This window comes from Panthera leo, chromosome A1, assembly GCF_018350215.1.
Source record: "Panthera leo isolate Ple1 chromosome A1, P.leo_Ple1_pat1.1, whole genome shotgun sequence".
Taxonomy (NCBI): domain Eukaryota; kingdom Metazoa; phylum Chordata; class Mammalia; order Carnivora; family Felidae; genus Panthera; species Panthera leo.
Window position 1 is genome coordinate 53,110,318 of NC_056679.1, and position 144,179 is coordinate 53,254,496.

The window sequence follows — 144,179 nt, forward strand, 5'->3', positions numbered from 1 at the left end:
GGAAAAAGATCCAAACCAAGGCATACAGTCATGGAATTTCAGAATATCAGGGATGAAAGAGTCAGACTTGCTAGCAGTAATTTAGCATCCTAAAGGACAGTATAACTATTCTTCCATTATTTGTGAGACAATGATTTTCACCTAGACAAGTTAACAGTCAAATATGAGGGTAAATGAGGACATTTGCAAACACATGGGAATTCAAATGTATGACTTTTGTAGGAAACTACTGGAGAATATACTCCAGCAGATGAGGGAGTATACATGATAGCAAACTTCAGAGACTACAGGAAGAAAGGGATCCAACACAGGTAGGGTCCCCCTCCCTGTTTTTATATTATTTTTGTTTCCCTTCCCTTATGTTCATCTGTTTTGTCTCTTAAAGTCCTCACATGAGTGAAGTCATATGATTTTTGTCTTTCTATGACTGACTAGTTTCACTTAGCATATATACCCTCCAGTTCCATCCACGTAGTTGCAAATGGCAAGATTTCATTCTTTTTGATTGCCGAGTAATACTCCATTGTATATACATCCCACATCTTCTTTATCCATTCATCCATCGATGGACATTTGGGCTCTTTCCATACTTTGACTATTGTTGATAGTGCTTCTATAAACATTGGAGTGCATTAGTCCCTTTGAAACAGCACACCTGTATCCCTTGGATAAATGCCTAGTAGTGCAATTTCTGGGTCGTAGGGTAGTTCTATTTTTAGTTTTTTGAGGAACCTCCATACTGTTTTCCAGAGTGGCTGCACTAGCTTGCATTCCTACCAACAATGCAAAAGAGATCCTCTTTCTCCGCATCCTCGCCAACATCTGTTGTTGCCTGAGTTGTTAATGTTAGCCATTCTGACAGGTGTGAGGTGGTATCTCATTGTGATTTTGATTTGTATTTCCCTGATGATGAATGATGAGCATTTTTTCATGTGTCGGTTGGCCATGTGGATGTCTTCCTTGGAGAAGTGTCTATTCATGTATTTTGCCCATTTCTTCACTGGATTATTTGTTTTTTGGGTGTTGAGTTTGATAAGTTCTTTATAGATTTTGAATATTAACCCTTTATCTGGTATGTCATTTGCAAATATCTTCTCCCATTCTGCGGTTGCCTTTTAGTTTTGCTGATTGTTTCCTTCACTGTGCAGAAGCTTTTTATTTTGATGAGGTCCCAATAGTTCATTTTTGCTTTTGTTTCCCTTGCCTCCAGAGACGTGTTGAGTAAGAAGTTGCTGCGGGAAAGATCAAAGAGGTTTTTGCCTGCTTTCTCCTTGAGGATTTGGGTGGCTTCCTGTCTTACATTTAGGTCTTTTATCCATTTTGAGTTTATTTTGGGGTATGGTGTAAAAAGTGGTCCATGTTCATTCTTCTGCATGTCGCTGTCCAGGTTTCCCAGCACCACTTGCTGAAGAGACTGTCTTTATTCCATTGAATATTCTTTCCTGCCTTGTCAAAGATTGGTTAGCTATACATTTGTGGGTCCATTTCTGGGTTCTCTGTTCTGTTCCATTGATCTGAGTGTCTGTTATTGTGCCAGTACCATACTGTCTTGATGATTACAGTTTTGTAGTATAGCTTGAAGTCCGGGATTGTGATACCTCCTCCTTTGGTTTTCTTTTTCAAGATTTCAAGATTGCTTTGGCTATTCGGTGTCTTTTCTGGTTCCATACAAATTTTAGGATTATTTGTTCTGTGAAGAATGCTGGTGTTATTTTGATAGGGATTGCATTGAATATGTAGATTGCTTTGGGTAGTATCAACATTTTAACAATATTTTTCTTCGTATCTGGGAGCATGGAATCTTTTTCCATTTTTTTGTGTCTTCTTCAATTTCTATAATTATAAGCTTTCTATAGTTTTGGTTAGATTTATTCCTAGGTACTTTATGGTTTTTTTGTGCAACTGTAAATGGGATCGATTCCTTGCTTTCTCTTTCTGTTGCTTCATTATTGGTGTATAGGAATGCAACCGATTTCTGTGCGTTGATTTTATATCTTGCAACTCTGCTGAATTCATGAATCAGTTCTAGCAGTTTTTGGTGGAATCTTTAGGGTTTTCCATATAGAGTATCATGTCATCTGCGAAGAGTGAAAGTTTGACCTCCTCCTGGCTGATTTGGATGCCTTTTATTTCTTTGTGTTGTCTGATTGCAGAGGCTAAGACTTCTAATACAATGTTGAATAACACTGGCAAGAGTGGACATCCCTGTCTTGTTCCTGACCTTAGGGGGAAAGTTCTCAGGTTTTCCTCATTGAGGATGACACTAGCATATGGCTTTTATGTTCTCGAATTATATGATCCTTCTATCCCTACTTTCTTGAGGGTTTTTATCAAGAAAGGATACTGTATTTTGTCAAATGCTTTCACTGCATCTATTGAGAGAATCATATGGTTCTTGCCCAATTGTTTTGTTGTAGTAAACTACATAACGTAAAATTTACCATCTTACCATTTTAAGTGCAGAGTTCAATGGTATTAAGTCCATTCATATTGTTGTGCAATCATCATCACTATCCATCTCTAGAACTCTTTTCATCCTGCAAAACTGAAACTCTAGTCCGTTAAACAATAGTTCCCCACTACACCCTTCCCTCAGCCCCTGGAAACCACCATTCTACCTTCTGTCTCTATGATTTTGACTACTTTAAGTACTTTATGTAAATGGAATCCTACGGTATTTGTCTTTTTGTGACTGGCTTATTTCACTTAGCATAATGTCCTCAATGTTCATCCATGTTGTAGCATGTGTCAAAATTCCCTTGCTTTTTAAGGCTGAATAATATCTCATTGTATGTATATACTGCATTTTGCTCATCCATCCCTCTGTCCATGAACTTTTGGGTTGCCCATATTTTAGCTATTTTGAATAATGATGCTATAAACATGGGTGTACAAATAACTCTTCAAGAATCTGCTTTCAATTCTTTAGAGTGAATACCCAGAAGTGGAATTGGTGGATTATAGTAATTTTATTTTTGATTTTTAAAGAATCAAATGGTATGACAATACTGCTTCCCACAATGGCTGCACCACTTTACATTCCCACCAACAGTGCCAAAGGAGTCTATGTTCCCCACATTCTCACCAACACTTATTTTCTGTTTTGCTATTGTTGTTTTGTTTTGTTTTTGATAATAGCCATCTTAATGAGTGTGAGGCAGTAAGTTGTTTTTGTTATTAGGTTTATTTGGCCTATTTTAAATAATTGGATAGCCTAAAGTGATTTTTAAGTATGTTTGTGGAGTTTTTTTAGTTGTTGTTAGCAAATAATAAATAAAACACACTGAGCTAATATCCTGAATATTGATCTCTAATGTTTCTGACACCAAGTGATCGGTCACCTTGAATTGATGACAACCTTGAAATTTGGTGTTAAAGTCAGAAAAGACAATTGGCTTTTTTTTTTTTTTTTTTTTGGTTTAATGACTCCATATTTGATAATATTAAGGGTTATTGTTAAGGGTTTTTTTTTTTCAGTTTGCTTTTAGCTATGATATTGGATATTTTGATTATGCTTTAAAAAAGAGTCTATACATGAATTCAGCAAAGTTGCAGGATACAAAATCAATGTACAGAAATCAGTTGCATTCTTATACACTAATAATGAAGCAACAGAAAGACAAATAAAGAAACTGATCCCATTCACAATTGCACCAAGAAGCATAAAATACCTAGGAATAAATCTAACCAAAGATGTAAAAGATCTGTATGCTGAAAACTATAGAAAGCTTATGAAGGAAATTGAAGAAGATATAAAGAAATGGAAAAACATTCCGTGCTCATGGGTTGGAAGAATAAATGTTGTCAAAATGTCAATACTACCCAAAGCTATCTACACATTCAATGCAATCCCAATCAAAATTGCACCAGCATTCTTCTCGAAACTAGAACAAGCAATCCTAAAATTTATATGGAATCACAAAAGGCCCCGAATAGCCAAAGTAATTTTGAAGAAGAAGACCAAAGCAGGAGGCATCACAATCCCAGACTTTAGCCTCTACTACAAAGCTGTCATCATCAAGACAGCATGGTATTGGCACAAAAACAGACACATAGACGAATGGAATAGAATAGAAACCCCAGAACTAGACCCACAAACGTATGGCCAACTAATCTTTGACAAAACAGGAAAAAATATCCAATGGAAAAAAGACAGTCTCTTTACAAATGGTGCTGGGAGAACTGGACAGCAACATGCAGAAGGTTGAAACTAGACCACTTTCTCACACCATTCACAAAAATAAACTCAAAATGGATGAAGGACCTGAATGTGACACAGGAAGCCATCAAAACCCTAGAGGAGAAAGCAGGAAAAGACCTCTCTGACCTCAGCCATAGCAATTTCTTACTTGACACATCCCCAAGGGCAAGGGAATTAAAAGCAAACATGAACTATTGGGACCTCATGAAGATAAAAAGCTTCTGCACAACAAAGGAAACAATCAACAAAACTAATAGGCAACCAACGGAATGGGAAAAGATATTTGCAAATGACATATCGGACAAAGGGCTAGTATCCAAAATCTATAAAGAGCTCACCAAACTCCACACCCGAAAAACAAATAACACAGTGAAGAAATGGGCAGAAAACATGAATAGACACTTCTCTAAAGAAGACATCCCGATGGCCAACAGGCACATGAAAAGATGCTCAATGTCGCTCCTCACCAGGGAAATACGAATCAAAACCACACTCAGATGTCACCTCACTCCAGTCAGAGTGGCCAAAATGAGCAAATCAGGAGAGTATAGATGCTGGCGAAGATGTGGAGAAACGGGAACCCTCTTGCACTGTTGGTGGGAATGCAGACTGTTGCAGCCACTCTGGAAAACAATGTGGAGGTTCCTTAAAAAATTAAAAATAGACCTACCCTATGACCCAGCAGTAGCACTGCTAGGAATTTTCCCAAGGGATACAGGAGTACTGATGCATAGGGGCACTTGTACCCCAATGTTTATAGCAGCACTGTCAACAATAGCCAAATTATGGAAAGAGCCTAAATGTCCATCAACTGATGAATGGATAAAGACATTGTGGTTTATATACACAATGGAATACTACATGGCAATGAGAAAGAATGAAATATGGCCCTTTGTAGCAATGTGGATGGAACTGGAGAGTGTGATGCTAAGTGAAATAAGCCATACAGAGAAAGACAGATACCATATGTTTTCACTTTTATGTGGATCCTGACGAACTTAACAGGAACCCATGGGGGAGGGGAAGGGGGGAAAAAAAAAAGAGAGAGGTTAGAGTGGGAGAGAGCCAAAGCATGAGAGATTCTTAAAAACTGAGAATAAACTGAGGGCTGATGGGGGGGGGGGGGTGGGAGGGAGGGGAGGGTGGGTGATGGGTATTGAAGAGGACATCTTTTGGGATGAGCACTGGGTGTTGTATGGAAGCCAATTTGACAATAAATTTCATATATTTTAAAAAAAGCGTTCTTAGTTAATTGTGGTAATCATTTCACAATATATGTAAGGCAAGGCATTATGCTGTGTACCTTAAACTTATGCAGTGCTGGATGTCAGTTATATCTCAATAAAATTTAAACAAAATAAAAACAACAACAAAAAAAACATCATCTTTCAGAGATGCATACTAAAATGTACATAGACAAAATGAAATAATGTCTGATATTTGCTTCAAAATAATCCAATGGAGGTCAGGGTGAGAGAAGGCAAGTTATAGATAAAGGTTGGTTATTAATTGATAATTGTTGAAACTACCTAATGAACCCAGGAAGATTTATTGTATCAGTCTCTCTACTTCTGAGCAAATTGTGATTTTTCATTATACAAAGTTTGTTTTAAGCAGAGTTTGATCTATTAAGTATTTAAAAAGATAACAGGGTTGCCTGGGTGGCTCAATAGGTTAAGCATCTGACTCTTGATTTCAGCTCAGGTTATGATCTCACAGTTCATGAGTTTGAGTCCCTCGTCAGGCTCTTTGCTGACAGTTTGGATCCTGCTTGGGATTCTCTCTCTCCTTCCCCCCACCCCTCCCTCTATATCAAAATAAATAAATAAACTTTAATAAATAAATAATAGAGAGATAAATGAACAAATAAGTAAGAAGATAACATTTGTTAAATATGATAGGAGTAAGTTTTCACTTAATGCAGAAAAGAAAAATGTGAAATAAAACATTTGTATCACACTCACATATCATTTTTCTTACATTTGATCCTTACTATAGATGATTAATTTAGTTCTGAAATAATATTAAGTTTGTAGTATACTATAAAAAAAATTTCTGGTTACCAAAAATTGAGTAATTTATTGAATAAAATGGAGGCAAAAAACATAACTCATGAATTAATGCATAATCCAAACATGCCACTTTCTGCCTAAAGCCATAGTACAGCTCCATCCAACAGAACTTTCTGCAATAATTAAAATGTTCTATATCAGCTCTATACAATATTGTAGCCACTAGCCACATATGGCTATTGAGCTGGCTGGTGTAACCAAGTGGCTAGTGGGACTGGGAAATGGAAATTTAAATTTTTTTGATTTTCACTTGTATTTTTAAGCACTTTTCATTATATCTGAGAAATTATGTTTTTCAGTGAAAATGTATATCCCTTGGACAAGTGAAAAATAAAATTATAAACTTAGTCCCACCATATATTAAAAATTGGTAATTAGAAGTCCTACTACTTGACCTAAAATACTTTATAGTATTTATAGTACTTTATAGTATGTTAAAATTTAAACAGAAGGCTGTATAAATAATCTATAAATAATATTACAGATTTTAAGAGTAGTTAATTATTGTATTCGTCTTGTTTTAAGATTTCAGTATTTAGCATACCAAATATGCACTTAATAATTGCGTGTGTATTTAATGTGTTGTAGGTTAACACATTTAATTCTTATACCAATCCTATCAGGTAGGTACACTATTTATATTCCCATTTTTCAATGAAGAAACTGAGACACAGAGAAGAAATAACTTACTCAAGTTAATGCTAGCAACTGGTGGGACTAGGATTTGAACACACAAATTTGGCTTAGGTCTACATTCTTAATTGCTTTGTATGTTTCCTCTCTTGAAATAAGTTACCAGGAAAGGAGTTAAGAAAGAATAATTAGTTAGTTGTTAAAAACATGTTCATAAATTTAGAGATTTTCATCACCTTGAAAAAATTGTATGTAAAGTATTATAAGTTCTAGTGGAAAAGGATATAAAATTGAATATAGAGTATCATTGACTATGTTTACTCTCTCCATTAGCCCCCTAAAAAAACTATGTCCAGGAAAAGAAATCAGAAATAAATATTTTATCTATTTTTTCATATATACAGATTTCTAAAATTTAAAAAAAATGTTAATTATAAAACTTTATTATAATCATAAAGCATACTTAAATTTTCTTTATGGTATAAATTAATATTTTATATCAGATAAAATAAAAAACTATATTATTATAAAAGTTCATAAAAAATTTGTCTGAATAGTTTGGTTGTTTATTTTCCCAGATGCTAACTCTGAGAATCAGTTCAGTCTGAAGATGCTTTTATTTTTAATAAGTTATTAATTCCATATTCCTTAAAGATATGATTCTACTTACTTGTTAGAAAAACAAAATGAAACATTTTCTTCCTGAAGAGACAAATCACTGATACTCCTTAACCTCTTTGAAGTTGGCAAATAGATTGGGGATAGAGTAAAAAAAAAAATGCATGTTTCACAAATGATTCTTTTCTTCCTTGGGTGATCTGAATATTTTCTTTTATTTTTTTAAAGTTTATTTTTGAGAGAGAGTGGGGGAGGGGCAGAGAGAGAGGGAGACAGAGGATCTGAACCAGGCTCTGCACTGACAGCAGTGGGCAGGATGCAGGCCTCAACCTCACAAACAGTAAGATCATGACCTGAGCCAAATGCTTAACTGACTGAGCCACCAGGTGCCCCAAGTAATTTGCACGCTTTAGAAGTCAAAAATACCTTTTGCATATGCCATATGTATATGACCTGAGATGACTTTTTCACAAAGCAGGTGATGCAGGAGATACATTGAGTACGTTAGTCTGGACTTCTGAGATGAATGGCACAGACTCTTGAATTGTTTGCCATCAACATGAATCATTATGTTACTAGCTACCCTTTATTTAATAGCAATTATATGACAGGCACTACACTAGGTATTTTGTTATCTTATTAAATCCTTACCCCAGTGAGATGGGTAATTTCATTTCCATTTTACAAGTGGGGAAATTAATATGCAATGGGAAAATTCAACTTGACCAGAGTCAGTTGCTATGTAAGTGACAGACTCAGCTTTCAAATTCAGGCCTACCAGGACTGGTAATTGTGAAAATTAAATAAAATAACCCAAGTGGAAACAACCCAAATGTCCACTGATGGATGAATGGATAAATAATATGTGATATATACATACAATGTATATACATACAATATACAATACAATATACAATATACAATGTATATACATACAATGTATAATTCAGTGTTAAAAAAATGAAATTCTGACACATACTATGACGTAGATAAACCTGAGGACATTATGCTAAGTGAAATAAGCCAGACGCAAAAGGATGAATCTATGATTCTACCTACATGAAGTACTTAGAATAGTCACATTCATAGAGATAGTAGTGGTTGCTGGGAGCTAGGAGAGAGGAATGGGAAATTCGAATTTCATGGGTACGGAGTCTCACTTTGGGATAATGGAAGAGTTCTGGAGATGAATCATGGTGGTGGTTGCATAACAGTGTGAAAGTATGGACTGTGCCCTTAAAAATAGTTAGAAGGGTAAATTTCAAATTTTTTTTTTTAACGTTTATTTATTTTTGAGACAGAGACAGAGCATGAACGGGGGAGGGGCAGAGAGAGAGGGAGACACAGAATCGGAAGCAGGCTCCAGGCTCTGAGCCATCAGCCCAGAGCCCGACGCGGGGCTCGAACCCACGGACCGCGAGATCGTGACCTGAGCTGAAGTCGGATGCTCAACCGACTGAGCCACCCAGGCGCCCCTAGAAGGGTAAATTTTATGTTATGTATATTTATGTGTTATGTTATATGTTATATGTATATGTATAAATATATGTTATGAATAATAAAAAGTAACTTAGGAAAACTCTTCTTTTTGTTTTTAGAGAGAGAGAAAAAGAAAGTGTGAGCTGGGAAGAGGGATGGGGTGGGGGGAGGGGGAGAGAGAGAGAGAGAGAAAGAGAACCTTAAGCAGGCTCCATGATCAGCACAAAGCCAGACATGGGGCTGGATCCCAAGACCCTGGATCATGACCTGAGCTGAAATGAAGAGTTGGGTGCTCAACCAACTGAACCACCCAGGTGCCCCCCCCCCCCCCACTGCACCTTTTTTTAACTAGGCTTTATAACCAGTACAGAGCACAGCACAGGGCTTGAACTCACAACCCTGAGATCAGCACCTGAGCTGAGATCAAGACCTGAGCTGAGATCAGGTGTTGGACACTTAACCGACTGAGCCACCCAGGCACCTCATGAAAACACTTTTTAATTCCTTTTTTTGGTGGGGGGCGGGGGTGTCTGGGTGGCTCAGTTGGTTAAGCAGCAGACTTCAGCTCAGGTCATGATCTCAATGTTTGTGAGTTCACGCCCTGCATCAGGCTGTGTGCTGACTGCTCAGAGCCTGGAGCCTGCTTCAGATTCTGTGTCTCCCTTGCTCTCTCTGCCTTTCCCCAGCTTTTGCTCTCTGTCTCTCTGTCTCTCTCTCAAAAACATTTTTTTTAAATGCTTATTTATTCATTTGGGGGTGGGAGGTGGGGACGAATGGGCAGAGAGATAGAAAGAATTCCAGTCTCTGCACTGGCAGTGCACAGCCCAATGCAGGGCTCGAACTCAGAACTGTGAGATCATCACCTGAGCCGAAATCAATAGTTGGACACTTAACTGACTGAGCAACCCAGGAGCCCCCTCATGAAAACTCTTAAGTAAAGTTATAGCCCATTATAGAACCAGTACAAGGTTGAGAATCACGAGACTCTATCTGTAATAATAAATGAAAGTGGGGCGGGGCGCCTGAGTGGGACAGTCAGTTAGGCATCTGACTCTTGGTTTGGGCTCAGGACATGACCTCATGGTTTTGTGGGTTCGAGCCCTGCATCAGCCTCAGAGCTGACAGTGTGGAGCCTGCTTGGAATTCTCTGTCTCCCTCTCTCTTCTGCCCCTCCTCCACTTTCACTGTCTCTATATCTCTCAAAATAAATAAATAAACTTAAAAAAAAAAAAGTGGGAAGGAGATCATTAGTGAGATGCTATTTAAGTGGTCAGACCTAGTTCTATTTACATTTAGTATAAACCAGGAAAATATTCATGGAGAAATACTAGAGACTTTCTAAACCTTATTTACAAAGTATGGCATTTTTTGTTATCTCTTGGAATATTTTTTTTTTTTTGATGTTAAAGATTCTTAAGAAACAAGACAACATTCTATGAATGGATATACTATGCATCTATTGCATGACAATCAAATGGAGGCTTCAATCAATTACAGTCAACAAGTCAATAATGAGGGCCTACTTTATGCAAGGACCCATATTAGGTACTGAAAGCAAACACATACATCCTATCCTCTGTAGCCAGTGCTTGTAGGCAGGGGAAGTGAGCATACATAAAAAACTGTAAAAAAGACAGGCGAGCAGGCCAAGTGGCTAAAGGCTTTGAAAGGAATGTTGAAAAAACAAGGCAGATAGACAGTCTGGCACTCTGACAGACATGCACACACTCACTCACTGAAACCAAAGGTCAGACTTAAAAAAAAAAAATCCAATAGACCAGATGCTGATGGATAGTTTTGCACTAACTTATTCCTCCTGTCACTATTTTAGGATATGATTTTTCACCTTCTACTCCTGGCATTTTAAGCACATGCATAAGAGAAGGCAGAAAGTGAAGCAAATTACCTATATCTGTCACTTGCCTGAAGCCTACTTCCTAACTCTGAGAAGAGTGAAAAGGGATATATGTGTATATATGAAGGACCCATTATCTCCGAAAAAATGAGTTACTGCAAGTCCCAAATAAACACAGGTAATTAAATAGAAAAAAAAGCAAATGACCAGATCAACAAAATGATCTCCACATGATTAATAATTATATCAAAAAGGAGTTCGACTTTATTAATCATCAAAGAAGTCAAAATTGAAATCACAATGAGATACAACTATCTTCCCATCATGATGGTCTAAATAAAAAAGACACCATACAAAATGTTTGTGAGGCTGTGGCTCAGCTGGAATTCTCATACATCGATGAGAGGAGGGGATATTGGTATAATCATTTTGGAAAACTGGCAGTACCTACTCAAACTGAACATATACGTACTCTAAAATCTATCATATCCACTTGTGGGAGTATACTCAGCAGAAATAAGTACATGTATTTACTGAAATATGTACAAGAATATTGTTAGCAGTGTTGGCCCTAGTAGCCTTGTTATGGGTTCAATTGTGTATCTCCCTACCCCCAACTTACATGTTGAAGTCTTAACTCCCAGTGTCTCATCTGGGGCCTTATTTGGAAATAGGGTCATTGCAGATGTTCTTAAGGTGAGGTCATAGTAGGGTGTGGCCCTAACCTGACTAATGACCTTTTAGAAGGGGAGACTTCGGATACAGACACACACACAAGGAGAATGCCTTTGTAAAGATGAAGACAGAGATTGGGGTGATGCTTCTACAAGACAAGGAGCACCAAAGTTTGCCAGAAATCCGCCAGAAGCTAGGGGAAAGGCATGGAATAGATTCTTCCTTACATCTCTCCAAACAAGCCAATCCCGATGACACTTGATCTCAGACGTCCATCCTCTAGAACATGAGATAATACATTTCTGTTGCTTAAGCCACTCAGTTTGTGATACTTAGTTATGGCAGTTCTAGGAAACTAATATGAGCCCCAAATTAGATGCAACCCAAATTTCAATCAGCTGTATTTATTCAGCAAAACAGATAATTAAGATAGGATATATTCTTGCAGTGAAATACTGCACAGCAACAAAATGAACTAGCTACACCTATACTCAACTGTGTAAACAAATCTTACAAATATAAAGTTAAGCAGAAAAATCAGACTCAGAAGAGTACATATACTATGATTCCATGTATATAAAAGTCAAAACTATAAATTAGTCCAAACTACTATATGGTGTTAAAAGTCAGGATTATGGTTACTGTTTGTCTGGGAGAAGACACAGGAATTAGGCCAAGGGTTTTTCTGAGGTTCTGGAACTATTCCATTTCTTAATATGGGTTCTGGTTGCATGGATTTTTTAGTTTATGTAAAATCTGTGAGCTGTATGTACACTTACAAAATGCATACAAGTATGTATATTTCTTTTTTTTGTAATGTTTATTTTTGAGAGAGAGAGAGACCGAGCATGAGCAATGGAGGGGCAGAGAGAGAGAGATGGAGACACAGAATCCGAAGCAGGCTCCAGGCTCTGAGCTGTTAGCACAGAACCTGACATGGGGTTCGAACCCATAAACTGCAAAATCATGACCTGAGACGAAGTTGGACACTTAACTGACTGAACTACCCAAGCACCCCAAGTATATACATTTCAATAAAAAGTTGTTAAAGTAAACAAACAAACAAAAACAACAAAAACAAACAGAAAATTCCTTTTACCTCAGTTGTTGGTGACCTTTGGTAAATTTCTTGAGACTCTAGGTCTCAGTTTTCTGATATATAAAGTGGTAGTAACAATAACACTTATTGCATACATTTGTTGTAAAAGATATGATGCACTTAGCAAACTGACTGGCAGCATTTAATGAATGTTAGCTATTATTACCATAATTATAATGATTGACAAACATACTTCTGGATAAACAAATGACATATTTTCTATGGTTACACATATTGGAGTCTTTTATTTATTTTAGGATGACTCCTGCAGAGCATACGCCCAGACACTTAGCTTAGAAAAAATAAGATGTGGCCAAGTTGGGAGGCCTAACCAGCTTCTGGGTTCTTTCAGCAAGTCTCCATCTTCTCCAAACTATAATATTTATTCCATATTTTAAGTATAAAAGGCATTAAACATCACTTTTTTTTCTCTTGCAGTCACTAGAAAATGAAAGAAAGGAAAAGAACCTCCAGGATTAATATTACTTTTTATTTGTATGGCTACATTTCATTTGAGCTTCACAACAGGCTGTGAGACAGAGAGGGAAGGCATTACTATTCTGATATTTAAGAGGAGCAAACCAGCTCAGCAGGTTAAGTGACTTGCCTAGGAGCCACACTGTTAAGATATTCAGAGTTGGGACCAAAGCTATTAGAAAATTAGGCGGATAATTCAGGAAGTAAAAGAAGGAGGGTGGGGCGCCTGGGTGGCTCAGTTGGTTAAGCACCTGATTCCCGCTCAGGTCATGATCTCACGGTTTGTGGGTTCAAGCCCACCTCAGGCTCTGTGCTGACAGCTCAGAGCCTGGAGCCTGCTTCAGATTCTGTGTCTCCCTCTGTCTCCACCCCTTCCCTGATCACACTCTGTATCTCTCTCTCAAAAAATAAACATTGAAAAAATTTTTTTAAAAACGAGGGTAATTTAAGATGAATAGTAAGAGAACCTTTGCTTGAGCAATGATGGCAAATGGAACTTTCTGTGATGTTGCAAGTGTTCTTTCTTCGCCCTGTCCAACACAGTAGCTGTTAAACATTTATGGTTAGTATCACTGAAGAACCAAGTTTTTAATATTAGTTTAAATGTAAATGATCACCTGTAGCTATCATGTGTATGTGCAATGTATATCATTTCCAGGAATCATGACAAAGTCCCATGGTCAAGGGGTTGGGGCTGCACTGAGAGCTGGCATCCTGTTCACTGTATGTGTTTAGGTCATCTTATATCCCAACCTTATCTGAATGGGCATGCTTGTATGGGATTGGGATTGTTTAGTTTTCAAGCTTGCATGCAAGCTGTAACTTTAGTTGTAACTAATGTTAGGTATCTATTGTATTTTCAAAGACTATCTTTTTGGAGGGCTCATTTATTGTATGTTAAAAAGTAGACTTTCATGGGGAACCTGGTGCTAAACCATTTGTAGACGACCTGCTTCTGCATCGGGGTTTCATACTTAGCAGAGCAGATCTCTCACTGTGATCTATTCAAAGTCAGGCCTCAATGAAAGGGTTTGAAAAAAAATATATATGAAGAGGGGCACGTGGCTGACTCAGTTGGAAGAGCATGTGACTCTTGATCTTGGGGTCATGAGTTCAAGCCCCACATTGGGTGTATAGATTATACTAAAAAATATATATATAAACTTTAAATAAAAGAAAAAAGAGGGGCCCCCGGGTGGCTCAGTCAGTTAAGTGTTGACTCTTGATTTTGGCTTAGGTCATGATCTCATGGTTTGTGAGTTCAAACCCCATTACGGGCTCTGTAGGGACAGTGCAGAGCCTGCTTGGGATACTTTCTTTCTCTCTGCCTCTTCCCCTACCCCTCAAAATAAATAAATAAGTAAACAAATAAATAAATACATGAATAAATAAATAAATAAAAAGGACAAGAGATAAAACAATATTTAATATCTGTTTATAAAATTTTTAAAAAACACACACAAAAAGGACCAAAAAAAGTAGATGTTTTACTTGTTCTGAAGCAGCAACCCCTGAAAGAATTAGCAACAATCTTAAAATTTATCCTGTTTGGTGGCAATACATTTCACTATAATATTTCTTCCAAAAGAAATGTTGACATGTTGAGTTCATGATGCGTTGGAGTTCTAGATTTATTTTTACTAGTAATGTTTTGGAGGGCCGTTTCTTGTTGGATGTGGTAGGAACAGTCAATGGGGTATTTTTTAATGTTTTATAAGTTACCACATTTGAACTAAGCTGGAAGTGGAGTGGTAGTTTCACAGATAATCACTTCAAGGCACATTTACCCCTCTCAGCCTTAGTTTCGATATCTCCAAAATGAAGGTTTTGGAATAGGTGACAAGGAAGATCCCCTGAAATGCTAAAATTTTATTAATCCATGAAAACACACATTTCTCTCTTTTTCAGACATTTGGGCTCTAAGGAAATTTCAGTGACCTGTGAGCCAAATCATCTGTTGTGTTCAAACTGAAGGAATTAAATTTGATTTTCTATTCTATGTGCTATATTTGTAAGTACACATGTGTTTTTCGTAACATTTATGCTTTTGTTTTTTTTTTTAATTTTTAAATGTTTTATTATTTTTAAGACAGAGAGAGACAGAGCATGAGTGGGGATGGGGCAGAGAGAGAGGGAGACACAGAATCTGAAGCAGGCTCCAGGCTCTGAGCTGTCAGCACAGAGCCCAACGCAGGGCTTGAACTCACAAACTGTGAGATCATGACCTGAGCTGAAGTCGGACGCTCAACAGACTGAGCCACCCAGGCGCCCCTATGCTTTTGTTTTTAAAAGTCAGTATCTGGATGCTATCTTCTGAATGTTTGTATCTCTCCCCTCCCCCCTCCCCAAATTCAAATGTTGAAAATCTAATGCTGAAGTTGATGGTATTAGGAAGTGGATCTTTAGGAGGTGATTAGGTCCAGAGGCATTGGATTAATGTCCTTTTAGTCCCTAGATAGATCCCTCAGGACCCCTTCTGCCATGTGAGGATACAATGAGAAGCTGGCAGGATGAAACCTGCATGGGGTCCCTCACTAGAACCCAACCATGCTGGTATTTTGGCCTCCCAGCCTTGAGAGCTGTGAGAAATAAATTTCTGTTTATAAGCCACCCAGTCTATGGTATTTTGTTACAGCAGTCTAAACACACTAAGACACTGGATAAAGAAGATTTGAGCTTGATGTCTTTATTGGGGAAATCATGCCAGATTTCTCAGTGATCATTCTTCGTAAGGAGAATTTATAGACATTTCATGGGAGCTTCACATATTTTTGACAGGTGAAGTGGAATAGTATAAATATTTTATTTTTTCTATGATATCTAGCATATATAAAACAACTCCTTTTTTTCATTATCTTGACTTACTTAGGCTCTATAAGGCCACTAAGTTTGTTTGTTTTTCCCTATTTGAATCTTAAGGCCAGGAAACGGGTATGAATTTCTTCTTAATTATGGAAAGGCAGCATCTTGTAAGTCACTCTGTCTCAATACTGTCATCATTTTGTCCCTTCAGATATTGAATGCCCTTTATCCTCACTACTGAAACGAGGCACCTTTATCATACGGCAACCTTATTGGTAATGTTGTACAATGTTGTTAATAGCGAAGTGGCATTCTGACATCAGATGATTTAACAAATGAGGCCTGGTTCCTGTTACAGAAGGAGAGCAAACAATGTCTTAGATGTTACGAAAATCTTGATATATAAGAGACATTTGTCTCTCCTAGTATTTTATACACACACACACACACACACACCCCTACATGCACACAAACATAGTATTTGTCTTCTTCCATGATCATCTTGGAGGTAGTTAGTCAAGAGAAACCTGTCATAATAGGCAATGTACTCAGTGCCAATTCTGTTCTTCTATGATGAAAGTGATTATCAGGCTTGCAGAGAAAACAGGAGACAAATAACACATAAAATCCTGCCTTAAAATGGTCAAAGAACAGCCTTCTGTACTCAAGGTAAAGCAAAGAACATTTTAATAATTTATGAATTAGCCCAATTTTAAATACGTAATCCCTAAGGCAAAATGGCTGTTGATTTGATTTGCTCATGACTAAACAAAAATGAAAATGATAAATAAAAGTAGTGTTAGGACAGCTTATCAAAATTCAAATATTTTCTAATTGTTGCCTGGTGATGCCTCCATATATATAACAGTATGTATTTAAAATAAAGCTGATAGGAAATACTTATTATGGAAATTTATTTTAATCTCTAAGCTAACTCTCTGTACTTCTTTCTCTCTTCTGTTTCTCTCTCTCTCTATTTTATAGAGACAGTTTCAGCTTGTAGTATTTAATAAACATGGGATAGCCAGTTTTCTGTGTCAGCTTGGTTAGGTTATAGCTCCAATTAAAACTCAAACACTAATCTAGGCGTTGCTGTGAAGGTACTTCTAGATACTATGATCAAAGTCCAAGATCAGTTGACTTTAAGGAGATTATCTTCTATAATCTGGGTGGCCTTGATTTAATTTGTTGAAAGGTCAAGAGCAGAACTGAGGCTTCCCTGAGGAAGAAGAAATTCTGCCTGTAGATAGCAGCTTCTAGAATCTTCTAGAGTTCCAGTGGCCTATACTATGGATTTTGGATGTTTAGCCAGCCCTCACAACAGTTTAAGACAATTCCTCACAATAAATCTCTTCATATATATCTTCTATTGGTTCTTTTTCTTAGGTTGAGTCCTGACTTATAAAAAACATGAGCTGTATTTTAGATTCTTCCTATATTCTTACTATATTGATATTCAACATAGTGTATGAGAATAAAGAGAGAGACAGGAAGTAGATACCTGATTGTCAAATTGCTCACTCAGATTTCCTCTCTTAAATTATAGAGCTGAACAGATGACAGGAATCTCAGAACCAGTTAAATAAGGAACACTATGTGAAGCTAAATTGAGATACAAGCCTCCAAACTGCTAAAAGATCCACGTACATGGTAATAGAGGTAAAACTTTGGAGTAATAATTATGCTCATTTTCATTTACCAAAATGACACAATAGTTTCTTGTATTTTCTAAAATCTACTTCAGAATTTAGTGAGCAGAAAATAATGGCTACTGAATTTTTTTAGGTAGAGTTAGAAATCTTCAGACAGAGAATGCAATTTTACCTCTTTTTAATCATTCTCTAGATAAATATACGAAATCATACATATTCCAAATGCAATTAACCATTAGGATCTATGGTCACACTAACCATCAGCAGCTACTTGGGGAGTAGTTTTATGTTGTATGTTCTATGTTGTAGTGGAAGTGATAAAAAACTAGAAGTCAAGAAGTAAGGAAAATTTGGAGCATTTGCCTACCTATGATTTAGGCCTGTGTAGAAAGCCATGTGCTGGCAAGGGCACGTCTGTCCACTGCTCTTTAACTGGTGAGAATAACAACAAAGAATCCTGGCACATGTACATGCAGTTTAGCATATCTGTTTGAACTAGGAGGAGGGTATGGAGGATGATAAGAAATCAGTTTATCTCTAAAGGGAATGGCTTTGCTTCTGGGAAGGTAGGAGGGATTCCCAGTGGGAAGTATATCCCAGGAAAAGGGGTCTCTATGACTAGATAGCATCACTCTACAGAACTTCAAAGTCATTCTTGGTGGGATGACTGTAGATACATTATGCCCACATGAGAAAATGGTAAAAATGGAGGGTAATGGGGGCAGGTGGGGGGGGATTATTCTGGGGATGACGCATCAATTAATGTGAAAAGACTATTGTCACTTCATACAATTTTGGTATTAACCATGTTTTATCACTTTATGTCTTGGCACGTGTTTAGTTTGGGTTCTCTAGGAAGCAGATGCTGATATGAAGTTATGAGTACAAGAGATTTATTGGGGAGTTAACATCTGTGAAAAAGAAAAGGATTGGGCAGGGAGAGTCATCACAATATACTACAAAGCTAACAAAGTCTCTGCCAGGTTAGCAGGGAGTTCGGAAGCAAAGATTGCCTCTTAAAAGGATGTCAGGCAAAAGTGGCTCCACCTGTACCACCACCAGTTGATGGCCAGATGCCACCCTGAAAATAATACAACCACAGGTTGAAAACCGAAGGAAAACCGGGCAGAACAGCTGGAGGTTGTTAGTTAATCACACTCCTTATAACTAGTCACAGAGTATTTTCTTGATAGGGTATTCAGGCAGTTTATCTCCATGTCTGCCCCAGTATTGCAATGTGGCTCTGGTAAAATTTTGGGTGGCTGAGTATTTGAAAATGAAAATTGATCAGGCCACAATAAGAGGTGTTCGTGAAGGGCATTAACATTCTAAAATTCCACCTGAAGTATTTTATAGTGGTACACTACCATCAATTCCTTAGGTGACTAGAGTTGTCACCACCAAAACATTAGGGGTTGAATACATCAGATGTTGTTAAAAGCTTCTAAAATGATAAGAATATTGTTTCTCCCATTTCATGCTCCCAGTGGGACAACTCAGGGCTTCTGATTGTGATGGCCTGTTACAGGTCACACTGGCTTAGTTGTGAAATGGGCAAAAGGAGCTCAGAGTGGCTCTTTTTGGGATGGTAAGAAAGCATCATTCATTTCATATAGATCAAAAAGGTGGGATTTAAGAAATTCAGATTGGCTCTTTGTGATGCATCACTATGGGGGAGGGGTATTTTATAGCATAGTGCTTAATATAGTGGAGACTCTGGAGTCTGTGACCACCTGCTAGTGATTTGGCTTTGGACAAGTTTCTGAACCTCTTGGTGCCTTAGTTTCCTGACTTGTTAAACAAGGATTATAGTTGTGCCTACATCATGGAGTTGCTGTGAGGTTAAAATCACGTAACATATGCAACGCCTGGCTGGGGAAAGGCTCAATATCCATTAGCTGTTATTCTACTTCTTTCCTCTTTTTCTCTTCCTTTTCTTCACTGAAAAAAAAAACACTTTCTGTTGAATTTTGTTGTCTGCTGTCTAGATTAGCAAAATGTTCACAAAGCTTGGGAGGAGGGTAAAATTGAAAGAATCTGTTACTTTAACAGGATTCATAATGTTTGCTTTTGGTCTTTGCTTTTCACCATTATGTTCTCAGTACTGTTCTGGGTATGCTAGGTGCAAAAAATGGCCACTGCGCTGAGCAGTAGTCTATTTGAAAAACAACAAATGGGCATATAAATGATTAATGAAAACACAAGCACATATAAAATTAAGTTCTAAAGGAACAGTACAGACCATAAGTGATGTAGGAATCACATTTTTCTGTTTCAACACTGTGTGTTGTTTTGGCTATTTAAAGGTGGTATCATTTGGGGTGAAACTGTGAAGGTGACCTCTTGTACAATAATACAATAAAATGTCCTATGTTTATTGTCTTCGAATCCAAAATACATGAATTTATATTAAAAGAAAACAAGTTTAAAGACATTTCAGTATGTTATTGCCTCCTTTTATTGTTAGTCTATTCATAGTCTCTACCATTAGATGTGTTGAGATGGTAAAAATAGGAAGAACTGGTCAATGCTTTGAATAAAACTATCAACAAAGCTTAAATGTTTTTAGCTGATTATTTCTCAGTGAGTTTGTCTTTATTGTATTTTTGCTATCTTAACTAGCCTATCAGACTCACTCAGTGGCTTTTTTTTTATTCCAGGACTGTCCTTTGGAAATTCAGAAAGGAAGTAAAAAGTAAAGGAGATCGCTGGGCCAGCTTATGTGAGATCATAGTTTTTGGGGTATAGAAAGGTTAAAAGATACTTTACTTTGTCCCATCATACTCTTCTACTCCGTAGAAAAACATGCTTTGTGGCCTTTGGGAGATACTCTCACATAGTAGGTCACGTATGCCTAATCGGACACTAAGACTGTCTTACAATGTTGCACACCAAGTGATTTCTTACTGTTATTTCCTTTGGCATTACTGAAGTGAGTACGATGACAAAATAGTCCTATCGTACTTCCCTATTTTCTTGTACCCTTCCAGTAACCTAGGGCTCTAGAGGCCTCCTTCCTTGGCGAGACGTGAGTATGGTTGAAGAGTCCCTGTTAAATTCTTAAATCTCATACTACCAAGAAGGGGACAAAACAGTATTTAAAAAGATATCCTTTACCTCACTAATGATTTTGAACGAGCGTTTTAGGAACGTCTTAGAGACGGATCTCCCCGCATTGTCCTAGCCTGGGTGAGTTATAAGAGGAAGTGTTGGGTAAACGGATGACCCATCCTGAGGTGTTCTAGGAATGCGTTCCCTTCCTCCTCGACTCCGGTGTCTGCGTGGTGTGATTGTGTACCCGCCTGTGCCGGCGCCGAAACCCGTCCAATAGAAAAGACCTATCAAGGACGGTGATTTTTTTTTTCCGTCCCTTTTGCCACCGCCCACTCCCGGCAAGCAGACAACCTAGACAGTTCCCCGGACTTGTCTTACTTTTCCATTTCCTCCCACCCAGCCAAACCCCCCCGCTCGCGACGCGAACGGACGCCGGAAGACCCCACGAGCATGCGCGACCACTGCGAGCATGCTCAGTAGCTCGCGCGGCGTTCTGGAGCTTCGCCGCGCGGTGGCCGACGCGGAGGTTTCCGCGACTGCTGCGGGAGCGACAGGAAGTGAAGCGGCCCGGCCGGGCGACCGCGGCGGCAGAAACAGCAGCGGAAGGGGCGCTGCGGCCAGGACGTCGTCGACGGGGGTGGACGAGGGGTCCGAGAGCCGAGAGGACTCGCCCGCTCGGAAGCCGGATCCCGAGCCGGGCAGGATGGATCATCACCAGCCAGGGACTGGTCGTTACCAGGTGGTGAGTTCCTGCGTCCCGGCCCCTGCCTTCTGCGCTGCCCAGGACCCCAGAGCTGCCTCCCGCCGTGGACCCGGGAGTCCCCTTCCTCCGGCTAAAAACTGCCTAATTCTTCTTTTTTTTCTTCACACCTTTCCTTGTGGAGCTTGTCTCTGACTCTTTCGAGACCCTTTCCTCTCAACCCAAGGCTCCTCCTGCCTCCCCATCCCTCACCCGCACCCTGTATTTGGCTGTAAGATACCCTTCTCCCTCCCCCTTCCTAAAACTTCTGTTTGTTTTACTTCTCACCTTCTTGGTCATTCCTTATTTCCTGACCCAGTCACTTCTGAGATATTTCCAGTGGATTGTCTGCTGGAAATGGTGCTGAGTTCACATACCTGCTGGGAAGAGGGTCGCCGTCAAAAATGGAGCGGGTAGGGGGGAAGCAGATGTAAGCACGATGTAGGGTGGGATGTGGATTCGGTGAAAAATGTGGGTTGAAAAATTGTGTAACTACGGAGAATAGTGGTGCTGATCTGTGTCTTCAGCTCTAGTTAACCTTGCCATTTTGTCCTGTTCCATTTTGTTAGTATTCAGATTTTATTTCTGTTCTCACTTGGGGGGGGGGGAGGCAGGAGAGGAAACAGGTTTTGCTAGAAAAAATGCAAATCCTGTTTGAAAATTATTTTTCACTAAATTTTTCACAGGGTTTTCCAGTTCAACCACACAAATCTTTGTATGTTAAATGAGTGAAAAGTGTCCCTCTACATTTTCAGTGTCAGTTTCTCTAATGTAGTTTTTCCTGTAGTCTTAATTCTGGTAGTGTCGTTGGAGATTTCTCTTCTAAACCCTCTTTAAAAAATGGGCTCAGCAATAGTTGACTGGTTGTAGCTAGGTAGCATGTTATAAACTTTCATGTGGTAATTAAACCTTTTCACTAAGGAAGAATAGGAAAGCATTAATATGTAGCATTGATGGTGCAATTAATAGTGCTGTTTGTGAAATTTTGCAGATGTAGATATATTAGTGCAGATTTCACCTCTCAAATATGTATTTGCAAATGTGAGGCTTAGTTACGAACAAAGAATTCCTATCAATGAGTGCATTTTGACGAATATGAACGAAGGCTACTGAAAGATGAAATTCCAACGTATGCAGTTGTGCATTTGTCTAAGATACAAGCTCATGATGCTTCCATTTCATCTGGTTTACATCCTGTAAACCTTCAAATGATCTATGTTGAATTTTGTGAAAATTTATCTATTTTCAGAACGGTTTAGAAAATATTGCTGCCACTGTGGAAGGCATTTTTCTTTTCTTTTCTTTTCTTTTCTTTTCTTTTCTTTTCTTTTCAATGTTTATACTTTTGAGAGAGAGAGGGATGGAGGGAGGAAGGGGGAGGGGCAGAGAAAGCAGGAGACACAAAATCCAAAGCAGGCTCCAGGCTCTGAGCTGTCAGCACAGAGCCTGACACGGGGCTTGAACCCACAAACCATAAGATCATGACCTGAGCTGAAGCGGGATGCTTAACCGACTGAGCCACCAAGGCGCACCCCTGGGTAGTTTTTTTAAAAAAGACCTTTTTTTTGCAGATGTTAGCTAAAATAAAATGCAGAAAATATTGAGTACTCTTTCCAGTGTCTTTTTTCTAATCCCTTTCTTTTCTTATTTCTATTTGTTCCCTTAATGGCATTAGCTTTATTTGAATTCTTTCTCTTTGGGGTTTTGTGTGTCAGAATCAACTGTGTTCTCATACACAAGTCACTACTCAAAACATTTTTAACTGATGTAGCTGTGTCTTAAAATAATTTGTTACAGTTGCTTTCAGTAATTATGACTAGTTGAGATTTGACTTAATTATTACTAAAAAAATGTTTTTCTGACATCAGTGTATTGAAATTTACTTACCCAGTTTTAAGATATTTTTCTTTTTTTCTACAACTCCTTTTGCAACAAATGGGTATTTGCAACAAATGGGTATTGCATACCTCCCCCACCCCCCCCACGCCCAACTGGAGATGTGTCCTACATAAACTTTGAAATAGACTTTGAATGGGTGGAAGCATTCCTTCAGAGCAGAGGGCAAAAATTGGTTCTTGTAAAGATACTACTCATGGTAGGATATCAGTTGTTTTCTTTGTAAGGCAAAATGTTTGAGAATCTTAGCATAGTTTAAATTTGGATTTTAATTCCTGTTGCTTTGTAATTACATAGCTATTTCATCTGTCTAGTGTAACTCTGGGTTTTATTGAGGATGGCCTGATGAATAACTATATCTAGGTATTCTGAAGAAGCAGCTGAATTGTTGACTATTAGACTATTTGGGGACAAGTCTGCAGCTCTGGATTATATGATGAACACAACTGCTGTGTAGTTGTCTTTACTCAGTTTTTTTGAAAACTCTGGAATGATTAATAAATTATTGATCAATAAGTAATTTCAGTTGTTAAATGTTAAGAGCTAAGTAGGAGACAGGCAGATATGTTTAGGAGTACAATCGTCTGTAATGTTAATTTATCTCTTATTGATAGAGTTAAAATTTAGGTTTCCATATTGGAAAGTTAGTGGTGATGACCGTCAGAATGACTCATGACCATTAACCAGTGTAAAAGTTTAATGTGGAAACAGCTTTTTCTGTGATGTCTTCTTCCCTTCCATTGTTATAGGAGTCTGAATTTTGTTAAGTAAAGCAGTGGATAATAATGTAGAGCTACAAAAAGCCTGAATTATTACCCTTCTAATTTTAGAAAAAGCTAGATATGCTATATGGTTTCCTTGTGTTACGGGATTAAGTTTTGTTTGGTAGAAAATGAGTAATGTTGCCAAACTATGTAGTTGATTTAGCTTGGAGTTGTTAGGCCACATTCTAACTTTGATGTTTTCTATTGTAAAGGATTATGTACCTATACCAAGCTGACTACTAAGGTTTCAGAGATGTTCTGTATACAGGTTAAGTTAGCACTGTTGATTGTAGCAGTAGTTTCCCAAACTGTTTTCCAGAATGATGGTAATAGATGGTCTTAGAAGATTTATGGCATATATTAGCATGTTAAAACATATATTTGCATATTAAAACAATGAGAAATTCTGCAGTGAAGACAATGGTTTAGATATTTAGTCTAGCTCTTCCTAAATTTTGATCACAGATTTTTAAAGAAAATTTTGAGATTATATTAACATTTCCAAAATGTTAGTTTTCTGTGAACCTAATGAAGTATTCATATGGTAAAGATCTAGATACTTTGGCCTTGTATCTGGAGAATTAGAGTTGTCCTTGATAAATCAGGGAAGGGGATTAACTGTTGATGGTTTAAAAAAAAACACGTTTTAAAGTCATCTTGTCTTATATTTAGGTTGTGCTGCTTACAATTTGTGAGCTCTTACCTTAGTTAATTTATTTAGCATTTTGAAGCCTCAGTTTTGTCATATCAGTACCTACCTCATAAGGATTATTATGAGAATTATACGTTGTAATATACGTAAAAGATGTAATACAGAGATTGTTACGTGGTAAATATTATGAATAACTTAAGGTATGTAAACTGTAAAGTATTATATATCAGTTTTTGTTTGTGACCACTTTTGTATTTTTTTTTTATACAGCAACAGGAATATCAACTACTTCTTTCTTGTTCATGTCAAGTACTGTGAAAAGTCTTAAGATTTGATTTTATCCTATTTACAGGCTAAGAAGTTAGTTTGCTAATGTTTCATGGTTACTACCAGATGAGAAACAAATAGCATTCTTACTCATAGCACAGCGAGCTGCATGAATGTCAACATATTTGGGTACATTTTCCTTGCACCCACATCCCATTATGGTGATGGGTCTAGATAGATGCACTTGGTGGGTCACAGCACAGGAACTCAGGACCAAGGCTCTAGCACTTTAGCAAGCAACAAACAACAAGCTAGTTAACCTCTCCCTAGGAGTACAGTTATGTGCTGTGGTAACCTTGACCTTCTTTGTTGCCTAGGTGACTTATTACAAGAATCCACTCAGTACCAGGAAATAGATAAGTTTTGCAGACTTTAACACTCAGCAAGAATGTGCACAGACACTTAGGCCCATGGCAGACTGCCATACCCAATAAATAGTACATGTTCTGGGTGAGATAATAGATGGGAATTTTTAGGTGTAGTTATTTACTTTTGTTTTCCATGTTAAGGAAATATTGCAGTCTTTTACCCTATGTTGCTGTCTAGTTTTGCCTTCTTTTCTTGGCCCACCTCTGTTCCTTTGATCCTTAATTGTTTGTTTCCTTTGAATTTATCAGGATTCTTTGGTTTATATTCTTACCACACCACTTTTACATCATCAGAGTTGCCCATTGCTTAATCCAATAGATACTTTTCAGTTCTCATCTTACTTGATTTCTGTTACATTGACCCTGGGAACCTTCTTATTCCTGAGAGGAAGAAGCTTTCTACTCTTTACTTCTCTGACTTCTCTTTGTAACTCATTTTGTACTTACTCCTTAAATGTTAATACTTTCTAAGGCATCAACTATTGTAATAGCTTACTTACTACTTTCTTCCTTCATCCGACCATTCTTCAGAATGTCTTTTGCACTGTGTGAGTCCTATTTGTAGAACCTAAATTTTATTTTCATTTCTCTGCTCAAAAATCTTCAGTGGCCTCTTAATTGAATGACCTGTTCCCCACATTTAATATTAAAACTTTCAAATACATGTATAGAAATGTTGAAAAATTATACTGTTACCCCCATATACCAAATACCAATTGTAGGATCTACAGTTGCCAGCAGTTAATTTTTTGTGTTGTATACCTGTCCATCTTCTTATTTTTTGATGCTTTCAAACTTGCAGATACCTTGCAGTGTACCTCACTGCAAACCACATGCTTATCATTAGCCTAGAGTTTGATATTTCATGGTTCTCTTTCTTTGAGGTTAACATTAACATAGAGTGAAATGCATAAATCTTATGTGCTTTATTGGATGAGTTGTGACAAATGCATACACCTGGTAACTCAAGTCACTTTCAAAATACAGACCAGGGATCACAAACTATGTTCCAAGTACTGTTTTGTAAATAAAGTTTTATGGTAACAGCCATGTCTATTCATTTACAATGGCAGAATTGAATATTTGAAACAGGGCTACTGAAGTATTTACCATTCTGCCCTATAATATAGAAAATGTTTATAGAAAATGTTTATTGACCCCCTGATAGAAAACATTACTATTACCCTAGAAAGTTCCCTCATGACTCTTCCCTGTTGATTCCTATTCTCTAGTTGATCGCTGTTCTGATTTTTTTGACTTCAAATTAGTTTTGCTTATTCTAGAATCATAGAGCATATAGTCAGCAAAACTTCTTTCACTCTCTATGGAGTTTTGGAGATTGATCTGTGTTATTGTGTATATCAGTAACTCATCCTTTTTATTGGGGAATAGTTTTTCATTGTATAAATTGAATGAATACACTAAAGTTTGTTCATCCATTGCTCTGTTGTTGGACATTTGGGTTGTTTACAGTTTTTGCCTATTATGGATAAAGCTGGTAGGAATTTTGTACAAATCTTTTTATGGACATATGTCTTCATTTGTCTTGGGTGGAATTACTGAGTAATAGGGTAGGTGTATGTTTACTTTTATAAGAAACCATCAGACTTTTTTGAGTAGTTGTACTATTTTACACTTCTACCAACAGTGTATGAAATTTTGGTTGCTCCACCAACTTCCAAAATTTTGGTGTTGTCAGTCTTTTTAATTTTAGCCGTTCTGGTTGACTGGAATTTTGAAGTATAAATTTCTGTTTTTAATGTACAGACAGAATGGATGGGTCTTCCCATACCTGTACAATGCAATATCTTAGCAGTTCCCCCTCTTAATTTTTATGCACTAACTGCTGTTGTCCAGCAGTACTACTTATTATTAGTTCTGTAGCCATAATGTATTCTCTCTTTTACTTCCTTGATTCTACATGTTTGTTTATCGTCTGACATTCTGTACCACACCCCTCTGATTTGTTTGCCTCGTAAAATACTGTTCTTAAATGTGAAAACTACGAAACCATAATTGAAAGGTAGGGCAAGTTACTTGTGTCTGTCATCTACATCAAGGCAGAGAAAAGTTGAAAATCACAGTATAGTTATAATGAATCACGTTTTTGTATGTCTTTCTGCTTTCTAGACTGGTGTATTTCAGAGGTGCATCAGGGTTCCTGTGAATGTCTGATTTTTATCTCTTTAAAATAGGTTTTAAACTTATAAAAACTGTAATTAAGGAAATTCGCACTCAAATGTATTTTATATCACGTTTCTACAGCTTGAAGATTAGTATTACGTTATTGTGTGTTGTCAGGGTAATTTGTTTTTCAATGGAGGGCGTAATTAGTTTCTTTGGCTATTTCTGTGCTTGTAGTGATATTTACTGTAAGTGGGTTACTGATTTGATTAGAGCAGCTCTTTTTTTTTTTTTTTAATTGTACAAATGAACAAGAAACAAGTTTTGGTGAGGACGTGGAGAAATAGGAACCCTCGTGCACCGTTGGTGGGAATGCAAACTGGTGCAGTTAGTGGAAAACATTATGGAAATTCCTCAGAAAGTTTAAATAGAACTATCGTACAATTCAGTAATCACACTACTAGGTGTTTATCCTCAAAATACGAAACACTACTTCAGAGGGATGCATGAGTCCCTATGCTTATTGCAGCATTATTTACAGTGGTCAAGTTATGGAAGCAGCCCAAGTGTCCATCGATAGATGAATGGATACAGAAGATGTGGGATATATGTGTGTGTGTGTGTGTGTGTGTGTGTGTGTGTGTGTGTGTGTGTGTTTATGTAAATATAAATCAGCCATAAGAAAGAATGAAATATTGCTATTTGCAATAACATGGATGGAGTTAGAGAGTATAGTGCCAAATGAAATAAGTCAGAGAAAGGCAAATACCATATGATTTCACTCATGTGGAATTTAAGAAACAAAACAAACACACTAAAGAAAAAAAAGACAAACCAAGAATTAGATTCTTAACTATAAAGAATAAGCTGATAGATAGTTACTAGAGGGAGGTGGGGGTGTGTGAAATAGCTGATAGGGATTAAAGAGTACACTTAAGATGAGTACTGAGTAATGTATAGAATTGTTGAATCACTATATTGTACATCTGAAACTAATATAACACTGTAAGTTAACTGTACTGGAATTTAAAAAGCTTAAAATACTCTATTAAAAAATTATACAAATGAGTATACTGTATTAGCAGACGTAATTGGAGGTTGAATCAAATGCTAGTCATTACTTAGGGCGTATTTGTTCATTACATGAGCTAGTAATTGTAAAAGATTTGTGCAGTAACAAGTAAATGCACTGGAATTGTATCATGAAAATATCACATTGTAGCTTATATGCTTATTTTATGTTTTGAGTGCCTCTTGTCAGATTTACACTTAAGGTATGGGAACAGTGTTAGATATCATTATTGATTATGAAAAAGAGGTCCTATAACTTATTTATTCAATATATAATTTATGAAGTATCTCTGCCAAATTCTGTTTTAAGTGCTGGTGAACAAAACAGTTAAGTTCTTGTCCTATGGCTTATACTTTGGTGGAGGAGGTAGAACTAGGTAGTTTAAAGAAAATGAAGCAGGCTTGTGGGATAAATAATACATTTCATCAATACTAAAATAGCAGTAAGAGAACAGTAATGACTGTGCATTATGTCAGGAATATGCTGAGAACTCTGCCAAGTGCTTTATGCATATGAGCACATTTAATCCTTGGACCACTTCTATGAAATAATGTCATGATCCTCACTTTGCAGATGAGAAAAAATGAGACTTAAAGAGGTTAAATAATAGGCCCAGCTGTGATAGATCTTGTATTCAGATTTAGTTTTAGTTTTTTTTTTTTTTTTTAATGTTTATTTATTTTTGAGAGAGAGAGTGTGTGAGCAGGGGAGAAGCAGAGAGAGGGAGACACAGAATCCAAAGCAGGCTCCAGGCTCTGAGCTTGTCAGTACAGAGCCCAGTGCAGGACTCGAACCCATGGACTATGAGATCATGACCTGAGCTGAAGTTGGACACTTAACCTACTGAGTCACCCAGGTGCCCCTGTTTTAGTTTTATATTACTTTGTAGCAAACTACTCCATACACAAGCATTTTATTATGTTTCAGGATCCCATGGGTTGGCTCTTATCAACAGAGTGGTTTTTCTGCTCCATGCGATGTTAGCAGGGTCTGCAGCCATTTTGTGGCTTTTTTGGATTGAACACTCACTTGGCTAGCAGTTGATGCTGACTATTGATTGGGATCCCAGCTGACACTGTTGACTGACTCATTTCAGTTCTCTTGTGTATTAAAAGTTAAAGCAGTCATAGGTCCAGCCGAGATTCAAAGGGAGAGGAAATGAACTCCATCTTTCAGTGAAGGAGAGGCATGCATGTACATGGTGGTAATAAATTAGTAGTGACCATCTTTGGAGATGTCACACCAGTTGGTCTGACCCCTTGGTTGATTGGAATCAGGATAATAGAGAACTGTATCCATTCTGAAGGTATGACAGTTAGGATGAGACTTGATTGAACTGTTGTAGTTGGTGAGTATTTCAGGTGTGGTAGTGGCCTATGGTGGAAATGAATTTATTTAAGAAATATGAAGAAAACTGTGGTAGAGCAAGATGAAGGGAGTTGGCTCATAGTGCAATGGGGCAAACCATAGTAATTTCATGAATTTGATTGAAGAATGGAACTTTCACTTACAACTTCAGTTTATAATTTTTGTTTTATGAAAACAGTGAAGTCTAGCTACATAATTTGCAAGGTCCAATGCCAAATGAAAATGCGGTGTCCTGCCCTGGGGCAGTCCCTTTCTGTAGGTCTGCTGTCTCAACCCACAGCAGATGGACAACTCCCAATGGATTGCATCCTCCATGCTAGGACTTGCTCCATACATGAATCAGCAATAGGAGAAGACCTTGCTGGTTTGCCTGTGAATGTGTCATGGTGATACCAGCCTGGGATGGGGTGCTATCTACTTCGCCCCTCTACTCATGGGGCAAAGGTGGGGAGATCAAGCTGAGCCAGAGAGTTCAGCTGACTGAGAATTCTTCCTTGGGAGGCGGGCTGCTTATGAACCAAGGTTCTAAGCCCCTGGCACATGGTCTGTTGTCCCTTTGGAGTTCACTTATAAAATAGAAGACCATGGGGGAGGGGAAGGGGAAAAAAAAAGTTGCAGAGAGGGAAGGAGGCAAACCATAAGAGACTCTTAAAAACTAAGAATAAACTGAGGGTTGATGGGGGGTGGGAGGGAGGGGAAAGTGGGTGATGGGCAGTGAGGAGGGCACCTGTTGGCATGAGCACTGGGTGTTGTATGGAAACCAATTTGACAATAAATTTCATATTTAAAAAAAACTCAGATTCAAAGATAAAATTATTAAGAATTTTAAGATGGTGACCACAAAGCATTAAACCCCAAGCATGGGGCCTTTTTGAGGCAGGATTCTGTGTGACTACACTGGTCATGTGCTCATGAAGATGTCCCTGAAAGTGGTCTTACTATGAAGGGGTGGTGATGATGATGATGATTATGATGATGATCTAGACCAGGTGTTGTCAAACTTTCTGTAAAGGGCCGAATAGTGAATATTTTAGGCTTTCCAGGGTAATGTGGTCTCTGTCATAACTTCTCCAATCTGCCGTTGTAGTGCAAAAGTATCCATACTTAATATGTAAACAAATTGATGTGGCTCAAAAGCAGTGGGCTGGATTAGACCTGCTGGCTGTAATTTGTCCACCCCTGTTGTAAATGATTTGGGAATGTACCTCAATCAGTCCTGAATTTGGGGCCCTTTGCCAGATGCTTTTGCCAAATTATTTATTTCACCCAGTCTCCAAAACAAACCCTTAGGAATGTGGTAAGGTTGTTTTGTGTCACTTACTTGTAATCGGGCAGCTTCCTAGTCTGTCACTAGAATGGGGGTAGAGATGAATGGATAGTGGAATAGAGTATAACATTTTTCTGTGAGAATGGCAAAGACCGGTTTCTCATGTCTGGTAGAATCTTCATTCTGTTGGAGTGGTCACGTCATTGAAGCCATTCTTGGCCCTCTTATTTGAAATAACTACACTTTCTTTACAGTACTCCTAATTCTACTTTCTCAGTTTTTCCCATAGTACTTATCACCAACTGATACTCTAAATATTTTGCATATTTAATTCCTACCTCCTCCTTTCACCACAGGTGTAATCTTCATAAGGACAGGGATTTTGTCTGTTTAGTTCACTGCTGTATCTTTCAGTACCTCGTATATGGGAGGCCCTTAGAAGTATTTGATGAGAACGAATAAACAAATGATGCTAGCTCCAGACCAATTTCGTGCACTCAAAACCTTGCTTATGTTATTTTATTCTATTTTTATATTAGTTTTTCAGGTTGTTGTCGTGGTGGTGTGTGTTTATGTTACCTTCCAACTTAACATGTATTGCCTTGTCTTTCTGTGTATACATGATTGACACCCCCTAGAGTTGTTTATTAACCCATGAAGCCATTTGCAGTGGCCCGGCTTAGTATCTTCATTAACTATGGAACTGTGAGTACTCCTTTGGTTTTCTCATCTGTTTTATATTGGTTACTTAATGACTATTTTCTTTTTATTCTTCCCTTGACGTCAGACTTACATTCTAAAACATTGTCTGATTATGTGTGTATTAATAATATTTCAGAATTTTGTATATATTTTATGTTTATAGGCCTGACAAGTTTAAATAACTATAGAATACATTCTATTCTGCTGATGTTTATTAAATGTAAATTTACTGACAAGATCCTTGTAATTTGGACTAGCCTACCTAGCATGTGATCATAATCCATCCTGTGTCTGTGTTTTCATGTCTTGTTGTTACGGTTTCTTCCAGAGTTTGATTACATAGCTGGAATTAAGGTGTGGATAAAATTCTTGTTAAAGACATGCCAAATGCAAGTTGGGAAATGCTGCAGTAGTCTAAGATTTACTATCAGATTATTTCAACTTGCTTACTTTTAAGATTTGTTTGAACATGAACAATTTAATATTTTAAAGTTAGGAATGTGCTGTCGTTTAGTTTGTGATGTTTCTCCAGTATTACCAGTTACATTATATAAAGAGACTGCTGTTTAGCATAGGCTTTGAAAATCAGGAAATAAACTGGGTGGTTTTACCTCTTTACTAATTTTGAGGTGCTTAGGACTTACAGACTTTAGATGTTGGACTGAAGAAATCCAGTAGTGACAGTTTTTATAGAACATTGTTTTCACTTAGAGCTTTCATTTATATCAGGGTAACTTCTGTGTGATTTCCCCAAAAGAGGAAGGGCCTTGAAATAAATCTTGACCCTTTTTGAGTTTTTGTTTAGAGAACAACATGAGCCTCTGCTTGATTTGTTATTGCGCTGTGCACTAAAGATATTTTGAACTCTTTTTACTTTTGTTCTCTTGCTCTGTTCCTCTCTAACCACCACTCCGAAGCATGCTCTCTTGCTTTTTGGCTTTTGAACATATTATCCCCCCTTTTTCTTATGTCCCTCCTTCCTCAGGATTAATTTCTGTTCTTTATTCAGATCTGTTTAGATGTGCTTTCCTCCAGAAAATCTTCTCTCACTGTCTGCTTCCTCCCTCCCCCATTTCCCACCCTTTACTACCTACCAAGTTCTGTGTGTTATTTTAATACTGTGCATGGATCCCTATCATAGTTCTTGTTCTTTGGTATGTATTTTGTAAACCCAATGGGAAGTAAAGCTTAGGTCTGTCTTGTTTGTGATAGTGTATATCATAGTTCTGAACCCATTATAGATGCATAGTGCATACTTATTGAAGAAATAGATCAGGCCTTTCTGAATGATTTCAGGTGTATGCATGAGTTACTGGTGTATTATCTTTTATTTGTAAAGTGAACAGTTTTCCAAAGACCGTTACGACCAAAAAACCCAACAACGATGTTTTGCCTAGCCTGTACAATGTTGATATTCTTGATGTCCATAATTAGGGTAGGTACTTTCTTTTAGAATAGTGCTGAGGAATCTGTTTAGATGAATTCTGCAATTTTTACATAATTCTTCATCTGACTGGTGGCTTGTATTTGCAAGATAGTGAACCATGGTTAGGTTATTTGATCTACTTATGGAAAGAAGGAGAATAAACTGTTTCCATTTATTGTGGAAGTTAGCTAGTGATCATTTTCTTCAATCTTCTCATTTTATAGATTAACTGAAGGAGGAGGGTCTGTTCCAGGTTGTGCAGCAAAGGTGGGAGGACAGATGTTACTTTATTACTTGCAAACATATCAGTTAAGTTAAAATATATTACATTTTATAATATATGTTACAGTAGTAGATATTAATATTAATGTCAAATACTGAGAAATAGTCCCCTTTTCCATTCTTTGTCCTCTAAGCCATTCTCCTCAAAAAAAAAAAAAAAAATCTTTTTTAGCTGCTTTAACTCTGCATTTTTAACATATATGTATATTCATTTACTTATTGATTAATTCTACAGTTGATCCTTGGACAACGTAGGTATAACTTGATGTTACATGTATTATATACTGTATTCTTATAATAAAGTGTTCTAGAGAAAAGAAAATCTTTTTTTATTAACTTATTTATTTTTATTAGAAAGTGTACAAACGGGGGAAAGGAGAGAGAGGCAGAAGGAGAGCTAGAGGGAGTGGGGGGTAGAGAGAGAGAGAGAGAGGGAGAGAGAGAGAGAAAGAGAGAGAGAGAGAGAAAATCTTACGCAGGCTCCATGCTCTGCGCATAGCCCAACATGGGGTTTGATCCCATGACCCTGGAATCGTGATCTGAGCTAAAATCAAGAGTTAGACGCTTAACTGACTGAGCCGCCCAGGAGGCGCCCCTCATTATAATTTTCTTAAGATTTTCTTTCCTCGGGGCACCTGGGTCCCTCAGTTGGGAGTGTCTGACTCTTGATTTCAACTCAGGTCATGATCTCGTGGTTGTGAGATTGAGCCCTGCGTGGGGCTCCGTGCTGGGTGCGAGCCTCCTTAAGATTCTTTCTCTCCCTCCATCTCTCTCCAAAACAAAACAAAACAAAACAAAACAACACAAAACAAAACCCAAGAAAGTTATAATGGAAATACAATTACAGTACTGTATTTATTGAAAAAAAATCCGCATGTAAGTGGACCCACACAGTTCAAACCCATGTTGTTAAAGGGTCAACAGTATTTTCTTACATGTCCTGCTTTCCCCTTTCAGATCATGATCTTTGTAGTCTCACCTCTAGCGTTCAAATCTTGGCTGCTCACTATAGGCACTGTAACCTTGGGCCAGTTACTTAACCTCTCTATGCTATAACTTCCTCATCTATAAAGTAAGGGCAGTACAAATGCAGGACCTACTTCATAAGATTATTGTGAGGATTAAATATATGAAAGGTACATAATTTTTAAATCAGTAATAATGTTTACATTTTATGACATGAAAATATTGCTCGTTACTGAGTCAGGTGGTGTATTCTGTGGAACTTTTTAATATTTTTAATAGAGTTGCCTAATTTTTATTTCTTTATTTTTCTCTGTATCTGAGTTAATTCTTTGCATACCCAATGGTGGTTTTTCAGAATTTGGTCTTCAGCTGTATTCTTTGTATCAGATAATTATTATTTTGTTCTTTGAAGATAGTCTTTCTAGAGCCCTTCTTCCTCCTTTTTCCATTTGTACTGTTTTCTAGGCTTAGTACAGAGCTATCATACTGAGACTTCTTTGTGTAATACTTTGCTATGTTGCATCCTGTTTCTTGAATTACAAGTCTTACTCTGATTTTGATTTATTCTTTTATTTCATTGTGACATGTTTTCTGGCAGGTTCCTAAGAAAAGATGCTTGGAGGTAAAATTCACTCAAAAATTTTGTTGCTGTTTTTTTTCCTGTTTTTCTGCTCTGATTCTCTGTCATTTCATTGATTTCAAGGTAATTTTGCTTTACTTCCTGGAACATAATTATAATAGCTGCTTTAAAATGCTTGCATGGTGACTATAATCTGAGTCATCTTGGAATTGGCATCTCTTGATTGCCCTTTTCCTGGAGAATGTTTTATATTTTCTAGTATTTTTTATTTCTAGTAATTTTGGATTTTATCCTGGATCTTCTGAGTTTTGCTGTGGTCCTCTGGAGAATATAGCTGTTTTGTTTTAAGAGCCATCCTCTCAGCTTTAGATTTTAAGTACTGCTTCACACTATGTGTGCAGTGGTTCAGATATGATATTAAATTTTAGGCCTTTACTAATCTATTTTGGGTTAGTCTTACACCTACATGGTTCCAAAGGTAGTGATGTTTCTGTACTTCCTGGCCGGTTTGGCTGCATTCCATGCTTCTTTTGGCCAGGAATAGGATTTCTATTGGGGTTTTAGTAGCCCAAGCCACAGTGGTTTTCCACAACTGTGGTTCTACCTCAGAGCAAAGCTGCAAAAAGAAATAAAAGGCGGGTGGTGGTGGGGTGCTGGTATTTTGTGCAGGTTGTTTCATCAAGTTTTAACTTTCCTCTACATCCCTGTTTTCTTTAGTGTTCAGAGTGCTCAGGGAGTTGGGTTGCTTTGTATGTTGTCCCAAGTTTTTAGTTGCTATCAGTGGGAGGGTTTGACTTTAGGGGGCCTATACTGCCATGCTGGAACTAGATCCAACTGTAGATTAGTGAGATTTTTTATTTTCTACTCCCTACGTTAACTTTCTTTTTAATATTTTTGTTTTGTTTTTCTTTCATGTTGGAGATTTTCTTTAAATTGGGTACTCCTCTAAAGGAGATATTTTTCTAAAAAGATTTGTGTTTTATAAGATGTGTTTATGTGTTCTTGACTTACATAGGTGGGCTTCAGTGTTGTATTATTTCTTGGTGAACCAACCAAGAATTAACAAATGTTAGTGTCTGCAATTTAGTTAGGAAGCTATGGCAATAGTTTAGGTAAGAGATAGTGGTGGCTTGGATTAGAGGAGTGGCACTGAAGGGAAGTAGATGGGTGGATTCAAAGATGGGGTGTGTGTGTGCGTGTGTGTTCGTACTTGAATCAGCATAAGAAGTACTCAAAAAGGTCATTTTGTGGTAGAATGGATTACTACCCCTGATTTTTTTATTGGAGGCATTTTGAATTAGAAAGATTCTGAATTTAGAGACAGTACAATCTGTATTTGAATCTTGGACTCTGCTTCTAACTAGGTGTGTCAGTTTAATTCATACTTGTTCCACCGTGCTCATTTTACTCAGCCATACTCAGAGGGTTATCGTAGAGACAAAAGTGGGTGATACATGTAAAGTGGCTTTGTCTTGTTTTTTTAAACTAACACTTATTGGAGTTTTACTGTGTCAGGCATTATTCTAAGTGTTTACAGGTGTTAATTTTATAATTCTTACAGAAACCCTGTGAGTAACCATTTTGTGTTTAAGATGATAAAACTGAAGCCCAGGTAGATCACAAGAGTTAGTAAGTGCTGGAGCCTAGATTTGAATCTAGAAAAGTTGATTCCAACCCCGTTGTGTTTAAACCCAGTATGCTTCTTATTTTTAGCCCAATTCAGGTGACTGAGGATGGGCTCAGAACTGTTTGTGCTAGTATTTTATTTCATTTGTCTATACGTAATATATGCCTACACGGTGCTATTCATTGACTCTAGTTAAAAGCAAAATTACTGTATAATGAAATATGTACTTTCAAGTCTTTCACTGTTTTACTTATGCTAACTAAAGATTTCTTTTGAAAGCAAAATTCAGTTTTGCAGAGAGTAAAGCATTTAGATTACCAGGTTTCCCCCTCCCCCCCCCCCCCCCCCCCCGAAAAACCTATTTGGTAAATTTGTTTTATTATGTGTGCTGAGATTTGCTGACAGTTGGAATTTGAGTAACATAGAGAACCACCTACTCAGCTTCTCTCTGGGAAGTAATTTTGCTCTGGTTTCTTCAGAGGCACAAGTTATAACATGTTTTTGTCTTGTGCATCTTTGCTCCTAGGGCAAATCAATACAGTAATGGAATTCACGTGTGTAAATTTTTATTAGAAAATGCCAGCAGTCGCATCAAGTTGTGTGGAAAACCTAGGCATAATGGTGTTTCTGTATTGACCATGCCTTTAGAAATGTGGCAATATAGTGATCACTATAACATGAGAATAACTAATATTTATATGGGAGTAAAGAAATATATAGTGTGAGTCAGTGTAGAAACACAAGATTTTTTGAAAGGAACAGAGAGAATGTGTGTGTGTTTGGCTTCTGATATTGTGAAGTTATTGAGATTATGTATTTCATTTATCAGCCAACTTTTGAAGGTTTGCTTTCGCATGTAACACTGATGGATGAGTCCTTTGACTTTTGCCTGTAGTGGCATCTTGGCATTTGCTATCCTTCCTGGATGAATCATTAACAGCTTGTCTCATAATTGTTATTACTGTATTTAGTTTTGCTTGAGGATTCTGTTCATAGCTTCTCTGTGTTTGCTGAGGGAAAATTGATGTTTCAGGCCTGGGTCCTTGCTGGTCTTGGCTCTCTGGTTTATCTGTGATAGATACAGACTTTTGTTTTCCTTTATTCTCTCTGTTGTAGCCCTAGTTATACTGTATCATGGCCTTGCCTAGAGCTCCTAGTTGTTAGAAGCTAGAAGTTCTAGAGATTGATGGTTTGGAATTTATACCCATTTCTTGCACCCAGTCTGGTACCTAGAACATATTAGGCACTTAGTAGATGTTAGATAACTGACTACTGAATGAAAATGAATGATTCACAGAAAGAAGATGAAGCCCAAAGACCAGTGAAGATTATGCAGTTAGGAGGGGTAGGAAATTTAGATCTTCTGATATCAGGTTATCTTCTTTTCTAGTTTATTCATTAGCAGCTACGCAGCCATCTAAGAGAATGTAAAATCAGAAGACAGTACACTGTGCTATTTTTTTAAATGATGAATGCTTGTAATAGCAACTTCAGCATTGTTACATGGGGTTAGTTGCTTATGCCCTTGGTAAATGAAACTAAATCATATCAATTACACACTATCCAGCTTCAGTCCAGTCTGTGTCTTCGAGGCAGTCTCCACAGCTCTTGATTCAGTTTTAGCTAAGACTTTTTAAAGTTGGCAGAGTAAAATAAGGACCCCTGCAAAAGAAACAAAATGAGTAGTCAGAGGTAGGAGGAAAACCAGAAGGAAATAGTTCTGTGGAGGCTAAAGAAAAACCAATTAGAAGTACACTCAATCGAGTTGAATGTATTAAAGATTTTCTTATAATGAGGACTGAAAAAAAGGCTTTTGGATTTAACAATTAGGAGGTAGGTGTTCCTAGCAAGAGCTCTTTGAGTGAAAGCCAGTTGGTGATGGATTGAGAGGAAATGAGAATTAGAAGTGCACAGAGTAAGAATAGATCTCTGTCTCTCTCTCTCTCTCTCTCTTTATAGGGTGTTTGTCACGGAAGGAAGGAAAGAAAGGCAAGATGGAAATACTTCAAAAAGCACAGGGGAAAAAAAACTTTATTTTTAGCTGATGGCAGTTTTTCTCTTTTAACTATGGCATGAATAGAATATACATGTGGGTAGAGAGGCAGAAATTAGTGGAGAAAGGAAGGAGAGACATAATTTAAAGAGAAAATAATCCTTTGGGAGGCAGGATCTTCTCTGTGCAGTTGTCTGGCATTTAGGAGTAAAGAATATGTTAGGATGGATGCCATAATGCTAAATTTAGAGATGCAGGGGAGAGAAGTTGAAGGAATTTTTGCTTGAAAACCTGTTTTCCTCTGTGAAGTAGGAAGCAAAGATTTTGACTGAGCTCCAAGGTCGGAAGTGGAGGATAGGAGGTTGACAGAGCTGAAACACCTGTCGTGGTGAGGACTATTCTGATGGCCCTGCTGAGATGAGAAACTAAATTTGTGTGGCACAATTGTGTGATTTGTTTTCCTCTTTCTACCTGGAGAATAGCAGAGAGACTCATTCCAGATTGGATCTCAGTAGTGTACATGTAGCAGAGGATATAGGAGCTAGAAAATTGAGTGTGTCATGTAAATTTTTCACTTTATAATCCTGGCTGCATGGGATAGAAAGTAAAACCAAGTGGCAGTGAATGGAGGGCCCAAAGAATAGACTTAGTGGAAGTAAGGAAGTGGGAAAGGTAAATGCCAGGAGTTTGTGAACCAACTACTAGATGTAGAAATCTTTTTTATAGAAGCAGGAATAGATGACTGTCAGGTCAGGAAAAGTGGTGAACTGAGGTAGTCTCTGGAAAACTCAACTCTGAATATCATCACTTCCTGTTTTATAGCTGGGGTGTTAAGTTGGTTTAGTGATCCTGTAACATAGTAGGACTTAAGGCAGAGGGGATGTTGGGGGTAGAGAGCTGGCTTGTAAGGCTTAACTGGGGAATGATTTTTGACCCTTGTGAATAGTAATAATAAGATGTAAGTGGGTCTAACAAGCTGTATAGATAGTGTAAACTTTAAGAGAGCCTCTTGATCTAGATCTGGCAATATCCAAGAAAATGTTCCTTTTCTTCTTGTTCCCGGATAAGGAGGAGCTGTGGGAGGATTGACATACTTGTTTGAGAGGCCTTTGAGGGTTGTAATGCCATCCGGGGAAGTTGGATTTTGATTAAATGTGGAGAAACCATTTTCTAAAGTGACTGAAGGTGTGGAGGTTTTTCATGATCTTATAGGATTTCTAATGCTGGAATGGAAATTGTTAGAAGCCAGATTGTAGAGTTTAAGTTAATCTGTTGGTTTTTGTACAACATATTGTTCTATTTTCTTATTGTATAGCATTTTGTTTTTTAACTTTTATTTTAAAATAATTTTAGACTTATAAAAAGTGTGGAAAAAGATTCCAAAGAATCCTGTATACCATGTATACAGTTTCTTCAAATGTTGATTTTTTTATTATATTTGCTTTGTGATATTCCCGTTACATTGTATGTGTATATACAAACATACACTGTTTCCCCCCCCCCGCCCCCCCCAAGCATTTTTGAAAGTAAATAGCAGACATGCTGTACTTTTACATCTAAATATCTCCGTGTATATTTTGTAAAATCAAAGGCATTGTCTTATAAACTTATAGTGCAAATTATCAAAATCAGTAGCATTGATATAATAATATAATCTGCAAAGTTCACTAGTTTCCCTAAGATCTTTTATAGCAAAAGAAAAATATCAGGATGTAGCTCTTTATTAAATATTGTGCTTCTGTTAGTCTCTTTTAATCTGGAACAGTTGTCTAATTTTTTAAGTCTTTCATGACAATGTTTTGGAAAGATTCACATCTGCTATTTTGTAGTATACTCCACAAATGTCCATTTTTTTCCTAACAATACTTTCACCAACTGGCTTTAGAATTTACTGGTTATTATTGCCTGAAATAGTTATACCTATGGTAGTCGTCATGGTAATTTTCTAGTTCTTTCATTTCTTCTACATTTATTTAGAGTTGTACAAGGAAACATTTCCTTGCCTCCAGTTTATTTATTCATTTATATCAGTATGAATTAATGGATTCTTATTTTATTCTACTGATTATAATTTGGTACTGTTATCATTTATTATGAGGCTCAGCTCCTCCCAGATTTGACCAGTGGTTGCCTCTTTCATCTCCCATGTCCTTTGATATGTCCCCATCATGTTTGCACTTTCCTACCATACAGAATCTGGATAATGTGAAATATCTGATTTCTAGAGTTTAGTTTGGATTGAGGAAGTACTGTTTACACTTAAACATAGGGCTGTAGTGGAAGCAAACTGACCAGCACAACAGTCACTGCCATAGTAGCTTACTATTGCTCTACTGGGTGCTTACTGAGCATTTTCTCACAGAGTTGTTTGTGGAAAGTTTGCAGAGTCGTTTATTAGCTGAGTTGTTGAATAAAACAGAATATTGGCGGCATGTTGCTGATGATGTAAGTGTGCCATCCTTGTAACTGGAGTACTAAGGACTAGATAGTGTTCCTGTGCAAACAGAATGACTTTGTAGATGATGTACATGAATATGTAATGTGATTAACAAAGGCAAAGGGACCCCATAAAGCAAACTCTGCTATAGATGGATAAGAGACCAAGAAAAAGCCCTTATGAGTAATTTTGGCCTGTAAAGTGTGTTTTATTAGAAAATCATCACACAAAAATGTGTACATATTGGTATTACTTTATGTATTAGTGCTATTAATACATAATTGTATTAAAAATTGATGGAAAATAAAGATGATCATATCAGTTTATATACCTGACTTTCTTTTCTTGTAAAGATAATGGTTATAAAAGGTTATTGGATGTATGTAGAGTATGTGGTGATTTTTTTTTAATTTGGTAATGGAGAAATTTTATAGTGTCTGTTTTCTAGCTTACAGAAACTTCTTTCTTTAAGCATAGATGGAAATGTCTTTAATATATCACTTTGTGTCTTAAGAATAAAAACGAATGTTTCTTACTTTCTTCTCAGTTCTAGAGAACTTGGAGAAAATAGAAAAGTAAAAAACAAAGAAACATAAAGTACAACTTGCAAGCGCTCATGCTGCCCATTTTGTCACCTGTCAGTTTGAAACATTTTTTCTTATTTAAACATAGAATAATATATAATTTATCCACACAATTTTGTCAGTTTTTTAATACTATATCATGATCATTTCCTTATGTCATTAAGTATCCTGTTAGAAACACCATCTTAAATGGCTCCATTCTTTTGATACTCCTATATTATTTTGGATGAATAGATTGTTTCCAGTTTTCCATTACTGTAAAACTGTGATGAACAGCTTTATAAAGAAGTCTTGTTTTAAGTTTCTGATTAGTTTGTTTGGGTGTAGTCTTAAAGTAAGAATTACTAGACTAAAGTGTGTTTTTGTAATGACCTTTTTAATTTTTCTAAAAAGTTATATATACTTATTTTTAAAAATGTAGGCAGTAAGAGTACAAAGAAAGAAGCAATATAGGCATCCATACCTTAGCAACCAGAAATAACTTATGTTAGCATTTGGTGCGCATAATTTCATTTGTGCTTATAGAAAGGAATAATGTTATAAAAATAGGATAATGCCATTTATGCTATTTTAAAAAACGAAAACATGAAATATGATTTTGTTTGAATTCAACACCAGGGGAAAAAAATCTAAATGAACAGCTGAATTCTAGATAAAGGTTTAACACAGAGCTGTTCGGTTATGTAAGATTTCACCAAAATTAAGAAAAAATACAAAAACCAGTAGGGAATTAGGATAATTTAAAAAAACTGCATGTTTTAATTTTAGGTATTAGAGATTAAATCCCAGCTGTGATAGATGAGATAAATGATACTTTCTCTCATCTCTTTTTTTCCTCAGTCCCTCATTTCTATGTTACGTATATTTTTACTTTTTCAGGTTATGTAATGTTTGCTTTTTGGGTTTTTTTGTTAAAGTTTTTTTTTTTTAATGTTTATTGATTTATTTTGAGAATGAGAGAGGGGTGGGGAGCATGCGCAAGCAGGGGAGGGGGAGAGAGGGAGAGGGAATCCCAAGCAGGCTGTCAGTGCAGAGCCCAAGTATTCACAAACCATGAGATCATGTGAGCTGAAATCAAGAGTTGGATACGTAACTATTAACTAACTGAGCCACCTAGGCGCTCCAGGTTTTTGTTTTTGTTTTGTTTTTTTTTAAGTTTATTTGTTTATCTTAAGAATGAGAGAGAAAGAGCGTGAGCAGGGGAGAAGCAGAGAGAGAGGAGAGAGAGAATCCCAAGCAGGCTTAGCACTGTCAGTGCAGAGCCCAGTGTGGGACTCCATCCCACGAACTGGGCAGTCATAACCTGAGCCAAGGTCAAGAGTTGGACACTTAACTGACTGAGCCACCCAGGCGCCCCTGATTTCTGCCAGCAGCTTAGACTTTAGCTCTATGTTTAGCATTAGTTCTGTATTTAAGAGGATTCAGTGCTAACCACCATATCTTTTCCTAATACTTTTCTCTTTGCTTGGTATTTGACTCATTTTCTGATTGCCTGTTTTTCATTGTGGATTAATTTTTTTTAAGGAGTCGTGGGTGCTATAAATATACATGGAAGACAACTTGGCCAGCTCAACTTTTTGTTTTAAATGTAAATATTAAAATTATGAAACATTTCAAACATAAAAGTACAGAAAATAATATACAAGATAGTTTTATATCCACTGTGGAGATAATGGCAAGTGGAGATAATAGCATTTTGTCATATTTGTTTCAAGTTTTGAACTTTTTTTTCCTTTTTTTAAGGAAAGGTATGCTCAAAGCCTTGCATTCATGCCTCCCCCTTCTTCTTCGTATGCTGTCTTGAAGTTGATGTATATGATTTCTATGGATGTTTTTACTATATAAAATAGATAGGTTTTAGATTTATGTGAAAATGTACTTATTACAGTTTTTTGCTGTTTTATACTTTTGCAGCTTGCTTTTTCACCTGGAATGTTTTAAAGATTTATCTATGATGATTCATATTGATCAAATTCATCAATTTAAAGTGTTGAATTGTGTTATAAAATCATGAAATAATATTCATTTCCTGCTGGCAGACTGTTGTTTTCAGTATCTTACTATTACAGATAGTACTGCTGAGAGCAATCTTGTACATGTATTTTTATGTCCTAGTGAGTTTTCTAGTGTTGACATCTGGAAGTAGAATGATTGTATCCTACACACCTTCAGCTTTCATAGGAATTGCCAAATTGCTCTTCAAGGTAGTTCAGTGAATTTATACTCTTACTAGTTTGAGTCCCAACACTATCCTTCCTAACAGTTTGTGCTCTTTTAATTATTAGGAATATTTTCATTTTTTTCATTAATAATTTATATTCCTTCTATGTGATGCTGTTTTGTTTCTTATGTCCAGTAAAATTTGTTTTCTTAGAGTTTTCATTTCTACTAACTTTTATCAAAAGATCACCCCTTTTATGACCTGTTTTTGGTTTTGTACTTATATTCTTTCATAGTAAACTATTTTTTGATGAGTAAAAATCCTGTGTATGAACTTTCGTTACTTCTCTGTGCTCTGAGTCCCTGATGCTTCTTCTATCTGTACGTACAGTCTCAGGTAGTTTGTCTGTAATCCAGTGACCCTTACCCTTGCCAACTCATTGATTTGCTTATGGGAGAGGATAGCTGCATGTGATTTTTGTGACTTTCTTTGTTGTTGGTTGTCTTGTCTAGCTGTGGTAAGAAAGGCTGACTCTAGTGTAGTTTTTCTGAAGACTTGGGTGATGTGGGGTTGGAATTTATTTTCTTGTTTAATGTAATTCAGAGATTTTTTTCTGAAAATATGGTTTAATTTTAGTAAGCTTAATAACAAACATTTTCTTATTAACTAATAATAACTGCCCACAAAAGTTGAATGACTAAATATTTCAGGTGTCTGCTATATGTAGAGCACCGAGGAAATCCTAGAAATATATGAAATATGATTCTTGATCTTGAAATGTTAAGTGCATCTATTACTTGACTAAACTCCCTCCCCCATTTTGGTAAAAAAAACTCTGGGAGGCTTAGACGACTGTATTTTATGTGAAGCCTACTCAAGCTCTACACTCAGCTACCTGTTTTAGGGTATACCAGGATGGATAAAGCATACTTTATAAATTTCTGAAGGTTATGATCTGATCGGGAAGGTAGAAACATTCCCAAATCTAATTAGAGGTTGTCAGGGTCCCTAAGCCCCCACAGGGCATCATGAAGCACAGTCCAGACTTGCAAGTGGTAGTTTGCTGGAAGGAAATGGTTGCAATTAGAATTGACTAGATCTTGTTTTTCATTCTTGTGCCTAAATAGTTTTGATTTTAAAACCTCTTGAATGTTCAAATTCTGATTGCCGAATTAGGGGCTTATTTCATGTGTGGTGACATTTATTTTCATAGTTTCACTCTATTTTAATGTCTGAGATCTCAGTTCTTTTTTTCAGTTGACGTGTTGGAAGCAGACAATAGCAGTTTTGAAATGAAACCAAAACCCTTATTTGTTTAAGAGAAAACTAAGATGTGCCTTGATAAAATATCTGATGACACTTTTTTTTGTTGTTAAGTTTATGTATTTATTTTTCTGTAAGAAAGAGTGTGAGCAGGGGAGAGTCAGAGAGAGAGAGAGAGAGAAAATCTTAAGCAGGCTTAGCACTGTCAGTGCAGAGTCCAATGTGGGGCTTGAACTTAAAGTCATGAAGCATGAGATCATGACCTGAGCTGAAATCAAGAGTCAGACACTTACCCAATTTAGCTATCCAGGTGCCCCGACACTTGGTTTTAAATAGTTATTTTGCAGCCTTGTTCAGGTGATGGAGCATCTAGCACTCATGGTACCGTTTGTGGAGCACTATGAAATAATGATACTATTTCATGTTAAGAAGAAAGGTTTTACTAGCAGAAATATGTTTATATTATGAAATATAAAACAACTAAAATTCTGTACTTTCAAGAGAAGAAGCTGAAAATTAAGCATGATTTGCCAACTGACAGTTTTTTATTAATATTCATTCATTGCTTATACATTCTTTCCTAATTGTTTATATTTTTGCTTTATCATAAGCTAGCTCTCATTAGTGGATAAATGTCCAGAGACAGGAAAGTTTTAGCGAAGAAAAAACACCCTAACATTAAGACAGTTCTGTTACTTTGCTTAATAGTATATTTATATATATAAGGAAGACTGCTATAATTTAGTTTTATTGGTAGAAAATCTAACTTCATATACCAGGCAGCGGTGCTTTGTGGGAACCTGTGTTCCACGCTATTGGTTTAGATCGCTTGTGCTGTCTGCAGGGATTTCGTAGCTCCTGCTATTATCACCTTATCCCTAGAGGCATAGATAAGGTAGCTCATTTTCTTCTTGGGTGATTAAAATGAGTAGCTGGATTCTACCAGTTGATTTTATTGCAACTCTAATCTGTTTTCTCCTCTAATTGAGGTGTTAAGGCAACATAGAATGATAGAGACTACCATAGGTTTTTGCTAGAGTCATGTTATCTTATAGCAGCCTTTGCCATCTATTAATATTATATAAAGGGCAAGAATCCCATTTTATGTAGGTTGACTATTGAATTGACCATTCAGTTTTCTTGAGAATGAAAGGGGTGGAGAAAATGCTAAGTTGAATGGAGCCTTGCAATAGTAGATATAAAAAGTAGGACTCTTCTGGGAAAAACAGCTATATGGTGTGCAGCCTTGCCAGAGAATCATCCAAAATCTGCCTGAAAGTGTTGCCCTTCAGAAAAGCTAGCATTCTAATAATTTAAAAGATCTAATTAAAAAATTTTAAAGGTTTTTTATTGAGGTAAAATTTATCTCCTTGCATCTACGAACTCTTCTTCCCAGTTTTGTTTTGTGCTAAAATTAAATGTAAGAATATGGTAGTATACAAAATATACATTAGTTCTTCACGTACTTTTTTCCCCCAATAACTTACAGTTTTTTTTTTCTCTTTCAAACACTGCTCACTGAACACTTCATAGTACATCCATACGTTCTCATCTTGGTATGTTTAGAAAACATTCATTAGGTTTCTGGCTTCTCAGAAGCAAAGCTCACAGTTATTACGTTAATCTTTTATCACCTTAAGATAGAGTGAAGTGCCATAGCATAGGAGAGCTTAAAGGAAAATAAATAATAGTTTACACATGAGAAGACTGGACGGCAAGGTAGAGTTAATCATAATGGTTAAGGTTGACTTATCATTAAAAATACTCAGCATACATCAGTAAGGATTAGCTACAGGTATGTTGAAGATAGCCCTCTTGTTATCCTAGTATCCTTCAGGCTAAAAAACTGTGGCTCCCTGTGCAACTTTTCATCACCCTGGTCACTATATAAAGGACATGTTTTAGTTTTCATGTGCTATTTTTTAAAAAAATTTATTTATTTTGAGAGAGAGCACATGAGCGAGCCAGGGGCGGGTAGAGAGAGAGGGAGATAAAGACTCCTATATGGAAGCTCAGTATCACAACCATATCATGACCTGAGCTGAAATCAAGGATCAGAGGCTTAACTGACTGAGCCACCCAGGTGCCCCTTCCTGTGCCCATGTTTTTTTTCAGGAGACTTATAAATAGGATAAGCTAGGAAGATAACTTTGGAGGTGCCTTGTTCATTATTGTATATATGTAGGTCCTACCCTATTTATCCCTGTCTCTTTTTTTGCTGTTTATGGTAATCCTTACAGAATGTAAACTAGAACCATTGCACAGCATGATTAAGGAAAAATTTCCACAAATGACACTGTCTGGTTTGATAAATGTGATTTGGTTTGAGCCCTTGAATGGACTTAGTTAAAAGGCACTCAAAGTAGGTCAATTTACAGAGGCACCAAAGAGATCAAATAAAAAAATTGCATTTTGGAAGTTCTCTGCTACAGTGGATAGACATTATTGACTGAGTTATTGGGTTTTACTATTGATACATGGCAAATGTTCACTGTACGTTATAATTTTTTTAAAAAATAAAACTGGAACTGTAGGGCATTTGAAATAATTTAGGGTATGTTTTACAAGTTCCGAGCTCTACTTCTGAGATCATATATAAAAATATCTGTAGTTAACTCTTTTTATTGCAGTTATTTAAGTACATTTTGATAGGTTTTAAAAATGAGCTGGTCATTCTGGGGAACACATTTATGTATTTGATATGGTAAGGAGTGTTTCTTAGGAACCAGAGGAGAGCTGTTTTGTCATAAGGCGTTTTCTTTAGTATAGTTCACCCACATTTGCATTGTTAATGGTAGCGGTGGAGCAGTGGTTTCATTTTTTGACAGCATCGCTGTTAATTGTTTAGTTGTGAATGTTAGTATATATCCGTACTTCACTTTTATTTGCCTCAATTTGCTCGTCTGACATTTTTGCTTTTCAAAATATGATCAAAGATGACTAAGTTAGGTGTTCCCCTGCGTAACTTGTACGAGGAAACATGGAAGATGCTTTGTGACTCTGAGGCAGTGTTGCTAGTCAGGAGGGTGGTCGTGTAGTGCCTGCTTGGAAAACTGCAGGTAAATACAAAGCTCATGCAAAATTCACTTTATGATTATTTGACCTTACAGTTCAGTTTCTGTGAGTGAATTCTGTCACATAAACCTTGGTGTTATGGAGAAAAAAACTGTCTTAGTAACTTGAGAAGTGATTTTAGGTATGTTTATGGCAGTTCTGTTAAAATTTATGAACTCAACAAAAGTATTGTGTTAGTGAGATCACTTACCAAGACACATGCAAACAGCAGTGAAGTAAATTTTACTTTGCATATATATATTTTTAATTTTTTTACAGGCATATGAATGACTATTGGACTGATAGCACCGAATTATTTCAGGTCACAGAATAAAGTATATTAAAGGGGAAGAAGGAGGAAACTAGTATTTATTAAATGCCTTCTGTGTGTTAGATGTTAATGTTGGGTGCCTTCCAAATATTATTTTACAATCCTATGAGGATTTTGGCTGCATTTAGAACTTAAACTTGGAGACACTGAGGCACAGAGGTTTCTCAAAGCTCCTAAAAGGTAGAGAAAGAATTTGCATGCTCTTTTTAAACTCCAAGTGCATGTTCATTTCACCACATCACAACACTCAGATTTGTGTTTATACAGTTTTGCTCTGTGACAAAATTTGGGGGATTTTTAACATTGAATTTCTTTACAAGAATAAATTAAGATGTGAAAATTGAGTAATATTGAAGACCTGTAGTTTCTTTTCAAAACAAGATTCTAATAGATTTAAAAGTATCTTAAAATATTTCATAAGAGAAGGGGAAATAATAGTTACAAATAGAGGGAGGGAGGCAAACCATAAGAGACTCTTAAATACAGAGAACAAACTGAGGGTTGATGGGGGGGCATTGGAGGGAGGGGAAAATGGGTGATGGGCATTGAGGAGGGCACTTGTTGGGATGAGCACTGCGTGTTGTATGTAGGCGAAGAATCTTGGGATTCTACCCCCAAAACCAAGAGCACACTGTATATACTGTAAGCTAACTTGACAATAAATTATATTAAAATTCTTTTAAATAGTTAATACGGACTCTTTTGCAAATATAAGGATCAATTATAGTACCTTTTTGGTGAGTCACTTTTTAGATACTGATGCTTTTGGTTGACCTCGAATTAGTTTGTATGTCATTACCATCACCTCCTAACAAATTTAAAGTTTTTAAAACACTTTTTAAAAGGTTACTTGTAAATGAAGTAAGAAGTCTGCAGCCCTGCTGCTCAGGTTTGAGTCCTGGCCTTACCCGTCCTGGCTGTTGTGATGTCTAGCAAGTTACTCTAGCCCTTTCAGGGTTGTTCCCTTCCCCCATTTTAATCTGTCAAATGGGGATAATACTATTTCATAGATATGTGGTGAGGATTAAATGAGTTAAATACAGATCCAACGTATTATTTTGCAATTCTGAGCTTTCAGTACGTTTGTTGTGTTGAAGAGCGTCTTCCAAGATTTTATATACACATTGGTTCATATTGCTTGATAAGTAATTCTTCTGGTACTTGAGAAGACCTCCTTAGAGTATTCTGCATTTTTGAAATGTTTATATATTATTATTTCATTTTATTAATTCAGGTTACATTTCAGTTATCCTAGATGCTAGTGTAATAGAAATGGTATTGTGGTTGTATTGGTTGTTTTCTTTGTAGCGATTAATACATGGTAGATGATATTAACTGTAGGATTGAATGGATTTGAATGTATTTTAGTCATGATTTTTTTTCTTTATAAATGCTTAATTTGAACCTCAATTTTATTGTAAAGAAACTACCAAAAATACAATTTTTTAATGACTGCTTAGATCTCTTACAAATTTTGTTCATCTTTTTAAATGCTATTTTTCTTTGTTTTTAGCTAAAAAGTGATCCTTTGCCTAAAACAGTCTTTGAAAATCAGCTTACATTTTTTAAAAATAATAATGAGAATTACATTATTGTTTTCTTTTTCCTTGTTCTCTTAGCTTCACAATGAAGAGGATAATTCAGAGTCGTCTGCTGTAGAGCAACCATCGACTTCAAACTCAACACCGCAGACTGCTCCTTCTGCATCAGTACTTGAAACTGACTCTTCTCCTCCACCTTATAGCAGTATTACTGTGGAAGTACCTACAACTTCAGGTATTGTTTCTAGTTTGAAACGACAAGTAATATTTTTAGTATCTCTTTTTTTTTAACCAGTATGGTTTTGTGTAATTATCGAGTCTATTAAGAGGCTTCCTGGTTTTATGATTTTTTAAAAAAAGGTTTTCCCAAGGATAGTTTGTAAAATGTTTACTCATATATTACTTGCCTCGTATTCTTGTTGTTTTCAAAAAAATTATAAGTATAAACTTGCTTATGCTTATTACTATTTCCAGCAGAGTAGCATATTGCTTTTGGAAGAAATAAATACATTGTATGTACACAACATATTTTTATATATTTGTGTTTGTGTATATCTACTTACATAGTTGTAAAACAAGGTACTATTGATGCTGAGTGTGAGCAGGAATGTGGTATGTGTGAACGGAGGTGAAGGGTGTACATAATGTTATCACACACATATGGTAGTAATTCCTGGACATACGACAGTGGTTCCTGCTTCTTACTGTTCATCTTACCTTTTCAGGTCATTCTAAAGAAATACCCTCCTCAGTTTCTCCGGCCACAATTTGTATTTTCCCAGTAATGCTAAGCTAATCATTATATAATTTATTTTTTATTCTTTACTTTTATTCCAGTACAGTTAACATACAGTGTTATATTATTCAGGTGTACAATATTTTGTACAATACAGGTGTACAGGTGTATATATATTCAGGTGTACAATAATTTAGCAGTTCTGTACATTTCAGTGCTCATCATGATAAGTGTACTCTTAATCCCCTTCACCTATTTCACTCATCCCTTTGCTCACGTCCTTCCGATAACCATTTGTTTGTTGTCTCTGGTTAATAGTCTCATTTTTGGTTTGTCTCTGTTTTCTTTCCTTTGCTCATTTGTTTTGTTTCTTAAATTCCACATATGAGTAAAGTCATATGGTATTTGTGTTTCCCTGACTTATTTCACTTAGCATTATACTCTCTAGCTCCATCCATGTTGTTGCAAATGGCAAGATTTCATTCTTTTTTTAAAAAGCTGAATAATACTCCACTATATACATACACACCATATCTTTTGTATCCTTTCATCTACCAGTGGACACTAGGGCTTCTTCCATAATTTGGCTATTTGGCTATTGTAAATAGTGCTACAATAAATACAGGGGCGCATATATCCTTTCAGATTAATGTTTTCATGTTCTTTGGGTAAATACCCAGTAGTGTGCGATTACTTGATCATAGGGTAGTTCTATTTTTGACTTAAAAAAATGTTTTTTTAATGTTTATTTAGTTTTTAGAGAGAAAGTGAGAGAGCACGCGTGAGAGTTGGGAAGGGACAGAGAGAGACGGAGACACGGAATCGGAAGCAGGCTCCAGGCTCTGAGCTGTCAGCACAGACAGCACAGGGCTCAAACCCATGAATGGTGAGATCATGACCTGAGCTGAGGTCAGACTCTTAACCGACTGAGCCACCCGGGCACCCCCTATTTTTGACTTTTTAAACTTCCATACTGTTTTTCACAGTGGCTGCACCAGTTTGCATTCCTATAGCAGTGCATGAGAGTTTATTTTTCTGCACATCCTTGCAAACATTTGTTGTTTCTTTGAGTTAATCATTATATAATTGAAAAAATTTTAGGGGCGTCTGGGTAGCTCAGTTGGTTGAGCGTCCAACTTTGGCTCAGGTCATGATCTCACAGTTTGTGAGTTCGAGCCCTGCATGGAGCTCCCTGCTGTCAGTGCAGAGCTTGCTTGGATCCTTTATCCTCTTCTTTCTCTGCCCCTCCCCTGCTTGCACTCTCTCAAAAATAAATATTTAAATTTTTAAATATGCTTTTGTATACGATTGTAAATAACCTCTACGTATTTTATGTATTCTTTAGGAAACACTTTTTAAATCTATTATAAGAAACATTTTAATATTAGAAGACCCTTCACTAGAGTATTTCATCTTTCTTGTCTCTTATTCTATAATCAATATCAGTACTTCTCAAACTTCTGCCAACTTTATCTTGTTACCATTTCTGCTTCTACAAATTTTATCTAGACCATATGGGTGTGTAAAAAGATCATACCATTTACTTTTTCCATTTACAATTTTATGCAATTGCTGAAAATGATTTTCTTATGAAGGTATTCTCACTAATTTAGTAAATGCTTACTCCTTTTATTTGTATATAATGTTTATTTGATCAGTGTGCTTGTTTAGTGCCCAGTTTGATGGACAGTTTTTATATTGATTTATGTCAGTTTTATTTGTCTTTGGCCATAGGATTTAACAGCTGGATTGGTGCTAGCTAAAATTTATTTTGGGCTAATTTTTTTTTGATTATTCTACGAGTTTCCAGAATATAGTGCAGTGAATTTGCTATTCTAGTCTAGGTAAAAGAAAAACAAATCTATTTAATGGTAGTCTTGAAGAAAGAAAAGGAGTTATTTTCCTGATGCTTTGCCTGTGTTTGAATGATGGACAATGCTAAGATTGAACTTACAGGTTTTTTTCTTGTGGCCACCATTGCCTGGCTGTATAACAAGCTACCACAAACCAAACAGAGTAAAGTAGCAGTCATTTAGTGTTATCAGTTCTCATGGTTTTTGTGGTGGGCTAGACTCAGTTATGCGATTGTCTCCCAGAATCTCATGTGATTATTATCTTTTGGTGACCTGGAGCTGGAGTCATCTTGAGGCTTCCTTATTTACATATTTGGCAGCTGATGCAAGCTTCCGCTGGGGCCTCCGCTGAGACTGTTGGCCAGAACACCTGTACGTGACCTCTTGTGGCCTGGGCTTCCTCACTGAATGGAGGCTGAGTTCCAAGAACAAGCCAAATAGAATCTGTGTCACCTGTTGTGGCATTACCACTCAAGTCACACAGTGTCACATCTGCCACATTTGATTTGTTAGAAGTGAATATCTGGGGTTAGTCTTTATTCAAGACAATTAGTCTCCACCTCTTGATGGGAAGAGTTTGAAAGGATAAAGGAGGTTTCAGTACCTTTAAAACTGTCAATGGCTTCTTCCTCCATCACTGAACCTTTTCCTTGTCAGTTGTCTTCACTTCGGTAAATGGCTCCACTAGGCCAGAAACCTTGAAGTCATCTTTTTGGGTCTTTATCACAGAATTACATTTTTTTCTCCTTTAATTTTTGACATAATGAAATATGTTATTACTAGATTTCTTTTTAAGCCAATTCATTTCTGCATTCATAGACTAAATTGTTACCATATTCTAACCCATTCTGGATTTATATTTGTTAATGTTTTTTTTCCCAAAAGTTTTGCAATTTTATTAGTGGGATCTTTAACCCTTGTACTGTCTTTGTGGTTTTAGTGTTAATATTATGTATGGAAGCAACATAGCATGAATTGAGAAGTTTCTCATTCTTCTATGCTCTAGAATAGTTTTGATAATGGAGCATGTCATTTTTTTTTTTTTTTTAATTTTTATGTGTTTTGAGAGAGAGACAGTGTTAGTGGGGAAGAGGCAGAGAGAGAGAGAGAGAGGGAGAAAGAATCCCAAGCAGGTTTCACACTTAGTGTGGAGCCTGACATGGGGCTTGATCTCACAGCCATGAGATCATGACCTGAGCCAAAAATTAAGAGTCAGATGCTTAACCAGCTAAGCCACCCAGGTGCCACACAGATCATGTCATTTTTAGAGATTGGATAAATTTCCATTGTAAGACAGGTTGTCCTTGCTACCTAGGTATTCAGTTATTCTTATAATCTGTATGACTACTGGTCTCTTATTTTTACACTTGTACTAAAAGGCCATTCATGACTGTAATTGAGCACAAGAACTGAGTAATTCTAGAAGTTTGCTTCTCTTTAATGAAAAACATCAATAGTGTTTTTCTTCAGCCTTTTACTGTTAAATTTTAAGCATGGACAGTATGAGTTTTCTGTGGAGATTATGTTCTTCAGTAGGTCACTTTATGACTGGTTTTATAGATCTGAGCACCATCAATAATAATAGTTGACATTTGTATAATGCTTTACAGTTTACAGAGTCCTCTTGACTACTCTTAAATCCTGTCATATAACAGCAAGTAACAGCCTTGCTGAGTCAGTTTTATGGATGAGAAAGTAGAGCTTCATAAAGTGCTTAAGTGATTTGCTTGAGGTCACACAACTTAAGACGAGCAGCTAGGATTGGAGCTCTCCAGACTTTAAATTTTCTGGTTGAGAAATGCCGCCTTAAAGGGTAGATAAAAAATAAGTAAAATTAACCAGTGAAAGTTAAAACTATAGCAGTGCTTTTTCCCAGTTTGCATTGCATTTGTTAGTTTCATTTTGCCTTTCACGGGAGTTAAAACTTTTCAAAAATTACATATCTGTTGTTAATGTAAAAGATCTCATCCTCTTGGGTAATGTATGTCATTGTTCCAGTTTTTAAATTTATAATTTTAATGTTACTGCCTTAAAATTTATAACATTGCTTTCACTTAAATTTTGCTTCTATTCGAGGCTTCAGAACTAAAGAAATCTATTTTCCTGACTGTGTGTGGTGTTTTTACATCTGAATAAGAAGTCATTTCTAAGGATTTATGACCCTTGTACCATTTTGGTGGTGCTCAGTGTTCTGCTGCTACTAGCATTACCTGTCATTGGATTAAAAATTGCCTAGCTTCATATCCTTAGCTCTTATTGATAGCATTTAAAAAACTTCTTTTAAAACCAGTATACATTAAAATACAAAAGGAAAAGAATTGCTAGAGTGAAATGTGTTTTCATGTGGAAATGCAAGAAATTCTGATAGAGAAAATTATAAACCGATATAGAAAATGTGCAAATACTGTATTTATAATCGAGGAAATCACGAAAGTGATGTCAGACATTGGGGTGTGGACAACTTTGAGAGTCTGATTTTCTTGGCAGTGATGCTAGCATGAGTCTAATCAGTATATCAACCTGTATGTATCGCTTTACCTGTACTGCTGAAGTTGGTGATAAGTGATGCAGGGTTTTTTTTTCTAAATTAGCACTCTTTGGGGCTCCTGGGTGGCTCATTTGCTTAAGCGTCCAACTCTTGGTTTCAGCTCAGGTCATGATCTCACAGGTTCGTGAGTTCGAGCCCCGCATCAGGTTCTGTGCTGGCAGTGTGTAGTCTGCTTGGGATTCTCCTTCTCTCTCTCTCTGCTCCCTTCCCAACTTGCTCTGTCTCTGTCACTCTCCAAATAGATAAATAAACTTAAAAAAAAAAAAGTAAAATTAGCACTCTCCCCTTGCTATTGTGTTATATTTCTGAAGATCATATTTTAAAAATCATCTAAAAATTGGGGATGGAAAAATTCTTCATAAAAAGAAACTCTGAAAAACTAGGTAGATATGGAAAAAAATGAGAAGAGGGGGAGAGGAGTAAAAAAGAACTAAAAATCACCAGTCTTTTTTAGGAAAGAGAAATGTTGAGTTTGCTGAAGAGATTTGGACAGTTGCTAAAACTGACATGTAAAAAAAAAAATGAACCTCACATGTTATGAGAGCAAATATTGGTAATTAGGAAATCCCTGGACTCTGCCACTTGTTGGTTGTGTAATACTGGGCAAATTCCTTAAGTTTTCTGAACTTGAGAGTTGCTAGGATTAATGTCTTTAGAAGTGGCATATTAAATAATGAGTACTATACAAGTGTTGTTATTCCTGATACTTCTACTTTTAGGCTATGAGATTATGAGCAAGTAAATTAAATTCTTTGAGCATAGCAGTAGGTAGAATGGATGCTCATATGTGATGACTTTCTCACCTCCCTTGTACAGATTTTCAGATTTCATTCTTGATATTTTTGTTTTTTGTAATAGCGTTTAGATGATATTTATGAGTCTTTTCCCTTTATAATAGATATGGGACTAAACTAACACATAGGATTGAATTAGTAACTTACTACTACCTAGCTTTATAAAATAAGACTACAAATAGCAGTAATAGTCTTTAGTAGCCTGTTGTAAATTATTAAATTATGTTTTTGACTATAAAAATTTTATTAAATAGTTTGTTTTAATGGTTGTCCTTTTTTAATCCCTTTCTTCAGATTCAGAAGTTTACAGTGAGTTTTATCCCGTGCCACCTCCCTACAGTGTTGCTACCTCCCTTCCTACATACGATGAAGCCGAGAAGGCCAAGGCTGCTGCCATGGCGGCTGCAGCAGCAGAAACAGCTCAGAGAGTAAGGCGGTCTGATTGCTTCCTTTTGAGAATATCGTCTAATAATTCTGAGTACATTCAGTCTGTCAGAAATAGTTCTCTAAGAGTGTTTGTGCATGTAGATTGTTTTTTAGTATTTTCTCTACTACTACTTATGTGTGTTGTCATGCTATGGTGAAATTGGCACTCTCCTAGTTAAATCCACCTTCTCCACCGTTTCTGTTTCTGTTTATTTCTATATCAGTCTTCCTCCTACACTCCATCTTAGTTTGTGGACATCCTAGTCCTTACAGTATGTTTACCAGTATGTTTCTTAAGTCTTGATTTGTCTTCCCTCACGTGCTGACTTTTACCCCCCTCACTTTAGTTACTGCATCCCATTGACCTCTTCACTGTTGATATCCTTATTTCCTTCTTTATATAATTTGGATTTTGTGGTCCTTAACTACAATCATAAAGCATCTTTTTTTTCCCTACTCAATTGTGTATATTAGTATAGCCAGTCTAGTGACTCTGAATGAACTCAGTGTAGGCTAAAAAACACAGAGAAATAACATCACAAGGCCTCCAAATTATGTTTGTCAACCAACTTTTTAATATTTTTTGGCGTTTTAACACATCCCACACTAGAATTTTAGAATGATGGTCAAGGATTCCACCTGCCCCTTCTCCCCTTACTGTCTCAGTAGGAGAGCCAGTGATACATATGGATGCTACTTCCTTGTTCTGGTAAAGGAGTGACTATCTCAGTAGTGGACAGTCAGCAAGATGCATGTGTGCTATTTTACAGTCCAGTAAAAGATGGAAGTTATTTCATTTCAGCATGGCTGCAAGCCGGGCTAGAGTTTGTTGCCCTTTTTTCTTGCTTTAGATGTTAGAGATGAGTACCATTTCAGAGTCCTAGATTCATCCCATTTTTTTTCAGGAAAAGACACCCAAACTTATGTTTACACAGAAAGTTAGAATGAGGTGAGGCATAAAGGGAGAGAAAGGAGTTTTTGTGTACAGCGTTCTCCTGCCATCAGGCCAGAGCCCAGCAAGTAGAGTATTTGATAGGTGAGTGTTTTCTCCTGGATGGGTTTCTTTTATCAGTACAGCACTTTCCATGCCTGCTCCCACTCCTGTACTCCAACACACAGAGTTAAATGTCAACATAAATAGCTTTGGGCACATAAGTAAAAACAGCAAGCCTCAAATTTATTATTTATGCCTTTTCCCTCTGAGGGGGAAAGCAAGTCTTTGTTAAGACCGTGGCATAAATACAGCTCAGTCAATAAGGGTTTTTTGATGCTTGGAGGAGAGAATCATAGAGAAGGAGCATAGATCTGTATAGAGTGTGGAGTTTCTATCAAAATCAACTCTAGGTTGCCTGGCACATATGTGGTTGTCCATGCATTGTATACATGCATGCACTCTCCGTGAACCAGAAGGACTCCTTTTCTCAGGGAGTGTCTCTCTAGAGAGGTTGGAAATGGCAGAGGTCCTTAAAAGGATGTTAAGCAAGTTTGGGACCTCTATTGCCCTAACTTGCACACAGTAGGGTAGAACTCTCCAAAGAAAGAAGCAAGCCTTGTCTTGCTCTCTGTGAGGAAAAGCTTTTAGAACATGGCTTGTTCACCAGGTAGTCTTATCTTACAACCTAATAGTGAGCAGTGTTTGGTTTTTTGTACCTTATTTTAAAGTTTGTCAGTAACTTGTCTTTTGACACAAAAACTAACACTTTATAAATTGTGAGCAACTCCAGGACGAGGACCTCGTGGTTACATTTCTAGCACCTCGCTATTATCTGGCACATACTTGGTATTTAATAAATTACAGTTTATTAAGTTGAATACTTTTTAAAAATTAGCAATGAAGAGAAAAATTAGGAAGAAGAAAATACCACACTTGTTCTCTTACAGCTTTTCATTTTAAAATATATTGGTGTCTTTTACCAGTTTTGGGATTTATAAAGCTGTGTTTAATGTAGTTGAAATTATCACAGAGTTTCTTTTATTTTTTAAGCATTTTATATAAATGTTTCTCTGTTATTTTAATGGTTGAGTGAAATTCCATGGAATCAATTATGCTACTGTAATTTAGTGGTCATTCCTCTCTGGTAAAGTTATCAGATTATTTTGAAATGTGTGTTGATGTGTCTATGTTTTACATTGTTAATGTCGTAAAGGTATCTTTGCATATATGTTTTCTTTTTACAAATGATGTGTGATAAAAATATCTGGACTGATATTTAGAAAAAATATGAAATGTTTATATTCTTGCTATCATACTGACTGGTTTGGAGGGGCTTACACTGGGTTTTAATGCTTATTTCTTGAATTCACTTGAAATTATACAAAATCTTACTGTGTATTTAGTCATTGCCAATCACTGAATTTTCTACGATATATGATTGCAGAGTACTTGAGGGATCTTTTGGCCCAAATAATGAGCAATATGGTTCTGAAAGTCTTTTTCTTTTGGCAGTGTATGTAGTGAGACTGCCATGAATATATTAGCATTTTCTTGACCAGTCTCCTGAGCCTCAGTTCCCACTAAGAAACACAAAGAGGACCAAGTAATGTTTCCACACACAGTGTTGAACCTTGGGTTTAGTGAACCTGATGTATTTTTAATGGTCACTAAACATGCCCACATCTCTGCCCTAGGGAGTGACACGCTCTCTCTTCCAAAGCTGTCTGCAATATAAACAGCCTTGAAAAGATAGTACAGAAGAAGGGCAGCCATTGCCTCCACCTGGAAGACAATCAGAAACATGAAGGACTCATCAAGAATTGTCTCCTGACAAGAGTCCACTGTTGGTGGGCGTTTAGATTGTATCTGATCTTTTGCTCTTATTAACACTGCTGCAACAAATTATCTTTAATGCATGATTTCTTATAAGTGGGAATATAATAAGTAAATTTGTACAGAGTATTTCAAGAAGTGGAATGCTGGCTGGGTCAAAGGGTGTGTGGGTAAATTTTTTTTTCTTTTTTAAGAGTTTTTATTTCAGTTCCAGTTAACATACAGTGTGATATTAGTTTCAGGTGTACAGTTTAGTGATTCAACACTTACATATGACACCCAGTGCTCATCACAAGTGCAGTCCTTGATCCCTATCGCCTTTTTGACCCATCCCCAGCCCCTCTGGTAACCATCAGTTCTCTATAGTTAAGTCTGTTTCTTGGTTTCTCTCTTTCTCCCTATGATCCTTTGTTTTGTTTCTTAAATTTCACATATGTGAAATCATGTGGTATTTGTTTTTGACTGACTGACTTCGCTTAGCAAAATACTGTCTTTAGCTCCACATCACATCCACATCATTGCAAATGGCAAGGTTTCATTCTTTTTTATGGCCAAGTAATATTTCATTGTATGTATGTACCATGTCTTCTTTATCCATTCATCAATCAGCAGACACTTGGGCTGTTTTCATAATATGGCTATTGTAGATAATGCTAGTATAAACACTGAGGTGCGTGTCTCCCTTTGAATTAGTATATTTGTATTCTTTGGGTAAATACCTAGCAGGGCAGTTGCTGGATCATAAGAGTTATTTCTGTTTTAACTTTTTGAGGAACCTTCCTCCATTCTGTTTTCCGGAGTAGCTGCACCAGTTTACATTCCACCAACACTGCAGGAGGGTTCTGTTTTCGCCACATCCTCACCAACACCTGTTGTTTCTTGTGTTTTTGATTTTAGCCATTCTGACAGGTGTGAGGTGGTATCTCATTGTAGTTTTCATTTGCATTTCCCTGATGTTGAAGTATGGTGAGTACTTTCTTGTGTCTGTTGGCCATCTAGATGTCTTCTTTGGAAAAAAAATCTATTCATGCCTTCTGCCCACCTTTTAATTGGATTATTCATTTTTTGGGTGTTGAGTTTTATAAGTTCTTCATACATTTTGGATACTAACCCTTTTTTAGATATGTCTTTTGCAGATATCTTCTCCATTCCATAGTTTGCCTTTTAGTTTTGTTTCCTTCACTGTGCAGAAGCTGTTTGTTTATTTATTTATTTACTTATTTATTTTTGAGAGAGAGAGAGAGAGCGCAAGCAGGGGAGAGGGGGAGAGAGAGGGAGACACAGAATCCGAAGCAGGCTTCAGGCTCCAAGCTGTCAGCACAGAGCTGGATGTGGGGCTTGAACTTATGAGCCACAAGATCATGACCCGAGCCAAAGTGGGATGCTAAACTGACTGAGCCACCTAGCCGCCCCTATTTACTTACTTAAAAAAATTTTTTTAATGTTTATTTTTGAGAGAGAGACAGAATATGAGTGGGGGAGGGGCAGAGAGAGGGAGACACAGAATTCGAAACAGGCTCCAGGCTCTGAGCTGTCAGCACAGAGCCTTACCTGGGGCTCGAACTCATGAACTGTGAGATCATGACCGGAGCCGACATCAGGTGCTTAACGGACTGAGCCACCCAGGTGCCCCAGAAGCTTTTTATTTTGATCAAGTCCCAATAGTTTATTTTCTCTTTTGTTTCCCTTGCCTCCGGAGAGATGTATCTAGTAAGAAGTTGCTATGGCTAATGTCAAAGAGGTTACTGCCTGGATTTTCCTCTAGGATTTTAATGATTTTGGGTCTCATATTTAGGTCTTTCATCCATTTTGAATTATTGTTGTGTATGGTATAGGAAAGTGGTCCAGTTTCATTCTTCTGCATGTTGCTGTCCAGTTTTCCCAACAGCATTTGTTAAAGAGACTGTCTTTTTGCCACTGGATATTCTTTCCTGTTTTGTTGAAGATTAATTGACCATATAGTTGTAGGTTACATTTTTATTTTTGATAAATATTGCCAAGTTGCCACCCATAGAGGTCATATAATTTAGACTCCACCAATGATCATGAAAATTCCTCTTTCCCATTGGATGCAAATGCACAGTGTCAGTCACATCTTTCTTCACATCATTTTCATTAATCCAGTATTTAGTTTTTATCTTTTTTGTTTAACCCTTTTTAAGGGTGCCCATGAAAAATTAATTCTTGCTAATGTTTTTGATTACTTTGTGCCAGATATTGTATTCTCTGTATCATTTTGTCTATACAACAAATTGAGGACATTTGATTTTATTTAAATTTTTATCTTTATACTTAAGATAATAAAGTTGTAATTGGTTTTTAGTGTGCTATTCTAATGTTACATGTTTTACAGATTCAGGAGGAAGAGTGTCAACCAAGAGATGACTTTAGTGATGCAGACCAGCTCCGAGTGGGTAATGATGGAATTTTTATGCTGGCGTTTTTCAGTAAGTGATTTTTCATTTCCACATTGTTTCTTTGGGTATACTGGCTACATGTGTATTTAAAGTAACATAGATAGTGAAGAAAGGCAAATATTGTTAAAGTGTGTCTAATTAGTGTAAAATATAAATTGTTTCTGATATGTGATCATGTGAGACCATAAAAATCCTAGAATTTATTAAACACAACTGTGTATTGCAATCATTATGCTAGATACTGACTGTATAGAGTTATATAAGCATATTTAAGCTAAATATGTTTTTGCATGAAAAATGTTGCATGTCCATGCAGTGATGTAGGACCAGGCAGAATGAAACTATTAACTTCTGCTTGTGGGGCAAAGGACTTCCATTTGAGCGTCTTTATAAGGCACGAAAGAAGGGTTGGAAAAGGAAATATTTTGGGCAACTGGAATAATGTGATTTGAGACACAAAAGAAAGCAAGTATGTCTTCTTTGGGGAATGGTAAGTGATTAGAAGACCAGAAACCTAAGTAAGATTTTTTTTTAACATGTTGCAGAATTCTTAGTTTAATATCTGAACTTATAAAGTATACTTTATACTTTGAGGGAAGACTGTGTTATAGTTATTATTTAAATTCCTAATACAGGGATTGGCATATAGTATACTCAGTATATAATGTTATGACACCTGAATTGTTTAATTGCTAAAATTAAGTTTTAGAAACCCAATATTCATGTAAGTAAATTTCTTAGACTAGGATATGGTGAATTTCTGCCCTCAACCTGGTTAAATGACCAAGCTTTCACAGAATGCTTATTTCATTCATTTTAAGTATAATGTTTATTTTGATAATAAAACTGAGGAATATTTTACTTATTTAAAGTATCACATTCAAATTTAAACATAGAAAATTCTTCTTGAGTTACTTTTGAGTCTGGGAAATCACTAATCCTCCATTTTGAAATGGTTTCTTGCTTGCTTGCTTTCATTTCACCTGCTGAAGAATAGAAGTAGATAACCACTCAGAAATGGTAGGTGAGTGGGAAGATAGTTACGTTTTCTCTTCAAATTTAGTACCTTATGTTCTGCTTCACAGCCAGCTAATGTATATGCAATATTTAAATCTTGTGGTTTTAGTTAAAGTTTGTAATTAGATACAATGTTGGGTATAGTAGAAAGGAACACTTTGGCTACAGATAACTACTGTCTTGTGCTGTCAGTCTAGTAAACTGGCTTTTTTCTTAGTTTTAGTTTAACTAGTAAGCCTTTATTATCAAGTCTTCCACATATTTTGCTAAGAGCGTAAATATTAATTCCTCTAATGGTTATAGCTTTTAAAAATCTTAATTGAAAAAGAGAATTTAAATTAATTGCGCTATTTTTAGTATAAAGACCTGTTTCTTAGGAATAAAAATGTGATTTAATACCATCTAGTTATTTGACCCCGAGCTTGTGATTATTTCTCTATTTCTCAATTTCACTTAATCCTGCTGTCTTTTTAACCTTTATTTTTTTTTAGATTTGAAAACATTTTTTTTGATTAAACAGTGTTGTGTTTGGTAACCTAGACACGTGGTTGACCTTATTTGGCCTGTGGTGGTATATAATTTAATATAAATATATTTAATGTATTTAGTGTAAATCACCTACTTTTACTGCATTTTTACTAATGCCTCTACACCTTATTTTTTTATGCATCCCATTCTATAAGTACTGCACCAATATTATAAGAGTAAAAATATATATTATTTTCAGACTTCATTTCCTAATATATTTTTTTGTGGTAGACTGTAGGCCAGTGTTTGAGTTTATTTGCTTTGATGAGCATAGATTTATTTGTAATCACTACCATCTAGTGGCTGTTCTTCAGATTGCAACTTGGTATATTTTTCATGCTTCCACTATCTAATAGTAGCTATTGTCTAGATTCTGTTCTATTTTCTATTTCTGTGGTTCAGAAATAGATTTTTTTTAATTTTTAAAAATTTTTCATTTTAATTTCAGTACAGTTAACATAGTGTTATAATAGTTTCAAGTGTACAATATAGTGATTCAGCAGTTCTGTATATTTTCAGTATTCATCATAAGTATCTTCTTTAATTCCCATCACTTATTTCACCCATTCCCCTCCCCCACCGCCTCCTGTCTGGTAACCATCAGCTTGTTCTCTATAGTTAAGAGTCTGTTTCTTGGTTTGTTTCTCTCTCTTTTTTTTTTGTTTGCTTGCCTTTGTTTCCTAAATTCCACATGAGCGTAATCATATGATATTTGTCTTTCTCTTATTTCACCTAGCATTATACTCTCTAGCTCCATCCTTGTTGTTGCAAATGGCAATATTTCTTTTTTTTTTTTAGTTTTTTTTTACGTTTATTCAGTTTTGAGAAACAGAGAGAGTGCAAGCAGGGGAGGGGCAGAAAGTGAAGAAGACACAGAATCCGAAGCAGGCTTCAGGCTCTGAGCTGTTGTCACAGAGCCCAATGCAGGGCTCAAACCCATAAACTGTGAGATCATGACCTGAGGCAAAGTCGAACATTCAACTGACTGAGCCACCCAGGTGCCCTGAGATTTCATTTTTTTTTAATGGCTGAATAATATTACTCTGTGTGTGTGTGTGTGTGTGTGTGTGTGTGTGTGTGTGTGTGTGTGTGTGTGTATACACATCACATCTTCATTCATCTATCGGTAGACACTTGGGCTGTTTTTCATAATTTGGCTATTGTAAATAATGCTGAAATAAACATAGGGGTGCATATATCCTTTTGAATTAGTGTTTTTATATTCTTTGGGTACGTACTCAGTAGTGTGATTACTGGATCATAGGATACTTCAGTTCTCACTTTCTGAGGGACTTCCGTAGAGTTTTCTACAGTGGCTGCACCAGTTTGCATTCCTACCAGCAGTGTGTGATGGTTCCTTTTTTTCCACATCCTCACCACACTTGTTGGTTGTCAGAAATAGATTTTCTTTAATATGGTTTATAGCTTAAGCATTTCAGGTAATAAAAGTTGTGTGAATACAAACTACGGTGAATATCAGTAAGAATATTTCAGTTAAAACTCTTTGGTGGCTTAATTCTTGCCTATTCTGTTTCAACATCCATTTTTCAGTCTCTTACCATAGGTAATCCTAAAAAAAGTTTACACATAAATTTGTAAAATAATTGAATGTTTATGTTCAGAAAATGTAGAGAAAGAAATGTATGTATCCCTTGATAATTTTTGCTTTTCATAATCCCTTGAAGTGTCACAGCAAAATGTCTCATACATGCCTAACTTGCTTGTTTAACAGACTTCTTAAGACAATGGAATGAAAGTCAGTCATTAGTTAAAAGCTAGAAATTAAGATTGAATTCATTGGATAAATTGATAGTCTGGAAATGACCTTGAACTTTAGTGCTTAAAAATGGAATGGACTCTGTTTAGAAAACTTTACTTCTAGGGTTTATTCCTACCTTTTATACTTACTGTAGTGATCTCTGTGGTGTGAACATTTTGTAACTTTACTAAATGAGAGCTTGTTACTACATGGAAAGAGCTTTGAAAACAAAAAATCGAGTTTGGGTCTTACTTATATCAGTGTTCTAACTTTAAATTTTAAATAATTTTGAGCATTAGTTTCTTCATAATGGGCTGGTAACAGCTGCATTTCATGATTTTTGTGAGGCTTAGAAGTGATATGATTAAAGCATTTGCCCAGTTGCTACACAAATACCATAGATATGATGTGTCCTTCTCACTGCATCGTATCAGGAGGCAGTGATCCAGTTATGTCTTTTTACTGGTGATGTCAGTTCTCATCAGGTTAAGGTGGTGTCTGCTAGCTTTCTTCACTATTTTTTCCTTTTGTAATTAATAAGTGTCTTGTGGCTTTTGAAAATTTTAAAGTAAAGTCTTATTAATGGATAACTGTAGTGTACAATATTGCTTTCTAGGCTGTTCTGCTACCCTCTTTCTGTAGATGGGAGGTATATGTAAGAAAGAGATCACTGCATAGAAGACATGAAAGGCTTGGATGTGCCTATCCTACCTATACCTCTTACTTGCTTTGTGAGTTTATGTGGCACTTTGCTGTTCTAGGTCTCAATTTGTCCTTCTGTAGAACGGAATTAATTCTGACTTTGCCCTTCTTAAAAGGCTAATGAGAAGATCAAATAAGTTAAAATATGTGAAATGTCATAAATTATGGAGTGCTGTTGGGTGAAGGTAGTTCGTAGTAATGTTCTCCTTCCACATCCTTAATTGAGAATTCACCTTTTACATGATTTAAACTAATTGGCAGCCTTCTTTCAAATGTCATTAACCTGTCTGACTCACTTTCATACAAAGAAGGCACTGTGAACGTGACTGTGGAGAGTGTAATTGGAGCAACACTTGGCATTCTTTACCAACTTTTCTTAATTGCCCTGCTTTGCAGCTGCTTGCTCCCCCCAGTTTTATTTTTTCTAAGGAATATAGGTTTTGGAAGTCTGTCCCTTCTTTGGATTCCATGTTGGGCCTTGACTGTGTGGCGACTAGGTGCCCTATGCCTTTTAAGCTTTGTCCTAAGTTTCCAGGGAAACATGGCACAAATGAAGTAAAGCTGAAAGAAAAGTGTTCCTGTCTTTTTCCCTAGGCATATTACATTCACCTGCCTCTACTACATGTTTCTTTTATGGATTTTACACACTTAAGGTTTAGCATACATTTATTTTCTTTTTTGCCAATTCAGACATGTCATAGAGGATTCAGAATTCAATGCTTCTGCCCTTTCTGTGTTTTAAGACCTGTTCAGCTTTACTTGCTATCTTATAGGCCAAGGCCATAAAAGGTGAATCTGTTGGGGCCCCTGGGTGGCCCAGTTGGTTAAGCATCCCACTTCAGCTCAGGTCATGATCCTGTGGTTCGTGAGTTCAAGCCCTGCGTCGGGCTTTCTACTGTCAGCATGGAGCCCTCTATAGATCCTCTGTCTTTGCCTCTCTCTGCCCCTACCCTGCTTATGCTCTCTCTGTCTCAAAAATAAAATAAACATTCAAAATTTTTTTTTAAAAAGTGAATCTGTCTACACTCAAGTAGTCACCAACTTTGTTTTTTTCCTAGTGCTTAAATCATTTACAGATGGATAAAGTTATGTATTAGTCTCTTAGAGCTAATACCACCATCTGGGTGGCTTAAACAGTGGAAATTTATTTTCTCACAGTTCTGGAGGCTAGAAGTCCAAGATCAAAGTGCTGGAAATTTTGGTTTCTGGTGAGGGGTCCTCTTCTTGGCTGTGGACGGCTGTCTTGCTGTGTCTCACATGGTCTCTTTTCTACATGTGGGTGGAGAGAGAGCTCCCTTAGTGCTCTTCCTCTTCCTATAAGGTCACCAATCCTAGTGGATTAGGGCTCTACCTTTATATACTTAATTATCTCCATAAAGGCCCTATCTCTAAATTCAGTCACACTGGGGAGTTAGGGTTTTAAGGAGACACAGTTCAGTCCATAATACGTTATATTGCACGAGCATAGCTTGTAGGAATCCCTGCTGCTGGCAGAGTGCTGAAAAAGAAAACATGATGACTCAATAGGTACTTTTTTGTTTTTTGGATCTTATTTCTGGTGTGGGTACAGTGGTATGTGTACTAGATACCAGTAGATCTGATTTTGAAGAAAACAGTGTTGAATTTTCCCCTGAACTAAACATGCTCAGAGGTGAAAATGCACTTTTGGAATATTTCGCTGTTTTGTATTTTCCCCATCAGTGCTTCCTGTGTTTTAACCATGTGACATGCTTGTAAAATGATAGACTGAGGCATCACTGGGATAAAGTAATAAGTTGCTCATGGCTGCTGGCAGTCTGTCCTCTGCCCCAGACCTCACCCACCTGCTGAGGAGGAGGAGAGTAACTGTCTCAGCCAGTCACAGCACATGTATGGCACATAGGTTGGGAATCTTTACTGCTATTTATTAATGTAAATTCTTTATTTTAAATAGACAGGAAGATATTACATAAAGCTGTTGCATGGTTTCTCCACAGATAACACAAATATTAACCCATTGGATGTAGAACAGCTATGTCTAATAGTATATTCTATGATGCTGGAAATATTCTGTATCTCTGCTGTCCAATATGGTAGCTACAAGCCAGATGTGACCATTGAGCACTTGACATGTGGCTAGTGTGACTGAGGGACTAAATTTTAAATTTCCTGTCATTTTAATTAATTGAAGTGTAAATATCCTGCTTTGTAGAGCAGGGTAGGTTCCTGGAGCAAGTGGAAGAAGCAGTGTGGCTGGGGGGCACTGGATAACAGATGCAGAGGACATCGAAGTACTGATCAGTATCTGGGTTTACAAAAAAGAAAATGTGGAGTGTAAACAAGTTTTATTTCCAGTAGTGTCACCTGAATTTTTTTTTTTTTTTTTTTAAAGATACAACCTATTCTGTAAAGAGATCATCTTGTATGGGTAGTAATAATGGCTAACATTTCTTTAGGGATCACCATGTGCCAGATTCTATACCATGTTAAACTCTTTAAATTGATTATCTCACTTAATCCCCTTATCAGCCTTGTGAAGTAGTACTACAGATCAGAGAACTGTGGCTCACCAGAGTCAGCAGTGAGTCCAAGGTCATTTATCTAGTGAGTGAGTACACTTTGACTCAAACACAGGTCTCTTATTTCAAAATTCATTCTCCTGACTGTTGCACCATATAACATAGCTTACCATAAATGATCAGGAAAGCATTTGGAGAAAGAAATTATAGAAGACATTGGGAAGGAAGAAATTACAGGAGTAGGGAAATTGCTTTGAAGAAACAGCTATTTCATTTAAATTTATCCTAAAATGTTTCCTCTCTGTCTTCAGAATTCTGAAAAAGTCAGCATTTCTCTAGGTAATTTACTTTGTTTACCCTGAGAGTTGGGTGGAGATATTTGGGGTATGAGGATGGGCAGTGAACAGGACAAAGTTCTGTTCAAATTGATCTTCGGTTTTACTATTGTTACTGTTATTATTTGATAATGTTACTCTCTTGGACACAGGGCACTCTGATTATATCTCAAGGACCTGTGTCAGAATGGTTTCTGCTACAAGTAATAGAAAACCCTCATTCAACTATTTTAAATAATTAGGAGATTATCTCACAAAACAGAAAATCCATGAACAAGCAGATCCCAGTCATAGCAAGTATCAGTGCTATAGCTCTGCTCCTCCTGGATTTCCTTCCTTCTCTAGCCTGTTTGGAGTTACAGTTTAATCCTCAGGCTGATAGCAAGATCCCTGCAGTGGTTCCAGTGATCCAAACTAGACATCTGGGGGAAAGCAGTATTTAAAAAAAAAAAATGTATGTATACACACACACACACACACACACACACACACACACACACACACATTTAGTAGAAATTCATAAACTAGGCAAGAGTGTAATAAACTTCTATGTATTTATCACTCAGATTCAACAGTGATTAATTTAGAGCCACTGTTATTTAACCTATATTCCATTCTCCATCTCCTTGATGTGTTTTTAAGAACTGAAGAATGGTTTTCAGAAATCCTATTTCAAAAAAAAAATTGGCAGGGAGTTTTGGCCTCCTGTGATTTTTTTTTCCCCCCAGACTACTCAGGATTCACCTTTTGGAGTTAAGTATGGAGTCCAGACTTCCCTAAAATAAAGACTTTATAGGTAGGTGGATTCTTCAGGAGGGGGAAAAACAGGTTTTGTTAAGTAGGAGGAAGAGGCAATGAACAGTATCTTCTCTGGAAATACTTTATAATTTATGTGACTCATCTTTAATATTGCTTTTTAAAAAATCCAGTTTGGTTGGCTGATTGCTTAGGCTGGGTTTATTGGGTGGGATCACAAGGGAGCTACCCTGTGACTTGGTTTATTATTAGCTGGTTTATTATTATTACTATTATTATTATTAGCTGGTTTAAAAATGCAGTTTAACCTAGTGGTGACACATTTTAAGGAATTGATTCCTCTTGGCCAAACTGACAAGAAACCAAGCGTACCTGTTTGTTAATGTGTAGTTAATAACTAATACATTTGCAAAAGGTAAACTACAGTCTATAAAGAAGACTTAATTGGTACAGAGTCAAAAGAAAGGGGAGTGTTATTTCCATTGTGCAGTAAAGTAGTGTTAATATTATGTCTTTGTTACTTTGTTTCCGAAGTGTGATCTTTAAAAGAACTTTTTACTTCTCTTGCTTTTAGTGGCATTTATTTTCAACTGGCTTGGGTTTTGTTTATCCTTCTGTATCACCAATACCATAGCTGGAAGATATGGTGCCATATGTGGATTTGGACTTTCATTGATCAAATGGATCCTTATCGTTAGGGTGAGTGTTTTGATAGCGTCTATTACTCTTATCTCTAAAATTAAAATGTATGAAAATTTGTCTGTGGTTCATGAATGTTCATTTTATGTCTAGGAGTTCAATTATTTTGAGACTTATTCTTACCTCTTATTATTGTAGTGATCTCTGTGGGATGAACATTTTAAATGAGAGCTTGTTTACTACGTGGAAAGAGCTTTGAAAACAGAAAAAATTGAGTTTGAGTCTTATTTATATCAGTGTTCTAACCTTAAATTTTTAATTTTTCCTGAGCATTAGTTTCTTCATAATGGGTTGGTAATAGCTGCCTTTCAAGATTTTTGTGAGTCTTAGAGGTGATAGAATTAAAGTATTCACCCAGTTGCTCCACAAATGTGCTCAGTAAACTGTGTCTATGACTATTGTGATCAGTCAAAACATAAAAATTTCTATCAGTTAGTAAATTGTCACAGATTTAGTTATTTTCCCACTCTTTTTGGGGGGGGGTAGCATTAAGAACTCAAAAGTAAACTAAGGCCCCTGAGGTGGCTATCAGAACTCACCTTTTTTCCTTTATGTTCCTTCTCAGCCTTTCTTCTCATTTCTCTGTTGTTCCTGGGATTCACCCTCTGTCTACTTCTTATCACTTACGAGATGGTGTGTTGGGAGATAATGCCAAGTCCTCTTCTTTCTCCCATCTCAAAGCTTGTCCCATAATAAATTTCTGTGTCCATTCCACCAGCAGTAGTGTTGTTAGCATAGCTTTCCCCCAGCTCTTTGCCTTTTGAAGGCCCCCTTTGGCTCCTTTTTATGAAGCCTTTTCCCTGGTTTCTTTAGGGTAAGGCCTAGGAGAATGATTAGGAGTGCCTTTATTTATTGTTTTAATAAGTTTTCTTACAAGTAACCTATACATTTAAATGCTATTCTACAGTTGATAAAATGCATAATTTCAACAAGTCGTATTTATTTAAACATTGATTTCTAATTGAATGAATGCTCAAATGCTCCTAAAATATTCGGTACAGTCACATAGTAAAATGTCAGCTTCCCTTACGTGCTTCAGACACTTGTTATGCACCTATATTATCAAATTGATTTAAAAAATTAAAACTGGATTTAATGTGTTTTTGCTCTATTTTTAAACTTACTGCCTCCCAGAGTTTCAGTAATCTTATCAGACCTTGTCTGTGTTCAGACCAGATTAAGGTTTTGGCTATTAATCAGTTGATTCTTGGGTGAGACCTTATTGCATGGCTTCTAAGATGATTAAAACTAGAGCCATTGTAAGAACAGCCCCCTGGCAGATTCTTTTTATAATTTCATTTCAGAAGTTGTGGAGTGGATTCCCACGATGAGCAGAAATCTGTTAAGGTGTTATGGACCATACAAATACAAAGAGATGATATAGGAGTAGATGATGTAGAAGTTACTACTAGAGAACCTCAAAAGAGTTGAAGTTAGATATGTCCATTGGTTATGGTTATATTAGTAATAGAACTAATTACTGTTATTCAAATAGGATTTCTCATCTTAGTCACAGAACACAAAATGAGTTGAGGACTGTTTTTTCAGTTCTCCTAAGCTTAATAAATGTGTGTATTCTAAATTTATAAAAAAGAAGGTAGTCTAGTCCATTATATGCAACCTATGCCCTAGGGGTATTAGCTCCTAATTCTCCCATAGTAGCCCTAGTTGGGAGGGGGTTGATTAGTAATTAACTCCAGTTAATGTGATAAGGTGGGGAACTTAAATTCAAAGACTGCAGGTGCTCAGAGCTTTGTAAGGTATATACTAGCATCAAGTTTGATCACCAGGACTATTTAGTTTCCCTTTATAATAGCGCTACTGAAGGGTACCTGACTGGCTCAGTCAGAAGAGCATGTGACTCTTGATCTCAGGGTCGTGGGTTCGAGCTTCACATAGGTGTGGAGATTACTAAAAAAAATAAACTGAAAAAAAAACAAAACCCAAAAACCATAAAATGTGCCTTTAAAAAAAATAAAGTACTCCTACTGAGTTAAGGTTAATGTCATGCCTTTAGTGTATACTGAGAATTGATACAAGAAAAGGATTTTTAAAGATCTTTTGTATAAAGTAATAATGGCAGCCATTCATTGAGTACTTACTATGTTCCAAGCAGAATTCGTTACCAACATCAAATTCTTGACCCCCTACCTGTATCAGTGATGCTCATGACAATGCAGCCATTATATTGATGATGAAGCTAAGAATAAAAAAAAGTCTAATAACTTGCTCCACATCCCATAGTTTGTATGTGAATTAGAAACTAGCTTGGTCCCAGTTCAGTGCATGTTCTCTTGGTTCTGTACTGCCTCTATGACACTGCATTTTGACTTTTATTATAATGCTCCAAACAATAAATTCCCTGTGGAGCTCAGTGCTGACAGAAAGGGTTTCTCCTAAAAACCTGTTTTATTTTATTAGACAATAAGTAATTTATAAATCATACTGCAGCTTTTCTTTTTGTTTCTGAGTTGCCATGAACCTCAGATTTAATGTAAATATCTTTAGCCAATTCTGGTATTATTTCTGTCTACGGCTTTTGATCTTTTTATTATTTGTTTGAAAATGCATATGTGTTTTGTTAAAAACTAACAACTCTTTTTGAAAGTAGACAGGATGTAAACAATAAAATGCTGGTGTTACATTAATGAAATAAAATTAGATAAACTCCTATTGTCAGTTAATTTATTTTTCAAAATCTGATTTTTGCATCCTGTGATTGGCCAGTCAACATGATGAATTTATTCATTAAAAAACCCAACTTGGCTCAGCCCTGCGACTGTTGGTATTTTAAACATTTTTGCTCACTCAGTAATGAGTTCAAAAGCTTATTAGTTTATCCTTTTTACGTAGTGGACTTTACAAAGTCTCTCTTCGATTTCAAGGTGAAGGTAATTATATTTTTTACCCAGAAGTAAATAAAAACTAACTTTGGTAAATATTTTTGGTGAAGAATGATGATGTTCTTTTCTGGTTGTCTCTTGCCTGTTAGTATTATTTATTAAATATATTCTACAATATATTTAAATATTAGTTAAATGTATTGCTTTGCTTCTTTATTTCTTTTCGTTCTTATAGACTCTAAAACCCATATGAAAATCTTTTATTTATAATTAGTAATCACTTGATTAAAAAATATAGTGCAGTCCTACTTTACAAGCTATGTTTTCCTAATTTTTTAGCTCTCCCTTGTACTTATTTTAATGATGTAGGAGTCTGGAATTTGCGTCTATAATGGCACTTTAAAAATTTTAATCTCTGAAATTTTTGAAACTCTAAGCTGAGAATTTAGATTATAGTTGATTTATTAATTATAAATACTTCCTATGAAAATATTTAAGGTTTTAAAAATAGATTTAGATAATCTTTAGTACATATGCATCCTCAGTAGTGATATTTTTATTACAGTTTATAAGCATTTTGGTTATTACCAAACCTATAGGATTTTTAAAAATGCTTCTGTGGAAAATACCAACGGATAGTTGGAAATAATTATCAAAAAAAGTTGGAGATAGATACTTTTAATTTCAGACTTGAGGGCAAGTCTCCATTTGATAAAATCATTTTTAGTTAAATCAGATTCAGTTTGGAGACCAATGGAAACAGAGTAGATAAAACGACGTAATTTTTAATAGTTTTAGACTAGGTTATATTACTTTCAGCAAACAACTATTTGCAACACTGTTTAATGCTAAAGGGTCATAGAGAAGAATTATCTGAAGTAACTCTGAAGACAATTAGTTTGACTTTTTACAAAAATTTTTTCAGTAATTAAAATCATGACGTCCAGAGTCTAATCAAGGAAAAGATAGCCGTGTTCATTGTCATCAAACTCTCCCTTCCCATCTGCCTGTTCATATTCTCATTTTACAGAACATATAAAACTGTCTACCGTGGTCACTAATAGGAACTGTTGAAATGCCACTTCAAGGTTCATTTAGCTGTTCTCAGCTCACTGTTGAGAGCTGAATACTGGAGCATCTAGTTTGAAAATAAAAAGAGTCTAATGAGTTGGGGGTCTTTATGTGCCTAGTATTCTTGGCAGTGATTAACAGTAGGGGGTGTACAGAAGGTCAAAAGCTCTTCTTTTTAGAGGTCAGCCGAACATCCCCATCTGATAAGATTAAACTAATGTGGCTTTTGGTGTTAATATCTAAAGCAGCGGGTTGCTGTAGTGTGTTTGGGATGGTAGTTGTGGCTTTTAGAGATTATGAAGAAAGAACCGACATGTGAACTCTCTAATGAGAAAGTTGGATTCAGATACAGAGAATTTACCTTTCTTTCTTACAAGCATCTTGAAACTGATTTTTGTTTCTAAAATACTTTGTATAAGTTTGTTAGCTATTGTATAAAAGATTTTAAAGAGTTTTTTCTCAAGTAACTATGTATATATTACATAATGTATTAAGTAATTATGTATGTATTACATAATGTATTAGGCATTTTGTTTTCTCTTTGTGTTAAGTGCTAGAGATTATTTGAGGTACATGATTCTGAAATTGAAGCTGATCTTTCATTTTCAAATTCAGGTACATAAATATGGTTAATATATTTATGTTCACTCCATAGTTTTCTGATTATTTTACTGGATATTTCAATGGACAGTATTGGCTTTGGTGGATATTTCTTGTACTTGGTAAGTTTATTCTTAATTAAATTTCAGTTTAATTTACATTTAGTTTAACTTTGATATTTCCCCAAATTGTAAGATGTAAACCCATTGTGTTGGAACTTAGGTGGTAATTTTTCTGTTGTAAAGTTCTCCTGTCCTAGCACTTAAATCATCTAAGCTATTTGGGTAATTATACATAGTACTCTAGATTTTGGATTTAAAAACCAGAGCCTTTCGATTTAAAAAATCAGTGGTTGGATGATAATTAAATATATAAAACTTGAACACCCTAAAATGATTTTAAAAAATGTCTTCGGCATTTATCTTGGAAAATATACATGCATAATTTCTTTTAACGATCCTAGGAGATGTTGAGAGTAGGATAGTTGTTCTATGCATTTTACTTATTTTTGGAACATTGAAACGTTCTTTATACTTTTGATACATACCCTGCATTAATCATTAATCAGCCAGGCAGAAGACTTCATGCCTAACTACCCCAGTACTTCTGTTGAGTTTTTTTCTTACAAGGCATGTCTTTTTATTAATATTGATGAATTTTATGGATTTCCAATTTTTGTTGCCTGGTGATTTTCACTTTAGATATATGATAAGTTAATCTTAAAATCACATGATGCCTTTCCTTTAATCCACATTTCAAATTTATTTACTGGCGTGAAGAATATACTGAAGTTTAAAAGCCCACATTTCTCTAGGAACATTATTGTACCAGAAAATAATAGCATTTCAGTAGGTGGCAGTGTTCTCATTGAGTTTTTGTTTAGTCCTGCTATTGGATCTTTAGGATCTTTATGGAAACAAATTCTTGCGATCAGATAAGGTCACTAAAGATCCTGTATTCTTTCTTTAATAATTATAGTGAAATTATTCTGCTGTTGTGATTTTGTTAGGGAGCCAGACTCTTATGAGGGTTTAGGCAGTTTTTTTGCATTGTTAATTGTGTTCTGACTGCCTGAATTCTGTGATCGTTATTGAGCTACTTATTTAACAGTGAAAAAAATATATAGTCTATTAGATGTTTAAGCATATTAGGTGAGTATAGTTGCTTCTGAATATATTATTAACGATTGGACCTTACTATAGGCCTGAGTGGAATGCAGAGGATGACCTCATTTCCACATCAGAACCATAATCTATCTAGCATTTAGGGAAATATGGAAATTTAATCCATGATGAAAATGTTGCTCTCACATATACTCAGAAGAATGTTGAGTACATTGTAGAACACTGAGAAACGATAGCTGCTGAATGATTGATTGGTTTCTAGGTATGAATTGGCTTATTTTAGAAAATGGTTGAGCAGAATAAAATATGTCTTAGAAACAGCAGTTTTCATAGACAAAAGGAGGGATTTCACAAATAATTTTGGTTTACATTATTCAATAATGCTTTTACATTTGGATCACAATAGCATTATCTTTGAACAGCATCTGCAAGAGCACGAGGGTGGAATTCAGAGTGGGAGTCACAAATGGAAGGAGTTAGGATATGGGAAGCAGATGTGATCAGATTTAGCTGAAATTTATACCACTTGTTTAAGTCATTATTTGTGTATCTTCTATCTTTTTCGTTTATTACAACCATGCTCTTTTTTAGTACTTTGGTTACTGTCTTGCATTTGGGGTACGAATTTAGTTTGGGACTTTGCATTTGTATATATTTGCTATATGTATATATATCTTCTGTTTTTGTTTTGCATCCCCTCCCATTACTAGTTAAATATTTACTGAAGTTAGTAAATGTTTTCCTTAGAATTCTATGCGTAATATCAGAGAATTTACTAACAATGCTAATGCTTTTTGTGGTTAACTAATATTTTTCATCTGAAACTTTGAAGCATTTCACAGGCAATGCTTGCTCTCCTTCAATTACTAAGGAGACCTGTTAGCAAATGGCTGTTATTTAAAATTCCTATTACAGAGAATACTAAATAGATATAGTAAGACCTATCCCAAATCATTTAAGAAATCACTAGAGTGGTTGCTTCATAAGTCTTTCCTGATTCTTCTTATGTAAATTTGTATTATAAATTAGTCTTTTATTATTACTTGAAAATGAGAAGTAATAATTAAAATTATTTATGTAACACACATGTCTTCAAATACAGATTTAACAGATGACAGGCACTTGATATTGCTAGACAGGCTTCTTGGTTTTATCCCACGGTTGTTAGCAAATTACATGCATATATTCCTTCTTGAATACTTTATATTAGCAAATATGTCTTAAGTTTGCTTAGTAGTTGTATTAATTGAAAAGTTTTATATGGGGGTGCCTGAGTGGCTCAGTCAGTCAATCTGACTTCAGCTAGGTCATGATCTCATGTATCTTGAATTCAAGCCCCGTATCAGGCTCCGTACTGACCATGACAGCCTTTTTGGGATTCTCTCTCTCTCTCCCTCTCTCTTGCTTGCTCTCTCTCAAAATAAATAAATAAACTTAAAAACTCAGAAATTTCTTTAAAAACAAAAAAAAAGAAAAGTTTCATATAAAAATGGGATTTCTCTGAGTTGAATCACATTAAATGCATTAGGTAACTTTTCTATTTAAAGAAATGGAATGAATGTATATATTTTTTATAATTCTGGATTTTCATGGCTGGATTTGCTTTACTTTAATTTAGATACATCTGGACTTAACAAATTGAAAGAATTTTTGGGAGGCAGTAAACTTTTATTAAATTTTTCCAAGATGACATTATCATTATAATGTAAAATAGGTTATGGAATGAATGGAATTTTACAGATTAAATTCTTTAAGCCGAGAGGATCTTGTTTATAATTGTCTATTTTAAATTTGTGGTACCCCCTCTGTATAAGAACGTAATGTATCTGTGATTTTAACTTCTCAGGCCTGCTTCTTTTCTTCAGAGGATTTGTTAATTATCTAAAAGTCAGAAACATGTCTGAAAGTATGGCAGCTGCTCATAGAACAAGGTATTTCTTCTTATTATAGAGGTAAGAAATCTTAACATATTAACTGTTCCCTTCATGTATTCATATTCACCAGATGCATATAATGTGCACTCATATTGTTTGTTTAAATTTAGCATATTTAATATATTGATATACTGTTAATCAACTAATGAAAATTTAATAAGTTGTGAACTTTTTAAAGTAGATTTTAAAAATTGAATTTCTTTGGAAATTTTAATTTTTTAAAAATACAATGAATAAGCAAACTTTAAGTCAGACTTTTTACACTTCTTTTTTAAAGATTAACCACAGGATGTAACCATTAGCACAAAATTTAAAAGGTTGAAAAAATAGGACAAGGCACTTACACAGAAGGGATGGGCACTTTGTATAAAACAATGTGAAAGTCACACATGTGTTGAAGAAAACAAGAAACAAATTTGTGATTGAAAAGTAATTTTCTGTGCACTGATCTTAACAAACAAGATCGGAGAGTTAAAAGCTGTGTGAAGAAAATAGGAGCTCTGATATTGTTTACTTGAAGTGTGTCAGTTTATACTAATAATGAAGGCTTCAACTTGAATAAACGGGAATAAAGAAACGAGCAGGGATTTCTTACTACTTATCCAGTGAGTTTCTGGAGGCTGTGTGTAACCAGTAGTATCTTCACCTGAAGGGACCTTGTATCTCTATTTTCTATAATAGATTCTTTTTTATTGAAATACAGGTAACATACAATATTATATTTGTATTATAATATAATTTGTAATATAATATATTATATTTGTATATATGTGTATAATACAGTGATTTGACATTTGTATATTTTGTGAACTGGTCATCACAGTAAGTCTAGTTATCATCTGCCACCATACAAAGTTAATACAGTATTATTGACTGTATTCCCCATGCTGTAAATTACTTCCCCATGACTTACTTGTTTTGTAACTGGAAGTTTGTACCTCTTGATCCACTTCACTCATTTTGCCCCCCTCACTCCAAAACTCCTTCCCCTTTGATAGTTATCACTCTGTTCTCAGTATCTATGAGTCTGGATGTTGTTTTATTGTTTGTTTGTTTGTTTGTTTTTTGGTTGCATTTATAAGTGAAATCATGCAGCATTTGTCTTTCTTTGACTTATTTCACTTAGCATAATACCCTCACGGTCCATCCATGTTGTCACAAATGGCAGTATCTTTTTTGTGGCTGAGTAGTATTACATTTTACACACACACACACACACACACACACACACACACACACACCCCACATCTTCTTTATCCATTCATCTATTGATGGGCACTTAGTTCCCATATCTAGGCTATTGTAAATAATGCTACAGTTAGCAGAGGGGTCCATATATCTTTTTGAATTACTCTTTTCATTTTCTTCACACAGATAGCCAGAAGTGGAATTGCTGGATCATAGGGTAGTTCTACTTTTAATTTTTTGAAGAAGCTCCATGCTGTTTTCCAGCATGGTTGCCTTAATTTACTTTCCCACCAACGGTTCACAAGGTTTCCCTTTTCTTCATGTCCTTGTTAACACTTGTTTCTTATCTTTTTGATTATAGCCATGCTGACAGGCATGCGGTGATAATCTCATTGTGATTTTCATATGCGTTTCCCTGATGTATAGTGATGTCGGGCATCTTTTTCGTGTGCTTGATGGCCATCTGTATGTCTTTGGAAAAATGTCTATTCAGACCCTCTGTTCATTTTTTGATTGGATTGTTTGGTTTTTCAGTTATTAAGTTATACGAGTTCTTTATTTTGGATATTAACTCCTTATTGAATATATGGCTTACAAATATCTTTTCCCTCTATACTATTTTTAAAACAAGCACCATATACTTCATGTCTATAATTGATTTGAACTTTTAAAGTATTTGAACTCCATAAGCAAAATGTCTGCTAAAACACTTAACTTTTGTATCTGTCTACAAGTACAAAATGTTCCAAAGTTACTATAACTAAATATCCTTTTTATAAATAAATTGTATGGTTTTTTTATTTGAGCGCTTAAACTTTATAACATGAGTTTTACATTATCTAATATAATTTATTTATTTCTGCTGAAGAGTAGAGTGAATGTAGTTGTATTTCTGGATAATATTAAAGTATACTTTTAAATGTTGTTTTACCTCGGGGCGCCTGGGTGGCCCAGTTGGTTAAGTGTCTGACTTAGGCTCAGGTCATGATCTCACAGTTCGTGGGTTCAAGTCCTGCATCGGGCTCTGTGCTGACAGCTTGGAGCCTGGAGCCTGCTTCAGATTCTGCGTCTCCTCCTCTTTCTGCCCCTCTCCCGCTTGTGCGCACGCGCGCTCTCCCTTTCTCTCTCAAAAATAAGCCAGCATTTTTAAAGAATGTTCTTTTACCTCTACCTAGAAGAGGTCAATTTTCTCTTTAGCCACTAAAATGTCTTTGTAAGAAATAACATTGAGTGTATTGTGATTATCTTGTTTGCATTTTCAAGAGTCTATACTATACATATTTTCTAGATGGTTTTCTATAGAAGCTTAAATGTTGGAATATATTCTGATATATGCTGTTTTATGTCATCTTTACCAAAAGAGCATTATATACTTGATGTTCTACTGCTATAAAATGGGTTTTTGTACTATCATTTAGATACTTGCATTTTAATATGCTTTAAGACTAATTCTTTCTTTGTCCCTAGACTACATCGACCAGACATTCTTTTCTTATATCAATGTGAAATTTCCAGATCATCTGTAAACTTACAACTTTAATAGAATAGAAGACTACTAAAAGCAGAAGAAAAATTAGTGAAGAAAAGATAGATCTTCAAGATTGAATGGCAGGGTGGTTTATGCTTAAAGGCCAATTCTGTTCATTCTCTTAAATATTTATATTTCATTGGTTTTGCACATTTGCATATGTGCCCATTTAAAAGATTTGCGTATACTTGAAAGAGACCGTAAAGTTGTATCAGTAAAGTCCAGTTATATTTGGTCAGTCGGTGTTTGGTATAATTGAAAGAGCTGAGTAAAAAACAGTCTTCCAGCATGTAAATGCCATTGACTTTTGACCTGACATTTAGTATAATAAAATGAAATTATTAACCATGTCAAATGCTTTATAGTTTCTGGCTTCTAGATTCATCTAGTAACTCTACACATGGAACATCCTTTGTTATATATAGGTTTTTGAAACCTGCAGTGCTGATTATAGAAAAGCTTTGTCAGATTTGTGAACATGATATTTACATTATTATTTAGCATATTCTTTCTGTAAATAACCATGCATAAATTACTTTCTGCTTTGTTTTAGAAACTGTCTGGATATCTTTTAATTTAAAATTAAGTGAACTTAATATATAGAGAAAATTTGGGTGTTAAAGATAGTTTGTTTTAGGACAAATTTTAAGCAAATGTGGGTATTCCACATGTCCTTTATAAAAAAAAAATCTTCCTGTTTTTTTTTTCTTTTTAAGGGACATGCCAGTTTTAGGTACTCTTAATTGAGAAGCTTGGTTTTTAGCATTGCCATCTTAGAGATTCTTGGAGGAAGAGACTGTATTAGATGTTCTATTTATTTCATTTAAGACGTTTTTGAAAGTTAATTTTTTGAATAAGATACTCTCATTTGCATTTGTCTTTTAAAAAGCCAATAAAAGTATCTTTCAATTATGATTGTAATAATTTTTTCTTTAGAGGTTTAGTTTGTTAAACGAAGCAAATCAGAACTTGTACTAGTAGCTTCTTGCTTTGATTATAGGATTAACCTATAAAAATCCTATCTTGAATTGAGATATGCAGAATAATCTGTCTTCAAGTTATGGAAACGTGTGGAATATGGGGGTGGTGTGTGTGTGTGTGTGTGTGTGTGTGTGTGTGTGTGTGTGTGTTGCAAGAATATGTGTGTCTGCGACCATTATTACAACTGGAATCTACATTCATAAGCTACTGCCATTTTGCAAATCATTTTATGTCTCATCTGTTTTCTTTTTAGTTATGTTTTTGCTTTTGAATGCCAACATCAAAAATGATGGAAATTATATCCTCTTTTCAACTTAAAAATCATTTAATACGGATATATAGAACATATAAAATTGGTTGCTCGTTTATTATTTGACGCTGACTACTAAAAAATACATCTAAAAGTATTCAGGGACATTTTTCCATTTCTGAAAAAATAAGTTATACTTTATAACTTCTTTTGTATTTCTCTGTATTTTCTGATTTATTTCATTGTCTTTGATAAATAAAACATGCAGTTTTGTTTTGCTAATTGAGCCTGTTGTTTTTCCTCATTCATTCTCCCTGCATGGAATTTCTTATTGTTGATTGAGGTACCTGTGTTACCCCCTTGAGGTCAAACAGTAGCATGGGGTAAAGAAAACAAAATATTTAATTTAGTTGCCTGATTTGGAAATTAAAGTTAGAATGTACTTATAAGAAATATGATCTAATACTAGATCTCTTCTTTATCTCATATTAAGTTCCTGTACACCTGTACTTGTTTTTTTGTGGTAATTTTCAAATGAAATTAAGCTTTCATACATGGTAATTTTAGATTACTAGATCACCTATCACGTCACTTTATTAAAATGTAGTATTTTAGTCCTTGTGGTATTTATACTTGGTTTCTGATTATGGATGTGTCACTTTTGGTCCAACATCAAAAACTTCATTTTCTGTTTGGATTTTTTTTTTTTTTTTTTTTTCCCCTTTCAAATCTATAAGGTTCAAGTGTGCATGTTGCCGGATGCTTTCTAAGTGGTACAATTCAATGGTAGCCTTAAATCTCATTAGTCAGGGGCATCAGAATATTAGTTTTAAAAACTTAACATTCTCTTCTGGATCTGTGAAATCCTGCACACTTCCCTTCATTTGCTGTGAGCTGGGGTAGAGCAGCTGCTGTTGTGCTTGGGGGATTCTGAACCACCTTTGCACTCCGTCCTGAAGTTCACAAATCGGAATCTTTGTTAGGATGTCTAAATAATTTTTGAATGAATATGAATCGGGGCTTGGAAGTTGATGTGAATATTTATTAAATTATATTGATTATATTTGAATAAGCTAGTTATGGCCAGGATAATCCATTTTTATGTATTTATGAAATCAACTGAATTTAAGGTGAAAATACATTTTTCTGTACAGTGTGTTCAAGATCGAATTAGAAATTTGAAATTAAAAGATCTTATACTCAGTTAAAATAAAAATCTCCATTTAACAGAGAAAAAAAATACTAATGTCTAGCCTTTTGAGACCGTGAGATACCTCCCTTGCCTTTGAGGTTGTTCATAAATTTTAACCTGTTAGGACGGTAATCACTAATTCCCAGCAAAACCTTTCGTCACAGGAAAAGTGAAATCCAAAAAGTCCAATTGGAGAAAAAAAAAATCAGGGTTTCTTAATTTAACATTTCTTTTTCAACTGGTCCTTTCTGTCCCCCAAAGCACAAACATAACAGTGGTGAATGTGATACTGTATTTAACTGGAGTGACATGTCCTGAGCTTGCTCAGAAACAGTCGTGATTATTTGTTTTCTCAGCTTAAATAGTGCCTCTTCTCTGAAAAGTGTCCTAAAAAGGAGAAAAAGTTATATGAACACAGTGTCTATATAGCTGTACCTTTCACTGCGAAGTGACTGCCTAAGCCCACTGCCCTTTGGGAGAAGGAGCTGGCGTATTAGGTCAGGAGTTAATTGTTGTCACAGCCTTTCCTAGCCAGTGCATTTGTCTGGCCTGTAGAATATGCACAGTATCTTTTTTTTTTTTTTCTTCCTTTTTTCTTTTTAAATAGAAATTGTATTGGAATGACTCCAGCTTATAGTAAAGAGTAAACAATGAGCTTTTATATTTTAAGACTGCTGTTAAATGTTATGTTAATTGTTTATTAGTTATATAATTCCTCCGACATATGAAATGTTAGTGTATTCTTTTAAAAAATCTCATTCAGGATAAAGTTCAACTGTTAGATGATGATGTGCCAATTATTGTAAGAATATCCTTGCCCATATATAAAACATGCTGACATGTGTTTTACTTGTTAATAAAGTTCTATAGATGTGGAAATGTGAACCTGTGCATCCTTTTGAAAATCAGTTTAAGACTGACAACATATTATTGCCACCTTGGCCTCACAAAATGGTTATATGGTAGACGTCATTTAAGATGAAAACACCTGGCATGGAATTAGGTTAGAGTGGGGAACAACATTTAACTTGTCACAGTAATTTGTTGGGAGGTGATTGTAGTTTAATTTTAATAAATGCAAAAAACCAGCTTTATGGAAATAATTTATGTTCATTGCTACTTTGCAAAATATCAGTGGTAACCATGGGCCAGACCTGCCTGTGTTATGGGCTTGTATTTTCATTTGGGACATAAGACCTAAAGTGCAAAAAACTTCAAGTTACTTAGAAAAAAAGAAACCAAAAAGCTCATTCCATACTTCATAAAAGTTTTTAAAAATGTTTATTTTGAACTCCACATGTTTGCATTAACTTTTCTTTCTTGAAGTTTTCAGCTTAGCTTTCATTCTTTGATTTTGGTTTTGAGAGATTGAGCTACCAGCTTTTAAAAACCCACTTGATTTTCATGAAAACCGTAAAAAAATTCAGTAGAGTATTACTGTTTTAGCAGTTGAGGTTATGGCAAGCGAACGTCATACACTCCTGGTTTACAGAAACTTACAGGTGGCTTTCCTATCTCTCACACTTGCAAAATGAGTCACCTCATTATTTTCCCACTCCTTGTGTGTTTGTTTTACTTAAAATCAACATTTTACCTTCAGTGACACAAGAAGGGGTATAGGCTATCCTTACAGCATACTTTCCTCTTTTAGCTTTGTCAGAAGCATAGCAAAGTCAAGAAACATTAAGTTTACTCAAAGCTCCAAAGAAATTTGGAAGAGCCTCTGCCCTCAGCATATGAAAAGTAGCAGATAACCTTGTTGGAAAGTATGAACTCAGAGATTCAAGAACAGTTCTTGTACATAAATCCCCTGTGTGGAAATACATTTATCATTCCTTTCCCATCAAACTTACTTTATCAGCCATCTGAATTCCTGCTTAGTGATTTGGTTTGGCTATGAAATCTATGTATGGGATTTGGGCTCTACAATTTTAATTTTCATCTTATTCAGAGATAAGACCTAAAGACTCTAATTGCTAACAAGCATTGGTGATGGCATAAATGGGAAATATCACTTCCTAAATCCAGCTTTTAAAATGGCCAGCAGATAATGGAAAAGAACATCAGTTCATTGAGAGGTATGAACTTTTAAAAGATAAATGAGTCTTAACATTTCCCTAATCGAGTGGCATCTCCAGGGGTGAATTCTTGATTGAATGATTCTTAGGACCTCTCTTTAGAGCTGTGTATGGTGCATTATAATCACCTGGAAGTTTGGGTAAATTAACATTCCAGCTTCAACTTCCAGAGGGTCCAGTGCAATATACCTGCCCAGTGGACAGCACATTTCCTTCCCATAGTTTGAAGTTCCGGGATTTGGGTCTGATAGTACTTCTGATTCCTTTTTCACCATTGTGTGCTCTCTCTAGCTAGCTCCTAGTACACAGGTGATTAGTTAACAATGTTAGGATCAATGGAAGACTTCTTGCGGGGAAAGGGAAAAGGCACATAAAACAGATCTTAAAGAGTTAATGAGCATTTCTTGAGTTCTTGCTTTATGACCTCTCTGAATGAGAGCCCTTCTGGTTTTCGTGCCTTTATACACACAGCGAGGCTCTGCAGGGCTGTATCAACAGGGCAGTGTGGGAGCGTTGTGGCAGAATAGAACTGTTTGTGCTGAGAAGGCAGTTGTTTTCTCCATAATCCTGTAAAGTGAGCAGAATTGGATTAATTTTCAGACAGTTGATTTTGCCTCAAAAAACGTAACTACTTTTCCACTAGCACCTTCCCTTCTCTATCCTTGAGGAGCCTATGGATTATTAAGAGAAGCAGCTTTATGTAACAAAGACTGGGTTTGGGAGCCAGGTTAACAAAACCTGAGCTCAAATATCAACTTCCATGCAAGCTGAGGCAATTTGCTTAACCAAAGCCTCAGTTTCCTCACCCGTTTGTTGAGGGGCACAACATGTACCTGAAGATTAGGGGAGGTTTAAGCAAAAGAAAAAGGTGGGCAATATTATGTCTTTGCTCAGTGTTTCCTGACCAAGACTGCCTGTTAGTGTCAGCAGATGCCTCAAGGATTTGAAACAAGCCCGACCCTTGCCTGATGTGGGCATTGCACCTGCCAAAAAGGGTGATTATAATATCCTGTTGATCTAATGTTTGTTCCTTGTATCTTCTTTGTAGCAAGTGGAATCAAAACAAAATTTCTTAGGTGACAATTGACTTTAAAGGACACAATCATGCCAAGGGGAAGGAAGTTGCCTGTTTGATGAGCAATAAAGCACTCTAGCTGGTGGGGAGAGAAGAAGCTCACACGGATCTTTCCAGGCCAAAGCGTGGAGGCCCCCAAACCAGTCCCTCCAAGCTTTGCTGTTGAATTGGAATGAGGTTACTTTTTTTTTTTTTGTATTGATGTTATTTTTGATAAGTATCCCCTGCTTTTTGAAAGTCTGCAGTATGCCACTTCACTTCTGTGAAAACCTATGTTCTCGTTTTTGCTAACTGAAAGAAATCCGAAGAGGATTTTAGCTTTAATGAAGAAAGGTGAAAAGCAAAAATAGCATTCAGCATTTGTTTTGCAGCAAGCTGTTAAAGGAGCAGCGTGCACCCCAGGTGGCCAGCGTGGCCCCGTCAAGCTGCTTCCCATGACCGGCTCCTAGTATCTCAGCATCAGGCCGCCAGAGCTCTGAACTGTGTCTGTGAGCATCTGTGACTTATCATGGTTGGTTTTGTGCATTTGTTAGCAAGATGTCTCCTAAGGTACCAGAAAAGCCTGAGAGAGATGATTTTTTGGATCCAGGAATACTCAAAAATTAATGGTAATAAATTTAATGGTAATTGCTTTCATAGAAATCTATGGTAATTGCCGTTTTATACATTTTGGCTTACAAAAGGTTTCATAGGAATGCTCTACTTTTGGATAGCGGGGGAAACCTGTAATTGGTGACATACTGCTTTAGCTCAGGGGACCCGTGTGCTGAAATCCTGGTTAAGAAGCAATCGGAAGATAGTTTGTGGGCAGGTTGTTTCTGATTCTAGGAATTTTAGGACTCACCAGCTTTCTCTTATAATTATGGTTTCTTAATCTTCAATTTATTTTCGAAAATGTCTATTACGTTGGAAGGGAAATACTTAGATGGGAGTTAAGTCCCCTCCCTAGACTCTACCCTGATTATAATTGGGGTCAACTAAATATTTTTGAATGCTGAAGGGCTGGTGCTGTTGCCTTCACATGAAATCCATCTACCCTATTCATTTTTCCACCTTCTTTAAAAAGAGCTTTTGGGAAGGCCATTCTCTCTCACCATCTCACTCTGATTCTGGTCCTCTTGGTTTTCATAGCCATGTGTATTATTTCTATCAAGGCACTTAGGACACCGCATTATCATTACTGACTTTCGTGTTTCTATCCTCAGTTGCAGATACTAAATCTTATTCAACTTTGCCTGCCTCCCCAACACCCAGCACAGCTCAGAAAATGGCTGGATGGGATGGCTGCTAGTGCCAAGCTGTGTGTGCATCAGGATACGGGAAATACTTTCTGCCCTTTAACTCAGGGTCCAGTGGAGGAAGATTTATAAACAGAAAAATGTGCTAATATGAGGTAGGGACAGAAATCATGGATCTGAACTGACCTCTGGGAGAACCAGGGCTCCCCTCACTACGGAGGTGACACTGGAACTAGATTTAGAGAAAACAGATGTGCAAGTATGTTTACATGTATTACAAACATTTCATAGTTTGCCGTGTCTTCCATGATGCTCTGCCTTCCTTGGTCCTCCTCAGAAGGAAATAAGCGTTCTTCCAATCCTCATGACACTTCATCTCACTTCATGAGCCCCGTTATTATCAATCTGCTTGCTTTCTGCTGTGTGGCAGTCATTTGCATTCATGCCTCATCTCTCCTGCTGGAGGCTGGGCCCATGCCTGCTGTAGCTTCCTAGCCTCCGATGTGCCCGGCACAGAGGAAGCGCTTGCAAAACCAACCTGAGGTTCTCCACATGACCCTGCGAACCACTCACTTTGCCACTGCAGCTACTACTGGCCTCAGAAGTTAATGATGGTACAGGCACCCTCGTCTCTAATTACACTGGTACAAGACGTATTAGAATAAACTGTGATCTCTCCTTTTCACATACCTTCCAATGTTCTCTCCCTTTCCAGAAGCAATCACTGTTAACTATTACAGAATCCTACAGACTTTTTCCACATACTTTTTTTTTTTTTTTTTTTTTTTAACTAGGACGGCCCTGTCTTCTATGATGTCAGCAGAACTGGTTTCACATGAAGGTGAGCTGATCCGAGGTACAACGTCTGAGACAATGTGCCTTTTTCTCTGTATCCCAGGAGACCACTCTCAGGGGGAGATTACTGGTTATTCCTGCAAATGTACTTTGTTTCTCCTGAGAAACCAAGGTTTATTTTCTTGGTTCTTTAGTCTCTAGATGAGGCATGACATGTGACTTCAGGGCCTTTGGGAGCTGGGCTATTCCAGGATCTGATATCTGCAGCATTTAGATGTCCTGCTTTGTGATCTTTTGATAGGTCTATTTTTGGTGAGAAGTTCTCTGGAACGAGGTTATTATAAGGAGGAAAGGGGTCGGAGTCGACAAAATACCCAGGCTGGGTAGGTTTAGGGAAGACCAAAATGATTCTGGGTTTCAAACTAATTCCCCTTGTTTCAGGACCAAAATTGTGTTCCAGGATGTGGCAGTCACTATTCTCTGGCTAAACCAACAAACGTTGGCAACCCCTCACTCACTTTTTCCCAGTTTTTCCTTTCTTGAGCTCAAGTGTGACATCTTGAGCTGAAGCAACTATTGTGCCATTGAAGCAACAGTTGATAGACTTAAGTATGACAGCAGTAAGAAAGGAGGAGCCTTGATTTTGCTGACATCACAGAGCACTGCATGAGCCCTGGACCTGCCTACCTTCCAACTTTCTGCTCAAAGAAAAATAATTGCTTAGGTATTGTTACTCAGGTTTTTGTTACAGATATTTAAGAACAATTCAGACTGATACAGGTGTAACCATCCATTTCCCCAAAGCCACCCATTTTCCCAGAAGAGCAGCTCAAGGTCATCAGAAGCCACCAACATGAGCCTGCCCACAGGATCACTGACCATCCAGTCTCCTTGCACTTGATTTATTGATTGTCAGTCAACTCAATACAGTGGCAGTGTAAGCAGCGGGTTTACATCTGCTTTGCTCACCCCTTCATTCTCTTTTTTTTCTCTAATTGGGAGTCCCATGGAGCGACTAACTTCCCAACAACTGCTAACAGATAGGCTTAGTGAAAATATCAGTAGCCATAATTCAGCCCCCATCGCAGAGACCATTCAGTGCTATCCACACTTCCTGTCAACAAATTTTGCTAGGGGAAGCAGGTGCCATTTTTAAATTATTGCTTGGTGGAACAACCAATGAGAATGGTTCAGGTGAATTAGGCAATCTCTTTTTACAGTAATCTAGCTCCCAAATTATGATTTTGGTTTGTATATTCAGAAATGAAATCAAGTCTGATCCTTCGGAGCCAAGTAGCTTTCTAGATAGAGACCCTGCTGCCCAAATAGGCCCCGCAAAACACCATCTCCGCTCTCACCTGCCTTGAGTTCTGCCCTCTGACCAGTACAGGAGATATGACTCTGAGACTCATTGGCTGTCCCTACCAGGGAAGTCTGTGCAGACACTTCCCTAATAGTGTATTTGCAATGATTATGTACAGTTTGGAGCTTTGCTTTGCCTTCCCCCTCAATGTTAGCTGGAAATCCATATTTTCTCACTCCAAACTATTCCCCAGAAAAAAACCTATTTTCTCAAAGGGTTAAAGAAAGAATGTGTAATGAAGCCCTATAGAAATACATACCTCTTGCTTGTTAACGTTCCAGATTCTGAAATTGATTTCCCTCTCAACTCTGTGTAGCACAATGCAGAGGAGATGTAGAGAAAGAAGTCTGGCACTGTTTATACCTACTTGTTAACAGCGGTTGCCCTTCCCCTCTTTTGTTTCTACCTCCCTCACTTCCTGCCTTTTCTCCCTTTTCTGCCTTTTCCTTCAATTACCATTTTTTTGCTAACATAAACCTAGTTTGTCATTGTCTGAAGTCAAGAGTAAAGGCCAAATATTAAAAATTCTGAATGAGAAATTACTTGTAATGTGAGCTCCATCCTGTGTATTAACTTCAGCCATTTGTCTACATTTGTCAAATCTCTGGGACCTCAAATTCTAGGGAAATGTTTCTAATAATGCTAATATTTTACAATTTGTGAACTAGAGGTGTTTGTTTGTTTTTAAGATTTAATGTACTGTTGGAAGATGGGGGGATGTTCCTCCACCACTTTTGATGTTTCTTCCTTGTGGATGAAATGTAATTAGTATAACTTCTGACCTCCCTTTTTATTAGGTCTTCCTCTGGGGAGTAATTTATTTGATGGATAAATTTGAAATGTAAACACCTAGGCATGTTCTGCTCAGCTTCTCTTCTTCCTCTGGGGAGCTAGCAGCTCACAGGGGTTGCAGTTGTGCTCTGTTCTTCAGGGCAAGCTCTGTTCTGCTCCTGCCCAGGGAAGTCTCACATGACCTGGGTAGGGTACATCTGCCTAATTCTGGAATTCATTTAACTAAACTATACCCTCCAATCTAGTTTTATCAGCAATAAAGTTAGTATTTTAATTCTCCATGTTCCACTCTTTTGTTGTATTGCTTATATGTATATAACCCACGTGGGAAAGAGAAGTGCTTTACTGGGACTGTCAGAAACTCACAATACACATCCCATTAGATTGCTGTTGACTAGATGTCTCATTAGCCATCTTCAATATACATGAGTCAAATGCAAGACTATCTGAATTCTTAAATTTGAAATCTTTCAGAGGAGGATTTTTGGACAGATCCAACAGACAAAATCAGTAAGGATATGCTGAACTCATCACCATCAATGAACTGGATATAATTGATATCTACAGACTACTTCATCTAACAAGACACATTATTCATTCACCAAAGTAGACTACGTTCTTGGCCACAAGGTAGAGCTTAATAAATTTAAAAGAATAGAGATGACACTATGTCTGCTCTCAGATCACAATGGAATTAAGTATCAATAACAGAAAGATAACTGGAAAATCCCCAAATTTGTGAAGATTTTAAATAACACACTTCTAAATAACACATGGGTCAAATAAGAAATCTCAAGAGAAATTTAAAAATATTTAGAACTAAATGAAAATGAAAACATAACTTATTGGGGTGCCTGGGTGGCTCAGTTGGTTAAGTGACTGACTTCATTTCAGCTTGGGTCACGAACTCATGGTTCATGAGTTTGAGTCATGCATTGGGCTCCACAGCTGGCAGTGTGGAGCTTGCTTGGGATTCTCCCTCTTTCCCTCTCTGCCCCTCCCCAGCTCATGCTGTTTCTGTCTCTCTCAAGATACATAAACTTAAAAAAAAAAAAAAAAAAAAAAAAAAAAAAAAAAAAAAAAAAAAAAAAGACAACTTAGCAAAATTGGTGGTGAAAGCAGTGCATAGAGGGAACTTTATAACAGTGCATACATTAGAAAAGAAGAAAGCTAAAATCAATAATTCAAGTTTCTACCTTATGAAACTAGAAAAAGAGTGAATTAAATCCAAAGTAAGCAGAAGAAAGAATTAGAGCAGAAATCAGTGATATTGAAAACAGGATTTCAATAGACAGAGTCAAGGAAACCAAAAGCTAGGTCTTTGAAAAGATAAAGAAAATTAATAAACCTATATAAAGCCAGGCTAAAAAAATAGAGGACACAAATTAGAAATGAAATATCAGAAATGAAAAAGGGACATCATCATTACAAATCCCAAAGGATAATAAAGGAATATGAGTAATACCTCTATACCCCCAAATTTAATAACCTAGATGAAATGGACCAACTCCTTGGAAAACACAATTTGCCAAAATTCACGCAAGAAGAAACAGATGATCTGAATAGGCCTATCTCTATTAAATAAATCAAATCAGCAATTAATAACCTTCTAAAATACAAAGCACCAAGCCAGGTGGGTTCACTGGTGAGTTCTACCAAACATTTAAAAAATTATACCAATTTTCTACAATTTCTTTCAGAAGACAGAAGCAGAAGGAATGCTTCCTAACTCATTCTATGGGGCTGGCAATACCCTAATACCAAAACCAAAGCCATTACAAGAAAAGTAAACTAGACCAGTTGTTCCCATGACCATAGACACAAAAATCCTCATTACAAATCCGGATTAGTAAATCAAATCCGACAGTCAGTGCATAAAAAGTAAGATTTATCACCAGATATGCAAGGTTGGTTCAACATTTAAAAATCAATGTAATCCATTACATCAACAAACTAAAAATGAAAAATCACATAAATATATCAATAGATGCAGAAAAAACATCAGACAAAATTCATCATCTATTCATGATAAAAGCATTCAGTAAACTAGGAATAGAGGGGAACTTCCTCAACTTGATCAAGACTGTCTCCAAAACCCTAGCGCTAACATCATCCTTAATGGTGAGAAACTCCAAATTTTCCCACTAAGATCAGGTACAAAGCAAGAATTTCCCATTTCACGACCTCTTTTAAAAATTGTACAGAAAGTCCATGCTAATGTAATAATGCAAGGAAAGGATATTAAAGCTATACAGATTGGGAAAGAAGAAATAAAACTGTCTTTCTTCACATTTGAGATGAATAGACAAATTCCTGGAACCAACAGGCAATTATAGCAAGGTTAAAGGATACAAGGTTAATATAAAAAAAAAAAAAAATCAATTGCTTTCCTTTATATCAGCAATGAACAGGTGGAATTTGAAATTAAAAACATAGTACCATTTACATTAGCACCCCCCCCCCCAAAATGAAATACTTAGGTATAAATCTAACAAAATATGTATAAGATCTATATGAAGAAAATTATAAAAGTGATAAATAAAATTAAAGAAGTAAATGGAGAGATAGTCTATATTCATGGATAGAAAGACTCAGTATTGTCAAGATGTCAGTTCTTCCCAGTTTGACCTATAGATTTAATGCAATTCCAGTCAAAATCCCAGCAAGTTATTTGGTGGATATCAAGCACCTGATTCTAAAGTTTATATGGAGAGGCAAAAGAGCCAGAATAGCCAACACATTATTGAAGAACAAAGTTGAAGAACTGACCTGACCTGACTTCATCACTTACTACAAAGCTACAGAAATCAAGAAAGTATTGTCTTTTCTTGGTGAAAGAAGGGACAAATAGATCAATGGAACAAAATAGCCCAGAAATAGACCTAAATAAATACTGTCAACTGATCTCTTACAAAGGAGCACTGGCCATACCATGAAGCAAAAGTAGTCTTTTGAACACATGGTGCTGGAACAACTGGCCATCCACATGCAAAAGATGAATCTAGACACAGACCTTACACCTTTCACAAAAATTAACTCAAAATAGATGACAGACCTACGTGGAAAATGCAAATCTATAAAAATCTTAGAAGATAATACAGGAGAAAACCTAGATGGCCTTGGGTATGGTGATGACTCTTAAGATGCAACACCAAAGGCACAATCCATGAATGAAATAATTGATAAGCTGGACTTCACGAAAACCAAAAACTCAATCTCTGTGAAAGACAGTGTGAAGAGAATGAGAAGACAAGTCACAGAGTGGAATACAATATTTGCAAGAGACATCTGATAAAGGACTATGATCCAAAATATACAAACAACTCTTAAAATCCAACAATAAGAAAACAAACAACCTGATTAAAAAATGTGCCAAAGAGGGCCCTTGGCTGGCTTGGTTGGTAGAGTGTGTGACTCTTGATCTCATGTTGGGTGTGGAGCCTGCTTAAAAATACATAAATTAATAAAGGGCGAAAGACCTTCACATCTCACCAAAGAAGATACACGTAGATAGCAGCTAAGCATATGAAAAGGTATTCCACATCCCATGTTATCAGGGAAATTCAAATGAAACCACTACAAACCTATTAACATGGCCAAAATCTGGAACACGGACAACACCAAATTCTGGAGAGGATGCAGACCAACAGAAATTCTCATTCATTGCTGGTTATTATGCAAAGTGACACAGTCACTTTGGAAGACAGTTTGGCAGTTTCTCACAAAGCTAAACATACTCCAGGATCCAGCAATTGCACTCCTTGGTATTTACCTAAAGGAGTTGGAAACTTATGAACACACAAAAACCAGTGCATTGATGTTTCTAGAAGCTTTATTCATAATTGCTAAAACTTGGACGTAATGAAAATGTACTTCAGTAGGTGAATGAATAAATAAACTGTAGTATCAGACAATGGAATATTCAGTGCTAAAAAGAGGGTTTTGCTTTTTGTAAGATTGAACAGACGTCACTGGGATTGTATACAGAAAGCTCAGAAAACATTAGAATTATCCTCTTAAAAATAAGCTATTGTCCCCTCCAATAATTTAACCATTTTCCTGGTTGTATGATTTCTGCACCGTCATCTGGATTTAGGAATCCCAGTAGTCAGTAAATTACACAGTGCCCGTTTTCAGTCTGTTGTTTATGCCAGACACGCCCTAACAGTCCTTGGTGTGAGCAGTAACGTGACTTAGCAAAAGGAAATTTGAGTTGGTATCTATCTCCTTTGAGCTTCCATAGCTGTCGGACCTTCTTTTATAAGATGCTGTGTTTTCTTTTTGTTTTTGTTTGTTTGTTTGTTTCTTTTTTTTTTTTTTAACCACATGATATGGTCATTTCTGGTTTTAACTTGTCGTCTTTGATGGCAACTTCTTTTGGCAACTCTTGGCCAGTTGTATGTCCTTTGTATTCCCAAACTGTGTAATATTTCTCAAATTTCAATAATTATGTTGAAGAACAGAAGAGAAAGTGGGCAAAGAACACAGAAGGAAAGCTAGGAGGGAGAGTGGAAGGAAAGAAGGTAAATATGTAGATGAGAGCGAGGGCATTAGGGTCGCATGGCTATAGACAAGAAGGCAACTACATAGGAAGGGAACGTATGTTGTGCCAATAATTCAGGCTGTGCAGTGACTCTAGCAGCCATGGTAGATGTTTCCTGTCATGGTCCATACGGAGAGCTGCAGCAGCAGGACCAGAGGTCCGTGGTCATCCAAACTCCACAAGTAGACACTCCTGTTGCAAAGCTCAGAAATCTACACGAGAAAGTTATTAGAGGGATATAGGGATATTGGGACTCAGGAAACCTAAGGGCATGAAATGTGGCTTATATGCAAAACGACCTGAAACTGGGCACTGGACAGTGAGCAGGGACCAAGTCAGAAACACATTCACACAAATCTTCTCTGGAACCCCATGGTTTCTTGTCTCTTCTCCCTGTGTGTCTGCTTTGTTATTATTTTTTTCTTTCTACAGACTGATTTCTTCAGTTTTTCCTTCTTGTGCCTAACTCATAACGGTCATCTCCAAGTGCCTGCCTCAGCCCTTTACTTGACCTGACCTTGAACTTAACAGAAGTTAGCTTATGAAATCTGTGTCCCAACCTCAAACTCTCTGGAGATGGAATTTCATGTGCCTCTCTCCCAGGCGCCCTGGATTCTGTCAGTCTGTGGTACTCACCCACAGCGTCACCCGGCAGGAGGGAAGGACAGGGTCACAGCTGCTTTCATCTGAAGCTGTGGCAGGGGAGGATTCTTGCATAGAAATGAGAAGGCAATTATTGCATCTTTAGTATACTGCGTACCCCTAGAAATATGATCAAGGTGGGGGATCCCCCGACCTAGGATGAAATTTCATCTCAGGTCAGAACTGATTTGGGCTTAAACTTAATGGAGTTTGAGTGAAAGTTGTCTTCCTGTCAAAATGGTACAGCTTTTCCAGATTTTGTTCTAGGCAAAATAAGATTGTTAAAGGATTTTTTCTGAGGACCTCTGCTTCTAGAAAGATGTAGCGGACATGCTTTTCTATTCCACCCACTGAGTATAACTAAAAACCTTGAACATTATATAAAACAGATCTACCAAAAAAGGTGGAGAGAGGAAGGCAGACCAGCTAGGGACCTTGGGATTCGAAAACAACACTGGGGTGAATTCCTTGAGCTTTCCTTTGCCTTGTATATCCCAGACATGGAGCCAAAGAAGCCAGCAACTGGAAACACCAAAGGCCACAGACACAAAAAGTGCCCAGCAAAACCGTGGTCTCTCTACCCACAGGACCAGAGAAGGGGCAACCTAACAGGACAGAAAACTTTTGGACAACAGCTACTCTACAGCAACCAACACCACAGAAACAAATTGTGTTCTCCTCCAACCTTGACCAACAAAGCGTGGCGTCCAGACTTCAACGCTCACCAGGTGGTCACGAGGCACTCCACCCTCCACCAGGAGTCAGGACTTTGGTCTTCCAGTGGTAATAGGACCACCCCAGTGTCACCATGTGGGGAGCTGAAACACCCTTCCTGCCAGAGAAAGCCAGCTAAAACAGGTTTCAAGAAGATCCAGAGTCTCATAACACAATATATTTCAAATGTCCAGGTTTCATTAGAAAATCATGCATCAACAAAAGGGTTTCAATGGTACAGTAACTAAAATCTAAACCAGGAAATAAAGGCCAAGAAATGCTCATGTGACTGTTAAAATATTTAATCTTTTTTAAGAAAATGTTTATTTTGAGAGAGAGAGAGATAGTGAGCAGGGGAAGGGCAGAAAGAGAGGGAGACTGGATCCGAAGTAGGCTCAGTGATGACAGCAGAGAGCCCCATGCAGGGCTTGAACTCGCCAACCATGAGATCATGACCTAAGCTGAAGTCAGTTGCTTAACCGACTGAGCCACCCAGGTGTCCCTAAAGTATTTAATCTGACAAGTAACTGACATTTTTTTTTTAATGTTTTTATTTATTTTTGAGACAGAGTGAGACAGAGCATGAGCAGGGGAGGGGCAGAGAGAGAGGGAGACACAGAATCGGAAGCAGGCTCCAGGCCCTGAGCTGTCAGCACAGAGCCTGACGTGGGGCTTGAACCCACAGACTGTGAGATCATGACCAGAACTGAAGTCGGATGCCCAACCGACTGAGCCACCCAGGCACCCTAATCTTACAACTTAGACTGGAGAGAAATCCAAGTAATTTCAGCCCTCAGTTGTTTATTTCAACATATTTCAAGAATGCTAACAGGTAGAAGCAGATAAAGACTTATAACTGAGTTTAGGCCCTGAGCTTATGCTGTGCTGCATATATGAAAGATAGAGCCCTTGGGAGGAGAGTTTGAAAGGAGAATAGAATGGAAGGAACAAGATTATCCAGAGAACCATGAGGATCTTGAGTTACAAGATCAAAGCATCAAGATGTACGATGGGATCTATACACTAGGGAATTTTTCTGGAAATATCTGGAAAATAAAGCTAGTAAGATTCTTGGAGGAGTATGGTTTTGCTTTTACTGGAGAGGTATTTTATATTTTTCTAAGTAAGTAGATGGCCTATTTAGTTGCCCATGTCAGTAAAAGTTAAAAATGCTTTAAAAAATCTTAAAAATTTCCATCGCTCCTGTATATTGTCATTGCTGATCAGTCCACAGATTTCTGGATGAATTTTGAACATTTTTCAAAAAGCGGAAAAGATATCATTCTTAAGTGAAGAAAAATACTGCCAATTCTTTAAATAATTTATTTTGCACCACTCCCATCCCCCAGGTCTGGCACGCTTAGCGCTCACATATCTGTAATGGGGGTATGAGGGATGAATGAGCTGTTTAATTGTGTAACCAAGTTTGCCTTCTTTTAATGTCTGAGAAGAAGGGGAAGAGAAAGATCAGATGTGTTGACTTAAGGGTAAGTAATAACCGAATGCTTTTTGAGGGGCTAGATGAGTATCAGAGAAATGGTTTATGTAAACTTTGGTTTCTGCCCGCTGCTGATGCCCACCCAGAATGCTCTCTATAAAACCTTCAGTCTTGCTCTCCTCAGGTTCAGCCTTCCTGAATTTACCATATAAACTTTTAATGAGTGCCCTATTTGCAAACCTCCCTTCCGGATTGGCAAACACAAGTTGATAGGGAACGTCTATGCCTTTTTTCTTACAATTTCCCTTTCCTTATACTTCCCCCGCTTAACCTTACTTACCAAGGCGGGAATCACACACACACCACAGAGAGTACACTTAGTGGCCAAAGGAAAACAAAAAGCCAACATTTACAGTGGTAGTTTACAGCATTTTTGCACTGTGATTTCAGAATGAAATGATGTCAAATCATGTTGTACAGCTAAAGCTAGTATGACAGTATTTGTCAATTATGTCTCGCTAAAGCTGGAAAAGAAAAGAAGGGTTTTAGAAAAGGGTGAAATGCGTTAGGCACTTTGATTTAGAAAAAAATTAACTACCTGAAATTTAAATTTAAAAAATAAATAAATGAATAAAAATGGTATCTGTTTTAGCCTATGTGGAAGTTTTTAGACATAAAACAAATGCTTCTTAGTAAATGCTAGAACCTACATAATTGTTGAAGGATAAAGTGACATATAATGATACCTGGAAACAAAAGGAAGAAAGGGTTGAGATCTGTTATATTTTGATTTAAAGTAAGCAACTAGAATGCATTAGTGCTATTAGCTATCTTGTAAGATAATTTTACAAATAGAGAAAAGATTTGATTTACTGTTCAAACAAAGCAAAGCCACTTAACTCTCAGTATTATTCCCTTCTTATTGTGTATTCTGTCTTTCCTCTGGAATGTACATACAAAATGTGAATTAAATTTAGAATTTGAATGAGGAATAAATTCCGAAAAAATTATTCAGTTTTGTTGAATTAGTAGATCAGCCATAATCACACCCCCTCAAATGTGCATGTTTGTAAGAGCAGTACAATTAAAACAGGGTACTTTGAGACTGTGCTGTTACTGTTTGTCAGCTGCTTTTCAAACACTGAAATGCCAGTAGATCATGCAACCAGTACAAATTTGATTATGTCATCGAAGGACTATAATGCTCTAAAGAAAAGCCATTCTTTTTTCACATATTCTTTAAAGAATAAGAATACTTTTTCAATGGAGAACTCACGTGCCCCTATAATCAGAAGATGTCAGTGGTCTTTTCAAAAAAATTCCAGGGGCTTCTGGGTGGCTCAGTCAGTTAAGCAGCCAACTCTTGATAGCGGCTCAGGTCATGATCTCATGGTTTGTGAGGTGGAGCACCCCCTACCTCCCCACCCCCTGTTTGGCTCTGCACTGAGAGTTCGGAGCCTGCTTGGGATTCTGTCTCTTTCTGCCCCTCCCCACTTGTGTGTGTGCACACGCACACACTCTCAAAAGAAAGAAATAAAACATAAAAAAATTCCAACAAAATTTAAACATTGTCAAGTTTTGAAAGAAAAAAGAAATCACTTCTTTTTTTTTTTTTTTTTTTTTTTTTTTGAGAGAGAGAGAGGGAGAGGGAGAGAAAGAATCTCAAGGAGGCTCCACACCCAGGGTCAAGCCTGACGGCGGGGTGGCGGGGGCTCAATGTCACAATTGTGAGATCATGACCTGAGCCGAAATCAAGAGTCAGACGCTTAACCGACTGAGCCACCTACACACCCAGAAATCATTTCTAATCTCATTATCTTGATAAAATTTTCATTTTGGCTCATTTTTTCCTGATTTTGACCCCATGCAGTTGTTACTATTTTTCAAACAAATTGTGTTCTCTTTTTCCTTAACAATGTTTTACCCTAAAATCTATTTTTTATACAATTATCATAATTACTGTTTGTGATAGTTGTAATAATCTCATTTATGGGAACTTATCATATAGAAAGTATTCAGCAAAGAAAAAATACTTTATATAAAGATGTTCATGATACCCTTACATATAGTAATACTTAAAGTAATGATCACATAATACTAATATATTACTGAATAATATAAAAGTAAAATAATGAATACAGTCACTGTCCAGCAATGGTAAATCATGGCCTATAAACTGCATGGAATATGACATTAGTGTTTTCAATAGTGGCCGAAAGGCTGAACACTCTGATTCACTCTCTGGTCAGCTCCATGGACTCTTAATGGTCGAGTGTCAGGGTTGGTTGAGTAATATTTCTGTGCTGCCTTCTGTGTTATGTTTACAACAAAACGTCTTATTTGACAGTCAGAACGTGAGAAGAAATGAGTAAGAGAGGCCCAGGGATGGCAGTTAGAACAAAAGTGAAATACACCCTAAAATGTGGCAGTGCCACAAGCAGAGATGAGTTGACAAATTGTAGATGTTTTTCTTTCCCCTCAGGATTTTCTATAACGAGGGACTAAAATGCTGGGCTGACTTAGGTCACCTGGCTCCGGAAACCAGAATAAGGGAATCTGGATATAGGTCAGAACGGCAAAGATACCATGTGGAGGGACTGATTACACTTCACTGAGGTGCTGAATTGAGATGCTGGCTGCAGGCAGCCTGGGTGGGGCAAGTCCCACACAAATCAGAATGTCCAGCTCCCAATGCAAACTGCAAATGCTCCTTCAGTGGAAAGAGCCAAGGCCATGGTTGATGCCCACAGTATCCTTGCCGTTCTGACCTATATCCATACAGGCAGGGCAGATTGGCCAGGTCAAATTTGGACTTTGGGTTTTCACTGGGTATACTTATTCCACTGGTAATATATTTAAGAAATGTCTTAAAGTTTATTTATTTTGAGAGAGAGTGGGAGCACCAGTGAGGGAGGGGCAGAGAGACAGAGGGAGAGAGAGAGAATCCCAAGTAGGTTCCATGCTGTTAGCGCTTGATCCCATGACCCTGGGATCATGACTTGAGCCAAAATAGAGTTGGATGCTTAACTAACTGAGCCACCCAGGTGCCCCTAAGAAATGTCTTAATTTCATGTCATTATCTTTAAATTTTTAAAAAATATTTATTCATTTTTTGAGAGACAGAGAGAGAGCACAAGCAGGGGAGGGGCAGAGAGAGGGGGAGACACAGAATCCAAAGCAGGCTCCAGGCTCTGAACTGTCAGCACAGAGCCTGATGTGGGGCTTGAACTCATGAAATGCGAGATCATGACCTGAGCCGAAGTTGGATGCTTAACCGACCGAGCCACCCATGCGCCCCTCATGTCATTATCTTTAACAAAGGTTCCTCAATATATGTAAAAATTAAACTAAAAATAAAAGTGGATTAGGGTTTTCCTGAATAGGTTCATTGTTCATTGATACTTCATTCACAAATGTTCTATTTCAGGGGTGCCTGGGTGGCTCAGTAGGTTGAGCGTCTGACTTAGGCTCAGGTCACGATCTCGCGGTTTGTGAGTTTGAGCCCTGCATCAGGGTCTGTGCTGACAGCTCAGAGCTCGGAGCCTGCTTCGGATTCTGGGTCTCCCTCTCTCTCTGCCGCTCCCTGCTCATGCTCTTTCTCTGTCTCTTAAAAATAAATAAATGTTGAAAAAAAGTAAAAAAAAATAAAATAAATGTTCTATTTCACTTATTCATCGGAAGGTAAAGGAAAATATCTTACATTTTAAATGTCATACTTATTTTGAAATGAATATCAAAATGATTGCAAAATATTTTAGTGCAATGAGATAGTAGCCTACAGTATTAATCTATGCATTTTTTTTTGGTCTCCCCTGTGACCCCTACCATGTGCCCCTCAGTCAGGCAGCAGGGAAGGTTAATATTAACATTTCTCGGTGTATGGTTATTAGAACAGCAAGGCGAGGACTAATAAGTAAGGGGCTCGACTAAAAAAAAGTGAATGTTCGGTTTCATGTTCTCAAATAACACATTCATTGCAGGAATAGCAGTTGGAAAGGAAAAGTTTTTTGAGTTGTAGGAAAATCAGTGTCAAAACTCAGAACTCTGGAGAACTGAAGTATATAAAATATTATGCCACAAAAACAAGGTAGAGAGGGCTATTACACAGATCCAGGTAGCCCACCTACCAAGACTAGACAAAGTTATATCTCTCTAGGGGAAGAAGAGAGTAAGCAAGGAAAGCCACGATTAGGGGATGAAAGGAGGGAATGAAGGACTCCATGCAGGAGTGCACTGCAACTCTTGTTTCCTTGGTGGGAACTGGGTGACAGGCAAGGTTCCAGATTTCTCCTACATTACAGCATGGGTCATGATGTCTAGGCAAAGTGGCAAGGAGAGCATCGAAAGCCTTACCCTCTCCCTAAGATGGACACAGAAACAGGCAGAGAGGGCTGTTGAACATATGGAACCCCACAGTTAGGACATGAGTGATGCAGAAGAACTGCCAAGAAGTTTAGGCTGCGGGCCAGGTGGGACTATGGCCATGGGACTACGGACTATAGATGTCCCACATTAGAGACCAGTGAGAATGAGGACCAGCAGGAAATGCCAGGATGAGCAGATGACAGCTGGGCCCCGAGGCACACCTGCTGCCTATGCCTGGATGTTGTAGATCTTTCTGTATCTTTGATGCAATGTTGGAGAAATAGAAAGGGGATGGGAAGGGCATTGTGCATCGGCCAAGGAAATTCTGCCGGACTAGCATTAATTTTATGTCATCAGTGAAACGAGGGCTCGAGAAAGAAAATAAGTTTAGTTATAGAAAAATAGATATGTTTTTGCCTATCTGAACTCGCAGGCTATGAGATTCAATGTCTCTACATAGTTATTAGTACAAAGACCTCATCAAAAATTTATATCAGAACCTGACATATCCAAATAAAATTAAGCATCTTAAAATAATCACATGTAAAAGGTTAAATATCAACCCTTGGAGGGAGATTTTCATTTTATAAATTCATTCCATCAAAATGTAATGCATTTGGAAGGGGATCTTGCTCAGTTTCCACAGCATTCTTATGACATAAATGTCAGCACTGTTACAGTAGTTTCCTTTGTGGAAAAAAAAATATTGTAACATTTAAACTAAGTTTAAATGAGGACTGTGATTCAGGGGAATCAATAGGTTAGAACTTTGCCTTTTCTCTCTTTGCGGAAACAGGTGTATTCCGAATACTGGGTCACTGTTAAGCTGAATCTGTATCTGGTTCTTTGAGAAGAGCTTTCTGCTTTGAACATGGAGGTGCTCTTCCAGCTATCATGGTTCTTTTTTTTTTTTTAAGTTTATTTATTAATTTTGAGATAGAGCACGAGCAGAGAAGGGGCAGAGGGACAGGGAGAATCCCAATCAGGCTCTACCCTGTCAGCACGGAGCCCATCCTGGGGCTCGAACCCACGAAACCGTGAGATCATGACCTGAGCTGAAATCAAGAGTTGGAGGCTCAGTGACTAAGTCACCCACACGTCCCCCAGCTATGGTGTTTCTGCAGTCCCATGGACACAGCTAATTTGTCCAAAGGTATACAACTGACCTAGGCCGGGCCAATCAGATTCTGTTCCAGAAATTCAGAACTTAAAAACAGAGACTAGGAGTTTTTGGTAACTGAGACACTGGAAACTCATGTGGTGAGGTTCCCAGAGCAGCCCTACGTGGATCCTGAAAGCTTGTTTTTCATCAATCCTTGAATTTCATCAGCTTTTCTAAAAACATCCTACCATCAGTTTTGCTTAACTAGATTGGTTTCTAGTCCTTAAAAACAAAAGGGTCTAAAATCCTACTTACAAATTTACTAGAAACAATTTTGGCAACAAGGCCCTACTCCAATGACCTGGGTGAAATCAGGTCTTGCTTGGGATGCTGGCCTCTATTTTCCTGACTGAATACACATCTCACATTAAGCATGTAAAAACACACACACACTAAACAAAGTGTTCTTCCTGAAATCAGCTCACAAAGGTTGTTGAGGCAACCCTGTAAAACTTAGCCCTTGTTCCTGGAGTCTTTTTTTAAAGAGAAAAATAATTTTCTGTGTTCATCTAATTTATTCTTAGATCATCACAATTACTTACCAATGGCATGTATGCACCTGTTGGGTACTACAGAACTTCTCAAACCTTGGAATCAGATTAGACACCACCACCCTTGTTTCCTGTTCTAAATTGATGTTTCCAAGTCATGCTTGCTTATTTTTTATCACAGCAATCGCTGACAACTCAGCTTCACAAGGTATGGTGTTATGGAAACAAATATAGTGTGATCTCATGTTAACGTTGTGAAACTAATTCGAATGAGCTGTTTGTCCATTGTCCGATAAATGGTGCTGTATTTCTCTCAAAAATGTAAACAGCCCGGGGGCCCCCATTGTGACTTGGCTGCTGTAATTCTGTCAATTTTTTGTTTGTATACATTTTGAAGCTAGGTCACTGGGCATCTAGTATTATAATTGTTAAGCTTCTCATAGTGGGTTGGATGCTTTTATCATTCAGGAAAATCTGTCTCTCAAAATGCTTCTTGCCTACATTATTTGATAAGAGGATTTCTGAAAACGTGTCTTTCTGTTTCAGCGAAACTGTTCTTGACAGCATTTGAAACCTGTTCTAGAGAATATTTATATGTGCTTCCTGATGAGAAAATATTAGGGCTGCTTGAAAGTGAAATTAAGATTCCGGAGTACTCTTTTCTGGCTTATTCCTGTCGATTCTGTAAATGTTATTTAAAATAATTCATACCGAGTTTTAGAGAGCCCTAAGTGGCCCACACACCCTTTTGCACAGGTCTGCTCTTTGGAGTCCTACTCTGTCCCAGGGAGTCTGCCCACTGGAGGAAACCTCTCATCCCGGCCAGCACCATGACTTTTCATTTTGCCTCCCTTCCCTTTTCCCTTGGAGACCTGTAAGTGTACTCTTTAGGTCGAAGGGAAGAAACTCAATGTCTTACTCACAAAGTTTTACTTATAAAATTTAAAAGTCTGCAGAGTGAACTGTGAGCTGCCCATTTCCCATCAGACATGTAAAGGGCTTGCGTGTCCCTCTTGTCCTTATAACAAGAAAAAGCTGAACAAACTGAAAATCAAGACCTGCACTTAGATTTCTCAGAGGATGCAGGTCACAAGGCCAGACATTGCCTCAAGTATTGAATAGATAGGTGAACACAGAGAATTACGGTTTAATGGGAGCAGAAGGCAGTCCCAGGGTAGAAAAACTTACACTAATTGATGAATTTCTGGAGGCTTAGTGCAGATGAGCTAGAGAGTTAAAATCTCTAGGAGGCTCAGTTTTAGGAGTCTGCCATGCTTTTGTTAGATTTACCTCCCGGTGCCCCACCAAGTTCTCAAGATGAAGATCAGAGAAAAATCTGGTGCGTCTGGTGGCAGGAAGGGGTAAGGTCTCTTTGAAATCTGCCCAGAGCGTTCTGTTCTTTTGAACAAAATCCTGCCTGCTGGAGACACTATTTATCAGAGGCTCCCTGACTTAGGGGCAGGGAAACACCCAACTATACCTCCCTCTAGCCTTCCATGTGGGAGAAGAAAACACCCAACTACTGCCCCCTCTAGCCTTCCTGTTTCATCTGAAGTTGAGGAGCATGTTTGAAGATCACATCCCAGGGGCACAGGCTCACTAAAAGGTTGAGACCTGGTCACAGGACTAATAGAATACTTCCCCTCTCCCCACCTGTTACTACCACATGGCCTGTGCCTCTGTATAATAACTAGGGATTACAACAGAAGGGACTGTCTGCCTCAGATCCTATGTAAGAAGGAGTGTCTAGGGAAACCCAACAGACAACAGGGGAGACAAAAAACAATGAAGGTAGAAGGAATTTTAGCCTCTGACACCTGTAGCCACAAGAGTAAACACAATCTGACTTCTATACAGACAAACATGAAACCTCGCACTGACAGCCCATTTAACTGTGAGTTGCCTTGACCCAGGATCTGATCACGCAACCTCAGATGAAAGTAGGAGGCCTTACCCTTCTCAGAGAGTCAAAGGAACTCTGTTCTCTAAATAAAAATATTGCAGTATTTGCAAGTTCCTAACTGGCCACTTGACAATATTCTCTTTATTTTGCAAATAGTTTTTTTTTAGAAATTACATATTGAATACTATGCAGGGATATTTATAACCTGCAATGCATAAAGAACAATAGTAACTAGAACACGTGAACACCTGTCTCCTGCCACCAGGCCTGTGAATAGGATTATCCTAGGGCTCTTCAAGGCCTAGTGGATACTCTTGGACCCTAGCCTTCTACCTGTACCACAAGGGAAATTCTCCTGAACTTTGTATTTGTCATCCTCTTGCTTTTCTTTATAGCTTTTCTGTAACTTTAAACTTTTATTCATTTTTTGAGAGAGAGACAGAGACAGAGACAGAGACAGAGACAGAGAATTTGTGGCAGAGGGGCAGAGAGAGAGGGAGACACAGAATCTGAAGCAGGCTCCAGGCTCCGACCTGTCAGCACAGAGCCCGACCTGAGGCTTGAACCCACGAACCGCGAGATCATGACCTGAGCCGAAGTCGGACGCTTAACTGACTGAGTCACCCAGGGGCCCCAACTTTTCTACAACTTTATAACCAAGAGATGTTTTTTAGTTTTGCACAGTTTTGAATGTTATATAAATGCAACCGTCCTAGGTGGATTCTTCTGCAGATATTTTATCAATGCTGAGATTCATCCATAACAATACATGTGGTTGTAGTTCATCTCTTGATTTTCTTGGCACTAGTTTCTCTTTTGTTAAGGTGTATTATTGTTCTGTAGTTTGGGTTGAGTCATTAAGGACCTATGTCACCCTGTTATTATTGTACATTTTCATGTATGTTTTATATATGTTTATTTTATGTATATTGTCCACTGGTCATAAGTATTTTCCCTTTTTACTCCCTCCCATTCACTCCCATTAACACATGGGGCTTGGGTCCAATAGTCTCTCATGGGCTCCCTTTCTTCCTCTGTGACTACAACATTCAGAGGCAGGAAAAGAGAGAGGCTCCCCCCAGGTGTGTTTTAAAACCTCTCCAGAAGCCCCTCAGAGCCTTCCCTCACATCTTTTTGCCATTCCTAACCCGTTCACTGGCAAGAGCAATATAATTATGATGGCCGAGGCTAACAAGATGGAGGAACAGCCAGTTTCCTTGAAGCGTACCGCCTCCCCAAATGCAGACTGAGGTAACACTCTCTCAGACAGAAGTGAACAAGGGGAAAGAGAGCACTTGCCACACAACCCTGCCGCCTCACAGGGTGACAGTGGAGATGAAATGATGGAAGACAAGCAAAAGATGAACAAATGATGTAAGAAAAACCAAAAAATATAAGATGTCATTAGATTGAGAAACTTAAAGCATAAAATATGTTATTTCCTAAGAAACTACTATCTTCGCAGTTTTCAAGAATAACTATGAACAAAATAAAAAATAGTATTTTTATAGGTGTGTTCTGAAAAACCAGTATTTGAGATGTGCCTTATTTCAACAACTACCATCCAGGACACAGTGGGATGAAAGACCCTCTAAGTTCTGGGGTCTTACTCTTGTAATAGAGGGTTGCTGGCATTCTGTTAGATTTGTAAACTGAGGTGGTAGACTAAATTTCCTGTTCTTCTTGGGACGCCTGCGTGGCTCAATCAGTTAAGCGTCCAACTTCAGCTCAGGTCACGATCTCACAGTTTGTGAGTTCGAGCCCCGTGTCGGGCTCTGTGCTGACAGCTCAGAGCCTGGAGCCTGCTTCGGATTCTGTCTCCCTCTCTCTCTATCTGCCCCTCCCGTGCTTATGCTCTGTCTCTCTCTCTCTCAAAAATAAACAAACATTAAAATTAAAAAAAATAAATTTCCTGTTCTTTGTGACTTAGGAAAAATAAAACTTAAGAAGGAATTTAATAAGATACTTGAGGCTTAGGTTTTTATAAAGGAGTATCTTTCCTATGAACATTGCCACATTATTTTAAAAATCAGCTTTGAATTTAGATTTTAACTTTTTTTTTTGTCTAATATTGTCTTGAATGAAAACATGGTTGACAAGACTCACCCATTTGAAGTTTTCTAGGAGAGATTACATTGGCTAAATAATTTGGAGAAATTAAAGGCTTTATATTAGATATAGTAATTCTACAATTATTAATTGATAACCAAAATATCATTATATTAAGTATAATAAGCTTTCTAAATATTTATATTGTCTTCTATCTCTTAAGTTAGAACTTTGGTAGCAAGATACGGTTTAAATATTTGATTTGTGTTACATATAAAGATAGAAGTTATGTCTACTGAAAGTGACTTTATATTGTGGAAAAAGACATTTTTGACACATTTCTTTTACAGTTTACTTAGATCTGAGCTTTTGGGCTTGAGAGCATTATGGCCAGTTTTATAAATCTACAAGGCATTTTGATGCAAGAGTAAAGAATAGAAATAATATAAATAAATTTATAATAGAGTTTTATAAAAGCGGTAGCTGGGAATGAGGCATTGGTAAAACTGAGCAAAATTACACACCTTGTCCACATGCTGTGTCCATTTAAAATTGGAGATCATAAAGAGAAATAAATCTTTTCTTCTGTTAGGTCCATAAGTTGTTGTTTTGCTTTTTTATTTAACTTTTTTAATTAAAAATTTTTTCTGAATGTTTATTTCTTTTTGAGAGAGAGATGGAGTGGAAATGAGGGAGAGGTAGAGTGAGAGGGAGACACAGAGTCCAAAGCAGGCTCCAGGCTCTGAGCTCAAAGCCTGCTCTGAGCTCAAAGTCGGCACAAAGCCTGATGTGGGGCTTGAACCCAAGAGCTGCAAGCTCATGACCTGAGCTGAAGTCAGACGCTCAACAAACTGAGCCACCCAGGTGCCCCTGTTTTCCTTCCTTCCTTTCCCTCCTTCCTTCCTTCCTCCCTTCCTTTTTTCCTTCCTTCCTTCCTTCCTTCCTTTTCTTTCTTTTCTTTCTTTTCTTTCTTTCTCTTTCTTTCTTTCTTTCTTTCTTTCTTTCTTTCTTTCTTTCTTTCTTTCAAGTGAAGAGAGGAGGTAGAGAAAAAGAATTACAGAGAAAAGATCCTGAGCAATGGTAAGAAGGGGAGAGAAAACAATAAATGTCAAAACTCAAGGAATTTTGTGTGGTGAGCACAAAGTCAAGGGTAGTGTGTAATGGGAGAAGAGCCTAGAGACTCAAGCAGGGGCCGATGATGAAGTCCTAGTGGGAGACGAGGGAGCCAGAATAGCTCCCCAGGAGAGGGGAGAGGGGAGATTCCTGCTGGATCATTTCCTCGTGGGACAATGGGTGACAGAGTTAAGATTCCGGGTGGTGGCATCTCTGGGCTATAGCTGCAGGCCAGCTTGCAGAGGCTGAGCAGGTGCCTTTAATCTTCTCATTTACAGAGCACAGTTTTCCAAATTATAGGACACTTACATAGGGTAATCATCTTAAGTGGTGTGTGCATGAACATTTCTACAAAAAAGTATCTCCATAGTACAATTGGGACCTTCTGAATGTTATTGCTCATACATAAATTAAACATTTTAAATAAAACGATTCGTGTTTTAATTTACTATTTTTTAAATGTTTCATTTATTTATTTATTTTGAGAGAGATAAAGACTGAGCAGGGGAGGGGCAAAGAGAGAGGGAGAGAAAATTGCAAGCAGGCTCCACACTGTCAACCCACTAACCCTGAGATTATGACCTGAGCAGAAACCAAGAGTCCCATGCTTAACGGGCTGAACAACCCTGGTGGCCCTGAACACTGAAACGTTCCTAATGAGAAAAACTGTCCTCCAAAATAAGGTGGACTTGGACAGTATTACATTATGTCTGGCAAGGGGGAACCTATGCTATTATCCAAACAGAATATTTTGTGTTCCTACATACTAATGTATCATCTTTATTAAATCACATGAGGACACAAGTAAATGTCCTGAGGGATCCAATTCCCAGCCTAGGGGACTTAGTAAATCAGAGTTCAGATCATGAGGCTCTTAATGGACAAAATTAGTACTCACTTTGTGAGTCATGGTCTTAATCTGTGTTTTCTCTCGCAGATACTAAATTGTTACTGTGGCGTCTGCCTCCGGCGCAGCCAGTTAGCTACCAAAGGAGGCACCCCCGTGCCAAGAACGCCCCCTGCGGACCGCTCAGGACACACTTCGGGGTGGGAGGGGCGTGTAAGAGTGCAAGCGCAGGCCCCGGGGCTGCAGTGTTGGAGGAGGAGGTCATCCAGAGGACGTGACCGCTGGTTGACCCATTGCTGGATTGGTAATCAGAAGTTCCCCACCCTTCCGCTCTCCGTGGAATGTACCTTCCGACCACCAGTTCCACGGCGGGGTCGCTTTTCGAGGGCACAGCCTTGAGGGCACAACGTGTTGTTTACACCATCTTAGATGGTATACGTGGCTGAACCCCGTTAAGGCCTCTATAAACGGTCCGATCTTACGGCTGCTGAAGACAAGCCTCGTAAGTAGGCTTATTTTAAAACTGCCCCCCTTGCTTTTTTAAAAACTGCCGCCTAGCAGCCTGGAAGGGTCTGCCTCTTTCTTCCATCTCTCCTACCCCTCCCTCCACCAGGCCAGTTTCAAATTTCAGCGCGGAAGCCCCCACCCTAGAAGAGTCGTAGGTGGAGGCAGGAAGTAGAATAGGAGTGACCAGGGGCAGGGGGAGAGGGAATGGGCCATTACTGCTTAATGGGTGCACGGTTTCGGTTTGGGGTGATGAAAAAGCCCTGGAGATGGATGGTGCTGATCACTGCACATTATTGTGAATGTACTCAATGCCATTGAGCTGTACAGTTAAATATGGCTAAAATGGTAAATTTTATGTTAGGTCTGTTTTGCCGCAATAAAAGAAAAAACCCCTAAGGGCGCCTGGGTGGTTCGGTCGGTTAAGCCTCAGACTCTTGGTTTTGGCTCAGGTCATGGTCTCCCGGTTTATGGGTTGGAGCCCCGCGTGGGGCTCTGTGCTAACAGTGTGGAGCCTGCTTGGAATTCTCTCTCCCTTCTGTCTCTGCCCCTCCCCTGTTTGCACGCGCTCTCTCTCTCAAACATTAAAAACAAAACAAAACATAGACTTTGTATTAATTGAGTGAAAAATCACTAAGGCGGTCACATCATACTTGCAGTCTTATAGACTGCACCTTTACCACGGGGCCTCTGAGACAGTCTTGCCAGAGCTGAAGGTCCTGCAAGATCTTTCGGGAACTTAACTCTTTCTACTTCTCAATTTACCCCTCTCTCAGAGAGACTCAGAATCAGGCCTGCGCTGTGTAACACATACCAACCCTCATTCTGTATCTCTTCCCTTCTCCGGAGCTTCGGTGCACTGAAAACATAACTTCTGACTCCTTTAGCTACAGTTCCGGTCGGTACCCTCACTGGATAAGCCTGGAGACCACATGCCCATCAGTTCAAGTAAATAGGGCCCACAGGGACAGGGGAATTGCTTCCTGATTTAAGATACCAGTTTCAGCCCAGAAGTACCTACTAGTGTAAGATATATATTATAGTATATGATAGATCATATTATTCTGAAATGAACTTTTTTAAAACAAATTTTTAAAAATGTTTATTGAGACAGAGCGAGACAGAGCATGAACGGGGGAGGGTCAGAGAGAGGAAGACACAGAATCTGAAACAGGCTCCAGGCTCTGAGCTGTCAGCACAGAGCCCGACGCGGGGGCTCGAACTGACAGACCGCGAGATCATGACCTGAGCCGAAGTCGGCCACTTAACCGACTGAGCCACCCAGGTGCCCCCTGAAATGAACTTTTTACTTTGTGTTTAATCCCCTTACAGGAAGCTGGTGGAAGGGAGGGGCCATGTCTTAACTGTGTATGTTCCTAGGGCCTAACTCTGTGCCAGACACATAGGAGTAGGTATTCAGGAAATTTGTGCAGTTAAATTAGGGATCTTCAAGTCAATTAAACCAGTTAAACTAACATTTAGTAAGTACCTGTATTAGTCATCTATTGCTGTGTAATAAATAACCCCAGACTTAGTGGTTTAAAACACTAATAATCATATGCTACTATTTACAGTTTTGCTGAGTCAGAAATTCAGGGTTAGCACAGGAAAGAGGGCTCCATGAGGACTAGGTCCACAGGCAGATGACTTGAAGGCTGGGGACTGGAATCCTCTGAGTCGCATTCACTCCCATGTCTAGTGCTTGATGTTGGTGTGAGCATGTCTGGCTTCTCCACGTGGCCTGGGCTTCTTCCCAATATGGTGGCTGAGAATCAAGGGTAAGCATCCTAAAAGAGAGAGAGAGAGAGAAGCTGAAGCCATATGTTGCCTTGTCTGACTCAGAAGTTACACAGCATCATTTTTGCAACTTTTGGAACAGTTGCAAGGTATGCCTAGATTCAAGAAAAGGAAACAGACCCTAGTGGAGGTGTGTCAGTCTCACTTGGTAAGAACATGTGGGAGGGGTCATGTTAACTGTGGCCATCTTTAGAAAATACATTTGCCACAGAGCTTGTAATGTGTCAGGGACTGTGTCAGTGCCTTTCTCTAGGCTTTTTTTTTTTATGTTTATTTTTGAGAGAGAGAGACAGAGAGACAGAGTGCTAGTGGGGGAGGGGCAAAGAGAGAGACACACACACAAACACACACGAAGAATCCGAAGCAGGCTCCAGGCTCCGAATTGTCAGCACAGAGCTGGACGTGGGCCTTGAACTCACGAACTGCAAGAGCATGACCTGAGCCGAAGTCAGACGCTTAATTGACTGAGCCACTCAGGCACCCCTCTAGGCTTTTCTTTAGAATATCTATTTAAGTTCTTTTAGATGATTAAATAGTGATCAATGAAAGCAACATTCTTTTGCTCTCGTTCTTCTACTTCATGTTCTCTTAAGTCTAAAAATGCAGAATATAATTGGTCATTGTTTTCATTATTCAAGGTTGATTTACTTATTAACTTGTTTTTTTGGCGAGTATTTATTGAGCACTCACTGCCAGGAAATAATGTTTGGTGATAAGGGGAGAGGTGCACAACACAGAAGTGGTTTCTGCCCATGTAAAGACTGTGGTCTGGTTGGTGATGGAAGAAAGCCTTGTACCATCATTTTATCCATGTGCAGAATGAAGACTGAGTCAGATAATAGACTCATAGATCGACAAGGGTATCATCAGGGCCACCATTCTTAGTAGGCCATGTTGACCAGATAGCTGACCATTCTAATTTTAAAGCTCTCCAGGATATAAAAGAGGAAATTTCTGATGATAAAACCTGATGGCAATTCAAGCTCAATTCTCTCTTGTCTGGTTTTCTGTCAAGCCACAGAAGTGGTTAGTTCTCTCCTTATAAAAACCTGTTATATATTGAGTAATTATTATCAAGTTACTTAACAGCTCTTCCCTTTTCTAGCTAAACTTCCTCAATTTTTAAACATTTCCTCATGGGGCCATTGTTTATTCTGTAATCATTTTATTATTTTGTCTCGTTTCTGTAGGGAATCTCAAACTGTATTTTGGGTAAAGCCAAGAAGCCACGGGAGTGAAAGAATAACGTGTGGGCTCCAAATGCATTTTTGTGAGTACACACTGATAACACTGACTTTTAATGCGACACCAGCTTGTAGCTTAGAGTTCACGGACTCTTCTTTTCCTCTTCTTTGCGATGTGAGTTCCAAATCACATTTGTAGCCTTGCTGTAGTTTCTGCTTTGTTCTTAAATGACCATGCTTACCACCACCATTGGAATTAACACTTTACCAACTGAAATAGGGTCTGGGATTTTATTTTCTTATTTTGATACCTTAAATAGTTTAGCTTTTTCTCTGACCTAGGGTTGAGTGTTTGAATCTAATACGTTTAGACAAACCAGTTCTAAACACCCTTGAACCTGGTTTCTTTCATTCCGCAAATATTTATTGAGTACCTACTATGTGCCAGGTGGTGTGCAATGCGCTAGGGGGTCAAATGCCCAGCAAAAGCTGACATGGCGCTTGCGTTCTCAGAATCTAGTGCTTGCCAAGGGAACTAGATGTTGATTGAATTGCAGACCAAGAAGATGCCTGCTTAACAAGAGGTAGAACTGTATGCTCTTATAGAAAGTTGTGAGTTGGAGGGGCGCCTGGGTGGCTCAGTCAGTTGAGCGTCCAACTTCAGCTCAGGTCACGATCTCGCGGTCCGTGAGTTCGAGCCCCGCGTTGGGCTCTGGGCTGATGGCTCAGAGCCTGGAGCCTGCTTCCCATTCTGTGTCTCCCTCTCTCTCTGCCCCTCCCCCGTTCATGCTCTGTCTCTCTCTGTCTCAAAAATAAATAAATGTTAAAAAAAATTATAAAAAAAAAAAAAAAAGAAAGTTGTGAGTTGGAGCTCAGAGCCTGATATTTTAGTTAAATAAACTTTTAATTTTTGAACAGTTTTAGATCTACAGAAAAACTGGGAAGATACTACAGAGCAGTCCCGTATACCCAGTGCAGTTTCCCTATTATTAACATTTTACATTAGTATGATCTGTTACAATTAATGCATCAGCATTGGTACATTTTCATTCAAGTCCATAATTTATTCAGATTTCCTTAGTTTTCACCTACTGTCCCTTTTCTGTTCCAGCATCCCGTCTGGTGTACCACATTACGTTTAGTAACCGTGTCTCCTTAGGTTTCCACAGGCTGTGATAGTTTCTCAGATTTTCCTTGTCTTTGATGACCTGGAAAATTTTGAGGGACACTGGTAAGGTGTTTGTAGAGTGCCCATCAGCTGGGATTTGTCCAGTGTCTTTCTCATGATTAGACTGGGGTTATGGGTTTTGGGGAGGAAGACTATGGAGGTAAAGTTCCATTCTCATCACATCAGATCTAGGGTACGTGCTATCAACATGACTTATAAGTTGATGTTGACCTTGACCACTTGTCTGCGGTTGTGTTTATTAGGTTCTTCATTGTGAAGTTATGCTCACCGTTCCATGGCAGCTTCTTTGGAAAGAAGTCGCTATGCACAGCCCACACTCAAGGAGTGGGGAGTTGTGCTCCACCTCCTTGAAAGCAGAGCGTCTCGGTGGATTATTTGGAATTTTTCTGCATGACAGATTTGTCATTCCTCCTCCAGAAAGTTTATTTTATAATAGCTAGCTTTGTTGTTGGTTAGCCATGTGACCTCTGGCAAGTCGCTTTGCCTCGATGGGTTTGTTTCCTTATCTTAAAAATCTGTCTTCTTCACATAGAGTTTTGAGACATGGTAGGCCAAAATGCTTTGTGCTTTATGAACTGTGACTATAGGAAGGACTTGATGATTGTTTCTCTTAGTTCAGCTTTCTTGTCCCCCCTGGGACGCCCTTTCCTGAAGGTTATCTACGTGTGCTTTGTGCCTAGCTGTCAGTGGAATGGCCACTGGTGGAGGGGGATCTGAGGCCTCAGGGGGCAGTTGCTGGCTCTGGAGGGACCCACAGATCCCAGTAGGGAGTCCTGCATTGCTTTCCATTTCTTCTCTTCCTGCCAGGAAAGTTCCTCATCTGGGGTGATTGCTGTGGTTAAGATTACCCAATATCGCTGTTTTAAAGCTGCTAACCAGGTCAGAGGGATGAGGAAGAGAAGGGCTTTTTCTAATCAGGTGACACGAAGAGAGCCCAGAGCATTTTGGTCCAAGGATTTCAGTACGCCTTGCCTACTCTTTCCTCTCTTTGCTTCTCTCTCAGTCTCTCTTAGGAGTATTTTTGGTTTCAGTTTTGTGCAAGTTCCTAACACAGTTGCAGGTTGTGATTAGGATGATTGTCTTTATACAAGACACTTGAAAGTCAGGTTCAAACACAGCACATGCACGTTCTTTGCAGAAGATGTCAAGCTTGTTGACTGGAAGCCTGCCTGCCAGAACAAGATCCTTCTTCGAACACCAGAAACAATCTGCTATTGTCTCCTGGGATGAAACGGTGCCAATAAAGAATGAAAACTCTGAGCCAAGAGGAGGAATACCGCATTAACTGCTTCACCACTAAAAGTAATTATGGGAAGGGAGAGACGGGGTAAAACCCTCTCCTTTGTTTTTAGCTTGCAAGGACACACAGAGCACAGATGTGACCAGAGCAAAGCCTGCTGTGTGTCTTGGCCCAGTGGAGAGAATGGTTCACTCCTGTGTGTGCACTGGTCAGGGTCAGAGCCCCTGCCTGCCTTCTGAGCACACTTGATGCTGCCGGTGGAGAAAGCTGGGCACCCCCTTAGTTTCCTTTCCGCTTGGTTGTCTTGGTTCCAGAAGATGTTACCACAGGGACAGGCCTGTGCTGGGGCTTAGGGGGAGGGTGGGGGGAGTGCGCATAGCTTTAAGGGCACCTTAAGAGAAGAGGATAAAATGCATTATCCATGGAGGGAATCTGGGAAGAAGAAACGAGAGGGAAAAGACCAAAGAAAATAAATTGAATTAGGTAATGGGGAGGCTTATCTTGTTTTTTTTTCTAATTGTTTTATTAATTTTTTTAAATGTTTATTTTTGAGAGACAGAGGAGAGAGAGACAGAGCACAAGTGGGGGAGGGGCAGAGAGAGAGGGAGACACAGAATCCAAAGCAGGCTCCAGGCTATGAGCTGTTAGCCCAGAGCCTGACGCGGGGCTCAAACCCATGAACTGTGAGATGGTGACCTGAGCCAAAGTCGGCCGCTTAACCAACTGAGTCACCCGGGTGCCCCAGGCTTGTCTTAGTTTTATTAATTCTTTGATTTGTGACTGACTGAACATGGGGACAAGAGAAGACAGGGGTAGGGGGCTAAAATTCTCACAGCCCCTCTTCATGTTCACCCCTAGCCTCTTATGAATAAAAGTAAAGGAGTATTAATTAAATCTTTGTGGGATCTCCATTTTCTTCCGTCCTACAGTCCTGGTCAGCAGCCAGCCTGCACTGCAACTCCTAGCAAACTCTCTGCTGATGTTCTGAGCCCCCTGCTCTTCTCCTGACCACAAAGCCGGTCTACCCTAACGCCTGTCCTCGCACAGAGTTCAGCTTTACTTAAAAAATTCAGGGGCGCCTGGTTGACTCAGTCGGTTTAGCATCTGACGTCAGCTCAGGTCATGATCTCACAGTTTGTGAGTTTGAGCCCCGCGTCAGGCTCTGCACTGACAGCTCAGAGCCTGTAGTCTGCTTGGGAATCTGTGTCTCCTTCTCTCTCTACCCCTCTCCTGCTTGTGCTCTGTCTGTCTGTCTCTCTCTCTCTCAAAAATAAATAATCATTAAAAGAAATTTAAAGGCTGTGCAACAATTCAAGACTCTAGGAGATTTGGGGAGGTACTGGGTTCATGTGAGTAATCACTAAGGGTAATGAATGAGCCTCTGGGACGGCAGTCAGATTTCCCTGCTATTATTCAAGGTCTCTCCACACACATGTCTTCCAAGGAGAAGCCCATTTCTGAGTTACCGAGATTCCTAGCTGGGCAGGGCCCCATTCTAGTTTTAGGCACTACAAGTTTGTTTGTGGTACTTTGTGAATGATCTGTGGTAGAGGTGGAGGGGGGAGGGGAATCTGACCTTGTTTTAACATTGGTTTGATAATTTCGATACCTGAATCACAACTGCGTCTGTTTCTGTTTTGATTTTTTAATCGTAGTTCTCCATCTGGGTGTGCCTGATAATCTTCCAGGGAAGTTTTATGAAACATTGTAGAGGGTCTAGATGATACTCTCTTTGGAGAGGTTGTTGTTTGGTTTCCGGAAGGCAGTTAGTGGAGATCACCTTAATCCATTAGAGGGAAACCAATTTGAGCCTGAGTCTCCCTCTTATAGGCTTTGACTATTTAAGGTTTGACCCCCCCTTTTTTTTTAATGTTTATTTATTTATTTTGAGAGAGAGAGAAAGGGAGGGGCAGAGAGAGAGAGAGAGAAAGAGAGAGAGAGAGAGAATCCCAAGCAGGCCCCTTACTGTCAGTGCCGAGCCCTGTGCAGGGCTCAAACTGGACAGTTTGCCTGGGCACTTCCACTTTGGCGACCCTGAACTCTTATTATTATTATTATTTTTCCTAGCACAGTGAGACTCTTAATAGCTCTACTTAGTGTTTCAGCCGCTTAGCAAGCACTTTCTGGATTAGCTTCTCTATCTCTTGGCCAGCACCACAGACAAATGGATGACTATCCAGAGGAAACATGGGTCAGACTATCAGGCTGATTTTCCTATGGATCCCTTCTGTCCAGGATCTTGATTTCTTATATCTTGGGTTTCTTGATAGTCCTGACCTCCCAGTTTTGACTCTCCTGTTCCATCAGACTGCTAAAAGTTTTGCTCAGTTTCTCTGCATCTCAGCAGCCACTTTCTGCCCACCCTCTTGATTAACTTTTCTTCTTTCAAGGATCTTGATCTCTTCAAGGAGCTACTTTTATAGTTCTTCAACACATTAAATAGGTGTGGGTGTGGGGGTGGGGGTGGGGGATGTGTGTATGGTCCTGCTTGTCTGGTTTTTCTTTTTTAAAATTTTTTAATGTTTTATTTATTTTTGAGAGAGAGAGAGACAAAGAAGAGTGTGAGCGGGGAAGTGGCAGAGAGAGATTGAGACACAGAATCTCAAGCTCTGGGTTCTAAGCTGTCAGCATAGAGCCCAATGTGGGGCTAGAACTCACGAACCATGAGATCATGACCTGAGCTGAAGTCAGACACTTAACTGACTGAGCCACCCAGCTGCCCCTTGTCTGGTTTTTCTAAGTAGAATTAGTCTGCTCAAAGCCAGATAGCAAAGTTCTGCCCTTGTTTTTTTAATTAATTAATTAATTAATTAATTAATTTTTATTTTTTAAATTTACATCCAAATTAGCATATTGTGCAACAGTGATTTCAGGAGTAGATTCCTTAGTGCCCCTTACCCATTTAGCCCATCCCCTCTCCCACAACCCCTCCAGTAACCCTCAGTTTGTTCTCCATATTTAAGAGTCTCTTATATTTTGCACCCCTCCCTGTTTTTATATTATTTTTGCTTCCCTTCCCTTATGTTCATCTGTTCTGTGTCTTAAAGTCCTCATATGAGTGAAGTCATATGATATTTGTCTTTCTCTGGCTAATTTCGCTTGGCATAATACCCTCTAGTTCCATCCACGTAGTTGCAAATAGCAAGATTTCATTCTTTTTGATTGCCGAGTAATACCTCATTGTATATATATACCACATCTTCTTTATCCATTCACCCATTGATGGACATTTGGGCCTTTCCATACTTTGGCTATTGTTGATAGTGCTGCTATAAACGTGGGGTTGCATGTGTCCCTTCAAAACAGCACACCTTTGTCTCTTGGATAAATACCTTGTCAAGTATTTAGTGCAATTGCTGGGTCATAGGGTAGTTCTATTTTTAGTTTTTTGGGGAACCTCCATACTGTTTCCCAGAGTGGCTGCACCAGCTTGCATTCCTACCAACAATGCAAAAGAGATCCTCTTTCTCCGCCTCCTTGCCAACATCTGTTGTTGCCTGAGTTGTTAATGTTATTCATTCTGACAGGTGTGAGGTGGTATCTCATTGTGGTTTTGATTTGTATTTCCCTGGTGATGAGTGATGTTGAGCATTTTTCATGTGTTGGTTGGCCATCTGGATGTCTTCCTTGGAGAAGTGTCTATTCATGTCTTTTGCCCATTTCTTCACTGGATTATTTGGTTTTGGGGTGTTGAGTTTGATAAGTTCTTTATAGATTTTGGATACTAGCCCTTTACCTGATATGTTGTTTCAAATATCTTCTCCCATTCTGTCAGTTGCCTTTTAGTTTTGCTGATTGTTTCCTTCACTGTGCAGAAGCTTTTTATTTTGATGAGGTCCCAATAGTTCATTTTTGCTTTTGCTTCCCTTGCCTCTGGAGACGTGTTAAGAAGTTGCTGCGGCCAAGGTCAAAGAAGTTTTTGCCTGCTTTCTCCTCGAGGATTTTGATGGCTTCCTGTCTTACCTTTAGGTCTTTCGTCCATTTTGAGTTGTTTTTTGTGTATGGTGTAAGAAAGTGGTCCAGGTTCATTCTTCTGCATGTCGCTGTCCAGTTTTCCCAGCATGACTTGAAGAGACTGTCTTTATTCGATTGGATATTCTTTCCTGCTTTGTCAAAGATTAGTTGGCCATACATTTGTGAGTCCATTTCTGGGTTCTCTCTTCTGTTCCATTGATCTGAGTGTCTGTTTTTGTGCCAGTACCATACTGTCTTGATGATTACAACTTTGTAATACATCTTGAAGTCTGTGATTGTGATGCCTCTAGCTTTGGTTTTCTTTTTCAGGATTGCTTTGGCTATTTGGGGTCTTTTCTGGTTCCATACAAATTTTAGGATTATTTATTCTAGCTCTGTGAAGAATGCTGGTGTTATTTTGATAGGGATTGCATTGAATATGTAGATTGCTTTGGGTAGTATCAACATTTTAACAATATTTGTTCTTTCTATCTGGGAGCATAGAATCTTTTTCCATTTTTTTGTGTCTTCTTCAATTTCTTTCATAAGCTTTCTATAGTTTTCAGTGTATAGATTTTTCACCTTTCTTGTTAGATTTATTCCTAGGTATTTTGTGGTTTTTGGTGCAATTGTAAATGGGATCAATTCCTTGATTTCTCTTTCTGTTGCTTCATTGTTGGTGAATAAGAATGCAACCAATTTCTGTGCATTGATTTTATATCCTGCAATCAGTTCTAGCAGTTTTTTGGTGGAATCTTTTGTGTTTTCCATATAGAGTATCATGCCATCTGTGAAGAGTGGAAGTTTGACCTCCTCCTGGCCAGTTTGGATGTCTTTTATTTCTTTGTGTTGTCTGATTACAGAGGCTAAGACTTCCAATACTATGTTGAATAACTGATGAGAGTGGACATCCCTGTCTTGTTCCTGACCTTAGGGGGAAAGCTCTCAGTTTTTCCCCATTGAGGATGATATTTGTGTTGGGTCTTTCATATATGGCTTTTATGATCTTAGGGTATGATCCTTCTATCCCTACTTTCTTGAGGGTTTTATCAAGAAAGGATGCTGTATTTTGTCAAATGCTTTCTCTGCATCTATTGAGAGAATCATATGGTTCTTGTCCTTTCTTTTATTGATGTGATGAATCACATTGATTGTTTTGCGGCTATTGAACCAGTCCTGCATCCCAGGTATAAATCCCACTTGGTTGTGGTGAATAATTTTTTTAATGTATCGTTGGATCCAGTTGGCTAATATCTTGTTGAGGATTTTTGCACCCATGTTCATCAGGGACTGCTCTTGTTTTAAATGCCACTGATAGAAATGTTCTAAAGTTTCCCTTTCTTCTGCCTTGTTTTGAGTCTTTAGTTTTAACCCAGGGACCAAAAAGGTACTTGTTTGACTTTACTTACAGTTTAAATATGACTTGTCTCATATATGTGATTGTGAATGTGTTTCTATAGGACAGGAGTTCACATTTCTTGCTTCTCCCATTGTTACTTACAGAGTAGGCACTCTAGAATAACTGGAAAGTAAATGGATTTTATAGTTACCATCTTACTGGCAAGAAATATCCCCTCCACACCTCTGGGAATCCAGCTGAATCATTCCAGGTGTCAGCCAGACAGAGACTTCCTGCCTGAGATAGGACAGACCATCTGCACCTCACTTGAGGCAGAGGAGAAAGGGAAGCGAAAAGACAGACCACATCAATTTCTTCAGCTGTAAAATGAATTGGATGAATCTTGACATCATCAAAATTTCTGCAGGCCTTAATAGTTTGTGAACCTTTTAGCAAACTCACCTCTGTTCTTTGGTCCTTTTATTGAGGACATTGTTAAGGCCAGCGCCCATCTGTACCTTTATTTCCTCTGGCCACTCACATGCTCAGTGGCACTCTGCGATGAGAGACTGTAGTCTGCATGCTGATTTTTGCATTAACACCACTGTATTAGTGTCCTTGGGCTGTCATAATGAATGGCCATGGACTTGGTGGTTTAAAACAGAAATTTTGGGGCGCCTGGGTGGCTCAGTCAGTTAAACGTTTGACTTTGGCTCAGGTCATAATCTCATGCTTTGTTGAGTTCGAGCCCCGCGTTGGGCTCTGTGCTGACCGTGCAGAGCCCAGAGCCTGCTTCAGTTTCTGTGTCTCCCTCTCTGTGCCCCTCCCCCACTTGTACTCTGTCTCTCTCTCAAAAATAAATAAATATTAAAAAAATTTAAAAAATAAAACAAAAAAATGTATTGTGTCATAGTTTTGGAGGCCAGAAAGTCTGAAATCAAGGTTTCAGCAGGGTTGGTTCCTTCTGGAGGCTCTGTGGGAGAACCGTCCCATGCCTCTCTCTTGGCTTCTGGTGGCTGCTGGTGGTTCTTGGCCTTCCCTGGCTTGTGGCTCCATCACTGCAGTCTCACCTCCATCTTCCCATGACTGCCTTCTCTCTGTGTCTACTCCTCCTATGAGGACAACAAACACTGGATTTCGGGCCCACCCTAAATCTCAAAATCCTTAGTTACAGCTATAAAGGCCATATTGCCACATTCTGCGGTTCTGGATAGGCTTGAATTTTTTTTTTTTTTTTAAGTTTAGTTATTTATTTTGAGAGAGCATGCATGAGCTGGGGAGGGGCGGAGAGAGAAGGCAAGAGAGAATCTCAAGCGGTCTCCATGCTGTCAGCCCAGAGCCCAATGTGGGGCTCAATCCCACGAACTATGAGATCATGACCTGAGCCGAAATCAAGAGTTGGAGCCTTAACTGACTGAGCTACCTAGGTGTCCCTGAGTAGGCTTGACGTTTGGGAGAACCCTATTCAACTCACTATAACCACCAAAATCAGTCTTAAAATAAGAAACTTTGTGAGGGTGGTAATTCTGTGTCTTGTTCACTGCAGTATTCTCTGTACTTAATTGAAGGCATTTAATACTTGTTAAATAAATGGATGGATAAGGTTGAAATTGGGTCTAAGTGGTAGAAACTCAATATATATGGCCAGCTGCATTCAAATTAAGATGTCATTCATGGGCTAATCTTGTAGAGTGCTTGCTTTTTATGAGTTTTCAGTGTTTTTATATAAGGTTCTATACCTCAAGTGGGTTGATGGCTATGCAATCCATTAGTGAAAAGCGTATTGCTGTGTAGTCTACTTTAAAAAAAATTAACCTTTTTTTAAAAAAAAAATTATTTATTTTGAGAGAGAAAGAGCAAGGGAGGGGCAGAGGGAGGGAGAGAGAAAGAATCCCAAGCAGGAGATAGCATGGAGCCTGACATGGGTCTCAGCCTCACCAACCATGAGATCATGATCTGAGCCAAAATCAAGAGTTGGGTGCTTAACCAACTGAGCCACCCACGCTCCCCCTCAATATTACCTTTCTTTATATTTGAAGTTAAAAAAAAATGTTTGTTTATTTTTGAGGTGGGAGGAGGGACAGAGAGAGAGGGAGACACAGAATCTGAAGCAGGCTCCAGGCTCTGAGCTATCAGCACAAAGCCCAACGTGGGGCTCGAACTCACAGACTGAGATCATGACCTGAGCTGAAACCAAGAGTCAGACACTTAACCGACTGAGCCACCCAGCCCCCCGCCACCTCCAAATTACCTTTATATTCTTTACTTTTACTTTCTTTTTTTCCTCTTTCTTTTGTTTTCTTCCTATTTTCTGTTGGATTCGTTTACTGTTACCAGTTACAGGTCCTCTGTTTCCTTCTCATTTTCTTTCCGTTTTTGTGTTTTTTCCTTTTTTCAACTCCTCATATTGTGCTTTCAAAACGTATGGGTCTGCGATGTAAAAAAAGAAAAAATGTATTTTTTCTATGACTATATATTTCAATATATTCAGTAAATATATATTTCAGTAAGATTTAGATGAAAGAGATCACTTCAGGTAGATTAAGCTGAAAAAAGAATGATACTCAGTGATTTTTTTACTGTTCCCCTGAAGAAAGGAGACACAGCTTATTTTGTATTTTATTTTATTTATTTAAAAATTTTTTTTTAACGTTTATTCATTTTTGAGAGACAGAGACAGACAGAACATGAGCAGGGCAGGGGCAGAGAGAGGGAGACACAGAATCTGAAGCAGGCTCCAGGCTCTGAGCTGTCAGCACAGAGTCCAACGTGAGGCTTGAACTCACGAACTGCGAGATCATGACCTGAGCCGAAGTCGGACACTCAACCGACTGAGCCACCGAGGCTTCCAGTATTTTAAATTAGTCATAAGAGGAAGGTATTGTGTCTGCAGCTCTTCTAATAAACTAGGAACATAATGAGGGTGGTGACATTGTACATAATAAGCCTCTAGCTGTCCGACTAAGGAATCCTTTCTCACGCTGTTTCCTGCAGAGTGAGATTGTGCGGATGCCTGCAAATATGTAAACTTGCTGTACTGTTTGAACATCCCTATTACCTTGCTGTGCCTCAGATCTGGTTCTTTGATTTGTTCTCTCAAGCTCCCTAAAGCTTCTTCTATGGCAGTTTGGATAGTATTTAGGAATCTTCCTGCATATGCTCATTATATAACACAAAGTGACATAAAACACTGCCACATAACCGTCCCCTGCTCAACTCCCGTGATTCACTCGGTACTAGGTTAATAGCATTTATGTTATTCATAGATCTCAGTTGACCTTGATCTGCTAGAAACTCCTTCCTTTTTATCTCTGTTCCATACTGGGGAGATTTTGTCCTACATAAACAATGGTTCTTTTGTACATCAAAGCACATACCCCCCTTCCCCAACATCCAAGTTTTAATTTTCCTGGCATGCATAGTATGTATCTCTCTTCTGTTCAATGTCTGTTACTTCTTACCTACGTTTAATTGATGGATAATAGAATTTTCTATTTAGTTTGCAGAAGAAAAGTATTTAAAAATTAAGTTTTTGGTATCTGAACAACAACAAAAAGACTGCAGCTTTGTGAATGAAAAAGTTCACAGGAGTGATTTTTCTTCTGTTTTTCCAATTTAAAAAATACAGATTAAGTGGGGATTTAGTCTCATATACCTCCGTTTATCCAGTATCTTTCAAATAATAGTATTTGTCTTGGAAAACAAAAGAGTTTTAGTCACACTGAAATATCCCTGTTTGGGTTGAGAGTTTAATATTTCTCTATGTATTTTGTATATATGTGTATATATTAAACATATGTATGTATGTGTATGTATGTGTGTGTATATATATATATGTAAACCCACACACACAGTCTTTCTGTGAGTAATGATACAGGCATTGGATAAAAGTTTGTGGGTAATAATTGAGAATTTAATTCACAGAGTCAATTCTGCCATTCCTTTTGGGAAACTTCTTGGAAAAGCACTTACCAATACACAACAAACAAATGAACAAAACAGAAAACAAAATCTAATAACAAAAACCTCATTTCTTAGGAATTACTCTGTAACATAAATCTCACCTCTCAATAAAACATCTTATTTATAAAGTACCCCCTTCAGTTAGCTTATTTTTTGTAATCAGTGAATACTGATCTGGTATTAAGTACTTCTGTGTAAAACATTTACAACTCTGTTCTCCATCAATTACCCAATAGGTGGGTAAAATCTTTTAAAGCCTTCTTTCATGGAGTCCAATTCGGAGTGTTCAAATCATCACTTGTTTTTACCTGAGGATTCAAATATTTATTTATTTATTTAATGTATGTATTGTTCTGGTGTATTACTTTTCTGTGAGGAGATATTCCGCAATTATTTGTGGTAGCAAAATGTGTAATGAGAATTATTTACCATACTTAAAATGTTTTTCCACGTTCTCAAACTTTAGTTTGCTTAATAGTGCCTGGACAGCTTTTTTCTTTTTTAAATGCAGACTCCGGGGCCCCATTTTGAGAAATGCTGACTTAGTAGATGGGGGGCATGGGCCCAAGCCTATGTTTTAAGAAAGCGGCTCTGTTGATTCCAGTGTGCTTGGGTACAGATTATACCTTGAGGAACATTTTTCTGAACGATTATGGAACAAAGAGCTTAGTCCTTTTGCTGGGGAACCTAGAGACTGAGGGTTGAAGGGCGCAGTGGAAATGTATTCTGGAACGCTAACGGTGCACCTAGATACACAGTAAAGATACACCATGAGTATAAGCTAGGTGCAAGAAATATTCGACAGATCTGGCCTTTAATACCTTGCCAAAAGTAGGAAGGGGAAGCCCTTACAGAAATTGGTGTAGAAGGTCATGTGGGTTGAGGGGTGTTGTTGGAGGTGAAGGTGTTAGGACATTTCTTCTGTACCTCTACTTGGTTTATTTAAAATGAACTGGGCCCTGTGATTATTCATGCAAAAGACCAGGGGCACCTAAAACTCTTCTGTGGGAATAAAATTACTCACCAGCCCATCTATACTTGTTTTTGTTTTTTAAGTGTTCCTATAATCATGCCATAAGGATACTTTGGAAATGAAGTGACTCAATCATTACACGGTTTTTTACTCCTTCAGGATAAAATGCTCATTTCCCTGGATGAATAGGTATAGGCTTCTCATAGTCCAGATTACCATAATTAGTGTGGAGCCTACTTTAAAATTAGGTCATATAGTTAATGGTTTTGATTTACCTTTGGCTTTAGTTAATTACATGAGATAATACATGTGAAAATGTCTGGCATGGAATCTGGCATGTGCTAAGTACTTAGTTCCTATTGCCTACTTAACATCTCCTCTCAGATAGCTTGCAACCACCTCGGACTCAATATAAGCCTCTGAGTCTTATTGATTTGACTTCCTCCGTATCTCTTAAATCAGCCACTTCATTCATTGCTCAGTGGACCAGTCATGGCCTGTGTGAAGTTTCTGGGCAGGTTGTGTGGATGGCCCTCAGGTCCAAAGAACTTCATGCATAAAAAGAACAGAGAGGTCAGCATGCAAGGGGAAGGAGGCCAAAACATGAAGTACCCTTATAAGTCACATTAAAAGTTTTTGAAATTTTATTCTAAGAACAATGGGAAAAGTTTGAAGAGTTTCAAACATGGGAGTGGCATGATCAGATTTGAGTTTTACGAACATTGCTCCCTTCCATCTCTCCAACTCCTTTTGTCCTAACATAAGACCAGGTCACAAACATCTCTCCTCAGGAGCATTACATCCAGTCCCCTTCCCCCTTCCTTCTCCTCTTAAATGCGTGCTCCACATTTCAACCAAGCAAAACCCACAGACAAAACCCCTAGGAATCTGATTATATCATTTTCCTCTTTCAAGTCTTTTAATGGTTTCCCAGTGCCCTTAGGATAAATTCCAAATTCCTTGACAGGGGTTCCATGGCTTATGACTAATATTTACCTTCCCAGGCTCTTCTCTCAACCACTTTCCCTCAGACATTCCAGGTACACTGAACATCTTTCAGTTATTCTAACGAACCATGCTGTCTCTTGCCCAGACCTTCCTGTTCTCCATGCCTGGGCACCAATCCCGCCCAGCTCTGTTTGGGCTGGTGAATTCTTACAGCCTTTGACTATGTGGAGTACCCTGCTAATGATTGCCATCTTTCACAGTTGAGACGTTTATCACATGTTCCCCTGCCAAACTGAAGCTCCACCAGTGTCTGACCTGGTCATTCCTTCAACCGTAGATAGCACTTGCCCCTGGTGGGCTCTCAAGATGCCTGGAAGGTTCTCAATAACACACTCCTACGGAATGGATGAATGAATGGTACCTATCAGCTTCCTTCACTTTGCCTTTTATATCATGTCCTCTTTCTGAAGAGCTTGTTGGAAAAAGGGCTAACTCAATAATGACACACCTGCTTTGAGTTTAGATGACAAATTGGAGTCCTGTTACAATGTTAGGAATAAAAACAACCAAGTTAAATTTTAGACAGGGATATAGAATCTGATATTAGGCAAACAAGGAAAGACCTAAGGGAAATATTTTTATTGTAAATGGGAGATGCTAAATAATTGTTGAATACAATCAATATAATCAGTTGCTTAGTGTTGTCCCTGATTCCTTTTACAACCATAATTAATATTTGAAAAATGCTTTATATTTTATAAAGTGAATTTCACCCACATGATCTCATTATCCTAACAATACTATATCATCATTACCTGTCTTATGAAATAGGAAATGAAGGCCTACCTGTGGTGCAAAGTGACTCCCCAGTGGTAAGTGGTAGTGCAGGACTTGAACCCCTGTCCTCACCTCAAATCTAGTGCTCTTCTAATATATCACATTCCTTCCCTAAATGTCTGCAAGCAAAACCAAAATTGTTGGTTACTTCTGGGCATGGTTTTGTGTGCATTATTTTATCCGGTCAGAGTTGCAAATGATTGGGAGGACAAGAAAAACAACAGGGAACATGACTGTTTTGGCTGGGAATGGAACCCCTCTCCAAAATATTTGCTCATAGAAGGAGCAAGAGCAGTGTGGCAGACGTGCCCCACTTGACTGTGATTCTCTTCACAGTTTACCACCTGAGGAGGGAGACCCTGGTGGAGGGAGGCCTCCAGCTGCTGTAAGACTTTTCCATTTTTAATAGCTGATCAATCACCAGAGAATACTGAGATTCAGCTAGGTATTTCGCAAGTCTAAAGGGAAGATAGAAGGCAGAGGTTAAAACATTTAAAAAAAAAAAAAAAAAGGAAAGAAAGAAAGAATAGAAAAAAGAAGAAAAAAAGAGATCACTCTTGCCCTGATGAAACTTCTGATCTATGGGGGAAATGCATAGACCTTCAAAACCTCTGCCAATATGATGAGAATAGCTACAACTAAGTTAATAGCAGATGATTTAATGAAGAGCCTAGGCCAGGGGTTCTCAATCTTGAGAACCTCAAAAATGCCTCTAAGGTTTTGCTGCCCAGACTGCAGCCCAAAACAATGAAACCAGAATCTCTGAAGATGGAACCCAGGCAACAGTACTTTCCAAAGCTTGCTAGGTCATTCTAATGTTCTGGCAAAGCTAAAGTAGGAGAAAAACCTTTTACTAATTTGATAGGAGTTATGCCAACCTCAGATTCATGACCGCTGGTGTGGTGGTTTTGATTATTTTGAGAAATGCTGAAAAATTCCTGATTGGAACCAAAAGTTCACTGAGTCTTCTTTAATTCAGAGGTGCCTGGTGGGGTCACCTGGGTGGCTCAGTCCGTTAAGCATCCAACTTCGGCTCAGGTCATGATCTCACCACTTGTGGGTTCGAGCCCCACATCGGGCTCTGTGCTGACACCTCAGAGCCTGGAACCTGCTTGGATTCTGTGTCTCCTTCTCTCTGTCCCTCCCCCACTTGCACCCTGTCTGTCTGTCTCTCTCAAAAATAAATATACATTAAAAAAAAATTCAGGAGCGCCTGGGTGGCTCAGTTGGTTAAACGTTGGGGTGGTTCTGTTGGTTAAGCATCCAACTTTGGCTCAGGTCATGAGTTCCAACCCCATGTCGGGTTCTTTGCTGACAGCTTCAGAGCCTGGAGCCTGCTTTGGATTCTGTGTCTCCCCTTCTGTCTGCCTCTGCCCTGCTTGTGCTCTCTCTTTCTCTCTCTCTCAAAAATAAACATTAAAAAAGAAATCTCCTTACTTCAGTGAACACATTACAATAATCAACATCCACTAGAGCACTCAGTAAAGCTCAGCATAGAGCTAAGGGAGATAAATATTATATGATTGCACTCATGTGTGGAATTTAAGAAACAAAACAGATGAACATAGGGGAAGGGAAGGAAAAAGAAGATGAAAACAGAGAGGGAGGCAAACCATAAGAGACTCCTAAATGCAGAGGACAAACAGGATTGCTGGAGGGGTGCTGGTGGGGAATGGGCATTAAGGAGAGCACTGGGTGTTATATGTAAGTGATGAATCACTAAATTCTACTCCTGAAACCATTATTACACTAAATGTTAACTAACTTGGATTTAAATAAAATTGAAAAAATAAAAATAAAACAAATAAACTAATTGAATTCTCACAATTCTAAGGTTTCATTATTAGCCTGTTTGAAGATGAATCAACTGAGGTTCCGATAAGTATATTATCTGCCTGAAGTCATGTAGCTGGTAGGGGGAATAGTAGAGACAGAATTTGGGCTTTTCTTGCCGAATTTTGTAGTCATCAGCCTCTAAACCATTCTGTATATCCACTGGGGAGTGAAGAGATGCTATTAAAGCAAATAGCAGCAAACCTCACTTCCAGAAAGGCTGAGCCTTGCTGTACCTCACTTTACAGCTAGAGTACAGTAGACTTAGGTTGTATTTCTACTACTGTTTTAAAAATCTGTGAGTTTTTTTTTTAGGCTTCAGGTTTTTAAATTAAAAAATGGAGGATGGGGGTGGTGGAGTGGTTCAGTCAGTTAAGTGTCCAACTCTTGATTTCGGTTTAGGTCATGATCTCATGATTCATGGGGTCAAGACCCGGTCAGGCTCTGCATTGACAGCACAGAGCCTGTTTGGGATTCTCTCTCTCTCTCTCTCTCTCTCTCTCTCTCTCTGTCTCTCTCTCTCTGTCTCTCTCTCTGTCTCTCTCTCTCTCTGTCTCTCTGTCTCTCTCTCAAATAAACATATAAAAATAAATAAATAAATAAATAAATAAATAAATAAATAAAGGATAAATTATTTAAACATTTTATGATTTTTTTCCCCATACATACATGTCCTTGTTACAAATCCAAAGAGTTCAAAGGGGTATTTCAAGAAAAGTAAATCTTTCAGCCTCTAGCCATTGGTTTCCTCCAGAGAGAGTAGTCTGGAGATTTTATTGTATAAATGAAAAGACTGCGATTGATTTAGGATCTTCAAGATTAATCTCCTGGGGTTGTGGAGAGGATTAGAAAAATATGGCCCAATAGCAAAAAAAAAAAAAAAAAAAAAAAAAAAAAAAAAATTGGGGAATGATCACAGGATAGACAAGCAAGAGTGTTGTCTGCCATGGTTTAGATGACTTGCCACTTATTTAGGCCCAATTGATGGCACTTTCCAAACTCCTGCTAATATAGGCGGTGCTCCAGTGAAGAGCTTTATGTGAACGTCATTTTGCACATGCCTAAGTATTTCCATAGGATAAATTCCTAGAGGTAGAATTTCTGGATCATAAGTATGTGCATTTAAATTTGATAGATACTGGGGCGCCTGGGTGGCTCAGTTGGTTGAGCGTCCAACTCTGGTTTCAGCTCAGGTCCTAATCTCACAGTTGGTGAGTTCGAGTTCCAAAGTGCAGAGCCTTCTTGGGATTTCTGTCTCCCTCTCTCCCTTTGCTACTCCCTGGCTTGCTCTCTCTCTCTCTCTCTCTCAAAAAATAAATAAACTCACACACACACACACACACACACAATTTAATTTTTGATAGACACTGCCAGTTGTGCTCCATGAAGGTTGGATTCATTTGCACACCCACTAGCAGCAACGTAACTCCTGGTTTATTATATACCCGCCATTATGGTACTTCACCAAACTTGTTGAACTTTGCCAGTCTGATGGGTGACAGACAACTGGAATTTCAGTATAGTTTTAATTACCATTTTAGAATTATTCTTCATTTGAAGATCTTTTCATATTTTTAAGAGGCATTTGTATTTACTCTTGTCTGTTTCTAAATTTTGCTTACTTTTTATTGGTCTTTTCTTATTGATATCTAGAAGCTCCTGGTGTTAAAGAAATCAGATGTTTTTGAGTGTGAATTGCAAGTATTATTCCCAGTTTGGTTTTGGCTTTTTAAAAAATTTGCTTACACATTACCTCTCTGATTATTAAATAGACTACAGATTAAAATCTTAATTCTTACTCTTTACAAACATTTAGAAGGCAATATTTTCAGAATAGCTATAAAATTTCAGCAAACCACATTTGTGTTTAACCATCTACAACCATAAGATCTCTAGATGTGTTACTATAAGGTAAAGTTTCATACTGTTTTTAAAAATTTTGTTTCTGGGAGCCTGGGTGGCTTGGTCGGTTAAGCGTCTGACTTCGGCTCAGGTCATGATCTCGCGGTCCGTGAGTTCGAGCCCCACGTCGGGCTCTGTGCTTACCGCCAGAGCCTGGAGCCTGTTTCAGATTCTGTGTCTCCCTCTCTCTCTGCCCCTCCCCTGTTCATGCTCTGTCTCTCTCTGTCTCAAAAATAAATAAATGTTAAAAAAAAAAATTAAAAAAAAAAAAAAATTTTGTTTCAATTTTAGTAACTTTTATTTACTTTTGTATAACTTACCTTTGACTCAAATTCCTTTTTCTTTATTACATTTAAATGATGATTAGATCCAAAACGAGTTCCTTACCACTGTAGATACGGTGTCTCAAAAGCATTTTCCACAAACCATTTTATATCACAACACATAATAAATTAGCATACTTAGTGTTTTTATTTCCCTACCTGTTATGAATATTCAGCCTCTCCCAAGAATGCCACTTTTCTTTCTCTCTCTTTTTCTTTCTTTCTTTCTTTCTTTCTTTCTTTCTTTCTTTCTTTTTCCTTCTTTTCTTTCTAAATATTTTAATACCCTCTTAACTGATTTCTCACACTACCCCTGCAACCACCAGTCTGCTTTGTGTATCTATGAATTTGGTTTTTTTGTTTTTGTTTTTGTTTGTTTATTTGTTTTAGATTCCACATATAAGAGAAATTGCATGGTATTTGTTTTTCTCTGATTGGCCGATTTACTTAGCATGATACTCTCAAGGTCTATCCATATTGTCACAAATGGCAAGATTTCATTCTTTTTTGTAGCTTAATAATATTCCATTATGTTTATTATATATATATATATACCACAATTCTGTTATCCATTCATCCATTGATGTATGCTTAGGTTGTTTCCATATCTTGGGTGTTATAAATAATGCTGCAATAAATGTGGATGCATATATCTTTTTGAATTAATGTTTTTGGTTTATTTGCATAAATGCCCAGAAGCGTAATTTCTGGATCATATGGTATATCTATTTTTAGTTTTTTAATGAACCTCTCTATACAGTTTCCTAGTGGCTGCACCAATTTACATTCCCACCCAAAGCACACAAGTGTTCCCTTTCCTTCACATCCTTGCCAACACTTGTTATTTCTTATCTTTTTGATGATAGTCATTCTAACAGGTGTGAAGTGATATCTCACTGTGGTTTTGATTTGCATTTCCCTGATGTTTAATGATGATAAACATCTTTTCATGTACCTGTTGGCCATCTCTGGGTCTTCTTCGGAAAAAGACTGTTCAGATCATCTGCCAAATTTTTTTAATCAGATTGTTTTTTTCCCTATTAAGTTATATAAGTTCTTTATATATTTTGGATATTAACCTTTTATCTGATATGTGATTTGCAAATATCTTCTCTTTCATTTTGTTGATGCTTTCTATTGCTGTGCAGAAGCTCTTTAGTTTGATGTTGGTCCATTTGTTTATTTTTGCTTTTGTTATTTTGCTTTTGGTGTCAGATTCAGAATATCATCGCCAAAACCTATGCAAAGGAGCTTACTGCCTATGTTTTCTTCCAGAAATTTTATGGTTTCAGATTTTATATTCAAGTCTTCAATTCATTTTGAGTTAATTTTTGTATACGGTATAAGATAGTGGTCTAGTTTCATTCTTTTGCATGTGGCTATCCACAGTTTCCCCAACACCATTTATTGGAGAGTATTCCCTATTGTAAACATGTATTGCAAACATTATTCTCAGTTTGTGTTTGGCATTTTGACTTGATTTATGATATCTGTCTATCTATCTGTCTATCTATCTACCTACCATGTAGAAATGTTCTATTGTTATGGCTTCAAATTTAATTCTGGACTTCTTATCAATATTAGAAAGATTTTCCTGCTCAAAGATTACTTAAATTTTTAAGTATTTTTTTCCTAATGTCCTTAATGTTTTATTTTTATGTTTAACTGTGAACTGGCATTTTTTTTTTTTTAATGGAAGTTATGAAGTAAGGAGCCCAAAAATCTTTTCCCTAGATTGCTACCTGGTCGTATCTGACATCTTTTATTGAACACTTCTTCTCCATTGATTTGAATGGAGAAGAATTTGAATTTGCTTTGAATTATTTTATCAAGTATTAAGCACTTTTACATTTATTTCTGCAATTTTGATTCCGTTCCATTGCTCTATTTGTCTGTTCGTATAACAGGATCATATTGTTTATAATAACTGTAGCTTCATAATTGACTTGATATCAAGGAGGCCTAGTCTTCATTGACTGTTATTATTTCAGAAATTTTGTAGTTCTTTTTGTTTTATTTTTAAATTTTTATTTTTTTGTTTAATTTATCTAATTAAAATGCTCCACGTGTATGATTCTTATAATTAAACTACATTTATAAACTAATTTAGAAAAATCCTAGTTGATATTTTACCTTTCTATCAAAGGACATGGTGTATTCTTCCACCTTTTTTTGGGGGTCGAGTTTTTGTTTTTATACTCAAGATGTTTGATTCTCTTTTTCAGAATGAATTTATCGTCAGACAATAGGAAAAAGTATAATTTGAATTTTTGCTTTTTGGTTTTTGGTCTTTAGATTTGGTCAAATGTTCCCTGCAGTCACTCATCAACTTTGTGACTGCCAGTATATGGTGTGGGGGGTGGGGGTGGGGAGGAAGACAGTTTGTTTGCTCTCATAAAGTTTCTGGTCCTGAAAGTTTGAGCAGGTAAATGAATCCTAGCAATGCCAAGTCTGTTTTTTTGTCCCAAGAGACCTGGCCGGGAAACATAAACTGAAGCAGTCCTTACCATTTCGCAACACTGTTTGGAAAGTCCTGCTAATGAATTGTGTGGCCGTATTTCCAAGGGTTAGTATGCTTTGTTGTGGCCTTGGAACTCCAACAGCAATGCCAGGTCACCCAGTGCAGGTAACACCATAGCAGTCAGCATATTAACATTTCTTAACCAGCCTCACTCTCATGCCAATATTCAAAAAGAACAAACTAAACAAATATTTATTTACTGGTTTCAATCTTGTCTTAAATTCTGCAGATGAAACCTGCAGCTTTTTGAAGCCAACTCCCTGAGTAATAAAAACATGCTTATCAATGTTGGGCATGTGCTATAATCACTTGTGTCGTTGTTTTGGGAAGTACATAGATTATGGCCAAATAGTCCTTTCAATTTGTAAGGAGCCACTGTGCAAATCTTATGAAATAGTTCTGACTTTTCTGCATGCTCTGACTTGCCATGAAGTAAAGAACGTCTCACAGTTAACCAAACTTTCTGGATTCCTCACTGCTTTGAGTTTGAAAAGTGCCCGTTTCTCAGAGATGTACTTGTTTTACTTGAAATTATTCCTGTTTGCAACACATATACCAACACCTGCATTCTAGGGATCATTTTTTTTCTTTCTTTCTTTCTTTCTTTCTTTCTTTCTTTCTTTCTTTCTTTAATATATTTAATATATGTTTAATTGATTGTATGTTGGGGATGAATGGTAAATTCAAGTTTAGTGGTAAATTAACTTTATAAGTTTGTGCAGATATTTAATTTGGGAAAAACATCTTGAAATGTATCTGCTACATTCTTACTTCTTGCTGTGTGGCTGCATTGGGCCCAATAAATTCCCATGATAGCGTCAGAAGTCAACATGAATTTCATGACTAGATAAAGGCTGACTGCTCTTAATTTATTTAATATTTCATAATTTTGGAAACTCATTCTACTATCTGCTCATTAATTTGGCCAGCTCTAAGTTTTTTTGCTTGTTTGTTTTGATTTGATTGGTTTTATTTCTAGTTGTCTAGAAAGAGTCAGAAAGGAGTGACTGTTTTAGTGACTCAGTCCCAAGCCCAAAATGAAACAGGATTATGGGATAGAGAGGGACCGGAGGGTGGTGATGGTGATACCTTTAGCTAGTGTGTTCAGGAAAAGGCAGAATATCTGAGCAGAGACATGGACTCTTGTGGTAACTAGTCCCATGTAGATCTAAGGAAAACATTTCCCAGGTAGAGGATGATAATAGCTAGGGCCAGGCCCTAAGGTAAAGTCAAGCTCCGTGTATATTCAAAGGTAAGGATGAAGGCCAGTGTATCTGGGGTCTGAGGAACAAAGGTGAGAGGGCTGGGAGTTGAGGTTAGAGCAGGTATGGTGTGCAGCTTCTGACAGCTCCCAAGGATACTCACCTCCTAGTATTCACACCCTTGTGCAGTCCCCTGCCCTTGTGTATAGGCTGGACTTAGTGACTCACTTCTAACACATAGCATATGGCAAAAGTTATGGAATATCACTTCTGGGACTAGGTTGTGAAAAACTGGGACCTCTTCTCTCTCCCCTTTCCTCTGCCTGTTTTTGACTCACTCCTTCTGGTGAAGCAAAGTGCAAAATTTTGAGCTGTCCCCTAGAGAGACCCATGTGATAAGGTATAAGGGGTGGCCTTTGGCTTCTAACCAGTAGAGAACTGAGGTCCTCGACCAACAGCCCACGGTAAATGGAATTCTTCGAACAACCATGTGGATGCTCTTGGAAGAGGATCCTCCCCAGTGGAGCACTGAGATGGCCTGCAGCCTTGTTTAATACCTTGAACGCAACTCGAAAGAGCCCAAAGCAGAGAACCCCGCTAAGCTACACTTGGATTCGTGGCGTACAGAAAGGTAGTAAATATTGTTTCAAGGCAGTGAGTTTTTGGGTAATGTGTCATGCAGCAATAGATAAATAATACAGGTGGGTAGGGCCAGATCACATAAAGATTTATAGGCCATGGTGAGGAATTTGGATTCTCTTTCATGCAGTGCAGGGAAGGGTATGACCACTTTTAAACAGATCACTGTGACGGCTATGTGGGGCATGGGCAGCACAGGGACAAAAGCAGAAAAAGGAAGACCAACTAGGAAGCTCTCAGTGAAGGATAAATGCGAAACGGTCAGATTTAAGATACATTTGTGCACGATAATGCTCATATGTCTTGCTGGGGATTTTATAGAGGAGATAAGGGAAATAGGAATTACAGATGAATTGTACATTTTTGGCTTGATTAACCGGGTAGATGGAGGTACCAGTTGCTGAGATGGGGAAGATTAGGGGAAGAGTAATTTTGGGGTAGAGATGGAAATATTTATGTTGAAGATAATAAGTCTATGTGGAGATGTAAATGGGGAAATGCCAGGGGTTCAGATGTGTCCACCCATGTCTGGAGGATAGGTGAGGACGTTCCTTGGGGGGATCTAGTTATATGAGTTCTCTGAATCCTCTTGAGAAAGAAATATCCCAAGAGAAGTCAAGATGCTTTCATTTGATTGAAAGAAAACAGGCCAGAGTTAGAGACTGGCCTGTTAGTTGGTGATTCTGTATATAGCATCTTATCCTCTGACTTAGTCCATATGTTCTAGGGTAAAGGGAATACAATAGCAGCCTCAATAAACATTAAAATAAACACTTTCCATAAATCTTCATTGCTTCATTTATCACCTCTCGTGCCAACAGTTCTGCAGAAATGGGAGATGGCGGACTGAGCACAGACATCAACACTGATAATATGAGGAAGCCTTGACTTGGATGTTGATGAGTCTTACCAGTGTGTCAGTGTCCTTGTCAGCCATTGGTGATGACCACTTCTGTGAACCACACTGATGTAGCTGCCATTTTTGGCTTCAGCAGTGATAGGAGCTATCACTACAGAATAGAAGAGAAAGAAAATGACAAATATCAAATTACAGCCAAGAAGGCCCTTTTTGGGGACTTTCTCTTGTTGAGAAATTTGAAATGGGTTGCATTCTCTCAACTGGGATGGATTTGGAGGGTACTGTTGCCATGACCGTGTTTTTATCTCCAAGATATGTTCTCTGGAAAACTGGGATTATAAGAGTGATTTAATAAGGACTTCCTGTATTTGTTGGAAAGTTTTATTCTCAAATATGTTTTTGGAATATTTGCTTTCTTCTTAGTTATGGTTTTTATTTTGTAATTTCATTTCTTAATATTATTATGAGGTTATGAAGTCATTTTCTGTGAGTTCTTTCAACTTTTTTTTTCTTTTGAGAAAGATGAGGAACGTAAATAAAACATTTTAAGGTAACACAATATTGTATTATAAGTGTCCTAAGTGTTTTATACACCATGCAATATGGCTCAAGGATTTTTCCATATGGCATTAACCCTTTATTTTAAATTCTCACTCCTAAATAGGAAAAATAAATTCAAATCGTTAGATTGAACTCTTCGTTGTCTTTTGCCATTTTTGTCAAACATGAACGTTTGGGACGCTCAGCTGTTTGAGAGCTGAATGCTCTTAGATAAATTATACAGCCTAAGCAAGTTTAGAGATTTTTTTGGAATGAGAAAGTTGTTGATTGAGTAGAAAGAGTTGAAAGAAAGTTCTAAACTAGAAATACTATCACATGAATTCCAAACATTTGCTTTAATATATTCAGAATAAAAAATTTTTTAATGTGATATTGAGATCTGTTTTTTCCTGAACCATTGTTTTCTTTAAAAATTTTCCTGGCATAGTGTATGCCACTGTTTTCCCTGAATACAGTATTTATTACTTCTGATATGGTTCAGGAATTAATAACCAGCAAACTTGATGGCATAGAAAAAAATTACTATTTCTTGAAACTTCAGATACAAGATGAAATTACTAAATCAGTAATAGGAAGGGTACACATTGTCTTATGTCACTATTTAAAAAAAACTTTCCAAACATCTACCTACTATTCTTGTGTTGAAAATTAATTAATATTATATATAATTCACTTAGGACAGCTGATGGGAATAAAATAATCTGGAAAGGGCTACTCTTGTTAAAACTAAATGAGGCTCAGGGATCTCTTCCTGTCTGGTACCCCTAGACTTGACCCTATATCTTAACCAGGGTGAGTTAGTTACTGCCTACAAATGCTCCATTGAGTTATGTACTGCCTAAAAATCAAATGACCATATATTCAAATGACCTCTGGAATTGTGCCAGTGCAAAAGATTTTCTAGCTCTTTTACATATGGGGTGATCTATTCCTTGTTGATTTTGTACTTGTTGCAGTTGGTTTTGACTTTAGACTCAGAGGGCAATTTATTTTCCTTATTTAGAAAATCTCAGAGGACAGCCTCACTACAGTTCCTAAATAATTGTTTCAGTAATTTCTATTGTATGAACCATTAGCTGAGAATATCTTTTTTTTCTTCCTCCAAGTCAATTTTCAGACTGAGCTAATAACTTTTCTTTTTCCAGTTTAGTAAATCTCAGTCAGACAAGGCTACATTATATTAACTTGTTAACTCATCACCAGAAGGTTCCAGATTTAAGTTTCTAGCTTGGATTTGTAATGAATGTGCTTAATATAGGATTATCAAAAAATGAATTAATGAGCAAAAGAAATAATCTCCCTTCAAACTGATCCTTTCAGAGGTCTACCTCTCCATCTGTTACAAGTTGGAAGTTCACTGACTTGTTCAGGAATATTTCCCCCACAGTCTGAAGCATAGTTGACCAATGATATATGCTACCTGAAATGTGCTTTCAGGTTTTATAATTAAACCACAACCCTACAGACTTACAGTAGAAGATCTGTTGTGAGCATTCTGTCCCTGGCCAGCTTCATATATATGCTAAAAATGTCCAAAGTGATCTGGGATATGTTTCATACTGAATCTTGCCTTGCACAAATTTAGTCTGAACTTGACAGGTTTCTCTGGAGTATTGCTATATAAAGTAGTCACATACTATAAGCTACCTAAGGTCAAGTGTCCTCAATTAGACAGGCATTAAATATTTAAAGATAACTTTATTTTTTTATTATTTTATTTTTGAGACAGAGAGAGACAGAGCATGAACAGGGGAGGGGCGGAGAGAGAGGGAGACACAGAATCTGAAACAGGCTCCAGGCTCTGAGCTGTCAGCACAGGGCCCGACGCGGGGTTTGAACTCACGGACCGTGAGATCATGACCTGAGCCGAAGTCGGACACTTAACTGACCAAGCCACCCAGGCTCCCCTAAAGATAACTTTTAAGGACTAGGATAATTTTGCAGTGTATTTATTCTTTTTTAAAAAACATATTTATTTTGAGAGAGAAAGAGAGCACAAGCAGGGGAAGGGCAGAGGGAGAGCTAGAATCTCAAGCAGGCTCTGCCCCTCAGCATGGAGTCCCATGCAGGGCTCCAACTCACAAACCGGGAGATCATGACCTGAGCCTAAATAGTCAAACACTTAACAGACTGAGCCATCCAGGCACCCCAATGGTGTATTTATTCTTGATGTTATAAAAACTTACACTGTATACAAATGAACCAATGTAGGCATGTCTACAAAAAATGCTATGTCAGTTTCACTTGAGATAGAATTCTCTTGTAAACCAATAACTAGTGTTCTTTTTGAACACTAGGTTGGTTATGATTAGAAGGTTACATGTTGTGGTTAGATTCACTAAGAAGCCTTGGGTGTTTCCTGAAAGTAAACCTGAGCCACAAACCTGCATCATGATCCACTCTATTTTAGAATATGCTCTATCTTAGGGGAGCCTGGGTGGCTCAGTTGGTTAAGTGTCTGATTTCGGCTCAGTCATAATCTCAAGGTTTGTGGGTTTGAGCCCTGTGACGGGCTGTCTGCTGACAGCTCAGAGCCTGGAGCCTGCTTTGGACTCTATGTCTTCTTTTCTCTCTCCACCCAGCTCGTTACCCTGTGAGTGTTTACCCGAAAGTAAACATAAAAAAAAAAAAAAAAAAAAAAAAAAAAAAAAAGATGATTCCTGCAGCCACTTATAAATGTATCTTACAGAGGAAAGGTATGATGTTTGTTCATTTATTCTTAATCATTTCCCCCACCCCATGAGGTTCTGAACAATTGCACCATCTACCTGTGTGAGCAGCTTTCTGTGCTTCTGAACTACCAGGGATCCTTAAGCCCAGCAGGCCGGCTGCTCATCAGAGGCAGCTTTCTTGGACCATACCTGGTCCTTGGAAAACAGAATCTAAGACTGATGCAGGTGTAGGGAGTTTATTGGAGAGCACTCGAGTTCAGCATTCAGGGGGAATGAAGGAAGGTGAACCACAGCACACCTGAGACCAAGGCCTCAGCCTGTTCCAATGCCTTTAGCGTCTTTAACTGACCAATCATCGGATGGGTGGATAGGGTGGTGATCTCTGGGTGAAGGGGTGATCTTCAGGGCAGGGCAATTACTGGAAATGGATACAACTGAGAACTGTTGGTCATTAACACACCCAATAAATAGGGGAGCTAGGGCTTTGGTCCCAGCCCGGGATCTGCGCTGGTGTCTCACACGTTCCAGCGGTCGGGGAAGTGGAGCGGTGAGTAGGTCCTCCTTTTCTAGGTTTGGTCTTTCTCCTGTGGAAGGCTGTGCAGGAATTACAGATAGACTGATAACCCCAACAAAAAGAGTTTTAAAGCTGGTGAAGAATGTGTCAGAGAAGATACGGAAAAGAAATGCTTTTGCTCTTGAACAAAAACTGAGTGTGTTCAACATTGGGTATGTTCTGTGAAATTTTTTTTTTTTTTTTAAAGCTAACTATAGCAACTACCTTTATTTAAAAAATTCCTGTAGGAACTGTGAGAAGTGAGAGGATTCATTTTCAGAAATACCAAATAAAAGCTGTGCTGTCAACAGTAGGTTTACAACCTATTGGAAATATGTATGAACCCCTGCCCCCCACAGTGGAGTCCCAAACCCTTAGACACTTCACTTCCTGGTTTTTTTTCCTCTCTCTATTTCACGGCCTTACTTTTCTTGAGCTTTACAATGGACACGTGCCAAAGAACTGAAGTTTCTGCATAAACTTTCGGAAGTTTCTCTGTAGTACTCAGCCAATGAGGAGTCGGGGGAGGGACTTGCAACTAGGAGATAAATTGCCTGCTGTAACCACCCTGAGTGTGCCTGTCCATCGGACACACCCGCTCTTGCAAGAACTTTGATTAAAGCCTTGCTTCACTGCTCTCCCAGTCTGCATGCCCCTCCTTTGATTGGGGCAGTGGTCTTATTTCTCACAGGAACCCCCTTCTTCCTCTTCTCCTCCTCCCCCTCCCCCTCAGTCGGTGTAGCTATTGTAGCTACTGAAAGGTAGCTATTGTAATATGGTTTTTGAAAACATGAGGCTACATAGATACCCAACGCCTTCTTTTTGTAATTTAAATATAATTTAAACTTCAGTTAACATCACAAAACCTTCTCAGTAATGGAAGGGACAACATACAGATGCTAAGGAGTGTGCTGAAAACTCTTCCCTTATAGAACTGGAGCTGATTCAGTATATGTTTAAATAACCAGTCCTCAATGACTTTGAAAACTTTTGAGGAAGAAAGCATGAAGTCTGGATAACTAGTAGCATTTCTTCTTTATGCATTGTTTGCTTTTGCTAAGGCATTTTGTTACCTAATGTTTTAAGAAACCTCACTTAAAAAAATTTTTTTTTAATGTTTAGTTTTGAGAGAGAGACAGCGAATGGGGAAAGATCAGAGAAAGAGAGAACCCCATACAGGCTCTAGGCCCTGAGCAGTCATCATAGAGCCGTATGTGGGGCTAGAATCCACAAACTGCGAGATCATGACCTAAGTCAAAGTCAGATGCTTAACCGACTGAGCCACCCAGGTGTCCCAACAAACCCTGACTTCTAATAAAAGCACAAAAGTCTTTATAGAATTCCATAGGTGCTAAAAATAACTTGTATACGTTTTCATAGTTTTACATACATTTTCTTACCACCTGCTTTTAAAGATGAGGATGCTGGGGCTTTTGGAAATGAAACGAATTGCCAGATGCCATGCTTCTGCCTTCCAGAGCTTGTGAACTTTCCAAATACTACAAGACACTGGATTTATTTACGGTCTCTGATAGCCTGATAAGTTAGCAGAATATCTATAACTCAGAAGCAAAAGTGGGAGCGGGGTGAGGAGAGCATGTAAACCTTTCTGAAATGGATCCAGTTACTGGCAGAGAAGGAAAGCAGTCTCCTTTTGCCTTGGGCAGTGAAATACCTTGGACCCACCCTGGATGTAAGAACAGGGGAAAGGACCAAAGGGATGTGAGGAATTCAAGAGCTTTACCTCAGGGTAGGGAAGTGAATCTGATGAAATGGCACCTGAAAACCACATTTGTTCTGGGAGCCTGAGACCAGGAAAGATGTGGACATTTTCTTGGAAAACGTTCAGAGGAGAAATCAGGAAGATGACGGAGGAGGGTGGAGGGATAAGTTAAAGGAATTAAGTAGGTTCACCTGGGCTTAGAGACAGCAAAGCTAGGCCTTGTTAACCATCTGCAATTATTTGGATGTAGAAATACCAGGGAAGGTAAAGTGCTACTCGGGGTGGAACAAAGAAGTAGAATTACCTGAAAATTAAGGCAATGAAAATGAACCTGAATATGAAATAATTCATGTTTACAAGAATGTTCATGGCAGTTCTATTACAAAGCTTCTTAGTGTTAAAGGACCAAGATACCTTAGATGAAAACTTAGTTTATTACCTCAAAAAATAATCCTGTTTTTATGTTATAAATTGTATCAAACCTGAATCCAAGTACTTTACATACTCCTCCCCGCCCACCCCCCCGCAAAAAAACCCAAAAAACAAAAAAACAAACAAACAAAAAAAACCCACGATGGAATTTGTACTGAGCAGATCACACTGTCATTCAGCTGGGTGCCAGGGACATCGCTAATGCCATTTATTCTTGACCCATGGGTTGACTCAAGGTGATGAGGAAGGCACTGGATGTTCTCTCTAGGAGAGAGGTTCAGTGGCCCAAGGGAGTGGCTGGCCACCAGAGGTCACCTGGAGAGGTCCGTGCTGGGGCTGTGGTTTTATCTATGTGCCATGAAGAAAGAACTATGTTCTTGTCAAACTCCTGCCTCCTTACTGGTAACATTTAACCTTGACTTTCAGATTCTGTCCTTGGCCCTTCAGCTATTTTAAAGTCCAGTCTTTATGCCTTTGTGCATTATATGCTGCTTTTATAAGATAGAAAATTCTTATTTGGGAATATTTGCTTTCTTTAACAAAGTATTTTGAGATGGTATCTAGAATTCCTAGTATATACTTACTTTCACCTATACACACATAAGGGTTAATTTTGATTCAGGGAGAGATTTGATTTAGAGCTGGACAGTGTTTCTCAAACTTTCTGTGTTGACGGATCAGTTTCTTTTTCAAGATCTTGTGGACCGATATTTTCTAGAATCCAGTTAAATTACTCAGGTAAAGGAAATAAAAAACTGAAGACCTGCAAAGTACAAACGCTAACTTACCTTTAGATTTTTGCTGACAAAATTCACTTTGGAAATTGTTACAGAAGTCACTAAATCCTTCTCAGTTCTGTGCTCCATAGGAAAGTCTGTCTAGGGTTCTACTCTTGACTCTGCTGTTTCCTGATCGTGTTGCCTCTGGCAGCACATTTACTCACCCAGAGCATGAGTTTTCTTATTTCTAAAATGGATATAATAATTTCTGTTCTTTCTCTCTGGGCACGGTGAAGATTGTGGCAGGAAGGAAGGAAGGAAGCTTGGTTTGTAACTAGTGAGGTGCTAATTACATATTGTAGACCATATGGGTGAAATGGTTCCTGTGTGATGTGCTTGAGAAAGTTTTCGTTTGTTCTAGCTAAGAAGTGAGTTTTTCATCCAGTTAAATTTTTTAAAGATCTTAAGTTCCAAACTGCTTGAATTTTGAATGTTTTTATTCCAGGAATATTTTGTGCATTTGACTGGTCAGCAAAATCGAAGAGCCAAGGACCAGTGGTACAGGTTTCAAGAGGTTATATGCTTCAAGATAACTTCGGGGCTTTTTCATGCCATGTACGTTGGCCCCTTGCTCCAGATTCTGAGCTATCCCCCTTCTCGCAGCCTGGGATATAATTTTTCAAAGTTCATATGTTATTTCTTTCTCCTGAGATTTTTCCAAGTGTCTTATAGTTGGACATCAAAACCAGAAGATGTGGGTGGAGTTGTAGAAGTTGAAAAAAAAAAAATCTCATAGGACATTGATATTTCACCCATTCAACTCTAGCTTGAGAATAATTACTCTCTACATAGTGTTAGTTTGTGAGTTTTACAAATAGATTTGAGGGACTAGGAGGTTGAGAATTTAGGAAATAGAGGTGCTAATAATAGCATGAGAAGTGCCTATAGATTAATTGGGAACAATTCAAATATGGAGGCCATCTGCTTGGCCTGAAATATGGCGGATTAAGATAATAG

The 144,179-nt window shown here is 37.7% G+C and overlaps 1 protein-coding gene across 4 annotated transcripts; it reads left to right on the plus strand.

The window, feature by feature from the left end:
* Positions 1 to 16,402: 16,402 nt before the first annotated feature.
* Positions 16,403 to 81,301, plus strand: NDFIP2 (Nedd4 family interacting protein 2). 4 transcript variants are annotated; one of them, XM_042928722.1, is made up of 11 exons: positions 16,420 to 16,580; positions 17,458 to 17,570; positions 20,224 to 20,285; positions 21,018 to 21,359; positions 50,220 to 50,376; positions 56,367 to 56,500; positions 61,619 to 61,712; positions 69,852 to 69,976; positions 74,546 to 74,612; positions 77,461 to 77,566; positions 80,204 to 81,301. In XM_042928722.1, exons 4-10 carry the CDS (start codon positions 21,087 to 21,089, stop codon positions 77,562 to 77,564), a joined length of 954 nt encoding a protein of 317 aa, XP_042784656.1. In that variant the 5' UTR covers positions 16,420 to 16,580; positions 17,458 to 17,570; positions 20,224 to 20,285; positions 21,018 to 21,086; the 3' UTR covers positions 77,565 to 77,566; positions 80,204 to 81,301. The 4 variants fall into 4 exon arrangements, 3 of the variants coding, with proteins under 3 accessions (XP_042784649.1, XP_042784656.1, XP_042784664.1); XM_042928730.1 differs by having other exon boundaries at positions 17,458 to 17,561; XM_042928715.1 differs by lacking the exon at positions 20,224 to 20,285 and having other exon boundaries at positions 16,414 to 16,580; positions 17,458 to 17,561.
* Positions 81,302 to 144,179: the final 62,878 nt, after the last annotated feature.

Bases quoted from the DNA above. Each gene is read 5' to 3' on its own strand.
- NDFIP2 (XM_042928715.1), top strand. The intron at 56,501-61,618 runs GTAAGGCGGTCT...CATGTTTTACAG, and splicing joins CAGCAGAAACAGCTCAGAGA to ATTCAGGAGGAAGAGTGTCA. The intron at 69,977-74,545 runs GTGAGTGTTTTG...TTCACTCCATAG, and splicing joins AATGGATCCTTATCGTTAGG to TTTTCTGATTATTTTACTGG.